At 38.6% G+C, this 141749-nt stretch overlaps 9 protein-coding genes and 1 long non-coding RNA gene across 19 annotated transcripts in view; 3 read left to right on the top strand and 7 right to left on the bottom strand.

Annotated features, from left to right (window-relative positions):
• LOC101168071 (basal cell adhesion molecule) overlaps nucleotides 1–42881 on the top strand; it is a 49639-nt gene extending 6758 nt beyond the window's left edge. Inside the window, exons 2-17 of one of the 3 annotated variants that reach the window (XM_023964001.1) lie at nucleotides 28708–28832; nucleotides 28958–29171; nucleotides 30860–30933; nucleotides 31020–31116; nucleotides 31197–31379; nucleotides 32260–32381; nucleotides 32509–32650; nucleotides 33168–33283; nucleotides 33867–34008; nucleotides 35816–35940; nucleotides 36192–36339; nucleotides 37994–38014; nucleotides 38561–38593; nucleotides 40048–40189; nucleotides 40393–40489; nucleotides 41138–42881. In XM_023964001.1, coding sequence (XP_023819769.1) covers nucleotides 28708–28832; nucleotides 28958–29171; nucleotides 30860–30933; nucleotides 31020–31116; nucleotides 31197–31379; nucleotides 32260–32381; nucleotides 32509–32650; nucleotides 33168–33283; nucleotides 33867–34008; nucleotides 35816–35940; nucleotides 36192–36339; nucleotides 37994–38014; nucleotides 38561–38593; nucleotides 40048–40189; nucleotides 40393–40489; nucleotides 41138–41140 — 1784 coding nt within the window. In that variant the 3' untranslated portion in view covers nucleotides 41141–42881. The remainder of the gene's footprint in view (nucleotides 1–28707; nucleotides 28833–28957; nucleotides 29172–30859; nucleotides 30934–31019; nucleotides 31117–31196; nucleotides 31380–32259; nucleotides 32382–32508; nucleotides 32651–33167; nucleotides 33284–33866; nucleotides 34009–35815; nucleotides 35941–36191; nucleotides 36340–37993; nucleotides 38015–38560; nucleotides 38594–40047; nucleotides 40190–40392; nucleotides 40490–41137) is intronic. The other 2 variants (XM_023964002.1, XM_023964003.1) reach the window with 2 other exon arrangements.
• A 14393-nt stretch (nucleotides 42882–57274) lies between these two features.
• On the bottom strand, nucleotides 57275–61093 carry LOC101163846 (trypsinogen-like protein 3). Its single transcript, XM_004078262.4, has 5 exons — nucleotides 60978–61093; nucleotides 60750–60891; nucleotides 59948–60201; nucleotides 58487–58620; nucleotides 57275–58397 (listed from the first exon to the last, which is right to left on the bottom strand). Exons 1-5 carry the CDS (start codon nucleotides 61015–61017, stop codon nucleotides 58188–58190), a joined length of 780 nt encoding a protein of 259 aa, XP_004078310.1. The 5' UTR covers nucleotides 61018–61093; the 3' UTR covers nucleotides 57275–58187.
• Nucleotides 61094–62934: 1841 nt separating this feature from the next.
• On the bottom strand, nucleotides 62935–64623 carry LOC101163604. The gene is made up of 4 exons (XR_002874981.1): nucleotides 64345–64623; nucleotides 63999–64059; nucleotides 63478–63634; nucleotides 62935–63404 (listed from the first exon to the last, which is right to left on the bottom strand). It is a non-coding gene; the product is annotated as an uncharacterized LOC101163604 (long non-coding RNA).
• Nucleotides 64624–66384: 1761 nt separating this feature from the next.
• Nucleotides 66385–68153, bottom strand: LOC101163028. The gene is made up of 5 exons (XM_020710290.1): nucleotides 68123–68153; nucleotides 67691–67792; nucleotides 67532–67576; nucleotides 67043–67253; nucleotides 66385–66820 (listed from the first exon to the last, which is right to left on the bottom strand). The coding sequence occupies exons 1-5, from the start codon at nucleotides 68136–68138 to the stop codon at nucleotides 66664–66666; spliced, it is 531 nt and encodes a 176-aa protein (XP_020565949.1). The 5' UTR covers nucleotides 68139–68153; the 3' UTR covers nucleotides 66385–66663.
• Nucleotides 68154–68459: 306 nt separating this feature from the next.
• On the bottom strand, nucleotides 68460–69555 carry LOC101162473. Of its 2 annotated transcripts, XM_020710291.2 has the most exons (4): nucleotides 69328–69555; nucleotides 69063–69105; nucleotides 68885–68966; nucleotides 68460–68774 (listed from the first exon to the last, which is right to left on the bottom strand). In XM_020710291.2, exons 1-4 carry the CDS (start codon nucleotides 69328–69330, stop codon nucleotides 68594–68596), a joined length of 309 nt encoding a protein of 102 aa, XP_020565950.1. In that variant the 5' UTR covers nucleotides 69331–69555; the 3' UTR covers nucleotides 68460–68593. The 2 variants fall into 2 exon arrangements, with proteins under 2 accessions (XP_020565950.1, XP_023820360.1); XM_023964592.1 differs by lacking the exon at nucleotides 69328–69555 and having other exon boundaries at nucleotides 69063–69312.
• Nucleotides 69556–72090: 2535 nt separating this feature from the next.
• Nucleotides 72091–73198, bottom strand: LOC101162068 (apolipoprotein C-I). The gene is made up of 4 exons (XM_020710293.2): nucleotides 73072–73198; nucleotides 72724–72793; nucleotides 72502–72631; nucleotides 72091–72420 (listed from the first exon to the last, which is right to left on the bottom strand). The coding sequence occupies exons 2-4, from the start codon at nucleotides 72776–72778 to the stop codon at nucleotides 72354–72356; spliced, it is 252 nt and encodes an 83-aa protein (XP_020565952.1). The 5' UTR covers nucleotides 72779–72793; nucleotides 73072–73198; the 3' UTR covers nucleotides 72091–72353.
• A 3053-nt stretch (nucleotides 73199–76251) lies between these two features.
• Nucleotides 76252–77996, bottom strand: LOC101161673 (apolipoprotein Eb). Its single transcript, XM_004078252.4, has 5 exons — nucleotides 77905–77996; nucleotides 77719–77782; nucleotides 77480–77633; nucleotides 77108–77395; nucleotides 76252–77024 (listed from the first exon to the last, which is right to left on the bottom strand). The coding sequence occupies exons 2-5, from the start codon at nucleotides 77759–77761 to the stop codon at nucleotides 76712–76714; spliced, it is 798 nt and encodes a 265-aa protein (XP_004078300.1). The 5' UTR covers nucleotides 77762–77782; nucleotides 77905–77996; the 3' UTR covers nucleotides 76252–76711.
• A 4938-nt stretch (nucleotides 77997–82934) lies between these two features.
• On the bottom strand, nucleotides 82935–84288 carry LOC101161439 (apolipoprotein A-I). 2 transcript variants are annotated; one of them, XM_004078251.4, is made up of 4 exons: nucleotides 84181–84288; nucleotides 84041–84092; nucleotides 83743–83893; nucleotides 82935–83665 (listed from the first exon to the last, which is right to left on the bottom strand). In XM_004078251.4, exons 2-4 carry the CDS (start codon nucleotides 84078–84080, stop codon nucleotides 83089–83091), a joined length of 768 nt encoding a protein of 255 aa, XP_004078299.1. In that variant the 5' UTR covers nucleotides 84081–84092; nucleotides 84181–84288; the 3' UTR covers nucleotides 82935–83088. The 2 variants fall into 2 exon arrangements, with proteins under 2 accessions (XP_004078299.1, XP_011483905.1); XM_011485603.2 differs by having other exon boundaries at nucleotides 83743–84092; nucleotides 84181–84206.
• Nucleotides 84289–86956: 2668 nt separating this feature from the next.
• LOC101161189 (apolipoprotein A-I) lies at nucleotides 86957–88300 on the top strand. 4 transcript variants are annotated; one of them, XM_011485600.3, is made up of 4 exons: nucleotides 86957–87029; nucleotides 87125–87173; nucleotides 87248–87398; nucleotides 87478–88300. In XM_011485600.3, exons 2-4 carry the CDS (start codon nucleotides 87134–87136, stop codon nucleotides 88043–88045), a joined length of 759 nt encoding a protein of 252 aa, XP_011483902.1. In that variant the 5' UTR covers nucleotides 86957–87029; nucleotides 87125–87133; the 3' UTR covers nucleotides 88046–88300. The 4 variants fall into 4 exon arrangements, with proteins under 4 accessions (XP_011483902.1, XP_011483904.1, XP_011483903.1 ...); XM_011485602.3 differs by having other exon boundaries at nucleotides 86972–87029; nucleotides 87122–87173; XM_011485601.3 differs by having other exon boundaries at nucleotides 86973–87038.
• A 9479-nt stretch (nucleotides 88301–97779) lies between these two features.
• LOC101167821 (meprin A subunit beta-like) lies at nucleotides 97780–111329 on the top strand. Of its 3 annotated transcripts, none has more exons than XM_011485598.2 (19): nucleotides 97781–97888; nucleotides 97970–98040; nucleotides 98248–98266; nucleotides 98356–98394; nucleotides 98486–98511; nucleotides 98617–98701; nucleotides 99051–99168; nucleotides 100723–100901; nucleotides 101321–101539; nucleotides 106090–106251; nucleotides 106635–106865; nucleotides 106976–107407; nucleotides 107487–107663; nucleotides 108140–108242; nucleotides 108360–108479; nucleotides 108921–109040; nucleotides 109484–109603; nucleotides 110015–110134; nucleotides 110602–111329. In XM_011485598.2, the coding sequence occupies exons 2-19, from the start codon at nucleotides 97981–97983 to the stop codon at nucleotides 110678–110680; spliced, it is 2409 nt and encodes an 802-aa protein (XP_011483900.1). In that variant the 5' UTR covers nucleotides 97781–97888; nucleotides 97970–97980; the 3' UTR covers nucleotides 110681–111329. The 3 variants fall into 3 exon arrangements, with proteins under 3 accessions (XP_020565941.1, XP_011483900.1, XP_011483898.1); XM_011485596.2 differs by having other exon boundaries at nucleotides 107484–107663; XM_020710282.1 differs by lacking the exons at nucleotides 108921–109040; nucleotides 109484–109603 and having other exon boundaries at nucleotides 97780–97888; nucleotides 107484–107663.
• The last annotated feature ends 30420 nt before the right edge of the window (nucleotides 111330–141749 follow it).

Genomic DNA, 141749 nt, shown 5'->3' with positions numbered 1-141749 from the left:
TGTGAGTTACAGCTGTTTAGTGAGTAGCTGTCTAGCCTAAAGGCCTGTTCACACCGGGACGAATTTCGCCGTCGATTTTCGCCGACGTTTAACGCCTCGTGACTAAACAAAGGGCACCAATGAGAGTGTGCACACCGACGCGAAAAAACGCCCCGCGTTAAAGCGTCAAAAAAAAAAAACGCCTCGGGTTCGTTTTTTTTTTTCGACGCGTCGCGTCGAAATCTACTCGACCAATGAGAATGGCGCTTTTGCTCACGTGTCTGGAGCTTCTGAAGTTACAGTAAAACACAACTTGGGGGCGCTCATACACAAAACTGCCTTGCTGAGCACACATACCAGCGAAGAAGATAGACACCAAGTAGCGTCTACACTGCCGCGAAGCAATAATGACGGACATTCTAAAATATCCCCGAACCAAGCACCAGTTGGAGCTACTGGTGCTTGAAATATTCACGTTTTCTTTGTTTGATTCTGACAAGCGCGTAAATACTTGCTCTCTTCTTCTGAGTGAAAAGCGACTTTAAGCGTAAAGTTGCGCAGCGCCACCTTGTGTACAGGAGTATTTCTGTTTACATTAAGCGCCATCTAATGTCAGGGAATGAAATTGCATGTTCACTCCACTCATCGTCAGCGAAAATCGCCTGGGTGTGAACACAAAAAACGTGGCGAAAAACGCTGGCGAATAACGCCTGGCGAATATTCGTCCCGGTGTGTATGGGCCTTAAAGCAAAAGAAAAAGTGATATAAAAAAAACTTTGTCCTCTCGGACTGACCTTATTCTTTAGACAGTCATTCGAGTTTTCAACTTAAAGACCCTCTCTGATCATCTTTTGATCTATTTTAAAATCATTCCCAGTGTTTTTTTTTTTTTTAATTATAATTATGCTGTTTTTTTAGCCCAAATAAAAAAACCTGTATCGTTTTCTAGGAAACAGTTTATGCAGAGCGGCGGTGGTTCATTAGAAATTTGTCTCTAAATTTTGGGCAGGGCTGTAGGCACAGAAAAAGCCCACCCCCACTTCCCACCTCCCACCTGTTTACTTGCCCTCCTGTTAGCTTACAGCCTCTAACAATCCCAACATAACATTACTAGTGGAACACATATGGCGGGCAATATTGGAGCTATCCAGCCATACAGTTTTGAGCCAGATGCCATCTCAATGGATGCATCCAAATAGAGCGGAGGAGAGAGTTTGTGGCCTGCCGATTGTTGTGTTTTACGTCACAACTGCAAAGTTTTTCCATTGATATGAATAAAGAAATACTCAGAAATGCAATTGAATCGGTTAGTTCAAAAGGGGCCCAAGTCCAAGAGGTTTGTTTTACCAGGACATTATTTTAATTGCATAGCTTAAAGGGAGGCTACACCAAATGATTAATACTTTAGCCAGATTTAGCACCAGTTCATAGGTTACAAATGCTATCATATGAAGCACCTCAATTTTATCATTTCAGAGGACTAGCAATCTAAAGTCTCTGGACTTGGGCCATTCTTGAATTAAACAGGGGCGCTGCCATATTGGATAACTAGCGCTGCCATCTATGGCAAAACCCATGCAAGAGAGACCCAAGTCCAGGAATGTTACACTTAATGCATTTTAAATGTCAAGCATAGTCAATACATTCCAACGAACTTGGGACTTTTTTGCACATAATCAGATAGCTTTTCCCTTGAAGACCATAGAACATATAATATCTCTATTTTGAAAAATTGTGGACTTGGGCCTCTTTTGAACTAACCGATTCAATTTTTAGCTTCATTTTCTTTATACAGTATGTCCTCCATTATAAGAAAAACGCCACATGAACATGATAAAAACACAATTTTTATCAGAGTGGCTCTTTAACAAATTTGTTAGCACTTTAAAAAATGTTTTCAAACGATCTAACTTCTGAGTTAAAATGGCACTTTCATGCTGAAAATTAGTCTCACTCTAAACTCATCCATCGCTTTTCTTTCTTGTACCAGAGACACATACTTGGGTTGTGTAAACATCTTTTAGCTCTAATGGTGCTAGTAGATGCAGATGATAGGAGTGGAGTAGTTTATGCTCTAAAAATATTCAAGACGGAAGTGCTTTGATGTTATAACCCACTCATGGACTTCCAAAGATGCCTTGGTCTCACAGCAGCCAATGTATTTGAACTCAGAAGGGTTGGAAACTAAATCTCCTGTTTAATTCATCATTTTTTATTTAATTTAACAGAAAAAAAACAGCCCAAGCTTTCTCTGGACTCATGTGAATGTTTAATTTGGAATCAATAACATTCAATTGGATTATGACTCCATCCGCCTAAATGATTCCCAACTACGTGACTGTGCAATCTGCAGAATATAGAAAGTGATGCATAGTTATTGTAGCTATAATGCTCCAGTTATTGTGTGCCTAACTGGTTAAGAAGGGCTAAAGCAATTTTGACTGCAGTCTTTGGGCTCAGGGCTCGTTGTTGCACTAAGACTTTATTTATTGAACATGCATTTTAACTGAATGAAGACATTTGAATGGATGCTGTATGTCCTCTGAGGCTTGAGAAGGTAGTTGGGTTTTTTTAGGCATCTGCATTAAGCTCTCAAAGAGGCAATCAGAGGACCCCTCCTTTTGATCCTCTTCCCACTTACATCATCCACACTCATTTTGAGATTTGTCTCTGTGGAGAATGATAAAAGACGCACAAACTCTTCATGTCAATTAACTGTCCAGGGGTGCACTGCGGACACAGTGTGTCTCTGCATTGATTCTAGAGCGTGAGGGTGGGGCTGGTTAATGGCGGGGGCAGAGAGGACACATGTTCAATAACAAGGCCTGACAAAGAGGCACGCACTGAGGGACGGATAGAAGGAAAATGAGAGGACGATGGTGCATTCATTATGCCTGTGCTTTTCATTATCTCTCACTTCTACTTAGTGCCGGGAATCAGAGTCCTTACAAATAAATAAATGTTTTCCATTGAGAGCACCATAACAGGGGAGCAAAGCTGTCGCATCACAGCAGAGGTTTCTGGTTTGAATCTCAACATGGACCTCTCCTGATGGGGCATGCTTTTGTGTTGCAGGTTTACACCTATACTCTAGGACAGATGTGGGCAAGCTTTTTGACTAAAATTTGACAGAAGGGCAGAACCAGGAGCAGATACGCATAGTATTTTGGTACTCCGCCCCATAAAAGAAAGAAAAAATATGAAATCTGGACTAAAATATGCTTTAATTTTGATTGAAATTTAATAAATATATTATAAAACAGATAATTTTGGACTTTTTATTTTAAAATTATGACTTTTGTTCTCATTTTAGAGACAATTGCCTCATTGGGTTGATGTCCCGCAGGGAAAAATGCAAACTTGAACAATGAAAAATGCAAACTTATAAAAAGGCTGCATTCATAAGGTTCATGTGGAGTTAAAATTATTTATGTATCACACCAAAAGTCTTTGTGGTGCACCATCTATGAGTGGACACCACAATTACAGGGAAAATGTAACATTATAAAGGAATACTAATACTCCATTTTGGCCCCCAGTATACGGCCCCAGGGCCAAAGTTTGACCTTCCTGCTCTACAAACCATTCCTAGCTGATATAGGAACAGTTCCCAAATCTGCCAAGTTTTCTCCATTTTAACCTGTTTTCTACGTCAGAAAACAGTTGTATTCAGATGAACAAGCTCTGCTGGCTAAGACCAGACAACTATACATTCTATACCCAAGAAAAACAGTTTCACCTGACAAGATCGCCTTGCTCTGTCATCAGAATCCCAGCAACTAATGTATCCAATGAACTGGGAACCTGCCCCCTGCCTAATGACTATTGGGAAACTCTCCAATCTTTCTGCAACTCTGGACAACATAAAGCTAATCATTACAATATCTAGTGCTAGAAGTTTATGTATTAATTTGATACGAGAATATGTTAAAAAGCTCTAAAAAAAAACTTTTGATGATGCTTTTTACCGGTTTGTCCATCTAAAATCAAACTTACCAAAAAGGAAGTAACAAAAACAAAGTAGAAAAAAGGTGGAATGCATAATCCTTGTTTTTTTCTCAAGTACTTACATATTATTGTTAACACAAACAGGCTCCAACCAGCCATGTTCATCTCATGTTAAATGCACAATGCACACATAAATACATATTGCACATCATGTCTCATGCACTCCTCATTGCAGCATCTTTGCATGTGTTTTTCAGTCTTTTTCTTTCTACACCTGAACAATGCCACATTGTAAAGACATTCCTTCAGGCTGTTGGAATGCAGGTATTAAAACTGGGCCGATTACACTTCAGGCAAAGGGAGAGGCAAGGAAAGGAAGAAGAATGCAAGTGTAGAGAAAAAGGGAAGAGAGGAACTGTGGAGACTGACGAAAGGTGGTACTAGTTTATGTTGAAACTGCGTGTAACTGCACACACAGGTGGATACCACATGCAGGAGTGTGTGCACATATACGTGGCTGCAGGTGTTTTGGTGGATGAGTGTGAATGCACAAAGCATTGAATGAGCTAACACTTAAGTTCATGTGTCATTAAGGGGTGCAGTGGGTGTGGGGCCACAGCTTGCTGTGTGTGGCCACTCGTCATCTGGGTTGTCAGGACTGTTGAGTACATGTGAACATTACCGCAAACCGAACATTACCTAGAATCCAGACTTAAGTGTGGACAACCCACTTCTAGGGAGTACCAGCTGGCGATGGGACACGGGGGGGTTTAGACACAAGTCAATTGTATGCTGACAGGGCCTCACAAGCTTAGCCTCAACCTCTTTTTAAAAAACTTTTATCAGCTTTTTCCAGCTTTCCTTTTTACTTTTATTTTCATCTTTTGTGCTGATCCTTTGTTTACAATTTTTTAAAATCAAACTCTGTCAATCTGTAGACTTTCTTCCTTAGCTGGTTTTAAAGTTATTTACTGTGATTTCATAAAAGAAACTCGAGGCTCAAATATAAATTTAGGCTGTCAGGGTTCTAGTATGGCCATCCTGATAAAGATGTCTGCAACATAAAATGGACAAATAAGTACATAAATAAATCTATCCATGACTTGCTGCACCCTTTCCGCTGAGCAAGTCATCCTCACACAAACCCCAGCTAGCACCATCTGTTTGTTCATGTGTCTCTTTGGCACTGGCTTTTGTGGCATTTGATGTGACAGTTCACCAGAGCATAAAACCCCGGCCCACCAACGGCACAGTAACAAGGCAAGCTGAAGCCCAGTATGGGGCGATTTCCCCAAGCTAATGCTAACTCCTAACTAATATTCACTGAGAGATGTTTGATGCTAGAAGCAGTTGGAGGAAATGTGGACCGTATGGTTCCTCTGGTTCCAACCAAACTGGCTCCAGCCAAACAAAGGCACGCTTGTTCTCCTGTGGCTCCCCACCTGCTCTCTCCTCCTCCGCTTTGCCTGCATCCAAGTATCAGAGGCAGACCTTCCGTCCTTCAGTGAACACTTTCTCCTTCTAAAACCTTCATTGGGCTTCTTTTTTTCTCTCGCTTTTATTTGTCATTCACAAATGTAGCTGGAGAATAAAACATGGTAACATTGGCTAAAACATATATTTACCTTTAAACACCATTTTTTTCTCTGTTATCACTTTACCTTTCTCTGCTTTTTTGAATATTTTACCTTCATCCAGTCTTTGCACTACTGTCATCGACGTCCTTTTCTCTATGTTTGATTTTCTTACTCATTCACAATCCATTGCCAATTGTTGTTCCTGTTATGTCTGTTGGCCCGCGTGGTCCGAGCAGCGGATTATCAGTCAGTTGACCACCAGAAAGTAGCCAAAGCTTCTAATGGAAACATGAGACAATATCGAAACGATCAGCTTTTTGGCTGTGGATCACGAAAACAAGCTGTTGTCTGAGGACCAGCCAGACTCGGTCCACACGTCCAGGAACTACATTAACATCAAAGCTCACACTGCAGTTTCTGTTTGTTTCCGTCTGCTGACTTTGGAAGTACAGCTGCCCCCCCAAAATATAGAATGTACCAAAAAAAAAAGAAGAAAAAAAAGAATAGAGATGAGTGATCATTCAAATGTGATTGAAACTATTTAATAACTTCCAATAGTATTTCTTCTTTGGATGACCACTTCATATATATACATATTTTTTTAAAAATCTGTGAATTCATTTAGTTAATTTGAGTTTTAATTTTAGATGTCCTCTCCTTCAAATAATTACCGGTATCTGTAAAACCACTACAGGCAGAATAATCAATGTGAACCTGAGCTGAGGCTTTTTTTCCTTCAAAGCCATGCACAATGTTTCTTTTATGTTCTTTACTAATGATCAACTTATAAATATTCCAGTTTTTCCCCCATAATTTCACCTTGCGCATCTTCAATTTGGTGAATAGTTTAAAACTACAACTGTTTTCTAGTATTTTATTTTTCACTTTAACTTTCATTAGGCAGTTTAGACTCTAAAGTGAAGGCACAATGAACAAAACATGTATTACACCTTGGCATACATATCACATTTTACCATCTGTTTCCAAAAGTTGCATGTTTTTGGCAGCTTACTGTAATTATGAGTGCTTGAGCCTTATTTGGACTCTAATGTGTCTAATATTATCAGAAGGAATTGGCCCTATTCTGCTGGGAGTCTTAAGGTCTTCTGCCTTCACTTGTCTACAGTTAAAACCTTAGCCAAAAAGTTGCCTGCATGCTTCTCCACCTCAGGTTCACAACTCGTTACAGAAGTAGAAGCTTGGTTTCTTTGCCCGGGGCAACATATCTGCTCAGATACGAGACACCTAAGTCTTGGACAATTCTAGAGCTCTGCTGAGGACAGACGTCATGCACATCTCCCATCCATCAACTCGCCTCAACTCATTTTCACATTCCTGAGGTCACACTTCAGCACTACTTCTTACCTCTACCAAGTTTTGACAGATTCTGCCTCAGTGTTTTTTTTTTTTATCTTCTCCTTTTTTGACCACGTCTTCTGGGATATTTGCAAGTTTTTGCTTGCCTTTGCAAACCTTTTAGTCCTAACCTCCACACTATAAACGTCAGCATTTGCCCCAGGCGTCTGAAACAAATTCTGAAATGTTTTCTGAAATGAGATTCCGTGACATGCAGCATTAGAAGACACATTATTAAAACCAGTGAACAGTAGTGCTCGTATCAAAGTGCTGAAATGTATGAGGTAGTTTTTTGATAAACAAGTCTGTGATCATGACCAGTGTTTCTTTTTTTTCATCTGAATGAAAAAAAAAACATCAAAAGTTTTCATTTGTAGTCCCCACCATCATCCATCTGAAATATACCTGGATATAAACTTCAGATGCCGAAATTATAAAAGGGTGCACTTCATTTTTTATTACTAAACGCGTTGGATTCCACTTTTTCATGTATTTTTCCCAGAAGTTGATTTTTCTTCTCTGATGCTGCCCAAAAACACAGGAGTAAAAGAAAAACAGTACATCTTTTATTCAGTCTGCTTCTTTCCTTATCTGTTGCCTCTGTTTAACCCGGCCCTCCTCTCCTCACCTCCCTGCTTTTCTCCTCCTCCATTCTCCTCCTCTTATTCTCTTTACCTTCACATGTTTAGTGCTTCACTATTATTAACAGATTCCTGGAGATGGAGGAGGCAAATGAGACTCAAGGTTCTGAATTTAGCGACCCAACAAAGTTGCAAAAGCATCCTCCTCCTCTTACTGGTCACACATTCACAGATATTCCTTGGTTCCCATGAATTGCTTTTATTTAATTAATTTAGTTTTCTGAAACAAACATCGCCCACCTGGACCATATGTTTCAGAATATGTTGAATATGAATGTGTTTATGTATGTAGATATTTATGATTTCTGTTAAGCTAAAGTATGTTTTGTATTTTAGCTTTATTGTTTAATTTAGCACTGTTACTTCTTGACACCAGCTGCATAAAAGCTCACTTATAAAGAATTAAGTTAAGAATTTTAGATGTTTTTCCATTCCATTGTTGCTGACCTTCACATTAACGTTTTTTTTTTCTTCCATTACATCAGCCTTCAGAGTGAATGCTTGTATGGAATGCAGCAGGAACTTTTACAGTGATACCAGGGTATCCTAACACACATTGCTTCATTTTGTTATGCCACTATTGTCACTTGCAACATTTCTTGTAACATGTCTCTATCTATCAGTTTCAGTCTACTGTTTAATCTGGGCTTGTCAGATTCCATCTACATGTGACTGTTGGGTGGTCAGTCTTCAGAAATGCATTGTCTTTCTTCATATGGTATCTTGACTTGACATGATTGGCATGACAAGGAAGGAATGCGAAATGACCATTTTTTTGGCCGTTTATTATGTTCTGTTTCTTCAGAACCGGTCCATGGCTGACCCCAAGTAAAGTTAGAGCTGCAGTAAAGCCATAAACTTTGTTTTTTTAAATTGGATTTTGTTTATACTGTTTGTTTGTTTTTGAAAACACAAAAAAAAACAAAAAACAGATGATCTGATACAATGTTGACACTCATTTTTGAATAAAAGCCAAAAAAATCAAACAGCATATTATCTACATCTGTTTTCTGAATTGAAACTTGAAAATATGAAAACCGTTGACAGAAACCAGAACAGTGAAAACATTTATTAACAGCAAAAGCTATTTGTTTGGGTTCAAGTTTTCTGAAAAGTCTCTTTCAACACTGATAAAGTTTATGTAAGCTTTAAAAAAAAAAACATCACAAGCGTTTACTGCAGCACGGTCTTGGCCTGACTGACAAAAGGCCGCATGGTCTGCCATTACCGATTAAAGTGGCAGTAACCTTTATTGACAAAATGTCAAAAGGTCATCATTGCAGAAGTGTGCATTTATTTAGTTTATTATCAGGATGAATGATTGTCTGTGTATGCAAGAGTGCAACGAGTGGCACACCCCAAACGATTATGGGCCAATCTGTGCAGAGGTCTCATGGGAGTTTTAAAAACATCTGATGTCAGACAATGGGCTTTGGGGTTTATTCTATAAGGGACAACTTTATTTTATTGTTTTCTTCTGAAGAGCTGGATGTAGAATGCGTTGAGAAGAAACAAGCACAGAGTTGTCATACATTGGTTGTCATACTTTGTGACTTATCATCTAGGGAAAGGGGGCCTGCAGCTGTTGGGGGGGGGGGGGGGGTGAAAGGCTTTGTAGGTGTGCAGATGGGGACAGGGCCCTTTTATTTCAATCATATTATTCAGTCTAACCTTTTCCCCTCTAACCTTACTCCCTTTTCCTGCACTAGCACTTGTCTTTGTCTTCACTCATGACAACACCCCACTGTTTCCGCCTTTGTGACATGGCTGTCTGTTCTCTTAACCTCTGCACATCTCTTCCTCTCAGCCAGATGCCTCTATGCTCTCCAAACTCTGGATCATGCAGGTCTGCACTGGTTGGGTCTGGTGTTGTTTTGTCTCCCTGAGGTTTCACACATTCCAGATGTTATCACCAGGCTCCAGTTAGCTTAGATGATAGCTATCTAGACAGGTCAGTCAATCACTTAACAATGAAGGATGCTGCCCTATGAGTCAGGCCTCATGCTCACGGATGATAAAAGGCCGGTGACTGGTGTGGCCTTGACATGCGGTTATCTCCCATGCTCGCATGTCAGATATATTATCTGTGCGGCTTGCAGACTCACCACTCACACAAACCTTCAAATCGATTCATCAAGTTAATTGTTGCGTGTTTAAATCTTGGCTTCATTTGCCTAATTATTTCATTTGTTTTTTTCCCTCCCTTTTAATCTACAAAGCTATGAATAATTATTAAATGAAAAATTAAGGAATCAGAAAAATGTTCTGGGTGGCAGATTGGAATTTTATTAGGAATGGAATAATGAATCTTTTTCAAGTCTCTGATGAGCCTTGATTTGTATAAATGAATAAGATATTGTTCGGTTTTCATTTTGAAGAGTGTTAAATTTATGCTTCATAAAATTTACAGCATGAAACTGAAATTAGTCATGGTTAACATTTCCCCCTTAGTCAACACTACCATTTCCATTTTCAAGCCCTGCCTTTACAACCGTCCTTTAATCGGGTAACTAGTGGACAGTGCTCCGTTTGTTGCCTGTTTATTTTTGTGTCTGAACGTGCCTGAGTGTATCCACCTCTAATCCAGCCCTGGGTACCCTCTGTCCCCCGCAGGCTCGGTGTCAGCAGTTTGACTTTGATGTCAAGCCACAATTTATTTGACGGTCTCTGTGGACTCCTGCGTTGTCCACATAATGTCTGGCAATCAATAATAATGTGACCTACCTAGCCAGAGCCTTTCTACCCGCTGCTTTAGTTATTCACCCCCTGGCTTGCAATATTCCAGTCTCTGGCCTGCCCCTGCCCCCTGAATAAAAAAAGAAAATGTCAAAAAAAAAGTCTCAGTACATCCAAGTTTTACCAATAATGCCTGTCTAGCTATGACAGTGACCTCTATGTCTGTCATGGTTACTAACAAGCCCCCCTGGAGCAAAAGTAAATCATTGTTTCTCTATTGTTTTTTTAAATTACATTATTTGTCTTACTAAAATAAATCAAGATGAGACAAGTAGATGAAAAAAAAGGCAAGTAAAGGAGAGGATCTATACTTTTGAAAATGGTTTGTGTAACTCCTGTTGTGTCCTACTTTTAAACCCCCTTTGCATTGTTGTTGAGGTAATAGAGAAAAGAAGAACACAGGTGTGCTTTCATGGTGCAGATTAGCCAGAAATGCTGGAAGCTTCACACAGGACTGTGTTGGCTAAGAAAAATGTGTATTTTTGGTGTGTTTTCAGCTTTATTCTCCCTTGAGTTTGCATGAAGATGTGGGTGTATAATTCATGATTTGTATACCAGTTACAGTATGTGCACTTGCCTCGACCATATGCTGGGTGATATTTGAAATATGCCGGTTGGGTGTGTAATTTTTTTTTTTTTGCCGTCTTCTTTCGTCACCTTGCTGTATGAGAATGAGCAAGACCTGCACTATTTCCTCATCTCCATCTTATCTGCTAGTCTCTCCTGGAAGTGCTGTGGCAAAAAATAGAGACAACTAGTCGAAAGTGCATTTTTTGTTATTCCACGATGTAAATAAATGGCACGTAAAGAATTTGACAAAGATAATACAGCCTCTTGTGAGCAATGACGTGGGATGCTTCTAACTTTAAATAACTGGAGGACTTTGTTTTTTTAATGAGTCATCTGCAGAGACATACTGTGGGTATCGGTCTGAAGATAAATGATGTTTGAAAGTCTCACCTGCATAAAAATAACATCATGCTACTGTTTGTATAACCGACTTTTGTTTGCATTCTATTCATGCTTGTGGCTAACGTCTCTCTATGTAGTGGTGGTTAGTGGGTCTATCTAGTTCCCAGCAATGCCTACCAGCCAGTCAACCAGCCGTGCTGGGCCTCTCCACTCTAATTAAACTCTCTATGGTTCCAGTATCCTACCAAAAAGATACCACCTCAAAGCCAAAGTCTCTGTTTGCTGCTGCCAAGACCCTCTACATGTGTGTTAGAATGGAGAAACTGAGACAGAGTGAGGGCTCATGGCCATATTTGCTTCCCATTTCACTCAAAGAGCAGATGACTGCCAAGACACAAAGGAGGTAAAGCAAATATGAAAGAGGAGACAAAACACGATCTACAGTAGACGGCAGTTGCCTTATGGAAGAAAAAAGGACTTAAGTGGATTTATAAATCAAACATAATAAAGACCACAATGGTGGAGAATAGTAATTAACTCTGAATTATTCTATCTCTGAGGGATCAAGGGATTAATGCAAGCTTTGGTTTGGATTCTGCACCTTTTTCGCTGTTGTTGGATGGGAGTTTGCTTCCATGTTTGTCAGTGAACATGCATGTCTGAGCGCATGCTTGTTTGGGTCTCACCACAGACCAGAAGGCTTTGGATGTCTGTGCCAGCGGGCTTGTGACCGTATCTGCCTGCCAGCCAGAGATTGTGTGTGTTGAGGTGTGACTTGGTACCCCGCACTTACTGAAGTTCATCCAAGCGTTCTAAGTTAATCCGCTATAATAGGTTGGAAAGGGGGGACATGCGCTGAATGTAGGGGCATCAAAAGGTTTTAAATGTGTGTGTTTTTTATGCGTTTGTGCAGTCTGCAGTGTGTGAGGTAAGCCGGTCAGGAGAGTACAGATTTAAGGCGAGACAGACCCTTTTAAATCCCAGGTTTATACGTTCTTGGGAGACCAAGAGTTGATAAGCCAGCCAGCCATTGAAAACAGCCTTGGTTGGCCTCTTATCACAGTGGTAAATCTGTCCAAATTTGATAAAAAAAAGCTGACTTTGAGAATGAATTATTGGTGGAGTACAAAGTAACGGAAAAGCTTAGTAGATAGTAACACGAGGAGGTCAGCAGTAGCCATCAATCTGCACTATAGTGGCAAGACGGGAATCTTGGAAATCATGCACTCCTAGCAAACAAAGAAGGAGTTTAGTGTTTAGTTGGGATTTCCAGTATCTCTCAACCCCCCAGTGAGTGTTGCCACTGTCAACAGCATTATAAAAGTCTGTTTGTATGGGATGGAATTAGAGGGACGGAAAGATTGGTGGGCAGGTGCAACAGTAATTTCCTGACGGCTGAGGAGTGGCGGTAGGCTTTACCCACTCTGTCTGGTATACAGCCTCCTCTGTCTCCTGACTGCTCCTCCTCCCTTTGCTTGTCTTGACGATAGCCAAGCTCTTATCATGTGTTTGAGTGTATTTCCAGAAACACACTCACAAAGAGGCGTGTTCCTCCTCAGGCTCTCATTTCCACACTCCCGTGCCCTTGGCTTTTCCCTTCACCCAATCTCCCTACCAGTGGGTTTACCCCTTCTTCTGCATCCCTCTATCTGCCCCTCACACACAGGCTTTACCAGCCAGCTGAGCACGATGGCCTGTTTTAAATGGAGCAATGGATGGATAAGAAAACAGCACAGGGATAAGGGGTGTGAAGAAAGGAGCAATGAATCAAGGCGTACACCAGCGGCCTGTTATCTCATTACAGCGGTGCTGGCTTGTCATGCCCCAATGACTATCCCCCCCGAGGAGCACCGTCAGCCCCCTATAAAACCCCCTTTATTCAGGAAGCATTCTCGCATTTCAGCTTGGGCACAAAGATGGGTAATTCTCTCTAGTTTCTGAGCTGTCCACACCAGATTTGTGTATCCTGGCTCAACCGGGGCGCACAATGGCACCAGCAGCACAGGCACAGCCACATACACAGCTGCTTGTTAGTCTCTCGTTATGAAATGATGCTTTCAGATAATGGAAGCTAATAGTGAGAGTGGATATCCATTTGTTCCACCATTTTCTCCCTATTCCAGTTCCCTAACACGATCCCGTGTGGGTTTTAGAAGAGGAACTCAAGAGGGAGCTACTGTCACCTGAAGTAGTGGAAATGGTGTTCCTCTCTGGCTTTTCTCCCCTCTTCTGCCAAAATGAAGCCTCATTAGACGTGAGAGGAGAGCTGTTTCTAAATGAGATGGGTAGACTGCGACTCAGCACTCCTACAGATACGGAGTGAAAGACAGGCCAGGGTAAGGAAGAGACGAGGACAGGGGGAAGCAACAAATAAAGAGAATGCACACAGAGCAATTCTATTGGAGTAAAAAAAAAAAAAAGGTTTGTGAAAAATATATATCAACCAGAAAACCTCATTTTTAAATTACGGTGGCACTAAAAAGAATTGAAAATATTATTTGAAAATGAGAATCAGTTCCAGCTTAGTTGAGGTCTCGGATCCCAATAAATCCAGAGACAGGAGACATGTTTGTAAAAATCTGCATTGTTTTTAAAACCCCTTTTTCTGTTGATTTTTTATTTTTATTTTTAATTAATTATTTTGCGCCTTTATTCTGTTCAACTGTAATCAAACGAAGATTGATTTGTCTAATTTGATTACCGAGGTTGACAGTTATCACCAGGCAGCTGCAGTGAGATACCAATAAAGCTCCATTTTAATAACGCTTCAGTGAGATGACAAACACATTCAACCTATTATAAGAATAAAAATAAAATTGCACTTTGTTGCTTCATTTTTCCCCAAAGCCTCCCTTCCATCAGGTGCAAGAGAAACCACATTGAGCAAAACAGCCAAGAAGAAGCAACATCATCTAGGTGTTATTTACTCATAGCCCCAAGCTGTGTTTGCCTCACCTCAAACAGTGTTTGTGTGAAACCTGTCCACACAGGCATAGACTCTTTCCAGGTCAACAAAACATGCTGGTGCTACCATTCAGCATTGAATTAATGGCGGAAAAGGGTGACAGGAAAGGAAAACATGTGAGATGTTGAGGTCTTTAGATATGGTTTTTGGCTGCTACGGATGTAACAGTGGGGCACTGAATGCAGAATCTGAGAGACTTCAACCTCGGAGTCATCAGTATTAAAATAGACGTGATGTGGGGAGATATCCTGCAGTCCTCTATGGGTTTATGTTTAGCAGAAATGTGAGACCCACTGATACATATGTTGGCCTGCCTTCACCTTTCCTTTATTTTATTTATCTAAAATCTTACTTCCTCTTTAGAGCCAGGCCCAGCTTACTATACCCTATTGTGTTTTCAAATACACACATACACAAGGCCTGTGCTGAGTAATTTGCCCTGGGTTTTATTCCTCTAAATGGACTAAACAGCTATTTTGCGCAGTGTATTTATCTGCATCTGCCCAGCATGCTAGGAAACGACTTACTGAATGAATTGACTCGAGGATAGATGGAGAGGGGAAATGAGAGAGACAGTAGAGGCGGCAGCACTTTGTCCTAACCCTTTTAGCAAGATTAGCTGTTGTCTTAATACCTCTCCCCCTTCTTTATTTGGAGTCAGCTGCGCTCTTAGTGTCCTCTCTGACAGTGGTTTGGAGCCAGATCTGGTATTTGGAATGTGTAGTTTGTATGCAGAGCTTCTGTAGAATACAAAAACAAACACAGTTAAACCCATTGAAATAGCATGGAAATAAAGCAACAACAACAACAAAAAACATTAAAAAAAGAATGTCTTTCTTAAATTATGGAATATGCAACTTTGGATTTTCTTGTACATCTGAAGTAACATAAGACCAACCACTAATGTCAAATCTATGAAGATGGCAGAAACCCAAACTGGTGGTGTTAGTGAAGGGAAGACAAAAGTGCTCAGAAGTTAATGCTTATAATTAGAGCCTATTTGTTGTTTTAGCGGCAAATATTAACTTTATATCGATTATTAGGAAATATAGGCAAATGAAAACGCATTGTCATTAGTGGAAATTAAAAATAATGAGATCCAAATTCAGACCTCAGACGTGAAGTTCAAACAGAGGAAAGTAGTAATGGCCCAACCTCTCAGGTAGTCGAAAGTCAGGAAAATCCAAAACACAAAACAGGGTAAAGTGAAATGTGCTGAAGGAAACAGGATCTTAAACAATAATAGTGTAATATGTGCTGTAATGGCCTTTGACCTGCTAATGTTTGGTATTAGGTTGGTCAGTGTTTGTGTTCTTATCATACATGTTAGTTGAATTCAGGTCATTTTCTTAGCAGAAGTATCAGATGAGCTGGTCGCATTCTCTGTTCTGTAGACCTTTGTCAGACTTCACCACCTTAGTTATTCTCAGAGGACACAGAGTCTGAGTCTGCATACTTGCAGCTTTCCTTCACTGGGCCTGTTGCTGTGTTTAGATTATGGGCAAACTCCAATCACATTGGACAGTTATCCTGTACAAAACAGGTATTATAAGTTCAATTATTCAATTTATTTAATTGAATCAAAACTTAACAATGTTTCCATAATTCTGTCTGAATGGTCTAAATGTAACCTGTTATCAGTTGGGGGAAGACAGGAAGAACTTGATGGGTTAATCAGTTCACCTTATCTTTTATAACGGTGCAGAAAATGGTGTTCAATAAATCAATTAGATAGATAGATAGATAGATAGATAGATAGATAGATAGATAGATAGATAGATAGATAGATAGATAGATAGATAGATAGATAGATAGATAGATAGATAGATAGATAGATAGATACTTTATTGATGCCTGGTGTGAAATGTTAGACTATCTATCCATCCAAAAATGTGTGACCTAAGGACACAGCAGAAACAAATGTATGACCCATTGGAATATTAAAAAAAGGAACCATTTAATGACCCAGTCTTTATAAATAGACCACCTAGATGCAATATATGGTTTGGACAGATTGTTTTCCCTAAAGCACTGCATATCTTTTGGGACTCATCTGAGTTTACCAAAGTGTTTGTGATGACTAAATCAATAAGATTGCTCCAGTTTTCTCAAAATATCTGAACAAAAATGAAGTAGTTTATTTGCTTGATTATCAATCTCTTCGTCCATCATCTTTCCACTGCTGCCTCCTCATTTTTGGGGTCCTGTGGGCAATTTAGAGTGTTTTCTGCCTCTCCTATCACTGAATGCACCTCATTAGAACACGCCATTATGGACGCCAGCAAGATTAGCAGCAGCATATGCAAGCAGATTGCCTGTGCCAAACACTGCATATCATTGTGGCCCATTAAAGCAAGTCATTTACCTTGATAAATGGATAGAGGCAGTGCGGAATTGAAAACACACAGGGGAACCTCTCCTCCACTCATTTCATTTTTCTCTTTCTCCTTTTTCTTCTGCTGTCCTCTGGGACCTTCTTGCTTCCTAAACTTGTTCTTGTCCAAACTTTGTATCACACTGCTCAATACCATCTACTTCAAACTCTCTTGCTCATTTTTCCACCAATCCCTCCGTTCTTTCCTCTTTTTGCTCGTCCTATTTCGAAGTTTCTTTTTGCCAAGGGCCGTGTTTTAAGGAGGGAGGGGTGAGTGAGAAAGAGGGAGAGAGAGGACAAAGTATGTTAATTGGAGTGCCTGGGGTGAGAGGCAGAGAGCGAAGAGGCCTGATTCAGGGACCCCCGTAACATTAAATATTAACACCTTTTCTCATCTCTGCTCTTTTAGTGACATCCACTGATTGGGCCCTCTCCATCGATCATGACGCACAGGCACACACTCACTCTTCTTCTTCCCTCCATCTTTCACTAAATTGAGTTCCTTCCAAAAATGAAAGGCAGGCAGGAGCTGACACACTCTTGTAATTGGGGACCCTCTCTGTTTTGTGCCCTTTGATTTAAAAAGTAATGAAATTCTACTTGATATTTTCATCCAGTCCTGTATGTACTTCACTGCTGAATTCCCTTTTTTTTTGGTTCACTCAAATGTGAACTCTAATGGAAGCAGAGCACTGGCTTTTGTCATGCTAACTCCTTGCTAATGGAGGAAGATATAATGCAGCAGATTGGGTCAACTAAACGATATTATCCCAATAAGTGACGTAGATATTCTGTATGAGTGATGAGCTGTATTCAGCTGCTTCTAATGGGGGGAGAGTGTTTGGTTTATTAGTTGTGAAATATATTAAAGACCCACTCTGATTAGATTAGTGTTTTTGGTGATTTTAGAATGTTCTTGTAGCTTTTTTCTAATTTTATAATGTCCAGTAAACTAGCTCAAAAGATGATCAGAGTAGGACTTTGAGAAACGTTTCTACAATGCTTGCAGAAACCAAAACCTCAGCACGAATACATTCAAGCTTGTACTTGTTTGAATTTCATTGTTTCCCATTTCCATCAATCTCACCTTCCTTCGGCTCCTGAAACTGACATGCTCATGTCCAAAGATGACAAACACATCCACTCTACCAGATGCAAGCCTTGTTATTGAGCGCACAGCTCCAAACTCTGTTGTTAGAATGGGATTGACTCCTCACCCGGTTGCCTGGGCAGCAAGACTGACGAGGGGGAATCTCTTCGCGAACAAAAGAGAGTGAGGAGCCGACCTTGTAGCCCTCTTCACATTGTTTGTCTTGAGGTACTAAACTGCCCTCAGAGGAAACAACACGCTCTGCAGAACAGCTGTGATTTATGTGGTGCAGAGCTACATAGTGTGATGTTACCCCTTTGCCCTACAGACCAACCCGGCAGATACTGACCTGGACACGATCTCCTCTCTGAGGCTTAATCTCTAAGCGCTCACCTTTAACTGACATCAATGTCAAAGTGCTCAGCATGATATGAGACGGGGAAAGATGGATCACGCTGTTCGGACAATTTAATCTCCTTGAAAACAATTTTTTATTGCAAAAACGGGGAGAGGCCACTTACCTTTTATAAATCCAAGATTGAGGATTTAAGGAAACTTGTTGGGCGTGAAAGCCTTAATGCATCCTATTGGTTCTGGTTCTGTTACCTGAGCAGTCAGAAACACGGTTTGCCTTAAAACCCATAAAGAGAAAGGTTCTGTTCTCAAATTTGGAAGTGTGGTAGGTAGGCCTGCACAATATACCGCAAATTTATCGTTATAGCAATATCCAGCTCTGCAATATGCATATCGCAAAAGAGAGTGAAAATCGCAATAAATCGTAAACCTTAAATGTGTTAATACAACCTAATGGCAGCTTGAAGCATTTAACGAATCAAATAAATCCCTTTAGGCATTTGACCAATCGGATGGACGCCTTCACCTTGTTGACCAATCGGATGGAGGGCTATTATGTTAGATGTTTGTCTCCTATGTCAACGAGGGTCATTTGGAGTATAATTTTTAAACTGTTGCAATTAAATGGGAATGATGCTTTAGTTTATTTTGTTATTTGTTTAAATACAGCAAATTATACCGTTATCGCAATATTAATCTTAAATATCGCATATCGCGAGTTTTCCTTATATCGTGCAGCCCTAGTGGTAGGTAGTCTTGGAGAAAACTTAACAGATTTATGTTTATGGTTATTAAAAAACAAGACAAAAGCTAGAACTCAAAGAAACTAAAACCAGGGAGGGACAGGACAACCCCTGAACCATGACAGAACTGAACTACATCAACTGGCAACAAAAAGCATGTAAGGCTTAGTTAGTCTACTACCTGACAAATGTGTTAATTTTGCAAGGGCCTTTGGGCACATCTCTTACAAATTCTGCCACGATATGGACTTCTGGAGAAGGCTGCTCAATACTAACATAGTCCAAACCACTATTGTCATGCAAGTAAACACAAAGACAAATGCTCTTATTGCACATGTCACAAATGTGTTCCTGTGAGTGTGTAGATGTACTGCAGGCTACTGTGATCCACATGGATAGTTTAGTGAGACTAGAATGTTAGGGAGTCATCCAACCTTAAGGCCATGTCACAACGCCACTACTTGCATTATGCACATATTGCATGGATGAGAATTCGTCATACATGAATATATGTGCAAAAAGGGAGAAAAGTTGTGGTCTTTATGTGAAATTTTTTACAGATGTATCACAAATGTATCACATTAGCACCACATGGACATATTTGTGGAAAACCACAAATTTGCATATGCATCTCGTAAAATGAATGCACAATTGCGTAAGATTTGTGTAATATTTTTGTATAGACTACATAAAATACGCATAAACTGTATAAAACTCAAAAGACCAAAAATATTGAACAGCTCAAAACCAAATTCACACAAAGACTCGCTGGCCATAATCCTCGATGAACATCTGCGCACATCACCGAATGATGAACACAAGAAACACTTATGAATTACGTATATCACAAATGAATCACAAAAGACCAAAACTTTATACATGAAAAAAATGCGCAAAGTGTATGTAGTGGCTGTGTAAAAGTGACCTTTACAGTGACTTACCGTTTTATAACTTTCATTTCAGGTCCACAGATGTGAGAAATGAAAGGTTTTACGACCATGGAAGAAAGTGCAGGTTGACAGGCTTGTGTTTGTGTCAGCCATGCTGTGTCAATGTCGAGTTCATGGGAACATCAGATCCTTCCGAACCAATTTACCCGTCTCCTCCCTGTTACTTTGTCCTCCACGTCTCCTCGCTTGTCCTAAATGAAAATCAACCAATGAATCAACATAAAATGGAACATGTTTTAAGTGCTAATCCCTTTAGTGCCACTGAAAGTGTGTTTTGCACATCAAACAGAAAAGATGAAAGAAATTTAAAAAAGGGGTTGTGTAAAAGCAAAAAATTTTAGCCTAATTAAACTAAGACAAATGAAACTAAAAACCAGAATGTTCCAAAAATGGTACAGCCCTCTTTATTATATACAATAAATTCTGCTGTTTGTTTTTTTGCTTATATGAGAGCATAATTAAAATAAGTGGTGATTTTGGTCTTCATTTATGACAAACAGATCAAATTTCCATCCTAGACTTTGATGATCTTAAGCTGTATGTGTGCTGCTACAGGTCCCAGGTGTGAATTTTTATTTCTACTTAGGTGGTACATCAGTACAAGTCCAGACAGGGAGACAGGCAAGCTGGTTTTTATCCTGTAATTGTGGAGGTGTACGGCTTGTGGCATCAGAGCGTGCAGGATCCATCTATCTTGCCTGTAATCAGGGTCCCTGATCCCAAAGACACACGGATATGACACATAGCCCTCATAAAATACAGGAAATCTATTAGAAATGAGGGCGTCCAGCCTCACTAAGTAATGAAAAAAGAAGACTAAACATGTAATTGTGCTTGACTCCTTTTAGAGGCTCAGATATCATCTTTAAAGCACAATAAAACTCTACTGCCTTCAGAGTTATGAGTCTCAATACTTTTAAAAGGCAAATGTCTCATCAGGTTTATAATACTGAGACAGACATGAAGCAGACTGCGACTTTAAAACATTGATTTGTAGCTTATCAAGCAAATATCATTAAATTAGGTTTTTCTGGGAATTTATTTCTGGCATTTAACTGGTGGTTCATGTTTTCATTAGGGTTTATGAAATGCTGAGTTATCCCTCCTGGCAGTTCATTCCTTCCTAAAGTAGAATTTGTAAAGCAGATTAAACAAATATACAGGAATGTGAAGTTGGAAAACTTCATTAGGATCTTCTTTTAAGGGCTTTATTGGCTTAACTCTAAGTAATTATCTTCTACTTGGAAATCATGCTCATGTCGTCAGCCCATGGGTGTATAGGAAATTTAAATTTGTTGTTACTTTTCCACAAATATATCGCAAAAATTAATTGATTTGCTTGCCCAGGCATGCTCAACTTTGTTTTTAAAATATAGAACGAGAGATTTTGGCGTTTTTACTTTTTGAGATCATAACTGATGTTAAACATTTTTGTATAGCTTTTGTATCAAGATACATTTTCTAAATAAATGAAGACAAATCACAAAACTTTGATGTGAAACATTTTAAAAACATTTTCAAATCATCAAGAGGGATTTTCATTTTTTAAATGTAAATGTTTACCTTGTTTAGTTGTCCCACCTAGAAGAGCAATAGTTAGTTTGTGCCAAATATGTCAGACTTGACCCCTTTCAAAGGTCAAAGCCTTGCATGGAGCTGACAAACCCTGCAGCATCTATTATTTGCAAAGATTCAGTATTGCTGTGCTTACCAATATTAATTTCTAAGGAGGTAGTCAACTTATGAATGAATGGCCTGTCGCCTTTTCTCTTAACTGACTTCTGTTGTTTTTGTCTTTTTGCTTTTTAAACTTCTCCATTATGTGCTCAGCATGTCGGTTATTACTTTGGGGGTCCCACCAGGTCTCCCTGCGCTGCCCCTCTCTCTGTTACATTCATTGTTGGTGTGTGGGATGTGAGTCTGGGGTGTGTGGGTTTGCAGCAGCTGCTGTTGCTGTGCTGCACCTGTTCTTGTCTCATCACTCAGGCGTTGATGGACCCCAGGCCTTACGAGGCCCCACCCAGACATTGGTAGTGTGACCCAGCAGGCTCTAAAACGCACACACACAATAACATCTGACATACACAGATGTTTTATTTTATATACCCTAGCTACTTTTCATCATATTTTCACCAACTAAGCTTGAAGGAGAAAAGCAAATTGATTACAAAAGTTCTTCTTTTCGTCTGGATTGTCACCCATCCCAAAAACAAACTGACTGACTTAACCAGATTATAATATTTCCCTAATTTAGTATTCATAATGGTATTTAAGATACCATTATGATATGGTATGATTTAACCATATTAAGAAGGCTAAAATACTTAAAACAAAGTGAAGAAATAGAGGCTTAGATAATGATGAAGTACAATGATACTATGTGAACTACCATATTTTTTTTAAAAGTATAGGTTGCTGTTTTATGCGTAGTTCAGCTGGGGTTGCAAATTAAATGTGATTTTTGACAAAATTATAGCAACGACCAGTTGTTAGCATCAGTGTTTGCTTCTGACAGTAACGCAGAAGAAGAAGCGCCGCTCAGTCTTACGCCGAGTTTAGTGGAATTGAGAATGAAGAATTCAACAAATTTAGGGATTTGTAATTATATAAAGAGTTTAGTTGACTTGTTAGAATGTTCATATTGCTAGTTAAAATAATTTCTCATACGTTGCGCTTATATTCAAGATTTGTCCTATGTTTCATGAAGCTAAATAAGCATCAATGTATTAAAGTAGTGCAAATATTCAGCTTATTAATATCTATCAAATTTGCCTTTTAAGATTAAATGTCTGTTCTTTTTCCCATATTTTGTTACATACATTTCTCCCAAAAGTGCATCTTATATAGAATTTTTTTTTTTTCTAGATCGTGCATTTTTTGGCTGCTACTATTTATTCTCCGGAGCGACTAAAATTACAATAATTCCAGTTGCTGCATTTTATGCCAATGTGACATTTTGTACTGTGAGTGTTGGTTTGTTTTCATTTAGGCACAAATTAGTATTCGATTTAAAGTTTTCTGTCTTTCTAGTTTTTCATTTTCTTCTGTTCGACTCTTTGTTGGCAAAATTTTTAAGCTACATAAAGTTTCTGTGCCAAATTCAATCCCACTGGACAAAGGAAGCTTCCAAATCAATTAAACTGTCTTCACCTCAGCAGGAAAGGATCAGTGTTATATGGGATTCTTGAACACCGACCTGGCTCAAAAATAATAAATCCTGTAAGCCATACACATTCCTTTTGTTGGGATAGTAGACCTTTATGTCAGTGTGTAAATAGTAGTCCTTCTTTTTAAATTGGCTAATATCCTTGAAATCAATTTTTTCCATGAGCAAACAGCACACACAACTTCAACCAATCAGGTGCAAGTGCAATTGAAAGCGAAAATCAGTAAAAGGAAATCTAAGTTACTGTGCGGTCTTTTTTTCCATGACCTCATACTGAAGGTGACTCAGTTCATTACTTTGAGTATCTTATGCGTTGGGACTGTTTGCTTTGCCAACAGTTAAACTCACTAATCCTGTTGGGAGTTTTGGACCACATACAAATTGAGACAACACACAGGTTCACTGCTGTGCTTTACCCTTTCCTGACTTTGGTACTATGTTGACCTTCTCTGACCTCACAGATCTGTGGCAGAAAGTTTTGGTGTAATGTTTCTCTGGTTTATTGCGATTGTTTACCTAAAAAGTCTGAAACACTTATCTCACTCCTCACGTTTCATCCAACTGATGTAGTTTGCAGAAAATAACATGAGCGGTCTGTGTTAGCAGCACAGAGAATTGTATTTGTATTGTGATGATAGTGAGGTTAGCAATCACATCTCAAGTTGTTTCTTGTCCATATTTTGTTTATTTTATTTGATTGCTTCTGTCTTAAATCCTTAGTGTGCTTTGCTGGGTATATAATTACTGCAGAGCAAATAAAATAAAAACACTTCTGGAAAAAACTATAAAACGGAGAAAGGTTGAAAATTTGTGTGGGTTTGATGTCTAGAACAGAAATTCAAGCAAAACCAGGGAAAAAGGATCCAGCTGGCATCTTTCATAATGAAAAGCAACCTCTTCTGTGTGCATCTCAGTATGTGAGGAAGAAGAGAAAGGCAGACACTGAGAGGAGCCCAAGAAACAGCAAGACAGAGGGTATTAAAGTTGATTTCACATTAACTTTTCAGTAGGTGTGGGACTGGTTCTGCTCCACTCAGCCTCTGCTTTGACTGCAGACCCTGGATCCTTTCTTTTTCTACGCACAGTTGCTTTTTATGAAGGCTGGGCTGCTCATAAATATTCCATGCATTATAGATGTACTGTAAGAGCATCTGTATGTGTTAGGGGTTATGTGTGTTTATTAGGGTGTGTTCAAGTCATACGCTGACCGTCTTGTTCCCATCTGTCCCTGTAACAAGTCACACACCCCATCTCACACCACCTCACACACACTTTCCCTCTATTTGGCTAAATCCGATTATCTTGCCTGCACCAGCTAACAAGACCCCCAAGCAGCCAGTCCCTCCCTCTATGAACCCCAGCAACCCCCAAAACTCTCCTTTTTTTTTTTTTTTCTTGTACGCTCTCAACCTCACAGACACAGTGACAGCCGACAGCCTGTGTCTCTAAACACACAAACACTCCAGCCCACATGCTGCTCTGGGCTCAGATTGAACAGAGGACTCCCTGATTATGCTTTAATTGCCTGTCTCTGTCTGTCCAGCTGCCTTGTGGGTAAAAACCCAGAGCAGGGGCTTGATTGATCACTCTAGACTGAACATATTGTGAATGACATTGAAAGGGACGGGCGAGGCGAGACTGGAACAAAGAATGGACGTTGATACATTTCTATGGGAAAGGTAGCTGCAAGCGTTACAGACTGTTGATTAATATTTTCAAAGATAAGATTACCTGTTGTCACATCAATACCACCCTGCCACCATCAGTGTCAGTTACACAAACACACACAGACGCTCTTAACACATACAGTATAAGCCTACTGTCATGACTCTATAATGGACAAAAAAAGGTGATTTAAACTAATTTAAGCCTGTATTCAAGGATTACAATTTAAATGTAAATTGAAGTTTCCCCGGAAAGTGAATTAAACTTTACATTATGTGGCTAAATCTGAGCAATACAGCCAAAACAATCATTTAAACTTAAAACGATTTAAAATGAATACTGTGAATATGATATTGTTTGAAACTATTCCAAGTTTTTTTTAGTCATAGACATCAATTGTTTTGCATTTAGCCTATGTAGAGCCACTCCATGAACTCTGATGTTCATGCTTGTGCATGGTAGTTTAAAATGAAAATACAAACAAACACTGGATGGCAACATGTCTATTTTTTAGCTAGAGATGACAGAACAAACACTGTAAGCTAGATTTAACTTTGCATTGTAGGATTTTAACTGAGTCATGCCTTTTGTGTTCTGTCTAAAATAAAAGACTAATAAATGGAAAACCTAGCAGTGAGTGACTTCAAAAATGGGATTTTTGATGGATTTTCATCCTCAAATAATAAACATAGTTCTACACTTGATGTCAAAAATGAAAAATGTACATTAACATTTTGGCACTTTGGGCTTACCGAGCGGTCTACAACCTTAAAATTTAGTGTGGGCCACCTGCGTGCCCCATGCAAGACAGTTGTTACTATAGCATGAACCTCATTGCATAACATTTAAAAAATCAGCGGAAGAAATCAAGTTTTAGTATATAGAAGAGCTAAAGGACGGAGCTCTGTATTGGTGCCAGAAAATGTCGCTCAAATTAATGTTGCGTGGGTGACTGTGTGTTTTTGCAATGCACCCCTCAACGGGACACTTCAAGCCTAAGTGCTGTTTAAAAAATGAACCACTTGATTCACCCACAAATTTTTGGACATGTTTCCTGGCTTGTTTTGGCATTTATCCATTTTCTATCCTCTCTGTCCTGTTTTGGGTTTACACGGAGGGGGGGGGGGGGGGGGGGGGTACTGGAGTTAATCCCAGCCATCATCAAGTAAGAGGTGTGTTACCCTCTCGACAGTGCCTAGCATGGCCAAACCGAGACAAATGACAGAACCCACTTTGTAAAGTGTGCCTCTCACTTGCTAAAAAAAAAATTGGACTCAGTAATGACCTAACATGCATAATGAATGGACTTTCAGGAAGAAGTTGGGGAGCTCACAAAAATCTTTCTCGGATGCAGGGGGAGAACATGCAACTGCACACAGAAAAGCCCCAGGCGAGATTCAGGGACTTTCCTGGTTGGAGGTGATATCGCTAACTAGCGCATGCCACGTATCCTGTTGGCATAGAAACTGGGTATTTTAGTTATCCATTTTTGCTACATCCCTTGTGAAAATGCCGAAACATGAGCCGCATTGAGAACCACTAAGCTGATAGATTAAAAAAAAAAAACCCAAGAAGCTAGAATTAAAAACAAAATAAAAGGAAAGAAGGAAAGAAATATAACCAGAAGCAAAAAAATGAATCTTCTGATATAAGGATGACATCTTTGACCTTTGACCCTCATGTGATTTGCGGGTGGAATGTATTTCACTAACAACACAGAGGAGCCGCAGTGTGTTTTTTGACAGCTCTTATCTCTGTCAGATATACAGTACGCCCCGTCTTCCCCTCCATCCTCTGCCCCCCTCCTCTTCTTCACTGTATCCTGATAACAAGGTGGCCATCGCTCAGCTCCTCTCATCTCTCTTTAGACGTTTTCAGCAAGTCCTCTTTCATCTTCCCCGTCTGCGTTGCTCCGTCTGGTTATTAAAACTAGCCTGTCAAAAAGCTGGAATTCCCACAAGTCCTTCCTCCCCACTCTTGGCAGCATTTCACAACAAATAAATTATTCAGCTATAGATTTTGTAGTCGAGAAATTGATGGTATGATTAATTTATGTTAGTATACAAAATATGTGGGAATATGCAGTTTTATAAGTGAGACATTTTTTTTTCCTTTTAGTTTTAGATATATTTCTACCTTACTTTGTACTCACTTTTCATTGTTATATTTATTTACAGTTTATAAAGTAAAATAGTTGTTTGTCTAGATTTTAACCCCTCTTATTGCCATGATGCTTTGTTGTTTAATTAGATCATTTACCCCCTGACATTAGCATCACTGTAGACTGACAGCACTTACATCTCATTTTTGACTTAGTTTTGATTCATTAGCTGCAGCAAAGCTTTTGTCCTCTCTCTCTTGCATATTTTCCTTTAAGTCCTATTTGTGATGTAGTCAAGTTTTGGAAAAACAGAGAGCTCGATATAGCGAGTTTTGAAAAGTTGGACTGTGTCTCTGTTCTCTCTGCTAGAGCAGGATCCGTTCTGTCCCTTGGTTGCATTGAAATGTGGGACACAAGATGCATCCTGATGTCTCTGTTGAATGGAGAACACTAAAAGTGTCAGGTTCTGGAGCCTTCAGGTTTCCACTGGGGCTCCTGCATAATTTGGATTTGGCCATTTTGAGTACCTCCTGTAGAAGTTATTTAGATGTCTGTTTTTGCTATGAGGAAATCGGATACATTTCTACAAAATTTACACAGGAAGTCATCTGTAGAAAAGCAGACGCAGTTTCGTTCCTGATGTCTTTCCAAATGCATATCATTGAACAAACGAGGGTTCCACAACTAAGACCCCAACTTTTGTTCAAAAACGGAGTTTCTCAATAGCCGGCTGGAGGCAGGATACACAAAGTTAGATTTTACACTATTATAAATATTCAAAACACATTAGACGTAATTACAGCCCGATGTCAAATACTGATTTGATGTTTCCAGCTTTATTTCTGTGTGAGGTATAGAGCTTCAAACTACTTTCTGTCCATTTTCAGAAAGTTGTTGAACTAAGCAGAATAACCTAAAGTCAATGTTCCCTTCCCACTTCCGGCTTCATTTTTACCTTGCAGAATCTAATAGTTGAAGTCAGATATTATCTGACCCGTGTGCATAAGTCTAAGTTCGAAAAGCTCCCATGAGACTTGAAGTTGCACTGGTTCTGCAAAGTGAAAAGAAGACATTCAGGTGCATTTTTATGATTTTTAAAAGCCTAAAATGACAACTTGTTACACAGAAGACTACAGGTGTTGATAGTGTACAAGTAACCTTTATTTACTACTTACAGACACTATAAACTTACTATTAAGCTTTTATCCTGAAGAGTGGTGCAAACATTATTGCCATTCCATGTGCACGTCTTTTTATAGACTGCTTGACTCAGTATGACAGTTTTCAACACTGTAATCCTCCATTAAGAGCAGACGATCCATGCTTTTTTATTTTTATTTTATCTCTGTTCAGAGCAGCAGCCTTACATTCATTGGGCTGACATAAATTCAGCATCAACATTGCCCTCCAGGGACAAGCCAAGACCAAGATCTGCGATAGATGCATTCCACCAAAACAGAAATTGTACAATTCTCCAACAGATGTCATGTTTGTGCCTGTTTACACTTGCAGCCCGACCCTCTGCTGCGGATCCTGCTGCAGTTGTTGTTTCTGGAACTGGACATCTGTGTGTCTGTTTGCAGTGTTGTGTGTTTGCAGGCGACAAACAATGCGGGGATGAATGAGTGTACTACAACTGTGTCTGTGTGTGTTTCCCTCATTGTGGGCTCCTGTCGCTGATGTGTTTGTGAGGAGTGATGAGAGCAAATTGCCCCTAGGCAGAGCAGGAAAGGGCATTCTTCAGTGCTGAAACGAAGCATCACAGCCACCACATGGTTCTCACTGCACACTGAATCCTCCGGGTGTTAACAGCAATGCAGGCTGTGACTATGAAGACACGGACAAGCTCTGTTTAGGAGCTACAGTTTAGTGATTATGTTGAAAGTTAATTAATTCTTTTTTTATTTTGTTTTTGTAATCATAACACAACAGTGATCCAGTTATAGTTTTTATAAAATTGCATCAAGTTTTACTTTTTTAATGATGTTTACTGTGTAAATAAACTCAAACTCTGAAGAGATTGTAAAACATTTTTTGTACATCTTTTCATGAAACCTTTCACAGCATTATTGTGTGGTGTCTTAATTTCAGAATATGTATCAATGACCCCTCATCTTATTTCGCTGCCTGCTGTGTTTTTTCTTTTGTAGTTTGCAGTGGAGCTGTGACGGTGACAGTGTCTCCTCAAGTGAATGTGGTCAAAGATGGAACAGCAACCCTGCCCTGCAAATACACTGGAACAAAGGCAAACAGTATAGTGGTTGCATGGACTGTTGTAAGTTATCTCCAATTTCTACGGTATCCTCAGATTAGAACATTCTTTTTAGAAACCAATTTATCATCACCGCAAGATTTTTCGACCTTATTTTGTAACGTTTGTTTTTCCTTCCCTTCTTTCAGGATTATGAAGGATCCAGAAGGCGCCTTGCATATAAATCAGGGGAGGAAATAAAAAGTGATGATGCTTTGATTCTAAAAGGACGGGCCACTATGGGAGCTGATTTGAGCTTGACCATCACCAAGGTTGAACCATTTGACGAGCTCACTTACTGGTGCGAGGTCACTGCTGGCCCTGATGGGTACAAGGATGCCCCCACTCTCCTTAAAGTCTTCCGTAAGCCTATTCCCATATGCTGATGCTTTTTTTGATTGAAGGGTTGCCTTGACAAAGACAACATATGCAACTTTTCTTTCAATTTTTATAAGAAATTTGGGATTTGATTGTCTGCCTATACTGCAGTTAAATGTTGAGACTTCTTTAATTAGTGAGGTCTAAGTACTCACACGAACCTTTGCCAAACATGTTGCTGATTGGATTGCGGTCATGCATGCACAGACATCACACCAAACGGGTGTAACATCTGCAAATCTAAAACCAGAGCACACTAAACCGTTCATCTCATGTGTTACCTGCAATATTAAAGGTCAGCCAATCCTTTTAACTGGTTCTCTAGAGGTCAATTACCCACAATTAATCACTTTTGACATAATTGATAAATAGTTCAATTACACTTGTCATGTCTGATATTTCTCTCTTAAATAGAAGTCCAGAGTGATCTATGTGGTGCTGATGGCTGCCGGAGCAGCTTTCTTATGCCCTCCCCACTGCAATTCAACCAAAATGATTGAGACTCATTTGCATTAAGAAGTGATCCTGGTCCCTCTAAATATGGGTGGATTCTATGTAAAAAAAAATATATATTTTTTTATCATCTTTACTTCAGGATAGGCGTTAGAAACAACAACAACTTCAGGATAGGCATTGGATCTGATGACATTTGCGCTCTTATAAGCTTGAATGCTTAAACAGAGCTCATAAAATCAGCTATTTATTGTGAGCAGGCTAGTCAGTATTGAACAATAGCGTTAAACAGTTCTGTGCTGACATCCATCAACTTTCCTTACACACATTTAAGGGGATGGCTCGATTGTCAAACCCTTAAACGTGTGTCATGAGTTAAAACTCACAGTAAAAAAAATAAAGGTACAAACATTTTCAGTGTTGTTTAATCCAAAAGCTGCAAAATAAAAAATTTGTTAGACTAGATTTTCTGTTTAATAAATGCATTTTACAAGTCTTTGTTATTACAAATATACTGTAGTGGCATGTAGGAATAGGATGTAGGAAAACAGAAAGCCTTTTCACTATAGTTTTAAAAGCGATGCTTAAAAGGAAAAAGGAATTTTCTGCACCAGTCTTCCCCCTCTTGGCCCAAACACTGCTTAGAGTGTCATTGACCAGACGATGGCTCTTCAAATTGGAGCTCCAAGCTATCTCACAAACGGGCAGTGTCTTTGTTTTGGGCCCCTATAGAGCTCCATCTGAAGGGCTTTTTGGAGAGCATGATTTATTGAAAGAAACTGTTTGTGCTGTGCAACAAAAGACAAGGTTCAGACTTGAGGACAGAGACCTGAAAAAAGGGACACAGAAAGAAAAACACATCTACTGTTTATTTGATACATTTTGGGCAGCTGCAGACGGTGATAAGATGACCTTGCAGAGGTGAGCCTGGGAATAAAGCAGAGACACCAGAGGGTAAACTTCCACCTGGGCCTGTGCGTGTAAGGCAAGGAGAGGGAAGTGGGAGTGTTTTTGTAGTTTGACCCTTATCAGCTCATATTAACCAGGTCACGGTGGAATACTATGAAGTCTGTTATTTACAGCGAGAAGTCAATCAGCCTGGGCAGCAGAGGCATGCTGAATTGCAAAGGGTTGAGAAGAAATGATGCTTGTTTTTAAAATAATTTAAATAATCATTTCATTAAATCTTGGAGCTCTAAATGTCATCTTGTTTTTCTCAGATACTCCAGAGACCCCAGAACTCAAAAAGCCAACTTCTCAGGCCATTTCAGTTACAAGCACCAGCAGCTCAGAGGTTTGTGTGCTGTCCTTATTTTAAAACTAAAAATGGCACCTTCCCCTCATATTGTTTGCATTTGTTATATATTTATCCCTCATCAGATTGGTACCTGTGTTACAAAGAACGCCCTTCCCCAGCCAAGACTCATCTGGTTCAAAAACGATCAGCCCATTCCAGAAGTTAAAGACAAGTTCAAGGGTATGAGCCGCCTGGAGAGTAGACCACAAACTGAGATTATTCAAGTGTCTGTTTAAATATTTGTATTTATTTTTCTTCAGAAACCTACATGGTTCCCTCAGTCGTGAAGGAGTCTTCAGGTCTTTTCACTGTTCAGAGCATCCTGTACATGAGGCCCAAAAAAGAGGATAAGGACTCTGTGTTCTTCTGCAAAGTGGAATACAGCACTCTACAAAACACCACAGAGACGAAGAGTTCTGGCACCATCAACATCAACCTGAACTGTGAGTGAAAGGAGATCTTTTAGAATCTTCAGTAATCAATCGGAATGTTTATATCGCCTGGAAATATTGCAAAGTCTAATGCTACCTTTGACTTCCATAAACATTCACTATTGAGCGTAAACTCCCTCAGATCGTCCTAAAATGTTTCAATAAGTTCTCCTTTTTTACCTGACAGTAATAATTTACTTGTGAAAAGTCACATTCTTGTTTTTCCTGCTCTTGTTATGTAGCAGATTTTTTAACCCTAATTTGTTGCTTGAAGTCATTTTAACTTGTTTTATTAGAACAAGTTGTGTCAAATTTGGGGAACTTCTGCTACAATTCCAAACATTCAAAATTCAAGACACTGTCTTCTGCTCTCAGAAAAAGTCTCACCAATAAAAAAAATGTATATAATCCGATTGAGATGCAAAAAGCACTTCCGTAATCCCACGTCCTTTTATCACTCTTGATCTTTTTATCATGGATCAAAAGAATCAGTGGGATGTTTTATCTTCAGCCGGACTCGTTAATGAGTTGTGTGAAACAGTTTAGTTTTTCTTCATTGAAATTTTTTTTTAACATTTTAACAATATATATTGGGCATCATAGTATGCTTTGTCAGTGAATGAATTCCCACATGTAAATCTTGAACCCCAAACCCAAAAACTCAAAGACCTACACTGTTAAAGGAAGGATTTTATCATTCTGACAGCAGAAGAAATGTATTTTAAGGCTAAAGAAAAACAACGATGTATTAAAAAGGTAGTGTCTGGGAATCTTTTCTTTTCTTTTCTTTGAGGCAAAGATAAGAACTCTCTCTTGCCTATAGAAACGCATACAGTCACTCCAACCTCAGAAGAAATTTTTATATTTTCCTCGTTTTTTCTTGTCCCTGCAGATCCCCCTGAGAAAACAACTTTCACCTTACTCAACACTCCCCCAATCAAAGAGGGTGATAAAGTTGAGATGAAGTGTGAGACTGATGGAAACCCTCAGCCCTTGTTTGATTTCAGTAAAGATGTATGTAAATAAGAAACAATGCTATTTTTCTGTTGGTTGTAATTTGCATTCAAGTGTTGCCCTCACAATAATCAAATCATCTATGCCACTTTCTCCAACTAAGAGTAATGTATATGTTCTTTTTCAGAACAAAGACATCAAAGGTGAAGGTGGCCTTTTGACACTGAAATCGGTCAAACGCACAGACTCTGGTGAATACCTATGCAAAGGCACGGACTTTGACAACTTTGATAAAGATCTATCAGCAAAACTCAACCTCATGGTCCACTGTAAGTGATCCACAAGCACACGTCAACACAACACTAGAGATCAAATCAAACAAGCAAGAAAGTGTGAAGAACAATTTATGTCCCATTTGTGGGGTTTCATCCTCACAGTGAGCCATTCTCCTCATGACTAAATCCTTGAATTATTGAGGTTAGCACTGAATGAGGTTTGAAAAAATCCTCCCAGCCAAATGATATCAACTTCAATTTTTCACAGTTCATTTGTTACTTTAACGTTGTCCAAACCGCACAGCTTGATTTGATCTTATCATTCACATTAAGCAATGATGGCCGTGATAAGGCTTAGCTCGGATTCCTAATTGGTTTTAGTTTAATATTGGCTTTCAACTTACGAAACAAATATAATACTCGGCTCACCGCTGCCACTTAGAGAGTCTTATTACATGGCTGTTAAAAGGTGTGGAGGGAATGTGAAGTAGCACCTCCTCCACTCCATTTGCAAAGCCCCCGATTTTTCTCCCAGACCTTCACTCGGATGTTGTTTGTTTTCTCCTGGTAGATATTGACCCAGTTGTTGTGACCCCTCCCGAGGCCCAAACTGTCAGTCTGGGGCAGAAGGTGGAGCGGCAGTGTGAGGTCAAGGCATCAGACAAACATACGCTTCAATGGATAAAGGTAAGTTTTCTCTTTTAATTCCCAAAAATTGTAACCTTATTCCACATTTTTACAATGGCTACCATGCATTATCATTGTTTTACTATAATACCAGTCTATAAAACTTATTTGTAATTTTGTTTGAACAGATTTGTTAACTATTCTTGAACGAGTGACATCTATGTGCAACATTTTATTACAATGTTGAAAACTCCTAGTACTGCTACCCTTGATGAGCTTTTCTTTATGTTCTGAGCACGACGTTCCTGCAGTGTTAGGCCTGTTTTTGCAGCCTCAGTATCTTTGTTGCGTCTCCTGGGTGTTTTAGGCCCAGGCAGAGAATGTGTTGTTCTGAAGAGGAATTCCTGTGAGAAGAAGTGGAAAAGAATTGCAAGAGACAGGTTTATCATTGAGGATGATCTCTTATCACTGCGCTGTCAAACAGTGTGTATGTGAAGATCGCTCTTTTCCCAGCACTCCAGTGTGCCCTTCAGTGTAGATATTCTCAGTTCGGTTCGACTCTTCTGCAACAGGAGAGCAAGGAAATAAAAGGGATGATGTTGCAGGTACAGCGGGTTTCATTTCTGTGTCTGTGTTCTTCCAGGGCTCTGAGGTTCTTTCTCAGGATGGCAATCTATCAATAGACAATGTTGGCTATGATCAAGCAGGAGATTACACATGTGTAGGAGCTGTCCCATATGTGCCTGGACTGAAAGCCAATGCAACTTTCACCCTGACTGTTGAAGGTAACAAACTCACTACATTCAAACCTGACAAAGGTTTATAGACAGATGCGGCACACCTAAGGACAGGCCTGCCCAAACTTCTTTTCCAGGTACTGCTAATTTCATGGATTAGATGAGCTAATTCCCCCATAATCTAAATGAGCTAATCCAGCAGCAAGGATGGCAGTGGTTGGGGGCCAGACAACCCCGCCTCAAGAGACTTTTTTTTTATCTAAATCAGAAGTCGACAGTTTACAGAAAGTTGTTAGAAGCCACAAAAATCAACAACTGCAAAGCATTATTTTTGCTTATTTTCTTATACAGTGTGGAAAAAATAGTAAACAAAGCGTGTTATTTGTGTTATTTTCCTGTTTGAATATTGTGGCATGATCTAACACAAACATTACAAGGAATTTTCTTCAGTAAACAATTAGGTTATGCCTTAGTGACCTTGGATAATGACATACGGGTGATGCTGTTGCCTTGCGCCACACTCCAGGGTTGGGCAACTCCAGGCCTCACGCATTCCTGCATGTTTTCCAACATACCCTGCTCTGGCATGTTCTAATTGGCTGGACACCACCTGAACTATGTAATCAGTCGTGAGTAGGGTTTGGATATCTGGAAATCATGCAGATATACTGGCCCGTGAGGCCTGAAATTGTCCACCCCTGCAGTTGTTTGTAAAGTGCACGTACTGGGACCTTACTGTTTGCGTACAAATGCTGCATGCATGGGGTGTGCAGGTGATATGTAGGTGTTCGTAGTAGTCCCGCACAAACTACACCCTGGTTGTCTTATTTCCTTATTTCTAACAATCAGGTTGCCCACACAGAGTGCTTCACCCTTACTTACCTTTACGCCCTTACATGTTGTTGAAGTCTTACAACCTGCCGCCCGCAGCATGTCCACAGGAAAAAAATGTGCATGAATATTTCTGCTCTACGGTCTAACCAAGCAGGCTATGACCAGAAAATTGCACGTGGACCACCTGCGCGCCCCAAACAGATTTGCTTCTCGTCGTATAGGAGAGCTATGGAAAAATAGTGTCTTTAATCCGGACGTTACTACCACTTGATGACGTCATGAACAGTTGTCGTTCATCTACGATAGTGCCTATCTGCCAGCACTCGGAAGATGCAAAACAACATTGGTTTTATAACTGTAAAAAGTCATGCAAAAACAAAAACTCAATACTTAAATTTAAATGTCAACTTCCGTGCTTCAGAGCACATCCATGAGAAAAATTACATTTCTACTCCACGTCACAAGCCCAACACGGATCACCATACTGGTGGAGAGATACGCAGCCCTAAGCCACAATGGCTCCCCCTTAAAATAAACGTGTTTTAACACCACTAAAGCTCCAAATGCCCCAACAATTGGAGCAATAGGGAGGAGCCAGAGGGGTAGGGAATGACTTCGGAATCCGTCAAAGTGTACACATTTATGTTGAAACTTCCTCGTAATGAAACTGAAGAAATCTCTGTAGACATTGAGACTAATCTGGTTGCAAACTAGTAGTGCATAAATACAGAATGTGGTCAATACAGGTGCTATTATGTCATGAAAATACCTTTTGCCTTTCAGATTAGGCACTTTACTTTAAAGAAAGTATTCCTAAACTGTATTTTTGACAAGTGCTACAAAAAAGTCTTGTTTCAAATCTAAAACAATTGATTGACACGTGAAGAGGAAGCACACAAACATGTCTGAACAAAGTGAAGTTCTTATTTTTAGTTTCACACGCTTCATTAAAGCATCCTCAAGTTCTGCGTTTGGCTACATTTTTGACGTTTTTCCTTCACATTCTCTCCTCCCTCTTCAGGAAAACCAATTATTGCTCAACCTACTGATGGAGAGGTGCCAAAGGAAGGATCCCCAGTTACCTTGAAATGCGCTGCTCATGGTGAACCCAAACCACAGTTTACATGGGCGCCCTCAGCCAAAGAGGTACACAAACAGACTATGAAAAAACAAAGCAAAGAAAGACCCATCAGACTAGATGTTTATGAAAGAAAACTAGCCTAATGTACTTCTTGCTTCCAGTTTGACCTTTTAAAATGAAGGTAAAGAACAATGCTGGCTTCTAGTAATGAGGGATGAATGCATATTGGATTAATGACCCAAGCTGGAGAGTACAATACATTACTTATAATTTATAATGACATTCTTTGTCTTCCTTTCTTTTTTGTTCCATCTAGTCTGTTGAAATTAAAGGCAACATGATAGTCAGCACAATTGTCCTAAATGCCACTGCTGACATCATGAAGCACGGGGTCAACTGCACAGTCAACAACAAATTTGGAAGTGACTTCAAGACCATCAAAGTGTCAATGAAAGATGAGCGAGGTCAGTGTAAAAGACGCATCTGCAAGTTGTTATTTTTTTCATCATCAATTTTTTTTGTTTTAACTGACTGGGCAAAATGTAATGGAAAAGGATGAAAAAAATTGAAACATTATTGTTTTTTTATTAGACACTAACTCTCAAAGTAAATTGGCAAGTTCAATTCACGTGTAGAGATGAGTCACAAATATTTGCCTGCAGCTATTAGGAAACATCAAGAAAGAATAAAAGCTTTCATTTCATGAAAGTGCACTACAAAAAATTTTTTTTTAAAATACTGTTATCGCAGACAAGTGGTTGTAGCAACATTTGACCCACCCCCTCAGGGAGTTTTGAGCTGCAGTCAAATCCATGTTCGGTAACCATTTAGGTGGTTCTATTCCCCAATGGATCCACTTAATGTTGAGTATAAAGCAGGAAGGCATTTAATCACAATTTTTGAGTCTTTCTAATAACCTGACTCAAACCCACAATCTCCTAGTCCTAGGGTGCCTACTCCACCTTTACACATTATAAAAAAGCAGGTTCAGTCACACCCTGGTGTAGTTCATTCACAGTGTAAATGCAGGCGGACGATCACAAAAATCCAATTATTAACACAAACAAAGTAGGTGTATTTCTATTGAAAATTGCAGCTCATAACATGAATCCATGAATCAAAAGAATGTCATGAACGCATGAGGAGTGTGTGGAGGTCATGTTAAAGGACAAAAGCCTAAAAGAGAAGCTCTAACAAAATGTTAAACCTAGTCTGAGGACAATCACAGTCTGAAAGCACTTTTCATGCCACAACCATAGTATTTGATGACTGGACTGAGGGACCTCCTTCCCCTTCACACTCCAAACAGGAACTACCAGCTGGCTCATAGACCTCTATAGAGAAACAAACAGCTGTTAGTCAGTCATTCTATTTGTGAGACTAACCATTCTTGCTCTGATACCTCTTTTCATGTTCTTGTTGATCCTCTTTTTTTTCCTGATTTTTTTTTTCTGTGGTGCAAATTATTCAAGTTATAAATTGACAAATCAGATGCCTCAAAAAAAGTGTCTTGCGTCGAATGTTCAAAATGTTTGATTGACAGATTCTCCTCCTTCCAACAAGCTCACTTCTGATTGGCGAGAGCCATGGAAATGTTGAATCCGACCAATCACTGATTACGGACAATTACTGGTTCCAACATGTTTGTATCACAAAAAAAATAGCAACTGAAATGCATTTCGTTAAAATATGCTGTTATCTCGGAGTAATGTCACTCTCACTTGGTCCAGTTCTCTGATACAGTCAATGGCCACAACACACCAATATTTATAAACTTAGAGATCATTCATGTATTAGAGCTGTGGTCCTGTTTGTTCCCCTAAGCTCCTGAATTTTTGTTAGTTTAGGCACTAATGAGGTATTTGGGAGGTGTGGGTGATGCCAACTTTACAAAGATGGCGACTGAAGAGTATGTGTGCATCAGGTGCAGCAGCTGGATCAACAGAACTGCTTAATGGCTCAACTTGATTCTTGAGTACTTGCTAAATGCTTCTTCATCTTGTTAATTATCTGCAACCCCAAAACTGATTTACTAACGGTCATTGGTATTTAATCCTAAAAGTCTCCTTTGCAGCACTGCTACAAACCTTTCTTTTGTTTTCTCTTTCTTTCCTGCAGCATTTAAAGGCTCAGCTGAAGGTAGAGCCTTGTCCCTCTTCCTTCTCCTCCCCTCCATTCTTGTCTCAGGACTCTTTGTAGAACAGACCCTGTAATTTAGAGACCTCCCCTCCATCCATCTCCTCTTGCACCAACTCTTACATCTATTTCTCTCACACACACACATTTTCACACACTCCTATTCTGCTGTACTGTAATCATGTATATTTCTCTTGCTACCGAACACTGTGGATATTGTATATTGTTATTCTTCTCTTGTCATCTTTGTATGATGTCTGTCCAATATTTTGTGGATGCTCCTACAATTTTTTTGGCCCCTCGGGGGACAATAAAAGATTCTATTCTATTCTTTTTCTTCCATTCTTCTCTTTGTCCCTTTACTGTGTTTTTATTCTCACCGCTTTCTTTCGACTGCTTTTCCTACTTCCTGCTTGTTACCTTTCGTCGTCTGCACTCGCAGGCTGCTGAGTAGATAGTGTCTTTGGCTGTTGCCTGCGTTTGCTCTCAGTGGTGTGTGTTATGGCTGTTGCTTTGCTACTCAACTGAGAAAATCTCTTTCTTTCAAAGTGCTGCTCTCTGGAAACCCTGTGCTAAAGTCAGGTCTGTATGGGTAACCCTCCTGAAATGTTCATATGTGTTCATCTAGATCTGTAAGTTTCTGTGTGTGTATTTATGTTTGTGTGCACCCCACAGGTTGATGTATTTGTGTTTACATGACTTAATGTTTTTGTGCATTAGAACTTGTATTACTGTAGATACGAGGACATAATGACAAACCACCGACCAGGTCGAACCAACATTCTCAGTTTTCGTCACAATTTTTTGATTTTTGTTATGCTAAATAAGCAGATACAGTTCCCATTTGATCTAAAAATGTAATCTGCTTGAATTTATTCTACAAAACATTTTCTTTTTCTTTTGTCACTCCAAAAAATTCTTCTGCGACCAATTTAAATGGGAATACTTTTGATCTCAGGATAATCTTGTACTTTAAAGAAGCCTGTGATTTCTAATCAACAAATTGTGTGGTGGGCAATAACAGAAATTATGCGTAAGGAAATAAAAAAGAAAAACATAAAGATGAAAGTAATACTTATTTTATCCAAAAAATACAAGTTTAATCTACTGAATATATAATAAATTAAGCATAATATTTTTTCAAATTATGAAAAACAGTTTTTCACCAAAAATGTTTAATTCCATTGTTAAATATTTAACCCATTAGACAAATGTGATTTATAAACGTAATTTTTTTTCTAAATTCTTTTGGTTGAAATAATAATATTTCTTTAAATATTCAGTAGTTGAACCTGTATTGTAGGAAACACTGTTTTAATGAGTTAATTAAAAACGTAATTTACGTTCAGTGCTTACATTTTACTTTAATTAGCTTGAAAAGTAAAGTAAAAGCTGAAGAAACTTACCTCGCAAGTTGTTATTACTGTGCAGTTGCTAGGCAACCAAAGGATGTGCCGAGTTTTTATAGCCAAGCAGAAATCATACAAAGATATGTTAACATTTTGTTTTAGTTTTAATTTTTGCCGCATTGCGAGTGTTATTACACCATTATGACCTCATAATTACAATAATACAAGCGTAGGTGGATGGGTGAGTATGTTCTATGTTGTTTTCCGATTCTTGTACTACCTGTGAGGAAAGCGGCCCGTATAGTGGGTCCCGTCACATTTCGGTCATTACATTCAGAAGTTAGACTAACCCCAACATCCCATTCCCCACCCTTTATCCTCTCCACCCACCCATTCATCCATTCATTAATTCTTTCCACCTGGATCCAAAATTTTTAATCCATCTCCAAAACTAAATGATTGTACCCGCTCCTCCTCCTCTTTTTCCAAAACACAAATCAAACACACCCTCAATGCTAATCAACCCCCCCCCCCATAACCCCCCCCCACCTCCTAAAACATGATCAACCATCTCCGCCTTTCCTCCACCTATAAATTCTACCTTCGAACTATCCCCCTGACCCTTCACCCCACCATCTGCCCCCCTCCATCCCTCCCTCCATGTGTTCCTTCATTGCGATGCTGTAGCTGACATGCAGCAGGGGGGCTCCAGCGCGGTGGTGGTAGCTGTAGTGGTGTGTGTTCTGCTGCTCCTGCTGCTGGTGGGCCTCATCTACTGCCTGAACAAGAGGACCAAGCTGCCGTGCAGCAAGAAGGATAAGAAGGACATGTGAGTAGAGGGGCGGGGACGACTAAAGGGATAAGTGATGGCAGCAATTATCTAATGTGTGATCACTAACAGGTCGCTTTGTAAACAAGATAAAAGAGGTGCCGTCTCCTCAATGAGATGCAACTATCAGTCATATTTGACAGATAACTCCTTTTTTTTTGTTTTATCTGTTTTTCTTCTCTCCTTGGTGCGTCAATCTTCAGGGTCACTGGAGACGTGAACAACGACATTGTGGTTGAGATGAAGACAGGCAAGACCGAGCATGATGGTCTCCTCAACAAAAAAGCAACAGCAGAAAAGGTTAAGAGCTTCGATTAACAATCGCAAAAAAACGTTGTCATTAAAGTCACAGTTAGTTATAAACAGTGCTAAAAAAAGAAAAAATTCCAGAAAATACACTGAAATAGGAATTTGTGTATTTATACACAAAATAATCATACAATTTTCAAACAAATATAAGAAAACAGTAAATAAAATACAATAAAACAGAGAGATTCATTATCAAATTTTCTCAAATCTTTGATTTACGTTAAAAGACAAGGTTTAAAAGTCCAGGGGTCAGCAGTGAAAAAGTCAAGGTATGGACAGGAATACATGCAATATGCAGAACGGGACTGTTTTTGTTGAGTTTTTCAGTCAATTTCAGAAAGACTTTTTTGTTCTTGTCAGGAAAATTAATGATTTATGAAATGAAAACAGAAAGCCAAACATCTTTTAGGTTTACCCCTCTAAAAAGCTGCAGTCAAACTTGAAAAAGATCACATGTTGTTTTGAAAGGGTTATATGTTCTAAAAAAATTTTTTTGTGAAAACTGTTTACAGCAAATACAAACGGTAAAATACACTAGTGGGGATTTTTTTATATGATTGAAGAATATCTGTATCAAAATTTGTATTATTGTTTTCCTGCACAAATAAAATAAAAAACTTTTTTCTGTCTTTCTGACAGTGATGGAACCAAATGATGAAAGAACGCAGAGGGATGAAGGGAAGATGGCAGAAAAAAAAGAAAGACAAGTGGGATCTTTTTGAAATTACGTAACACTGATGGAAAGAATTTTTCATTTTTATTTTAGTGACTTTAAGGTACTTCCAATGCTCCCTTTCAGTTATGCTTGCTGTTTTGCCTCAATTAGAGCCAGCTGTGTGGAGTTTCAGTCTTCAAGAGCTCCACTAATCTGGTTCTATAACAGGTATTGCTATGATGCTATGATTTGTCAATCAATTTCACAAATCACCTCCACCGCTGAGTAGATCTAGATAGTGACCAAAAAATTCTAACATAGTGGCTGAAATCGGAATCTGAAGTGCAACACAAAATGTCTAACCTTTTTTTTTCTTTTTTTCTGAAATGTGTATCTGCAAATGTGCGAATTCTCTTATCTGGTTTGGAGTCTGCACTTAAATTCTTTCCTCTCTCTTTGGTCAAATAACGGGAAAACTCTTCTGGGCTACAGTTCAGTTTGATTCACCCCTATATTTAGTCCTTTAAGCACATTGTATGGCTGGTAAAATGTTCAGAGTTACTCTTTTCTGTATTGTGGTCTATTTTTGCTGCATCTCTGCAACCTGTGAATGTTTTTATGATTATGCTTTGTTTTTTTTCCAGTGTTCTTGATTAGCTATGAGTAGCATCCTGGGTTTATTGACAACTATACTTTCCCTTTTGGCTTTACTTTTTTAACCTAATACAAAACCAGCAACCCCTCTTGTTCCCTAAAATTTTACCTTTGCTTAAGGTTTTCTCTGTAGATTAAATGTTGATTTGGCCATTTTGGGAGGTGTTTGTACGATGAATATAGCATTATTTTTAGGAGAGCCTGCTAGTTTTCAGTTTGGTTCAAAACTGTCTGAAAGGTAAGAAACGTCTCCGACAGCCTTATTAGAAACCAGCTTTCACTGTAAAACTTAGTGTGATGCAGAAGGACCTGACAGTCTCAGACTGCGCCCTGCCAAAGTTGTTATTCTTTACTAAATTGGACTTTTAGATCTATGTACAGTGACAAATTCACCTGCTAAGAGCAGAAAGAGGAGGGGAGCATTCAAAAGATGGATTTATGCTGAAATAGTGAGATGTTTTGTTGTTTATTTTTTTTATTTTACCAAATATAATCATCTGCAAAAGCAAGAGTGTTTTTTTATGTTTTGGTCTGCTTTTTTTGTTTCTACACTGCTGGAAAACAGATTTTGTTGTGGTATGTTTATGTGTTTTTTCCTTTGTTGAACACTGGAACCAATGGCCTTGGCATTTTTCTGACAAAAAAGAAAAAAAAAATTCTTTGTTTTTTAATGTCTGCTAATTTTTGCAGCAAATACACTGTTAGCAGACTTGTGAAGATAGGGAGTGATTTTGGTTTTTTTCCTGTTTTATATAAATATAAATATATTCAACATGTGTTACAATTTATTTTTGTCGAGGGGATTCTAAATTTTGGACTACTGAGACCTCTTTTTCCAATAGTTTGTCATTTAGTCAGACAAGAGAATTTGTTTTTTCTATTATTATTATATTAGATTATTTGTATTTTTGGGGGGTTATATTCTCAGAGCTTTACTTTTCTTCGTCATTACTGTATGCTGTATGTCATGATACACTGTTTGTGACTTCTGTGATGTTTTGCTGTATCTTTTTATTTTGTTCCAGCTGCGTAGAATTTTTAATGAAAAAAAAAGACACAAGAAAATCAACCACATTTCTTGAATCCGTGTTTTCATTTTTGTCTTTGAATTTGACTGTTTTCAAAAGCTCCTCCATTTCTTTTGGATTTGGATTTATTCTATTTAGTTTTCAAATTACTATGTCTCCCTAAAAAGTTCTGATTTTTTCCTAATATATATGTTATTGATTGAAATTATTCCATATTTATCCTCTAATAGTAAAAGCTTGAGTTTAGAATAAAAATTTTTTTTATGGGGTTTCTCTTCTGCTAACTGCATTATCGCACCTTCTGTCATTTCGCATTAAAATTATGTCTGAAAATCAGCTCCATCAATCAACCACTAATTGCATCAACAGCAGCTTTGTGCACGGATACTACGATGGCTTATAAATTTCAGCTGTAATCATAAATCCAGGTCTTTTGCTAAAGGTGGCAATGAATCAAGAGACTAAAAGGAAAATCTCAGAATGTCCGAACTAAGGGAATATTTGCCATCTCTCTTATTGCATAACATCTTGACCTTTAACCTTGCTGCAGAATCTCGCAACACAAAGCCTCTTCCCAACCTATATTATATATTAGAGGCATTTCAGAGCCGTGTTCACTGCACTCGTCCACCACAAAGCTGGTTTCCATTAGAAAATTAAAAGTCTCCCATCAATGTGACCCCGTGAGATCGATCTGCTCTGTGAATACAAAGCAGCAAAGACGGAAAAAAGCCTCTTTTCCTGCTGATGATATGGTTCAACAGCCTGCCAGCACATATAGACTGCATACTACTAAAAAAGGTAAGTAGTTGTTTCCTCAAAAGATTTTGTTGGCAGTACTGATGAGTGAATATAAATGAAGGAAATCTAAACTTTAAGCGTGTGAGATTCATTAGGAATATGCGTTTGTTTGCATCAGTGGATGAATGGCATGAATCTGCATGCTTTGTTTTACAATGAAGCAGAGGATCAGTGCTTTTCTGCTGTGCTAACAAAGGGAAGGATTACTGCCATTCCTCCTAGGTTCCTCTCCATCTTTCTCTCTGCTTCTCTGTCCCTGCTGGGACTCCTCCTGCTCACTCATTGGGTTTAGTTACAGTAGCTTTAAACTGATTTAGCCGTTCTCTGTGAGCCTATTGAGGGATGACAGCCCCTGCCTGTCCTCTCCGCCTCTTCATCCCACATCTGATGGTTACGTAGCAGAACTTGGCTTAAGATTCATAAATACGCTGAATCTGAGAGATAAATCTGAGAAGGAAGAGCTTCTCTTGACAGTTTGTTGCTGTTATTTTAAAAACCCTGCTGTCTTTAAACACACAAACACACAGCATTTTTAATTGGCTGTGCCTTCTTAGAATCAGATTGGTTTTTCTTAGAAATTTGCACAAAATCACCTTTGAACAAATTACCACAACAAGCAGAGCTCCACTGCCAAACATCATGTTATTTTCTTTTCTCACAATCAGTTTTGTTTTTTTCCTTTTTTCAAAAACTGAGGATCATCACGGGTTGTCCTTTAATCTGCACTTTGAATAGAAACACAGCCAGCAGCCTGGTGTTTAAAAATCCCACTCCGGTGAAAATCGTGTTTTTGGTGTTTTAAACATGTTCTTGTGGTATTTTTCCGATGATGGAGGACATTTATAAAGAAAATGAAGTTTACAATTGTATTTCTGAGTATTTCATTCTTCAAATTGTTATGAATCAGTAGCTGATGGAAAAAATACGTCAAAGTTGTTACGTAGAAGCTGCTACAGCAATCATCCGCTTGTTTGGATCTATGTACGTCTTTGTTTTTCTGGTATCGTATCAGAACTATGGCCGGATAGCTCCAGAATTGCTCGCCATTTTTGTTCCATCAGTAATGTTAGGTTGGGGTTGTAAGGCGCTGTAAACTAGCATGAGAGAATATAAACAGATGGTTTATGGGAAATGGGGTCAGATTTACACCACACCACCAATTCCACCTACAAATCAGAGAGAAATTTCTGAAAACCTACTGTTTCTCTGAAGAATCTATGTCCTAAACGACAGTTTTTATTTTTTTTATTTTTTATTTAAGCTAAAAACAGCATAGTTTTGATTAAAAGACCAGGGGGAATCCTTTCAAAATAAATGGAAAGATGATCAGAGAGGGACTCAAAAGGAGAAAAAAAAATCAAATAAACTTTTTTACTCTATAAATCTATTTACTTTTTATTTTAGGACTGACTGATGGATTTTCCATTTTATATGTTTTTTAAGTTTTTAACCCCCTTTAGAAAGGATTTCTGCTTTTATGAGCTGTATTTCTTTTTTGAATACGCCTTTGTTGTGCAGTGGATGCATTGCAAGAAGAAAATCATTTTGTCTCAAAATCATATGAGATTATCAAAAGTATTTCTTTCTTAAGTAAACTAAACTGTTGTGTGTTAGATTTTTTTGTCAAATTGGGAACCAAGAGAAATACACATTTGACATTTGATTTTTTTTTCAATACACAAAATATATTTTGTGTAAATTTGATTTCAGAGTTCTGATGAAAAGGTTAAAGCTGCAGTGACGGCTCACTGATGTGAGGGATGGGGAAATAATGATATAATTTCGGCCCTAGACGACTTTTAGCAAAGGGGTTTTTTGAATTGGTTCTCCACATATGACTGACAGGAGCAAAGAAAACTAAACAGAAGCCATAAAAGAATGAGAGGAGCTCAAATTTAATGCTGTGAAAGGTGGAGTCACAGTCAGAGGGGAGGAAATTAAAGTATTATTATTATCTTTGTTAAGTAGTCATAAATTTGCTTTACACAAAAACAGGCTTGAGGAGGTGGGAGGGAACAGGCTGGGATAGGAGGAGTATTACCAACAGAGAAAAAAGAATGAAGTGTGTGATAAATATGTTTATCTGCATCAGTCTGCAGGTTTAATATCCTGTGTGGCTTGGCTGTGTTTTCGAAATTGTGTACTTGTGTGTATATTGTGTGTTTGCTGGGATTTTGATATCTGACTCACAGCAAAGAAAGATCAGATTCATTGATTTTTATCTGCGAGCTCGCAGATTAACTGGAACTGCAGCTGATCTCCTGCTGCCCGAGTCTCAGGAACCGTACCTGTGTGAGCGTGTTTTTGTCTGTGTCACTCACAAGTGACGGACCACCTGTGGGATGTGTGGTTATTAAAGCACAGCTGGCTGTGTTTTCCTCCTAATTGGTTCTGTTTTCTGTGTTGAGAAGCAGATCCAGCCCAGGGAGATGAAATTCCAGCAGGGGTTAGATATAAACAAAACAAAACTGATGCGCCTCAGCAGAAATCTAATGGGAGATCAGGAACCCTGTTTGTACGCCACACTCCCCTGAGACTGTGGAAGCTGGTGGAATGTTGTGGTGTTGCAGAATTTTGGAGAGCAGGCTGAAGTCCAGTTCAATTTTGAGGCCAAAACCATTTAAAAATGAACAGGTTCAATAAGAAGCACAAAAAATGGGTTTGACTCAGTTCTTTAACCCCTTGATGCCTGAATTTATTTCCAGCTATGAATTGAAAATTTCACCTATGGTTTTGCTTTCAAGTAGAATCTAAATTAAGGCAATTTTGGAGCGGAAGTGATTATATTTGCATCAATAGGCATTAAAGGGTTAAGGAAATATAAAACTAAAGTCTGCATGTAAATGCTAAAATGATAGTTTAAGAGTATATTAGTTTTATTTTTCATACCACTCACTTTTCTGCTCAGGATGCTACTTATTTTATGGTCTAATGACAGAAATGAAGCAGCTTAAATGTTATTGTGTGGAAATGCTGTGCAAGGCTTCAATCTTCCACTTTTTTGTTACTTTTGTTTGAATGATACATGTTATTCTGTCCATATGTTAAAGAACATGCCAAGTAAATTCAAAACAGCTTTTGCAAAAATCTCCTACATAAAATCGCTTGTTAGCTCCACAAATTCTTTTGAAGGCCTTTATCAAGCAATTTTTAAGCCTTTCAGAGTGTGCTGTATTTGTGTATGTGATAATATACTAATTTTGGCACACTAAAGAATGATTTTTTAATGAAATATGAGTTATTATTGCAGTTCATTTTCCTACCCCTAAGTAAGGCGACTCGATTTCTGAGGCCTTTTGCTCCGTGTGTGTGCCGCCCATTTCATGACATCAATCCAAAGCGTGTCTGTGTTTTACCCAAAAAAACAAACATCCGAACTTTTGCAAATATGGATATGCATGTTGTGTATAGAAAATGAAAGTGTTTTGTGGATCACCGCTAGCTCTGCGGAGACAGTGGCTGAACAGCCTGGGGGCGGTGCTGACTCTTCCTGGACGTGGCTGTTCCTCACTTATCTACGTCACAATGTGAGAACCTGCTGGTTTTTGTGGACTGGGAGGGGCTAGTCCTCATAGTGCAGGGTTTTAAAAGAAAACTTAAAAATGCGTGAATGGATCAACATACCGCTTTGGTGTTGTTTTTTTTGGAAGGAAATAACATTTTAATGCACTTAAAAGCTCAAAAAGTAGATTTTACTTGATATAGGCCCTTTAAATTTGTTCCCAACAAAAGTCAGGTGATGCATATTTTAAAGCTTCACTCAGCGGTGACTCTTGAAACAGCCATAGGGTTCTCAGAGTAGCTGCACACTGCTCTGAATTTTAGATGAACAACTGTTAGAAAAGAGGGAGCGAGCTATAAGAAGGAATCAAAAAGGCTGTTGGTAACTCTTTTTCCCAGGCTGTAATGTGATTAAGGAATTGGGACCGTGAGGAACTCATGAGTAAGACCCAGTTAGACTCAGGAGGGCTGTTTCACACACACAGACTTTCATGGGAAAGTCACCTGAGGAAAAAGCTGGTTCTTCCAAAATAAAACATGTTCCATAGACTGATTTAGTTGACAGGAAAAAGTGGAATGTCATGACCACTTCAGCCACTGTCTATAGACAGATATGTTTGTTGCCTTTAAATTATTGAAACATTTAGCTTCTATGGAAAACCTGAGGATTAACTCTGAAAATCGGGTTTTCTTTTGATCCTTTGCACACTAGAGAAGAAGATTTAAGGGCTCAGACAAGTGCATTTGTTGTAATACTTTTGACGGCCTAATTTTCTTAATGCACCAAACCCAAATGTCTGGATAATCACACAAATAAATCAAACAAGTTTAGTGTAGTTCTGGAAATAAACTGCAGAAACATTGGACGTGTTCACAAGCAGGTTGATAGAATTCAATGTGCTACAAAACACTCAGTCACACACCACGCTGGATTTAAAGCACTGCAAAAAGCAAAACGGATCCCCTGGGGCCCAGTGAAGAGAAGGCAAGAAAGAGGATCAGAGAAGAAGGCTGCCCTTAAAAGAGGAGAAAGCAGAGAGAATGGCCCGCAGGAGTGAAGACCAGCTGCTGACAGAGGCTCCTCTGAGAACGTCTGTACATCAGAAAGGCTCCTCCCACTGGCTAACGTTACTGTGCAGCAGCTGTCCGATTAAAACACACCACTGTCTTGGGTGATCAAATATCCCTAAAATGGCCCAGTCTGCTCTGCTCTGAGTCATGAGTTAGAAATTGGTTTAGGTGATTAGAGCCTTTTGGGGGTTGACTTTTTTGCAGCTCATCCTGTTTGTGCACCTTTGCACAGTAAAGTATGTCTTGAAATGTGCACACCTGCCCCAAGCCGAGAATTTACTCATCTAGTTTGAACATCGTAGAGCAGAAGGCTCGTTGGATCTCTCCTGTGTGCCGTCTTTCCTTACAGGCTCCCTTGTGACTAGTAAAAGTTATAGCAATGACAGTAAGAGCAACTTAGAGAATCCCCTGAGTTTTCCTGATAATTACTCTCATATGTTACACTGATTTGAGCTTTGATGTTGCATTCCAGGCCATCCTCTTTTTCTTTAGCTCACATATTCATCGTCTTCTCTCCTGTTGATTAAAAAGAAAAAAACAACTGGATCTTGAAAGTGTTTTAGATTCTGTATCAAGCAGAAAACTGTTTATTACCTTTTCCGTTTCCAATTTTGCCTTTCTGGCCCAGATTCCACTTACACCAGCTGTTTCTCTGAGGTATTTCCAATGAAAAACCCTTTCTAGCCATGATGAGGCTTACAAGTCGCTGTGGTAATAGAAATTGTGGGAATATTTAGTCTCTTGTAGCCTCATTCCCTGAGTGCTACTAGTGCTTCTTCTGCATTTAGCATTTCCGTGTTAGTTAGGAGCCCTGGTATTTTCTCTCTGCTGGATCCTTATCAGCTTATCAGGCCTGCCCACTTTATTTGAAGCTGGATCAGAGGACATGGATCTGGATAATCTCTCCCACACAGAGGGTGATGGAAGTCAGTAGAAGTTTGTGTTAGAACTGAGGAATGATAACTTTTTTGGTAAATACTTAACGAGATCCCTTAATCTTTGTGTTCATGCAAATTCCAAATAAGAGAACAGGGCATGCTCCTCCAACTGCATGAAGCTGCCCAAACATGCACACTTGTTTGAAGAGAATGTTCTTCTGAAACACTGCTGGGAGAGGATGGAGAAGCCAACATTCCTTTCTAATTGCGCGCGCCCTAGATCCCACCTTCCACTCGCTGCGTGTATATCCGTGAACGTGTTTATGCTTCACGGCGCGGAATAGTTTGGAAAATTGCCACCAAGACATGCATATGTGAAGCTGACCTTTGCCATGGAGGGTCCATGTTGGGGTTGTGTATTATGTTTCAAAGGTTGGGTGTTGCCATTGCAGCAAAAGCCTTAGAGAGACATGGTCAGAGGAAGCTTTTCCAACTCCTCGTTCGATTTCAAAGGGGCTTTTGTGCTATCGATATTCCTTGTTTGTTTGTTTTTGGCATGATATGGAACAAAGGGTTTACTTCCCACCCAAGAAAAAGAAAACGCACACAAGAGATTTTCCAACTCTGTTTTATCCTCTGAAAAGGAATTTGCCTGCAAAAACAAAAAATCCCTCAATTTTGCAGCACTTCATATTAAACCAGACAAAATTGTTTGTTTCTTTTGCTTTAACAATATTATTTAAAAAAGAAAATTGGAAGGAAGGTGCAAGAAAAAAAAAGATGTGCAATGTTTTATAGTGAAATAAACAATAAATTGTCATTATTTCAATGCCATATTTTCAAGGTAAAAACTTATGCAAAACATTTGTATACATTTCAAGTAAGTCATTTTCACAGTATATTTAAAATGAAATTCATATGAAAAAAGTACAATGAAGCAGCTGTTTACCTTTCGATTGTTTGCTGATTTGATTGCTGTTTACGTTCTCATTGTTTTTATTATTTCTTTTACAGTAGCGGCAAATATTTACATCTACTTAACTTTTATAGCTTGACGAAAACTTTTATGTCTGTCAGAGATAATACCTATAAAACTTTCTGGAATAAGCAGGTACTTTGTGTAGGATTTATTTGCACCACAGCAAAAGCTGCATCACACATTAATTTTAATGCCCGCTTTTGTGATCAACCAGGTGCGATACCATGTCCAGAGATTTATTATTTATGCCTCTCTGGCATTATGGAGGAGAAAATCTGTTGCACAGCATGATAGCTCAAACAAAAAAAAACAACTGACCAAACGCTGAGCAGAGACGTCTTTGTCAGCTCTCAGGGGTAAAACTGCTCCTGGCAGGTCCAGCCTTTTGTGGATGATGATGCAGGGACTTTCCACTGATATTTGAGTAGACGGCTCTCCGCTCTGGGAAGTTAGTCATGTCCACCTGGTGTTTTATTTTTTTATTTTTTTGATACTTTCTTTGCGTTTGTAGTGATACATGTTGAAAATGAAAAAAATCCCCTGATCAGTGTGCTGTGGTGTCATCTTTAGCTGTTGGCAGTGTGTTCCAGTAGCATCACTGTTTGTTTTTGTCTGTCTTCATGATGTAAAGTTTGCCTCCAGGTTATGTTTTTCTACAACATTCCTGACAAACGCGCACATGCTTCTGAAGCACCCTGAAGACACCCACAAAACATGTTCGGCTTTGCCTCAGTAAGGGTTAGCAGAGCAGAAGGAAATAAACATCCATGGAAATGATGACATCAAAAAGTGAGTAATTCAAAGTGCAACCATGGCGACAGCCGTCTGTGGTGTTTTGAGATGAGTGAAATAATGATTGCACAGAGAGGCAAATGCAGTCCCTGTGGGGTTTACCTCTTTGTTGCTCTTTTTTTTTTGGGAAACCATTACAGAGAATGAATGCACATCAGCACTCAACTGTGTAGCTTGTTCCTCCCCAGAACAGCTCCATCAGTCCCAATGATCAGGAGAGCACAGTGTGACCTGTTCTTTAGCAACTGAGGTATTTTTGGATCAGTCAATGATGTTCTATTACTGCTCACCTTTGCCGTGACTCCATGCTTTTGTTAATTTCTTCGATTTTTTGTGGTAAGACGCCAGCTGTTTGGCCTGATTTCCCTCACACGCTTTTAAGGTTGAAAGCAAACATTGCTGTTAGTGTTTTTGCACAAATTGCAACCAGAGACATGTATGCTTATGTTTTGAAACCATTCTCCCTTTTGTAGGGAAAACTCAAAACTGCTCGCTACATCCTTTGAAAATCTACTGTCTATTTTTTAAGTTGTGTCATTTATAACACATACTAAACTATAAGGTGCATTAAGCGAGACAAAAGAGTCAGAGATAAGTTCATCAGACAGATCTTCCTACGTCCACGGTAACTGAGCTGTGCTGCATCTATGTATTCCCATTATCTGTAACTCCCAATATGAAAAAGCCACAGTCCAATACAGCAACAGGATAGAAGTGTTATCCACATTATAGCGTATTCACAATACTTTTAACTCCCAACTTTGTTGGCAACATGTAAAAAAAACCTGACTGATACAGCAAAAACAAATGTTACCGTGACCATGCTAACTCCCAGCGTTGATATTAACACGTAAAAATACAGACTGATACCACTAGAACAAACGTTGCTCCGAATAAGCCATTTTTTTAGTAACATGTAAAAAAAACCACAGTCCAACACAGCTAGAGGTTTCGTTAGAAGTGTTGCCATACTCACAATACCAACAAAACTTGTTTGCAACACTTAAAAATGACAAACTGACATTTTATATATATTATATTGTATATATTATAGATTATAGGGTACACTAAAAACTGAAAACTTTTAAGTGCAGAATATAGGGTAGTCTCAGTGAAATAGGTAGAATACATGTTGTTTCTTTTGCATTAAATAATTGGTTTTGCAGAAGTATTTTTTAAATTGCACCATGTCATATTGTGCCATTATGTCTTCTCATCTAAATTTGTTACAATTTTCTGTATTTATGTATAATACATCGTTCCCTTCTTCATCTTTTCGTCTGTCAGATACACGTAGGTAGATACACACAAGCCCATCTCCACTGCTGCTGTGGTTTGTGTGTCAAGGTTGTGCTGTGCATAAGGCATGAGCAGACTCCGAGCTCCTCCAGGCCTACAGTGATGGACTGCGAGGTTGTTGTTTGTGAGCATACAGTATCTGAGCTTGTGTGGGTGAAAGCCTGATAGCCACAACATTCACTTTGCATATCATTGCTGCACACACAAACCCATGCATATGAAAACACAATTGTAATCACTTCTTCACTTTCCCACTGCCTCGCAGAGAAACACCTCACATCTGTGCTCTGGGTGCATCTCAGAAGCATGCGAACGGCTCCGTCTCAGTGTGCTCTTGTAGCTATTAGGCGAGTATCATTAAAGCTATTCAGACTAATTATCTCCCCTGATGAGCCACAGCTCTCAATGGGATGATAGTGAGGAATCCTGCATGATTGACTTGGCCTGCTTTATCCTCAACAAGCCATTAGCCCTGTGCAGAGAAACACACATGCTTGCAGCAAGCGGGCGGCTTGTGCTGATCTTCTGCAAGAGCAACATAATTATTTACATCTCTGTAAAAATTACTTTTTAGTTTTTAAAATAAAGAACAAGTAATAGAAGGATGTTGGTACAATAATATAAACTTGTGGCTTTTCTCTTGTTCAGCAAATGTGTGTCTGAATGTGTTCATTACTTTTTTCCTGACAGGAGTCAGGTGCCAAAAGGGAATGCTGGGAATGCAGGCTGGCAGTGAGTGATGGTGACAGTTTGCCACAAAAAAAAAAAAAAAGGAGTGACAGAGACGGAGGAAGGGAGGGAGAAGCCAGCCTTTGGTCTGCAGATATTATACCCACCACATAAAAGCTTTTGTCACATCGCAGGAAAATGATTCCCTTTTGCATCGTAATTCATCTTAATTCCCTCATTAATCAGTTTCAAACACAATGGTGAGATTAGGAAAGATATTTGTTTTCTGTGTAGGCCAGCCAGGCTTGCGTGGCTGAGTTATGGCAGGCAGAAGTGAGAGGAGGAAGCAGGGAGGACATTTAAAAACTTTGCTCGCATTTATAATGTAATGCAAGAGTGGAGGGGAGGAAAGAAACAGCAGTTTGCTATTAATAAAGGTAAGGGTGCTTGCTATAGCTTATCGTGCAGAAAGAAAAAGTAAATCCAGGGTTTGTCGTTAAGAGGAACGAACATTACAGGTGCAACAACCGCAAGTTTCATTTTGAATAAAGGTTTAAGTTGTCAGTTTAAGCAGGCTGAAAAAAACCCGTATTTGAATACTTTGTGTGCAGATAATTTTTTTTGGTTGAAGGTTGTTTTTAATGATTTTTTTTAAAGCTTTCAAAGTGGGTAGTCACTAAAGAAAGCATGATGTTACACAGAAAATAACTGCTGGTTTCGACAACCAAGCCAAAAATTAAATGAATGAATGAATGAATGAATGAATGAATGAATGAATGAATGAATGAATGAACGATTAAAGACCCACACCAATCATCTCTTGATCCATTGTAAAAGGGTTCCCAGTGGTCTTTTAATTATGATTAAGTCGTTTTTAGGCAAAATAAAAATAAACTGTCATTTAAGGACATAGTTTCTGAAGAGGGGCAGTAGTTCATCAGAAACGCACTACTGACTTACGGGCGGAACTGTTGGCGTAGAAGTAAGCCTCCTCTGATATCCCATTATCCCTTTGTTTAACCCTTGTGCTATCTTAGATGACCCCACCCTTACATTGACGTGTTCTCCCTACCATGACAAAGGTGTAAAAAAGGTGGAAAGATTTCCTGTAATCCATGGACACCAGTGAAGATCACAAATCTTGAAGAAAAAAGGTTCAGCGCACTGTCTAGTGGGTCTAGATGACCCAACTCCCAATGTTAAGGTGCCTAGGATAGCACCAGGGTTAAGCTCTCTACCACGAGCTTCCAGCCTCTCACAACCCCAAGCTTTTGTTACAAGTGCAACAAAAATAGCGGAGCAGTCTTGGAGCTATCCAGCCTTACAGTTTTGTGCCAGACACCAGCTCAGATGAAAAAATTAAGATGGTAATGTTATGTTATAAACACTAAAATCACAATTTTCATCAGAGTGGGTCTTTAAAAAACACTCTGATCATATTTTGATCTATTTTAAAGGTGTTCCCAGTGGTCTTTTAATTATAATTATGCTGTTTCTAGTCAAAATAAAAGAAACTGTTTCATTTTCTAAGAACTTTTGTGCAAAGTTCCTTAGACATTCGCCTCTGAGTTGTGCACAGGACCATTGGTGCCACCCTGCCTCCCTTTTCCCTCCCTCTTGCTGAAAGCTCTCTGTTTACAGCCCCTCACCAGCCCCAGCCCATTACCGGTACAAAACAAAAGCCTATCCAGCACAAAAAGTGAGCGAAACTCACGTTGGCCACATGTAATTTGTGCAGCCAAGATGCGCACTGCTGCATTGCCCGTACGTATTTTAAGTACATCCAAGGATGCATTTGGTTATTAGCCGCACATATTTAGGATTAAACTTAAAGTTATAGTCCTATTAGCTGTCACGTGTGAAATGTGTTTTCCATATTTGATCAATCCCCTAGAGGAGCGGTGAGCTGCAGAAACGGCAGCGCTCAGGAATTATTTGTTGGTTTAACCCTAACTGCAACCGTAATCCTAACCTTGACCCTTCCTCTGTGCGGCCAAGAAAAAGGTTCAGGGCTGACTGCACGTATTTCCAAAAATATGTGCGAATGATCACCATCATGAGAAAGATGACACACAAACATGTTTTTGTCAGAGTTTTCATCAGAGTTTTCATCAGAGTGGGCCTTTTCAAGGTACAAAACATTTCTGTTCAGATTTAAAATAGAAATTTTGCTCAATTGAGAGAAACTTGCATTGGTTGCACTGTGCCTTAGATTTTTAACTTCATTTTGAATTCCTTTATAAAAACAAACAAAAAGTAAAAACACCATTTAGCGTCATCAAAACAAAAGTATTCAAAAGAATCAGCTGAGTGACAGCAGGCTTGTGTTATCTCATTTCAGCTTGCCTGTCGTTTTACTTCACAAGCTTACAGGGAAGTATAACAATAATAGACAGAAATGAACTCTCTTTCAGCTGTGCTTTTTACTCAGCAAACAATGCCAACAAAAGTGGCAAAGGTTTAACCTGCATTGTCCAAGATTTTCATGTAAATGTTAGATTTTTTCAAACACAGAACTGAAAGTGCCACATTTTTGCTTCATCTTTATAAAACCACTTCTCAATTTTGAAAAATCTATAATCCTTTCATGCAGTATGTTTCTAATTCTCAACATACCCTTAAATCCATGACTCCACTGAATTTAGCAATTTAGAGGAAAACGCTGAAGAATATCTTTTTTTTTTTATAACTGGACATAAAATCAGGCATGAAGGGGTTAAAGGACCTGAAAAGTATCATCAGTGATCTTAAAATTGTATGATTCCAAAATGTATGGTCATCACCACAGCTGCAAATGAAGTAGAAAGACCTTGGCCCTAACAAAAAAAAAGAGAAATAGGTAGAACAGTCAAGTGTTTTTCAAAAACACCCGCCCACCCTTAAGGTGACCAAGGATGTCAATCAAAAAGTCATGCCCATTTTGAAGCTTTAATTCTACCCTACATATAAACAAATTTTCAATTCAAGAGTCATTCATTAAAAAAAAATGTTTACATGTTTTTGATGGTTTGCAATTTAAAACACTGCAAACGTTATTCACTGTTACAGGAAAAATTTACTCAAACTCCCTACAATAAACTTCACTGAGCAGCATGGATTTCCTTGGAGCAGAAGGCAAAAGGAAATGTCTGACAGAATCACATAAAAGGGCTGGAAAAATCAGAAAATCCCATAATCCTTCAAATATAAAAAGTTCAAGCAGAATTAGGAAAGGGCAGAGACTGAATTTTCAAAATAGACTGGTAAGCCTGCGAGCCACGCCCTTTCTAAGGGGAAATTTATCTCAAGCCTCTGAAAGCAGATGTATTAACCAAGAAACAAAGTTTGGAGGCCATATTCTCACAGGATTTCACTATTCTGCCTACGATTAAATATGAGCTCTACTGTGCTGTTTGGAGTCTTTCGTGTCCTAACACGGAGACTGATGAAATCTCTGAGATTTATGAGCTTTATTCATTCAAAATGAAAGGAAGAAGGAGGAAACACTTTGAAGATTCCCCAAAGCAATTAATATCACACTGCTTTCTTAAGTGACACCACGTCTGCCAAAGTCAGCCTCTCAGTTTGCAGTCTGCCTCCCACCGAGGTGAGAAGAAAGTAGAAGAGGGATTGAGGCGGGAGAGAAAAGCCAAGAACAGATGGCAGAGTGGCCCCTCTGTTTGGGTGATTATGGACACAGCTGTCAGTCACTTTGCATGGAAGTGTGCGTAAAAGGGTATATTTGATTTTGAGTCAGTGCGTGGTTTCATGTGTATTTAGGTTGAAGAGTTCTTGCTGAAATTGACGAATTCAGGTCACCTGTCCACACCCAAACTCCCACCTTGTCAGCGTCCACTGTCCCTCTGTGACAGCGTTATGGAGCTTTAGCTCCCTCTGGTGGCTGTTCATATTGTTGCAGATTTAGCAGCTGCCTTTGAAAGAAAAAAAATCCAGAAAAAAATCCTTCTAAAATTAAAAAAAAAAAAAAAGTCCATTGCTGATTTTTTTTTAGAAAAAACATTATTTTACCTTTTTTTTTAATGTGAAGATTTTGACTTACCGGAAAACAATGCCTTCATCAAAAAACATGATGTCAGCTTGGGAACAAGCTGTACAATGTTTTAATAGAAATCATGTTTTATAAAAACCCTAGATCTAGATATAAAATAGTGAGATTTTAATAGATGCAGCTTAAACCAATCATTTTTACGCTAACTTCTTTTCTTAAACATGAATGTGTAAAAAAGCCATCTTGGAGAAAAATGCAAGACTGAGATGGATTAGACACATGAGACAGTGACATTGTTATAAAAAGGATGCTCAGGTTGCAGCAACCAGGGGAGAGGTGTAAAGAAAAACCATAGAGGATGTTCATTCATGTAGTGGAGGAAGAGGAGAGGGTTATATAGGAAGACCATTTACTGTGGCAACCCCTAAGGGAGCAGCCGAAAGGCAAAGAAGAGGGAGAGGTTTTTTATTTTTTTTAAATCTCATTAAGTCTTGGCAATACTTTATTTCGAACAAAACTATGGAAGCTAATAAAGAAACTTTGTTTCCAGGCTTGTAATTCAAAAACTACAACCATCATTACAAAATCTGACCTGAATATGACTGATGTACACCAACTGGGGGTTGTAGTTTGAGCCATTGTCTTGAAGATTTGGACTAAATGTGACAGATCTTTGGAGCACTTAATCACTAATATAACACATTTGCATGATAATGCCTTTTTTTGCATATCATGCTTTCTCAAAACCAATTAATAACAGTCACGGCGCTTAAACACCAGCAGATCAAAGGACTTTTGAAGAACATTGTCTCGATGGCTGTTGTCGCTCTTTGATCCTGGGAGCCCCAGGATTAAAAATTGGATAAAAAAAATAACTATCAGCCCACCCTTGTTATTTCACTGTATTTGCCCAGTGGACTCCACTGTTCCACAGGTGAATCTACAGTTGGAGTGGACGGCGCGACGACAGTCAAGTATGACTGGAACGTTGGTTGGATTTACGAGTCCTTGTGGAAAAAATCTCAATCAAACTCAATCAAAATAAATCCTGTTTTAAATATCGAATATTTGCTTAAACCATAAATAACTGATCCTTTCAATCCCTGATGAATTCTGAAGAGGATCTACACTAAGCAAAAACTGTTCTTTTCAGTGCCCCTTTTACATATTTCAAATATTTGTTTGATTTCTACTGGAAAAATGCTTTTCACTTTATACTAAACTTGACCAATTGCACACTTTCTTACTGTCCTCTTCTTTTTCCCATTACACAGTTTGTGCTGAATGAAAGACAAAGGCAAGACTGTTAAGCACATTATTATTATTAATATTATTTAATAGCTTTAATAATCGCAGTAAAGTCTTGATTTGTACTTAATGCCCATGTGCTTTTTGGGAGCTTAATGTGGTCTTCAGTGTGGTTGTAAAAGTCGGAGCATAGTTTTCCATCATGCTTTTGATCCATCCATTGTACTTGCACATCTCGGTATAGACTGTAGGGTGAGCCGGGTCTCTGCAGCCGTGGTCGAACCATTTCAGACCCTGGAGCTGCCCATCACACACCATCACAGTGCTTGTGTCACTCTGCAGAGTAGACGACACAATAAAACGATTTCAATGCAGCCAATTAAAAAAAAAACACCTTTATTGCATCTCCTTAAGACCATACTCACCAGGCAGTTATCCGTATCATTTTGGCCTGCACACACCATGTTACCCCAGTACAGGTACTCCGGAAAGGTTTCCACACAAGTCTGATCATCCACAACAGGGACAGTGATGCACTTCAGCCGTGGACTGTTGTTTGCTAAAAAGAAACAGGCCATAATTAAAATATGTGATCATTAATGTTTACTATTTTTCAGACTGAAAATTATTCTAAGCTCTCTTTTTTATGTTAATTCTTGCTGTGAATCGGAAGGTCAAAAAAACTGAAACTTCAAGCTTAAATTCACTTTTTTTAGTTTCATCACTTTTAATTAGTCCCCATCGTCAACTGTGTGAATTGGCACGGCTTTCTGAAATTATCAAAGAAGGTCATGATTGAATTACATACTCAGGCTTTGTAGAGCTACACGGACCGGAATACTAATGAGCTTTGTTGCACTTAGATTTCTCCCTGCTGAGTCCAGCAATTGCCTGAGTCATGCTGAAAACAGGGTTCAATCCCAAACTTCCAATTCCTTTTTTTCCCCCTGTGCAGTGGATGCGTCTGCACAACAAGGCACAAGGTCATAGTTGTATGAAAAGCAATATATAAGAAAAACACCATAAAGCGTTAAACCTTAGCTGTACTACATTTAAGTTGATGTTAGTTAAACTAAACTAATTTGTTTTCTGTAGTAGCTTAAGTGGATTCATGAGAGGTGGCTCAATAGATGTGTTTCTAGCGGAGGGCGCTAAAAACTGAAGAAATTGTTTTATTCCCAGAAATATTTCAAGAAATCCAGGTTAAAAAAAATCACGATTTCAAAGATCAGTTATGAAAGGTTTCTTTAAGCAAACTTCCCTTTTGTAGGAAGATATGGCTCCCTCTGCTGGACAGTTTTTAAGATTGCAGCCTTTGAAACTAAAAGGGCTGGCCTTCATGCTTCAGATCAGACTGTGATGCATAAACTCACAATTTTGTCCAATACTTTTGTCTAGATTGTGGTGAAATAAGCCATTGTGTTTCATATGAGTGACAATAATTTGATCAAAAAGAAAAATAGACAAAATACTAGGTTAGATTTAGTTTGTGGACACACAAATCGGCTTGTTTAAATAAAGTTGTAGTTTTATTTATATTTATGCTTGATTTTTGTAAATAGGAACAAACAAAGATATTTTTTTCATTTATATTAAATATATTACTATTACAAATAATTCAAATAAAGATGCCTTTTTAGATTTTTTTTTTCAAAATGTATTTTTATTAATCTGTATATGTTTATCCCAAAAGTGAAGCCTGTTTCATAAAATTCTTGTTAGTGGACACTAACAGCATAATGTTGCGGTAAAACCTGAAAGATCTGGAGGGAATTGAAGACTAAGGCTATGAAACATGGGTCATCCTGAAGTTATGGAAACTACTGGTGTGCTGACAAGTTAATGAGCTGTTAAATTGACAAAAAAAATCCTGCACGTCCACTTACAGTGACTTGAGTTAGTGCTGCCCCAACCACTGACAGAGCAGATCTCTCCAGGCAGGGCACAGCGGCTGGGCAGTGGAATGGGCTGCACGTATGGCGTGAGGCGGACGGGCTCGCTCAGCCTCATCAGGGTGAGGCTGTGGAGAGGTGAGCGGTAAGGCTCGTGTTGGATCACATCAGAAACAACGATGTGCTGCTCTGTTGCTTCCTCCACCGTCAGATCATGCTCCCCCAGAGTTGCAATCGTGGTGTAGGGACTGTGAAGGACAGAGGGGTGATACAGATTTAATAGAGCTTAGATTCTGCAGCCTCAGGCAGAGACATACCAACACCAACAAACTGATTTCAAATCAGTAATTCTAGAAGTCTATTTTTGCAATGTCAGCAACAAAACTGATGTTGATGAAGCCTATGATGTGAAAATGCAGGAAGCTTGCGGGTTTGTGACCTTTTAAAAATGATTAATTTGCTGGGAGGGTAATGACCATGTTCAACCAAGTTATGAAAGTCTGAGCCAAGCTTGGTCACAACTTAAAAGTTGACTCACTAAGTACACTAAATTAATTCATCATTCATTCATCTTCTTGACCGTTTTTCCCCTTTCGGGGTCACGGGGTTGCCGGAGCCTATCCCGGCCACTTGGGCGTAGGCAAGGGATACCCTGGACTGGTCGCCAGTCTGTCGCAGGGTAGAATATCCTCAATCACACATCCATTCACTCTCACATTCACACCTATAAATAAATTAAAATTAAGATATTTTTTAGGGTTACCTAAATGACGAAATTCCTTAAAATCGTACTTACGTGGTGGCACAGTCATAGGAGGTAACTATCCATCTTTGATCAATGAGAGCTCCACTGCATGATTTCTTGTCACCACGCAGAAGGACATGCCACGGTCGGGAGTGAGGTCTGCACTCTTTGCTTTCCTTCAGGGGTAATGCTCCTAGATATTCAAAACAAAACATAATCTATTAACATCTGTTCTAAATTTCCTCTGATCTGAGGAAAGCATAGGTTTTAATTACCTACCAGCAAGCCCCAAAATCACAGTCAGAAGCAGAAGATTCATCTTCTTTTTATGGTTTCTTTTTGTTGCAGCAACTCGACGTGGCCCAAATACATCAGCCAGTTTTATACCTGCAACCTTTTCTTCTTCTTTTCTTTTTTTTTAGAACACTGGGAGGAACAGACGGTTTAATTGCTATTTGCCATAATTTCCCGCACAGTCTTAACCTTTGTAATGATCTTATCAGATACATTCACCATCTCATGATGATGTTCCTCATGACTGACACACCTTCTTTATATGAACATTTTGTTTTCAATCTCAGAACCTGAAATTGATATTGATCATGTTATTTGGGTCACTTGTTTTTTTTTTATTGATTTTTTTGTTAATTCATTTAATTAATTATTCATAGGTTTCCCCTTTTTTAGCTATACAATAATTTATTTTGAACATTTTTAAACCTTTTTGGGTCTCTTTAAGCCAAAATGCTTGAACATTTCTTTTGTCCTGACAGTATTCCAAAGGCAATAACCACGTCTCAGGCACAGGAAATGGATTAAGGTTCAGGTGAGTTAGTGGAATCGATTGGGAAAGAAGATAGCAGTTGGAACATTACTCCAACTTCCTATAAAGTTAATATTTAATCTCTAATGATATATATTTAGAAGTGTTACATAAATTTCCAAAAGATAAAAGGCAAAGGGTTTTCTTTATCAATGTGATGGTTAATCATTTCCATTTCCTTTAGGCATTTTTTTTTTATTCAGTTTCAAGTTTATTGTGGCAAGTAAAGCAAAAGTTTTCATTAAACAGTCTCATGTACCACTGACCTATACACTTAAACTGTGACTATGTTACTGTGTGTTTATAAATCCAGATATTTTTACACACAAAGTAAGCTTCCAGTCTATGTAACCCTTGTGCTATCCTAGGCACTTTAACATTTGGAGTTGGGTCATCTAGACCCACTAGACAGTGCTCTGAACCTTTTTTCTTCAATGATTTGTGATCTTCACTGGTGTCCATGGATTACATGAAATCTTTCCACCTTTATCCACCTTTGTCATGGTAGAGAGAACACGTCAATGCAAGGGTGGGGTCATCTAAGATGGCACAAGGGTTAAGCAATTTGTTTTAGTATGTATTTGCAAAGTGGATTTATCTGCCCTTTTCCAGAGCGCTAACAATGTGTCCGTCATTCATTCACTCCTCATTCATACTCAGTGACGGTCAGCTACTATTGTAGCCACAGCTGCCCTGGGGCAGACTGACAGAAGCGTGGCTGCCAGTTCGCACCTATGACCCCTGTGACCATCACCGGGACATTCACATTCACACACCAGTGGAGCCGCACTGGAGGGAGGGAGGGTGAAGTGTCTTGCCCAGGGACACAACGACAGATGACTGGGAGAACGGGGATCGAACCGCAGACCCTTTGATCATTGGACGACCTGCTCAACTGCCTGAGCCACTGCTCCTCGTGTAATAAAGTTAAAATATTTTAAAACGACTTCCATTTTGCTTGTTGTTACAGATGAAGCTTTAAATGTGTAGCTGTATATTACCAACATAAGTTAATCTGTAGCAGTTCAAGGACGAAACATGAAGATTATTCATACAATTCCCCTGACATAATTTTTTTTTGACACAATGAACAAAAAATATGAAGGCAAATACATTTTTTTGTTTTACTTCAACATCTAGAAACAATACAATCATCTACTTGCATCAGTTTTCATTGGAGTAGTAAAAAAAACAAATGTGGAGCTGCTGTTGCTTCATCAGCGTCCAAAGTTCTGCTCCTGCTTATTGTTTGTTACATATTCATCCATTATTAAGTACAACCGAGGCGCCTGGTCCTCTGCTTCAGCAGATGAAAATCCTACTGTTGATTCAAATTAACACGTTCTGTACATTAATTGAAAAGATATCGGACACTTCAGCAAGCTATGAAAAAAAAATTAACCAGAGACGCGATTTTTGTATAAATATTTTATTTAAAGATATGACACAAATATTAATACTCATTCAGTGGGAGAATGGTTACTTAAGTCAACTTTTGGGAAGCGGGAATAGTCCCAGGTGGTGATGGAGAATAAAGTTATTTGCAATATTTTTCTCTATTCCGATCTTTTCCTTCTCCCAACCCCAAAAGGCATTTCTCTGCTGGACAATGGGATTGTTTGCACCATCAGTTCCATCCTGTTCTTGACAAATTTTGAGGCTTTCAGATGAGGAAACTCAAACCTTTTTTGTCTATAGAGCTAAAGAAGTTCATCATTTCAAATGCTATGTCAGCCTCTCATCTGCTTCTTGTCAAAAAGGTCAACTGAAGTTGCGCGTTTGTTGTTTTGTTGTGTACCTAGTGGTGGAAAAAGTGGTAGAGTTGGTCTTGCACGATGCCGGCGTACGTGCTCACAATGTTGGTTGTGTCCGAGTAAAGATTCCTGCAGACACAGACATGACATCAGCTCTCAACAGAAACTTTTCTTCATGCTGTGTTCATTCCTCTGCTCCTACTTTGCTTTCTCCTCCAGCTTCAGGCCTTTGATGCTGTCCACATATCCAGAGACTGTGTCGACAGCATTGCTGTAGTAGGACTTGATGGTGTCTGTGATTTTAGTCAGAGAGCCCTGTTCCTCCTCAGTCTCTCTGGGGAGTCGGAAGCTTTCAGCACCTGCACAAAAAATGAGGTCAAAAGGGGATACTTTAAGTTTTTACTTATTATTATTATTATTATTATTATTATTATTATTATTATTATTATTATTATTATTGTTATTATTGTTATTATTATAATTATTTATTATTATTATTATTATTATTTAGCAGGGGAGGTTAAACAACAATGCAAAGTTCCAAAGATTTCACACACACAAAAACAGGTCAATGAATCGTTTGCAGGAAGAGTGAAGGGGCCCAACAACTAACAAAATCCCCAAATAAACAAAAAAAAGTTAGGAATTCCCAGCTCTGGACTGTAGTGTTTTTATTGTAATACAATTAACATCAATAGAAATTAAATCAGTAAATTAACTTACTAAGAGCCAGAAGTGCAACAAGCACAGAAAGGACCAGCAGCTTATTCATGCTGTTTCTTATCTGTGAATAAAGAGAAACACAAACGTTACCTCTTTCTATCCACTAGGGTGAGACATTGTCATGTGCTACTCAACTCATATAACATCATGTTTTATCATCATGTTATTCCCAACATTTTCAAATGTAATCATTTTGTATTTCTGCAATTGTAAATCTAAAATTATAGTTGTAGTACATTCTATCTCATCCTTAAAAAACAACAACATTGAGATCATCCATGATACTGTTTCTTAGCTGCAATCTAATTCATTCAATAAATGAACAAAAAAAGCTCTGGATACTTACAGTTCCTGTTATAGAAATGTCAGTGAAAGGAGAACAGAGTTGAAGGCAGAGCTGGCCCGACCTGCTTATATAGGAGTGTAAATGTGTTGACTTGTAGCTCTCAGAGCCAAAGTGCACTCTGGGGGAGATAAACCTGTGATGTATGATTGCAGGAGAAGTGTGTCACTGTGTCTCCATAAAATGAATCTGCTGTAGGCAGGTGCTGTGTAGTTTGGAAAAGCACATAAGCTGAAGATGGGCACCAGATATGAGTGTCTTCCTAACACGCTAACCCGAAATCTACCGCATTTTTTTAGGACTGCAGTGACTTCTTTCTCATTGATTAGTTCAGGAGTATTTCCTATGGCAGCCCACACCTCTGTAAGAAGGAATTTGTTGATTGCACAATGGGTCTGATGTGTTCAGGCCACACCATAACGGGTCTAAGTCCCTAAAGATCACAAGTCAGGAGTGCAGCGAACACGTCATCAGTCCTTATTCCGGTTGCAAAACACTTTGGTTTGTTCGACAAATTTGTGTCTTTTAAACATATTCCAGCTTTCTGTAGAAAAGTTGTTTTTTTCCGTAATACAATGATTCCAAAAGACTATAGTATTACATCGTAAAAATGGTTAAAATAAGTTATTTTGTTTTATTGTTTTGCTTTTAGGGACCTGACAGTGTGGTCAGAAACTAACAGTAAATATTTTGGACCTGGTTAATGAGCAACAGAGAACGTTTGCCACTGAACAACAAGGTCAGTGGGTTGTATCCCATCTAGAGTCTTCTGTCTTTTGTCTGTGGACACATCCCTGCAGGGGCTAATGAGGGGCTCTCACCCCCCAAGCCCGCAATTATAGTTGTTTGGAGGAGCCGTAATTCTAAATTGATCCTGACTCTGTACAACTCTGTGTTCTGCATCTCATTTGTTGACCTGTGACCTTTTTATTTACCACATTTTTTTGGTGCCACACTTGAGCTAGAGTACACCACAAGAAAAAAGGTAGTTTTGACTAGCAGTTTTTCCAGGATATTTTATTCTTTGAACAGCCTTTTGTTCGATTATTGTTCAGAAAGATGTTTTTCATTTTCTGTCACTGCTGCAATAAAATGACCTTAAACCATTCAGCGGTGTAGAGAGAAGTACTTCCTTAATGTCAAATTTTAATGTGTTTTTTACAGCAAAAAGAGCAGAAACACACAAATAGAGCAGTTAGTTAAATAACTGTGGATGTATGATCAACTGAAAATATTTATAAAGCTACATTTCATAGCATGAAACCAGTTAATCAATCCATTCATTTATTTTGAATATATTATGCAGATTTTTGAAGAAACGTGGTGCACTTTTAATGACACGTGTAAAAGCTGAGACTTTTCTGTCCAATTCTGAAAGCCCAGCTGATCATGTGGTCCAGCTTCACGTGTCAGGTCGCCTGTGACCTTAGCTCTGGGGTCAGACGGGGCACAGCTGCGGCCTGCAGCAGAGTCGAAACAGTCAGAGGATTTGGGATTCAATCGCAGCCATTGTTTAGTTATCAGTGAACCTGAAGACCTGAAGCGCCACACAACTCCCAATAATCCAAAAAGATTACAGAGCACTCATGAGTGTAATGTTTGTGTTGTCTTGCTTTTGCAAAAATATTTGTTTGCTCTGCAGAGAGAAAAGAACAGTCATCGGAAAAAACGTTTGCATGAAATGGGAGCGAAAAGTCCCCAAACCTGCAGATGGTGTTGCAAGCATCAGCTGGCAGCCTAATTATCAAGTAGATTCCTAGGCTTTCACTATAATGTTGTTTTTCTCTATTTATTTTATTTCCTTCTTATTAAAAGGATTGATATTTTACTTTATTACTAAACCAAATGAACAAAATATTTCAGTTAAGGTTTCAAGATAATGCATCTGTTGAAATGTACATGTCTAGTTTCATTAAAAAGGACGGAATTTTTAAACTCATAAAATCTCTTTACATCCAAAGCACTTTGGCGACTTAAAGATACGTTTGGATCCTAACTGTATTGTGGTGTGTGTGTGTCTTGATGAGAAAGCAGATTTCCAAGTGAATGTCAATTTCTTTTATTGAACACATAAAGGTACATACATACACAGACACATGGTCTTTGGGTTAGTGTATCCAACAAAACACTGCACGTGCAGAACTGGTGTTGACATGCCATGCTCAGCATGACTCAGCATGACTTGGTGAGGATCTTGATTTAAAAATAAAGTGGACAGAAATCTTGTTTGCATCGTGCTTCGCTCTTCTTTGTCTAAAGTGGTCTAAATTCTATGAACTATCATTTAACAAAGGGCTTCTTTTCTTGTCCAGGTGATCTTCTTCACTCGGCGGGCATGACCTGATCCAGGTAGATCTTGATGTGGTCGATGCCGGAGCTCAAGGACTCACCAACGTGGGGGCGCAGGTACTGTTCGTACAAACCCAACAGAGATGAACGGGCCCGGTCCACTATGGGAGCTGCTTCTGAGCCCAGTCCACTGTGCGACAGAGAGGACAAGTATTTTTCAAAAAAATCAGAAGCAGTTGGGCTCTTACAGTAAAACTCCTGCCCATCTTAACAGGAAAACATCTTTTAAAGGAGCATTCTTATATGCGATTGCGTTCCTTTCTAATGTTTTGCTGCATTTTATATGAATCATTCAAATCTGCTTGCTTTTTTCTTCTTTAGCGGTGATAAATTTCAACACTTCAACACTTACGAGGCGACCTTGACGACGGCTTGAAACTCAGGCCGGTTGTGCACGCTGTCAACCAGCTCCTTGGTGACCTGTCCCTGCTCGCTTGTACTGACGGCATCCTGAAGTTTTTTGTAAGCGTTCTCCAGTCTTTTGATGAATGTGGATTTCATTGAGTCATATTTGCTCTGGAGCTCCGGAGATGGTGCAGGAATCTCACACAGGCTCATGGAGACTGGAATGATGCAAATAGGAGTTTTTCAAAAATGTTCATGAGATAAAGAAGATTTTTTTGTCAAAACACTATTTGCATCTCAGCATAGACCAGTTTGTTGCTGCAATAAATTCTTCATTGCTGAAAAAAAGTCATCAGCTTCAAAACCTGATATTTTGGCAACTTTTATACCAATAATTGTGCGTATTCTTCCCAACAGCAGGTTTTCAATCTCAGGTTTTTAAGTGCTTACAAGTCAAATCTTTTTTTGTAAAAATGGCAGTGATCAGTTTCCTTACCCTGCAGAGCCAAGACGAGGGCCAGGATGTATTTTGCGTTCATGACTGAAAGAAAGAAACATCAGATCATCAAATTTGAAAAAAAAAACAAAAAACATATAATTTGAAGTAATCTATTTTAAACTAATTTGCAGTAAGAGCTGCTGCATTGATGATTACCTGATGTGCTGGATGACCAGACCCAAGAAGTGACAGTCTTCTCTGGCAGTGAGTTGTCTGTAACCCACAGCTCACATCTGGACAGGGTGATATAGCAGGGGACTGCAAACAAACGTCATCTGGTGACCATACACGCACTTCCATGCACATACTTGCATGCACGCACACACACGCCTGCACCTAAACAAAGTTCAGCGTGGATGAACATACAGCGCACATGTGGATGTAGGAATTAGTTGTTGTGCAATTCTCCTGAAATGTACTTTTATCTTACTTCATATGGCGAGATGCACTCGAAACCCCCTGATAATGCATAAAATATGTGTTCACAAAGCGCCCCGGTGCACATCTGTCGCAATAGTGACACTTTAAAGAGGTTGTAACGCTGGTCTTGTGTCAGTCATAGCAGGAGATAAGGTTGATTAGACCAACCCGTTCCAATCAGCATTCTTGTCTTTAACGGCGAACAAAACGCTGTCTGTTCAGAGATTGGAGTCTGATCTCACAGGACCTGTCTGGACAGAGTTTTTTGAACTCTGACTCTTCACCTTTCATCCTCTTATCTTGAGAGAGGCTGCACAGCGCACAATGAACTATTTTTTTAAACTTTTTTACCCATTTTCTAGTTTTCTCACCTAAATATTGTTCTTTCTTCCTGGCCATGTTCAATCTTCAAATGAAAAAAGGTTTTAAGAAACAGATGGATCAGTTAACATCTCATTTAATTCTCTAAATGGTTCACCATAGGATTCAATGAAGAGGCAAAATATGTTCCTTACATTTTAATCAGATTCTTCTTTATTTTACAAAATTACACATTTAAAATAAACATCAAGACACAAGAAGCAGCAGCCTTTCATTTCAATGTTTACTTTTACATTGTTTTTGGGTCAGATGGGTTGATCAATTTCTAAATGGCATGTAATTTTCCACAGCTGTCTGAATTCTCTCCTGCAGGGAACTTCTGACATTAGAGGCCCACTCCACATAACTGTCAGTCACTGGCTGGATGTGATCTTCATAATAAGCACCAGCGAAGCCAAGTGCCGTCTCCCCAAGACCCTGAAATTTAGCCTTGGCTTGCCTAAGAAAATGAAAAAAGACAAAAAAAATGATATAAATATATATGTGTTACAAAAAGACAGAAATCACTGAAAAGTTAGCACAAAAGAGGAACGCCATGCTTTGGAATACCTGGCTCTTTCTGCCAGCCTCCTTAGTATTCCTGGAGAGTCAGGTTGTTCTGTTGGAGTCTGGGCCAAAGCTGGCATGCATGCTGTGGACCAAAACAAGTTTCAGTTCATTAAAGCAAGATCTTCAGTTTAGAAAACGTGATATTAAGGATGCAGAGAAGAATGATGCCAAAGCAAACCTTGCATTAGGATTATAACAAGTGCCAACACCTTAAAGTCCATCTGTCCAAAAGAGAGGCAGCATGAAAATTCGATATTTTCTGAGTTATCACAGCATTTCTCTAAATCTAAAGTGCAATAACAACTTTTTCAGCGCAATAGCTGAGCATTTTATATGTTTTTTTTTAATGTCGCTCTTAAAATTTGTAGAGAAATACAATAACTACTGATTTCATGTGATATATGTATATTAAAAAAAAGCAAACGGAGACAGAAGCATTTTACCATTGCATCTGGCTCTGGTCAACAGAAACTAAATAAGTCAAGTATTATCAGACCACTTTATTTGTATTTGCCGAGTGAACGTTGGTCATTAGTCAGGTTGTTTTAGTGCCAAAACACAGATAAAAACTGCAAAACAGGCCCTGCTTCTTTCCAGGTAGAAGGGTCCCATTTATCCGTCCCTCCTCAAGCAAAAGTCTCTTATTTTGGTCATGAAAAACAACAACATTTGACAGGAAATGTCCAAGCATGTCTATGAGTCTATGAGTCTATGAACTTTAGAAGACATGAAACTGTGAGATTCACACACTTGTAGTTTGTGATTTTTATATCTGGAAAGGTGTCACATCATTTCTAGGACACTGAATGAGGTCAGTGAATGTCCATGTGCCCTTTGGTTTACAGACCTAACAGCAGCCAACTGAAATGTGTACAGACCAGTCAAAGTCTCAGAGCAGAGACATGTTATTTGGTAGAGCCTGAGTTCAAGCAGATAAATGTTTTCAGTCAAACAGAATGATTCCACGGGCAGAGTCCACCACAACTGATTTAATTTTGTCGGTAGTTCTTTTTTCACACTACTTGTTCCGCATGAAACCAGTTTACACAACTGCTGAGATTAGAGTCCATGATATTTTAACTTGGATCTTCAAAAAAAAAAAAATTCGGAATAAAATCTCAGTCTGACATTTTTATACAGCCTCTTGTAATCACTATTCCCTTCCGAATATGTTTTCTAAAAGGTTATGTTGTTCTAGCATTTAATAAAAAAGGAAACATTGTCAGATTTTCAAATGCATACATTAATTGAATGATCAGAATCTCTAAAGATAAATGTGGCTTTTACGTACAACTTTTCCTTAGAGTGAAAGTACTCCTGAAGGGTTTCATTCATGGCCTTTGTGCCTGAGCTGCTGACCTCTGTTGCCCTGTTCTCTTCACTGACTTTGGTTCCGTTGAACCAGAACAGCTGTGGATCATTAACTTATCATAAACAGAGACTTTATCTTAGGCCATGCTGGCAACTGACCTTTGACATCTGCCATTAATACAAATAAAATCCATTACTTTACATGTCACTTAACAGTCTTTGGGGGAAAAAAAGGGGGACAAGTTTGAAAATGTCATTAACTGTGTTTAGTTTTGATATAAATTACTTTGTATATAAAAAATGTGCACTTATCATGGCTGATAAATCAAATGTTATAAAACGCTGCTGTAAGATGTTTCTTTTAAAAAAAAGCATTTTAAACAGACACAAAACCTTTGAAAACAGAATTATCTTCTTATAAATAGGACTTTGTTTTAGTGCTATGGGGTGGTGTAGTCTCACCTAACATCAAGAAGGCCCTGGTTCAAATCCCGACTTGGAGCCTTTCTGTATGGAGTGTCATTATTCTCCCAGTGCATGTGTGGGTTTTCTCCAGGCATTCCGGCTTCCTACCACAATCCAAAAACACCTTCATAGGTTAGCTGGTGACTCTAAAAGTCTATAACCCTTGTGCTATCTTAGATGACCCCACCCTTGCATTGACGTGTTCTCCCTACCATGACAAAGGTGGATAAAGGTGGAAAGATTTCATGTAATCCATGGACACCAGTGAAGATCACAAATCATTGAAGAAAAAAGGTTCATCGCACTGTCTAGTGGGTCTAAATGACCCAACTCACAATGTTAAAGTGCCTATGATAGCACAAGGGTTAAGTGCGCCAGCAACCCTGTGCCCCCGACAGGGATACAGCAGGTTAAGAAGATGGATTGGTGAATTAGGATTTTTAACAACCTTTTTGTCCCACCAGTCGCATTTAGATTCACTTTATTTTCACATTAAAAAAGGAAAAAAACTTTGCAGCATTGAATTTACTTAAATCATTATTTTTTCTTATTAAAGAAAAACCTATGGTTACAGTAAATGTTGGATTTATTTACATTATTTCTATTATTTCTAAATATACAGATGGTTCTGTCTTTAAGTTTTTTGAATATGAAATAAACTTCTCAACATAAAAAGTAAACAATTAAACAGGTAAAAAAAAGGACCAGTTGCATAAAAAGTGATATCAGTGATTTCACGAAATTAAAAAAATAAATAATCAAAACCTTTCATAAATGTATGAGAAATTTGCTTTCATATCATTAAAATTAGTAGGATCCCGTAGTATTGATAGAATATTTCTATTTTATTTACACATTAAAACAAATAAAGATTATTGATATGCAGGTTTTTTTATTCCCCTTATAGACTTTTTCGTAACTACATTTTGTATAAAGGAAATGTTTTTGTACATATTTATGCATTTTCAGTGAATGCAGCAATTCATTCCAGAAAACAGCTGAATCATGAATGTGAAAGAAAAACTAAAGTGTATTCATTTTGACTCTAAAGTGTCCCTAGTATGAGATCTGAGGAGAACCAACAGATATTTTGTTGTTAGTTCAAGCCCCAAAATCAATACGTTATAAATGTTTTATGCTTTTGATGCCTTTATCTTTTCTTACATCTTTCAGTCATATTGTTTTAGATATTTTTGCGCATAACTGATGGTCATTACTCAACCTTTTCTTTTTCATTTTGACTTTTAATCTGCATTTCTCCGTGGTATTTGCTCTCAGTGTGTAGTAGAAATTTGAAATGTGTGTGCAAATATGTGATATTATAACCAACACTCAATATTCTATTAAAATTATGAGTCTTCAGGTCAACTTTGCTCAATCATGTCTTCAGAAACACCCAACACACCAAAAATAAATCAACTTACAAACAATTTTCTGGTTTATAAAGAATTTTATTTTGTTTGCTGACAAACAATTTTGTTGCCAGAATTTTTTTTTACCAGAATTATTTGAATTCCTCTTTTCTCCTGCAGAAAATTACAGTAACAATAATTGTTCACAGACAGGCATGCTAGCCGTCTCGTCAAGGTGCAGTGCAATGTCATGAAACATTTCAGTATCTAAAGCTGGTGGGCGGAGGGTTGGCAGGGTTGGTGGAGCAGAACAGATAGCAGCATGGACAAAGGAACCACATCTACTTGTTTTGGTTTATCTCTTCAAACTTGGTCTTTAACTTATCAAATGCTGAAGTGAACCAGTTCCTGTTAAAAAAAGATATATAAAAATGTCAAGTAAAGTTTATAAGACAGGGTGTGGGGAAAAGTCTCCATGGTTCCTCTTACCTGGTGGTCTCTGCAAATTCACTATTATGAATGGTCTCAAATGTGTTTTTGGCCTTCTCAGCAAAAGTCTTGCCAAACTCTGTGATCTGGTCTTTTAGCTGAGTGTAGGTCTGATCTCCATCCTGAGCCTCTGCAGATCACAGCAGCAGACAAAGAAAATAAAATCAGAAATCAAGATGGAAAGAGTAAAGCAGCGATTTTAAAGGCAAAAACAACATTTACCTGTGTAAGCCACAAAGGCCAGCATCAGTACGGCAACTGCGAGGTACAGTCTCATTTTGACGTCGGTTTACTGGAAAACAAAAGAAAAAAGTTGATGTTTGCTTCAGATCTCGCGCCCTGGTGAGTCAGCACCACCCATGACTGGACAGCTCCTGACCCCATCCAGTCAAACCAGCACCAATATTTAGACGTTTTTTCCCCCTTCAGATACTAAATAAAAACATTACAAATCATAATGTCATGTTTCAAAGCACCAAAATAACCATGCTTTAATCCACAAGAGTTGAGCTGTGACTCATTTAAAAAAGAGAAATTTACATTTTTACAGAGAAAGAAGTTGAAACATACCTGTTGATCTCGACAAAAGAAAAAGGAAAAAATGAAGTGTTGTGCGGTTGTGGAGCGTTGCTGCGCTTTATAAGCCTGCCTGTCCTCACAGGGTGACGCAAAGCGGACTTTTGGATCAGCCAGACACGCGCTGGCCTTGAGGTGCCCCTCCCCCCCTTAATATTGATCAGAGCTGATGAGAGTCGTCTATTTAGTTGCATTAAAATCAGACGCAAAGAAAGATGAAAAGAATATTTTAAATACCCTCACAAGTTACAATTTATCAACCACTCAACAGGTGAAAATTATTTTATTTAAATAAAAAAAATCCAAAACAGATAAGCTGAGTTGTCACATGGAAGAACAGAGTTCACTCCTGATAGAATGACAGACAGCACAGTTTGGATGCTACTTTGGACCTCCATGTTGGCCAAGAATTGACAGTTTGTCAAATAAGCAAACATTTTATAATAAATGTTTGCACAGGGTTTAGTGTACAGAAGCCACAACTACAGAGCAAAATCAGCTATGAGTACTGGCCCATAGGACTAAAAGATTTCACCAAAATATAAATAAAAACTGATGTTTATTTAGAACATTTTTATATGTATACATATGAAATAAATGTATATTTCATCATTTACTTCGCTAAATTTTTTTAACAAGGTTAAAAAAAGCTACATTGGGTTTTCAAAGTATTTGATTCTAATCAAAACAGTATTACATTTTGGGCTAACACAATAAATAAATTATTATTTATTTTAACAGGATTTCTGTCCTTAAACTGTTTCAAATGTTCAAACACATGATTAAAGTTAATAAATAGTTTGCAAGTAAACATTTGTCCTGATTTCTCCACATTGCCTTGTGTGCTCTGTTTTGGGGACAGAAGGCACTGACAGTTTGTGAACTGCAACCGATTTTTTACATTTTAAATTTAGTGCTCTATTTCCACATTTATTTCGACATGTCTGCGTTTTCCAGGCCTTCCCTTTCTTAGAGGGGAAGTAACTCAGACAAAACAGCAAATTGTCATTTACCCTGCAGCAGACAAAAAGTAAAGTTTAAAGCACAGCAGTAACCCTTCAGTGAATGAAAGAATGAGCTCAATCGCAAAATCTGCATCAGACGGATCTTTATTATGCAACATATCAACTTTCAGATAGGTAAAAGCCCATTTGTTACTGATGACTTGGCCCTAAAAGGTGCTAACGCAGTTGGGAACAACCTACAATTGAGGTAAACGAGCCTTCGCATGCCTCAGCATTCACATATTATTATTGAAAAGCTCAATCTCAGTTTCTTTTGTAATAAGTGCACCGTGGGTGTATGCACGGGCTTTCACTTGCATGCATGCATGCAAGCTCCCCTTGAATAATTGCAGGAGGCATGGAGTGGGAAAGTGTGTGTCTGGTGTGCTCCCAATTTTCAATAACAAGCTTAACATAAAAGCTGTTTTTTGTGTGTTTGGCCAAGGCCCCCGTGGTGACCTATGCTGTGTGCCAGATCTGAAGAAAATGGAATGGTGGAAAGAGGGGAGAAGGGGTAAAATCCCAGCAGGGGCATCTGTACAGAGGTTACTTGCAGTCGTGGGCCATCTAGCATCTGCTAAATCTTTCAGAAAGGAGGGGGGTAGTGTTGCATTAAAGGGGAATTCAAAGTGCAAACAGCCTATAGAAACAGACAGAGCAGAAGGGCTGAACTAGCAGGATGCTTCCTGTTTTCTCGCATCCATGATGAGTAATTCTTACACAACTGGCTGTAAGGAGTTTCACTTGGCTGTTCAGAACAAAAAAATCCTCGATGGAGCAATTTTATAGGAGGTAAACATCAGGTCATAGTCACTCCTTCAACTCACAAGCAGAACCCCTTCACACAGATTTAAGGGTAAACATGTTTTGAGAATCTGTAGGATTTTCACAGAAAAAAAGCTCTATTACGAAATTAACAACAATTTGTTTTGGCTGAAAATGTTGTAAAAGACTTTTGGATTCATCTGCAGTCCTTTCACGATAACTTTCATTTGATCCAAGACGAGTTTGAATTTAAAATGACATCCTGACAGAGAGCTTCATTTTCTTTTTTTCACAGATACATTACTATTTTCCTGAAACCTTGGACATCTTCTTTTCTGGGGAACATACAGTATAGTTTACTTAAACTTGCACTAAAGAAAGCACAGCTGCAGCTTTTGCACAACCTGGGGTCGAAAAGGGGGGTGAGACGAACAGGGGGCAAATTGTGTCATCTGCTGGACTCTGAATCCAGCTGTGTTTGACAGCAAAAACAACAAAAGTGCATCTTTGCATTCAACATCTGTAGCTTAAATACTTTACAAACAAATAGAAATTGAGACGCAACCTTTCAGTGAAATGCTTTATTCAGTATTAAGTTAAAAAAAACCCAGAGAATTGGGTGAAACATTTGGCAAAACCTTTAGGACTATATTTGTCCTGACATGCATGGAAATGTTATGGAAAATTAAGATTCAACTGTTACACTGTCACCGAGGATAACTGAATCTGTGGGACAAAGTGTTCCCAGAAGGCTGCTGGGATCAAGGAAAAAGTTATCTGAGCACAGATCCTGACAAGCCCCAACTGGAGAAAAAGCAGGCTGAGGGGGTGGAGAGTAAAAAACAAGGAGGGCAGGGGTGGAAAACAGGGAGAAGGTGGGACTAAACCTCCAGCAGGCCCACTCATTCCACTGCACTGAAGTAAAGGAGGTGGGGTGCAGGATTAGGAGGGGGACCACTCATGAACGTGGGACAAACATTCGTGCTGATTGGTAGTTCAGCATCACCCGACTGGTAATTTCATCAGGCCATTTTTACCTGGGATAAGTGAGAAATGGGCAAATATTACGTCACACGATAATGGCTTCAGAGAGCAAATGGACATGTGGAACCTTCATGCTTTAAGGCCCAGCTCCAGCAGTTACTGTGATAATCAATACGATTGTTTGCCCTAATTGAATCATTCTAATGTATCACTGTAGAGGCTTTTGGGGGGGGGGGGGGGGGGGTAATTTAGTGAACTTACCTCATGTGTAAGTTCTAAAACCATTTTTTCAGGGGTTTTCTTTTCTGTGCTGCTAAGAAGAGTGCACAGGGCGTTGTGTACACCGTAACTGGGCCGTGTCCTAAATAATAAATATCTTTTGTGTTTTAGGTTTCAGGAGAGAAGAAAACAGCGGAAGACGTTTTTTTTTTGTTTGTTTTTTTAGGTTTTTATTCACTCAGCAGTCTGATGCATAACAGTCACAGGTTGTGCATTTACAGAACGCTGCGCATTAAAGCCCAGGAAGTCGGCCTTTCCTAAACTCTAAAGAAACGGAAGGAAAGGCAGTTCAGCGCCATCAGTGGTCAGTGCATTGATTGAAATGAAAGTGTTGGAATGGACTGGAATCCCAGTCTGTGGTTCAAGCAGCAAAATGTAAAAAAAAAAACAGGTGTTGCTACAGTGATTTAAGTAGAAAAGCAAAGCAAACAATTTCATCTTGAGTAAAAAAATAGTGGTTTGCAGTGGTGAAAGTACACAATCCCCTCTCTTCATCCATAACAATGTACGGTCAGTAACTTGAACCCCATCTTTCATCAAGGTATATAGAAATCAGTGGTGAACATGTTTCTTTCTCTAACCCTCAGAAACCCCAAGTGTCTTTATTGAATGTTGGTATCCTTGACCTTGCTCATGACCTCCTCAAACTGCTCGCGGATCTTGGTGGCATAGGGCACAATCAGCTCGGTCAGCTCATCCAGCCTGGTGTCCATGGAGGTGCGCAGCTCCCTCATGCTGCTCTCCAGCTGGGTCCTGATGGTGTCACCCTGGGCATCAAGGACTGAAGCGAGGTCGGTCAGCTTCTTGCTGGCGGCGTCACCAGCTCCTGTGATGTAGGGCTCAACTTGCACCCTGACGGAGTCTGCGTTCTGGGAAGCTCTGGAATGGACCTCTCCCATGTAGGTGGCCACGGCCCTTAAAAGAAGAACAGCCATTTCAAGTTTCACTTTGATGAGAAACGGGACAGATTTTTTTTGGGGGGGGGGGGTATGACTTACTCGCGGATCTCCTCTGTGTCTTTGGTCAGACGCTTCTTCAGCTTGTTGGTGTAGGCAGTGATGCGGTTGCGAACATCATCTGTATTCATGGTCACCATGGTGTTGAGTTCTCCTAGGTATTCAGCACTGCGCTCCTTAGCATCAGTCATGTCCTTCTGCAGCTTATTGATCAGAAGCTTAAGGTCTTCATTCATCTGGCCACTGGTGCTTGTGGTGATGGGTCCCAGCTTGCTCAGGACACTCTCTTTGTACTCTGTCACCTCAGTCATGGTTTCGGTGATCAGGGTCCTAGAAGAAAAGAAAACCATAAGTTCAGTAAACAGTGACACAAACTATGCAAAAGCAGGAGAAAATGGCATCATGTTTACTTACTCCAACTCTCGTCTCATGTCTCCGGTAGTTAGGGTGTCCACAATTGTACGAGCATCCTTGCTCAGCCCTTGGATGTACTGCCAAAAGCGATCCACGCTGTCCTCCACGCGGGTCATGGAGGTTTCGGCCTGGCGCACAGCACGGGCATTGCAGCCTGTCATGGAAACATGAGAACATTGATGAGCAAACTCCATGTTCAACTTTTAACCTGTTTGCTGCAAATGAGAGAGAACACTCACCAGTGATGACTGCCAGGGCAAGGATCAGAGCTACAGCCTTCATGGTTGCTAAGCAGAGAGATACCTGTGAAAAACAGAACAATTATTAAAAACGATGGTTTCTCCATCGTTTGATCTACTGTAATACTCGAATACAAAGCATGTAAGCCAAGCAGTCAGAGGTGCTGCTTCAGCTCTGTCACACACCTGGGAGGTCGAGCTTCAGCCGTGCTCACGGATCGGTGGCTGACGGCTTTTATAACCTGGAGGCTGCTGCTGCTGCCGCCGTGCGGGTTGCGGTGGTGGGCGGTGACCGCGCGCGCGCGCGCGTTCACGTGGTGATGAATGTCCGGACAGTCCCGTTTGTCTGCACGCAACGAGCCGCGCGCTCTCACCTGGCTGCCCCGTTAGAGCGCATGACTGAACACAACATCAACAAGTGGGAGCGCTAATCTCCAGTTTCTCACTTTTTTTTTAACAAACTGACAGAAAAACAAGTCTTGCTGTCACATGTTTCTGAAAACGTTTGCAAGCATCTTCTAGGACAAAAGGTTTATAGGAAAAATCAGGCATTATCAAAAAACAGCATAAATTAAAAGCAAAACCTTTATCAAGATATGACAAACATCTTCATAGTGTTCTTGAATTTATATACATGTATAAAGTTTTTTTTTAATTTTATTTTTTTATGGTAAACTTTGTATTTGGCTTTATTTTTTTGCAATTTGATCTCCCTTCTTAAAAAACTAATTGTGCTTCAATAACATAGCTGCTTGTCTTGGTTACCAAATCTTTTCAAACATTCACCAAAGAATGACAACAACTTTTTAAGTGGACTTTTTCATTTAAATGTCTCTAAAAGCATTCACACCTCGCTGATGCTCTCAGTCTGTCTGTGCATGCAGGCCGTGAATGTGATTAGCAGATAGTTAAGCTCCTCTGTGCATTTGTGTTTTCATGTTTTGGCATGCAGACACCATACAAACCCACTTCTCAAAAGAAGCATTATAAAGACTGATTTAGAAAGAAGGATGTGAAAAAAAGATGTAAATTATACAAGAGTCACAAAGAAAGAGCTGAAATCTAATCTAATTTATTTTACTAAGTTCTCTTCACAATGGAATAAAAATGCAAAGGCAAGGATTGTGTTTAACCCTTGTGTTCCAGGCACTTTAACATTGGGAGTTGGGTCATCTAGACCTACTAGACACTTTTTCTTCAATGATTTGTAAAACCTCACTGGTTTTCATGGATTACATGAAATCTTTCCACCTTTATCCACCTTTGTCATGGTAGGGAGAACACGTCAATGTAAGGGTGGGGTCATCTAAGATAGCACAAGGGTTAAAGACGTAATGTTTTCTGCTTTTGATGGACCCTTTTCAGGAAAAAAAAACTCTTAAAAAGAAGACTTTTGTTCAATGATACAGTCAGATGACATCTTTTTTTATTGGTAGTGTCATCAGATCAGAGTTTGATTCCATCAGTAACTATGTGTAAATAACTTTGCCCTTTAGGACTTGGCCTTGTTGTACTGTAAAGACGAAACTTACTCGGGGACAAAGGTCCCAGGCCTGTGGAGGTAATTTGACTGAGAACATGATAACATTATGCTGCGATAACCCAGACAGGTAAAGTGTCTGTTTAGTGATTAGAAGACTGACCTGACTTGGTCTTTTGTTTTTGGACAAATGTCTTCTGTCCTAAACAGAGCATGTGCTGACTAAACTGTTTCTATGGTGTCTTTAAGAAACAGCTTTCTACCCAAAAAACATCATTTGAGAATCACAGCAGCCTGTTTTAGTGTCACATAGAGCACAAACTGTGCAATCTTTAAGTTCAAAGATCATTAAACATGCATCTTGGTATAGTTTTTTAAGTTCGGTAGTTCAATAAACATTTATAGCTTTCCAACTTTAGGAATCTGTTTTTGTCATGTTTTTTCAAATATTTTGATGCAAAAATAAAAACTAAACATTTTGACACTGCAGAAAGTAGTGGTAGTAGTAGTAGTAGTGTTAATAGTGCCTTGAAGATGTTTCTTTAGAAGGACAAGGAGACAAAGCACAGCAAAAGAAGTGAAATAAAACAACAAAAGAAAAAAAGTTTACATTTTATTAATTTATGTGGTGCCTTAAAAGGACCCCAGTCAAAAAAGGTGCAGTACATTAAATGTTCAAAACAATAAAAGCAACAGCTAAAAGGTTAAAACAGTTGAAAAAGAAGTAACACAGTAAAAACAAAAAAGGCAGGAGAATGTGTGAAAAGTCAGATGTAGATGCTATGACCTAAAGTTACCCCCGGAAAGTTATTTTTGGTTTGATGATTTAACTTCTGGAACAGCATGTTATCATATGAGTCAGATTAAAGTGAAAGGTTGAAACTGTCAGAACTTTTCCAAACTTGAACTTTCATGGTTTCAAGCTTTCAGAACATCCTAACACAGCATAATTCTGTCAGCCAGTCATGTTGTTTCCCCAAGTTTTTTTTCTAAACTGAGAGACAAAATAATTCAATTCTTAGAAAATTAATTCTTGTTTCTGAGTCAGGATGTTGTCAGCTGATGTGTGCAGAACAATAAAACATTTGGGAGGCCTGTACAGTTTGTTACTGTAACAGGTCAGTGCAGAAAGCCAGGGTTCTACCTTGAAAACTATCTTTGGATCTAAAGTGTTAAAGGAGGATTTTCTTTAGGTAGATTTTGCAAAAAAAACAATTTGTCTTCAGCATATTTTCTCATTATTACAGTTTTAATCTTTTACTAAAAAAACAAAAGTAAACACATTTTTGTGAACTTTAGTATTTGTGATGATTTAACTTATTTGAAGTGTTTAATAGTGTTTAAACTTGTAAAAATATTATGACACCTTTTATCAAAAAAATTAAGAACTTTAACAAGAAAGGCTTACACTATGTTACATTTGAACAAACAATTGATTTTTTTTTAAATTATTGCTGTTTGCAAATATGGGTGTCTGTCTACAATTAAAATGCAGACTTCCTATGTGATGATTCAGTGTTTAGAGGCTCATCAAGACCAAGACAGTTTGGCTGAGCAGGGAATTTCAAAAATATAAACATCTGAGATTGCTTTTTAAAGTGCATTCCTGAGGGTTTATCAATCTGCCCTGCAGTGAACCTTTTCACATGCTCACCTAATAACAGATCATTTTCCAATTTCTTTAGTTATCAGATTTTTCAAGCAACCATGTAAATGTGACGCTCCAAATCCCCTTTTTTCTTATCCAGAAAAAAATGAGATCCTATCAATCAATATTATAATAATACAATAATATAATAACATATCATATCAACATTTCCTCCCATTATCCGCTCTTGTTCAACATATTTTGTTGGTCTTATTTGGGCACATGTACATTCAAACACAGAATATTTAAGTCACCTAATTGCTGTTTCTTTTTCTGAAATCATTAGTGTTTTCACGTTTAGCAAAGCTTGTGCAATCACCATAGGCACCACATCCAATTAATACAGACTCGAAGAACATTGGAATTCACTATATTCTATAGGTGTGGTCTTCTAAATAAATCGGATAATGTCGACATTAGGATTTGCAAAAGAATTTTCGAATGACCAGACGTACAAAGTTAATTTCGTGGGTCTTCAAGTTGAGTCATGGCATTTGAACTTCAAATCTTCTCAGTTCAAACCTTTCACCATTATTCAGGTGATTCATCAGTCGGTTTGAGCGAAAATAAAACCACAGCACACTGACCAGGGAAAAGCAAAAACTATAATTGTCAAGTGAATTTTTCAAAAAAGCACTACTTTATTTGCCTTCAAAATGTCAACGAACTTGTTCTCAAGTCCCACTTTTCCCTTTGGACTTCATTTTCAAATCAAAATAAATGGCCTTCACTGAGTTCTGATTCTTTTTCCTTATTTTCTCTGTGGTGCACTGGATGGTCCGTCTGCATTCTTACTGTGGTGAGGCCCACCAGGGTTTACCCAGCTTCAGATCAACAGTAAACTCTTGTTTTAATAAAAAGGCCTTGTGCGTCTTGGTGCTCTTCTGCCTATAACCCCTACAGAAGCAGAAAAGATGCACAATGCCTTTTTCTTTGGATCATATTTTGTTTATCCATTGAGGTACTTTATAATTTGGGTTTAGTGAACATGTTGACCTTTTTGGGGGGAGGGGGCTTACGAGTGGAGGAGTGAGTTCCTGCTTTTCATGTGTCTACATACAGTATCTATCTTAAAAAGCATAATTAGGTCTGACGAGAAGCTGGAGCGCAGTGTGCGTGTGCAGAAACCGCTGGGAGCAGGTCATAAGAATGTTGTTTGCTACTTGGTGAGGGAGCGTAGGAGTGACCTGCCAGCAGGGCTGGAAGCACAAAATGGAAAACAAATCAAAAAGAAAGAGGGGGCAGGACAGGATTAGGGAACAGTCAGGCGTGCAGAGACAAACCTAAACCTGTCCTGAATAAACATTTCTTTCAGGATGGTGCCATAGCTGGGGGTACTAAACTGAACTTACAAAACTGTCTGTAGAAAGTTTAACACTGTTTGGCTGTAAACTTTCTACAAGTATATGTCCTATAGAAAGAATAAGATTTAGTTCATTTTGCACAAGCAAGCGTCACAAGTCAGATCAGATAAGGTTATGCCTTTCCTTCTTTTTCATTTTTCACCAACTCTGCCCCTTTCTTTATTAGACTCACATCAGTGACAGAAAAGAAAAGAAGACAAACTGAGGTGAAGCATCTGACACAATAAAACAAACTGTATGCTTTCTCTTTTGGAGAAAGCATGTCTGATGTAAGGGGTGAGTCAAAATGCAGATTTTGTTGGATTAAACCAAAGTAACCACAGGGCTGCATTTGTTTTTGTTAAAATGATATCATTTCCTGAATGTCATGTGATGTGATTCCATGAGTTAGGGTACAGAAAAAGATTGTGGGTTAAAAGTGATGAGCTGGGTGCTAAATGTTTTCCTCTTTTTAAAAAAAGAAAAAAAAACAATTTGCACAAAATTCAAATAAATTAAATGTCTCTCCAATTCCTAAGTTACTTATTTTGATTTATTTTTCTCCAATTTTGTCTAATTCTTCTAATAATTTAATGTTTTCTGTTTACAATATCAGGCCAAAATGTAAACCAAGTGTTACATGCAGCAATGTTGCACATTTTTTCCACAAATTTGCCTAAAAAGATTTTTTTTTTTTTAAAGACATTCACAGAAAATAAGACTTAATACAAAAACAATAGACTGCTGGTTTTTGCTTTTACTTTATTTTCATATTTTAGACAGAACAGAGTGAGGTCACAGACTAAAACATATTTGTTATTTATTACATATGTCTGATAATGTCAGAGATCTGTGTGATGGCAGGTGCAGTTTCTTTTTATTTAGAGCCAGAGGTGGGTTTAGCTGGACTTGACGAAGGAGTCATAGAGGCTGGTGAGACGAGCCTGGAGGTCCTGGGCGTAGGGGTCCAACCTTTCCCTCAGCCTATCAACATAGGGACTTGCCATTTCCTTCACCTGCTGGGCTCTCTGACCGATCTCACTCTGGACTCTCACACTAATTGGTGCAACTCTCTCCTTAAAATCCTGCAGGTGCTGGTCCACCTTCTGCTTCAGGTCATCGGTGTAAGGTCCCAGCTGGGTCTGCAGGTCCTTCACACTCTGCTCCAGGTTAGCCTTCAGCTCCTCGCTCTTCTGCACCAGGGTGGCTCTCAGGGTCTCGGAGTCCAGGGAATCAGCATATGGTGCCAGCTCCTGTTTAAGCTGCTCCACTCTCTCCTGGATGTGAGATTTCAAGGTCTCGGCGTAGGGCTCCAGCTTCTCCTTGGCTGTGTTCAGCTCCTGGTTCACGCGCTCTCTCAACACCTCGGCCTCAGTGGTGACTTTAGTGATCAGCTGCTGGGCTTCAGGGGGAAGCTGCTCATGCAGGGAGGTTGCATATTCGTTTGCCAGGGTCGCACTTTCTGTCAATCGGGCACTGGAGGAAAATCATGATTCCAGTTAGTTTACAGGAGTGTTGTTATTATGGTTAAGATTGTGTTGCTTATGAACTACCTGACGTCCTGTCCAAACTGGGTCTTCTTGATCATATCCAGTGTTTCATCAGCAGTCTGGGTGGCTTTGCTTACATAGTCCCAGAAAGCATCAGCTACCACTTCCAGCTGAGGCCTTGGGGCATCAGCATAGAAGAGGTTGGCATTGCAGCCTGTAAAAATGGAGAAAATATTGGCCTTGATGGGAAACTTTACAAATCCATGACCATTTTCTAATTTACACTCTAATTTGAAACGCCACATATTCACTCATCAATATACATTTGGAAGAAATTGCCATCTCTGTCAGACATACTCACCAGTAAAAACGGCAAGGACAAGCACAGCGAGGACCTTCATGACTCCTACACCCTGGTAACAAAGAATTGAAGGAATCCTTTTAGAAGGTTTTCCCCAAACAGCCGATAAGATGACAGTTTTGCCAATTTCTTCTTCTTACCTTGGTTTTACAAGTGTGTCTGTAAATCCACTTGGTTGTGTTTGTGCTCAACTGATGAGACTCTGCAGTTTATATAGGCAGCAAACTGCAATGGTCACAAAGTCCAAAAGGTTGTGTCTTGTTGTCACCTTGCCTCACCCTCTTGTATCTCCACAGAAAAACTGTACCTGAGAACCACACACACACACACACACACACACACACACACCCACACACACCCTCACACTCACAAGCCCCTTCTGTTACATAAATATGTTATCTGACTTTGTGTCTCGGATCCAACACCTTCACATCCGTAGAGTCCAGATTGGAACATTTTAGGCATGGTTGTGGTTTTTGATGCAGTGTTACACATGGATACACATTCCTCGCTGGAGCTGCTTAAAAATATCAGCCTGTCTTTTCACTTCATTCTAAAAAACTATAACATGAGTAAATAAACATTTTTATGGTTCAACTTCAAACCTGTAATTTTATCAACTCTTAACTTGCGTCACAGTAATTAATAGTTTCTGTGACGTGCCAGTTTTCAGCTAGTCTATGTGTCTGTCCGACCAAAGGTTAGTAGCTTAATGCGCTGTCAGCCTCTCAGGGACAAAGTAGCTCCTCTTTCACACAAGAAAAAAAACTGTTTAGTTAATGGAACACAACTGTTTCATGGGTAATTCAAAGTGGATTTCTGTCGTTTAAGCTGTGAACAATGACATTCTGTTCAAGAGCTATACAGATGTATGTTTTTTTTCCAGATACTATTTTGTTTCTGAAGTATTTGCATATTTGTTTAAGTGTTTTATAATATTTATATTTGTTGTTGGATTCCTTTCCTGCAGTTCATGAACTGTGGATAATCAGTAAATCACTGGTTTTAAATCACTGACTTACAACGGTAATTTTAAGCCTAGTAAAGTGCACACCTCCTATTTACATAACATTTTTAGGTAAAACTATTTTGGCGTCTTGTTTGCAAAGCAAAAATAAGTGTAGTTCTTTGCCCATGGAAGTGAATATTTTTATTTTATTGTTGATATATTGCATTATTTAATTTATGCTCAATGTCTGCTTTTTTGAGCACACCTGTCCAACTGCTTGTTAAATATCTAAACAACCAATCACATGGCTGCAACGCAATGCATTTAGGCATGTCGACATGGTCAAAACGATCTGCTGCTGTTCAAACGGAGCATCAGAATGGGGAAAAACATTGATGTAAGTGACCACTCCTGTCTAGTAAGAACAGGAAACTGATGCCACAATTCACAAAGGCTCACTAAAACCGGATAACTGAGGATTGGAAAAAAATTGCCTGGTCCGATGAGTCTCAATTTCTGCTGCGACATTTGGATGGTCGGGTCAGAATTTGGTGTCATGAGAGTATTGACCCATCCCACCTTGTGTCAACTGTTCAGGCTGGTGGTGGTGGTGTAATGGTCTGGGGGATATTTTCTTGGCACAATTTGGGCCGCTTAGTACCATCTGAGCACGGTTACAACACCAGAGCCCACCTGAGTATAGTTGCTGACCATGTCTATGCCTTTATGACCACAGTGTACCCATCTTCTGATTGCTACTTCCAGCAGCATAAGGCACCATGTCATAAAGCTGGAATCATCTCAGACTGGTTTCTTGAACATCACAATTAGTTCACTGGTCTCAAATGGCCTCCAAAGTCACCAGATCTCAACCCAGCAGCTCTGAGCATCTTTGGGATGTGTTGGAATGGGAGATTGGCATCATGGATGCAACTGCATAACTGTGTGATGCTGTCGTGTCAATGTGGATCAAACTCTATAAAGAATGTTTCCAGTACCTTATTGAATCTATGCCACAAAGGATTAAGGCAGTTCCGAGGGCAAAAGGGGGTCCAACCTGGCACTAGCAATGTAGAACTAATGAAGTGACGGTTGAGTGTATTATCACATTGTCTGAAACAAGAACGCTGTTTCACAATATTCAAAAAGTGCTATACTTGAACACAAATCAAAACACAAGACTGCTATCCAAGTTTTTATGTTGCTTTTATTTAAGTATGGATTTTTATTTCAAATGTCCTGGCTTCTTGTTTGTAAAGCAGTAATAAATGTGACCGTGTGTGTAAGTGCATTTTCTTCTTTTATTGTTAATTTCTGGTGTTATTTAGTTTATTATAACACTGTCTGCTGTGTCACAGCATTTAAAAGGTACTTCATATTATAATATTACAGTGGTTTGCATAAAATCATCAAAAAATTACTTCGCCATAAAATCATCAAAAATAACATCGGCAGAAAAAGTAAATCTTTTATACTCAATATGAAAAGATTGATTAAGATGCAGATAATGCATTTTTACTATAGTTTATACTTTTATTTTAAAGCTTGCAACTGATTTAAAGACATTTTGCTTTTAAAAACGATTACAGAAGAATCATATCCATGACCACATATTTCCACAATTAGTAAATTTAAATATAATTAAGTATTAAAGTGTGCCTAGTTTAATCCTACCTTGCTGACCTTGAGATATAGTCCATTAGTGCAGCACAGTTATCTGCAATTATCTAGTGACTGGTGGTGCTAGACTACGTGGACCAATAATTACTGTAATCGACTAAAGCTTTTTAAAAGTGGGTCAAAGGAGAAGTGAGGCCACATTCATTACAAAGTAGTCCGATTTTGATAGGAATTTAATTTCCTCGTTGTATCCCATAGCAGAAATGGGAAAATAATTTTTTTGACAGCATGGCAGGGACTCTGGACTTTGTCCTCTAGCTTACAAGTGTCATCTGACTTCACTATATATACACGGAAGCAGTAGTGTGATGCACTCACTGAAAGACTAACACTGCAGAGGGATACACAAGCTTACGAGCGGTGAGAAAAGTAAATCTGACGAAACAGGAAAATTGTTGATGTTTTTGTTTTCTTCATATGAGCAGAAGTTCTTAACCATGGGTGTTTTTCAGCAGATTGCAGTCATGAAGGTGTTTGTGGTGCTAGCTGTTGCAGTGCTTTCTGGTAAGTTGTGACTTTTAAATCTTAAAATGAAGATGAGGACAACGAGTGTAAAGAAATATTCCTCAATCCAACAGGATGCCATGCCAACCTTTTCTATGCTGATGCACCCAAACCTCAGCTTGAGGTGCTTACTGATGCTTTCTGGGACTACATTGCCAAGGCCACACAGACAGCTGATGACACCCTCGATATGATCAAGACATCCCCAATTGGACAGGAAATCAAGTATGTTTTAGTAATCGGGTCACATGTCTGAAGTGTGATAGGGTGTTACAGCGATCTGATGTTCTCCTTTGTCCTTTAGTGCCCGTCTGACAGAAAGCGCTGATGTAGCCAGTAGGTACGCCGTCGCCCTGCAAGAGCAGTTGTCCCCCGCAGCCCAAGACATGATGAACAGGATTACCAAGGAGGCGGACGTGCTGAAGAATGTGCTGACCCAGGAGCTCAGCTCTGTCAGAGGAAAGCTGGAGCCCTACACTGACAACATGAGGGCCCAGATCCAGCAGAGAGTGGAGAAACTCAAACAGGACCTGTCCCCTTATGCCGATTCCGAGGCCCTGAGAGCCACTTTGCTGCAGAAGAGCGAGGAGCTGAAGACCAACCTGGAGCAGAGTGTGAAGGATCTGCAGGCCCAGCTGGGACCGTACACCGATGACCTAAAGCAGAAGGTGGACCAGCACCTGCAGAAATTCCAAAAAAGCGTGGCCCCCATGACCGAGAAGGTTCAGCTGGAGCTGAGTCAGCGAGCAAATCTGGTAAAGCAGATGGTGGCCCCCTATGCTGAAGACCTCAGGGAAAAGCTGGACCCGTATGCACAGGACCTCCAAGCCCAGCTCATGTCTCTCTACCAGTCATATGTCAATGCAAACTAAACTGTTTCTCCATCCTCTGAGGAAGATCCTGGCCTTGTTGGTTGATACAAAATACTGAATAGTTTAGATTTCTTGGTGTGCTATAATTTCAATTACGCCGTGTGAACATTCACCACAAATATTTATTGCTTAAAAGATACAATCCTCTGCACTTGTCAAACATGTAAATATTGTTTTTACTAAAAAGTTCAAAACTGTGACTTTTTTGTAATTTGTATAACTTATTTGAAATAAAGCGATAAATATAAAAAACTATTGACCTGTCTTTATAGCTCTTTTTTTTCAGATTAGTTTTCATAACTTTTCACAACATTCTATTCGATTGGCACTTTTCATTGACTTAAAAGGATGCTACACTACTGTGAGAAAAAGGAAAATGTGCTGTTTGTCCCACTAAATACTGTTTTGACTTAGCCTCCCATGTCTTAACTTGTTCTGGTTGTTTTCGCAGCTTGCTTCTGAGTTTCAGGCTCCAAGACAGTTTTTCTGATTCTGGTGCTTGTCAACACATGCCATGACTCTGCACGTTAGAAGCAGGAAGAAATCTGCTTAAATCTGGCAGGACAGCTGCTATTGTGCTAAAAAAAAGGCTGGTGTGAGTGAAACATTTATGATTCCTATACTTATAGTAATACCATATCACGGTTTGTTTTCCATTAAAACATGGTTGTTTAATGGTGGTTCAGCCCCACCCCGAAACAGTTGAGTAATCCTTCACTTCAGCCTTATCTCTGTAGCCTGCCTCTCACTCACAGTGCCAGCTTCCAGCATGGAGGGTTAGAGTCCATCGTGTGCACACTCAAAAAACGTTTTTCTTTTTGAGGTGTTAATGCTAAGACATCAAAGACCCGCCTCCAATGAAAATTCTGTGTTTTGAAGTTTTTTAATATTTTATTGAACCTATTTTTTATGATGGAGGACATATAAGGAAAATTAAGACTTTTCAGGGTATTTCTTTATTCAAATTGTTGTGGATCGGGAAAAGACGAAAAACACTGTTTGAAAAAGCTTGTATCTGTTCGGTAAATTTTCAGTCAGTAGGTCACAAGCTCCCTGCTCCTCTTCATTTTAATGCATTCATTCGTAGAAAAATGGATCCATCTTTGTCTTTGTTGTCCTCGTCTGAGCTGACATCCAGCTCTAAATTGTTCGGCAAGATAGTTGTGATATTGCTCTCCATTTTCATTGCACCTCTAGCGCTAGGTCGGGGGTGTGAGTGGATGTAAGTTAGTGGGAGAGCGTGTAAACAAAGGGATGATGGGAAGTGAACACAGGCTAACTACATGCCAACGGTCCTGCCCAAAACTCAGAGGGAGGTTTCTGATGAACTACTGCCGCTCTGCAGAAACTATGTCCTAGAAAACAAAACACTTTAATTTGGTCTAAAAACAGCATTATCACAATTAAGAGACCACTGGGAACACAAGATGATGGTTGTGGGACTTTAAACAATGCATTTTATTCAGCCCTCAATAGCTTCCTAAACTTTCATTTTTTTTTTGTAGTGTGTTTTTTTTAGCTCTGTTGCTATTTGTGACTTTTTTGTTGGTAACTTGAAATACTGCTCAAGTAATCCAGGAAAAAAAGAAGATAAATAATGTGTATATAGGCTTTTGTAACATGTTTACCTTTAAAATGTTGCTTCCTTCATAATTGTAAACAGCAAAAATAAGGACGGGCCAACAAAACCAAGTCTAAAGTCCAACCTAAAAACATCCACTTGTGTGGCTTTTCTAATGTAAATTTAATCAACTACTTTCATGCTCCAGCCTGCTACCAACCAATTACCACTTGTGTGGCCATCAAAAAGTGCAATTCACTGTAATTTACAGTCAAAGGGCATGAAGGGGATGGGCAATACGTTTATCCCCATGGCTGCATTCAGCCTTTAGAGACTGACGTCTTCCACTCTCACGGCTTATTCGGACGGGATGGAGAAGCTGTCTGACACAAAAGCTTTTCTTTTAACAAGATAGATCTTTCTTTATACAGCAGAGCCAAAGGGATTTACATTTGTTTTGTTGTTTAGAGAAGACATCAACCAGGGGTTGTTGGAGTTCATTTTCCAGGCAGACGGCTGCCAGCAAAGATAATAAGATAGCTGCCATTTGTCAGCGCCCTCAGGCTTTGTTGTTTCTTCTCTTTTGTTATGAAAAAAGGTAAACAAAACTTGGGTAATGTGTCATAATAAAAATTGGATATTTAAATAGTTTTAATAAATCTCTATTTTATTTAGATCTTTATTAAAAGGATTTCCTGGAAATTTAGCCAATCCCAAGCCAGAAAATTATTTTGTATTTTCCTTGTCATAATGCAAATCTGTTACGCAAAAAAATAGAGACAAAATAATAAAAAAACAAACAAACGTGAGAATGGGAAGGAAAGAAATGAAAACATTTGTTTACTGAGAAATTGTGTCACCTGTTGTGTCTTTGCTTTAAAAATGAACATGTATAATCACATTTTTCTTGTAATTGTAAGGAGGACAATTAAAAACTAGGTTAAAAAAAACAGAATTAGCCATTTCAAATAAAAAACACAAACTTAGCAGTTCAATAAATAAACAAACAAAAAAAGTACAATCAACAACAAAAGAAAAAAATCAAGAACACAACACAAGCAAAATAAAATTGAGTTATTAGAAGAGGTTTAACCGCTGTTTCTGTCTGATGGAAGAGGCTACTTGTTTTTGAAATTAATATTTTAAAAAGAATTCAACAAACCTTTCTTTGTCAATGTGCATGTAACCCTTGTGCTATCCTAGGCACTTTGACATTGGGAGTTGGGTCATCTAGACCCACTAGACAGTGCGCTGAACCTTTTTTCTTCAATGATTTGTGAACCTCACTGGTGTCCAAGGATTACATGAAATCTTTCCACCTTCATCCACCTTTGTCATGGCAGGAATTACACATCAATGTAAGGGTGGGGTCATCTAAGATAGCACAAGGGTTAAAACCCTACAAGGTTAGCTAATATTATAGTAAATGACTAATTTTACGGAGAACATCTTGTGTATATTTTGGCAGGATTTTCATTAACCATCTAAGGACCGCTATTCTTTAGTCACATGCACCAAGAACATTAGTGCTTTGTTGTCAATTGGTATAAAAGGCGATATACAAATAACTAAAGTTTGAGTTAAAGTTTAAGAACATAATGTTAATACGGCTGTATGCATCTTTTAATGCTTCAGCTCCTACTTTCTAACAGTATGAAAGCATGTTGACATATCACATGATTATATCATAATCTACTAAATGACACCTTGCATTAACAATTGTCTCCTATGATTTATCCTGACATGGCCTTAGGAATGTTTTATCTCTAGGAGACGTCAGGAATTCAGATTAGTTCTAAAATTTGATGCTTGAGGACTGGCGGTATTCATACAAGAGACTGTTCTGGCCTCTAGTGTTCAAAGGGAGGTAAATCTATTTTTTGTCCCCAGACTAAAGAAGAATCTCACTTCTGTATAATGTTTTGGTTACAATATGTTTGAATGTGAGCATTGACATCTCCGTCTCAGTATATTCGAACATTTAAGTTTCTGGAATTCAGTTGCATAAATGGAGCCCCACTCTCCTAAAAAGGCATCTGACACACACACAAAATAACTCCTGTACAGATCCCCTTTGAATTTTACATCAAGACCTTCTGCCATTAATGTGGACAATATTAAAATAATGACTGTCAGACAGACAGACAGACAGACAGACAGACAGACAGACAGACAGACAGACAGACAGACAGTTATTTAGTCATATAGTTAGTCTCTAACCCTTCGCAAAGTCAAACTAAACAAACAGGTTTTTTTGTTGCCTGTGTGCAGTCTAATGACATGGGGCAAAAAACTGATCATTTCGGCCACAACTAAAAATATAACATTGAAAACATATAAAATATAAAAATATTATAGGTGATATGTGATTTTATCAACACAGAGTAACCATATGTGAATTCTGTCTGTTAGCTAAGGTCATTAAAATGAAAAACATGCTGAAAAAAATTAAAAGTTCATTTAGATCCTCACAGTTTGGCATGCGACACGGAAGCACAAACATTACTTGAATGTTGCAAAACGTCATTGTTTGAAGGGAAAGAATGTGTGTGAACAATACACCACATTTCCTGGTTCTTATAACTGTCATCATATTTCAATTTGAAACTAAAATCTTTCCCTGGAACCAGTATTTGTATTCATTTTTCACGTCAATGAATCTGTAATAACTTGTAACATTTTTTACTTTATGGTCTAAATGTAAATTCAAAGTGTTAGTTTTTGCACAAATTATCATTTTTTGCCAAAAATAATATGGTGCCCTTCAGAACGTATTCAAAAAGCAGTTGATTCATCTCACGTTTCATTCATTAACGTGAATGATGTTGTTGTGTTGTTGTTTAGCAACTCTCTCTTAAAGAAATCTACAAATGAAAAAACGGCTGAAGAAACTTATTATGTGTAATTAAACATTTAGAGAAAAACAAATGGTCCCACTCACAATCAATTGTAATGAAATGATTCAGTGTTGCAAAATATAGAAATGCACCAAATCGACACCAATGTATTTAAGAAATGCATATAGTTTTCTGAATTAAAAAAAAATCATTTAAAAAAGTATATTGCAAACAAAAATGCTGAAGTGAAACCCTAGACGTAGGAGTCACAAAGTTAAATAATGTTACTCTTCCACCATCAAAACAAAAACTGCCCTACGCACTTTAGAAGGAATTCAAAAGTACAGGGAGATGTTGTGGACTGTCTAGAAATTCTTGTTACTTTATTTTCTTTCATATTTTTATTTACAAGTGTTAATGTTGAGGCATTTAGGGGATAGGATACATTTTTTTAATGTTAACTTTTTTACCATTATAAATAAATAAATGAATTAAAGTTTTAGCATTAAAACAACTCACAGTAACCTTAGTTATGGAAGCTGCTCTTGTTTAGAGGCAATTTTTGTGTGTTCAGGAATTTTAGGAAAACCTCTGTAAATGAGAGACGACAGAAGAGAGTCATTGCTGAAACCTTTCCAAAACTGATCTTAAAAGAAAGATTACAAAGACCATGCATGGCAGGCATGTGTATATCATTGCATGAGGTCTTATCTTGAACTATCGATCACAATAGTGTTCAGAAAACTGGGAATCTTTTATTGTTGTTCTTATCACGTTGCAAACAAACCATCTTCCAACTTCCATAAAAATATGCCTACTTGACTGTGAATGAATTGAGTGACACAGGAAAGGAATCAGACAAGCTTGATACGTATATTCTATTATAAAGATAAAACATTAAAAATATGTCATAAAAACAAAACTCAGCTAATTACAATTCAGCTGTTCACTACCGGTATAAAACAGTTTTGCATTTTCCTTTTAGATTAGATTAGATTAGGTTAGATTAGATTAGATGAATTTATTAATCTCACAATGGGGAAATTAATTTATCTGTGGCAGCAACAATGACATTCAGAAATAACATCAAAAAAGGACATCAAAAACGACATTCATATTAAATAAATAAATAAATAAATATGGTGGTGAGGAGCTCCTGAAGTCTAGGACCTGGAGGGTATTCCAGAAAGCAGGTTATGCTAGCTCCCACGATAAGTTTGAGGCTAAGGAAGTTGATAACCTCAGTTTTCGGTTCCAGAATTGGAGGTATGTTTCAGGGTAGGTCAAGTTGCCATGGCAACTCATGCTCTGAACATAACCTGGTCCGGAGCAGGTTTAGTTGAAGCTTAGCTTGTTTACAGAGAGGTGAAGCAGCATGGCGTGTCCATTTGAAGAGTATTTAGTGGATGAAGAAGCTCAGATAATACTTTTTCCACCATGAGAGGGTGATTAGTGAAGACCACATATGGATGTTGGAAAGATAAACTTTTTTACTTTTATCTAACGTAATTATTTGCTTCAGTTAAGATAAATCATTTTTTGTTAGGTCACCTTAACAATAACACGTAGTTTCAGACAATTATTTTCCTTTTCATTCAAATTAATTCAATTAAGTAGGTGTAACTTTGGTGCTGCGTTTGTTGACTCAAAAGCTGCGTTTGTTGACACAAAAATAAAATGAAAAATCATCTGCCAAAGGCTTTTTGTTTTTCTTCTTCAACTCCCCTCTTTGTGTCAATTAAAATGATAATGAAAATGGTATTTAAAATTTTATTTTCAAAATGTTCTTTAGTAAATCTGTAGTAAAACTTAATAAGCAATATCTAATTTGACAATTGAAATGGATTAAAAGAAATGCTTTTCATTTTCGTAATGTAACTGTATCAACTGACTCAAAAATATAAGTAAAAATCAATCCTCATAAATGCTTTTTTCTTTTCTACTTCAACGCCACACATTCTTTGACGTAATTAAAGTGAAAATGCAAAGAGGGGATGACATTTTTCTTTTACAGTCACAGCGCAAAAACTGTTGCGCAATTCATTTCCAGTCAGCAGTTCCAGGGGGGAGGCGGGTCGATGACGTCAGTGCTCACTCTGTGTTTTAGGAAATACTTAAGACCCAACTTTTTAGTTTAGCTTTTCAGTAGTTTTCACACTTCCTCATGTTTTAATTGGTCTTTATGGAATGTTGTTTCTATAGAATCTGTATATGTGGGTTTTTCGTTTTTGTTGGAGGGGGGGGTGTATTATGACGACTAATTTTACTACTACTTTATTATTAGTTTTTTTTAATTAATTTTAGTGTAATATTTATGTAAAGCATTTTGAGATGTAGCAGGAAAATTGTTCTATGAATAAAATCAATTTTTGTTTAAAGCTAATATTAACTTGTTCTCTATGCATGTAGGAAAGAAAACACTACTCTCTGGGTTACATGACAACGCCTCTGTCTCTGCAGCCTTGTTTGAGAATGTAAAAAAAAGTACCAAGTCATAAACAGACCAGGACAGGAATTTTAACAGGTTTTGTGGCTTAGAGCAACTGGAACCATACGTTTAAGGGTTTGTAAAGTGCATGTGTGAGTGCCTCTGATGTACAGTTGTAAAATGCACAACTCTAAAAAAAAATCAAAATACATTTAGTTTTACATTCAACATTTCTATTTTGAATCATCCTTTTCTTTTTCTTACAAACAGAATTTCCTGTGTTAACTTAAGTTAACAGGGGGAATTTCTTATTAAAAAGAAAGAAAAGTCACATTCAAAACTATTACTAGTTTTGCTATTACTCAGAATAAAAGGCCTTATACAGGCATTATAAGTCATTACTTGCACAAGAGAATGGACATCCCCTCTGTATTATTTATTTAATACATTCACCTCTGTATTATTTATTTATTTCTTATATTCAACATTGTATTTCTGGCTTCTGTTTGATGGACAAATATACCGCTTCATCCTCTGCCTGGTCGTGTACTTGCACATTTGCAACGCAGCAAGTGTATGAGCAAGATGTCGTCCATGTTAAAAATAAATGCTGGAGACAGTTGCATATCCTGGAAAGTATAAACGCCACTCAGAAGTTTGTTGCAATTATTGTGGACTGTCACAAGTGAAACTTGCCAACCTAATTATGAATTAGACCCTGCAATTGTGGATATGATTGATGTGATTATGGTGCACTGGGGTTCTGTCCTCTACTCTCATGTACTTCTCCTCTCCTCTATGCTTGATGATTATATTATATTATATATGATTATATTTGATGATTTATTTCTCTGAGGGAGTAGGGGTGATTCCAGATTCAGTGCTCCTGTACTTTAATTGGGACCTCACCTCTGGCTCATCTGTGCTCATCTGCTGGACTATTCCAACAGTTGTAGAGCTAGATAAGCTAATTCCCTCTAAGGGGGAGGATCCCTCCTTCACGTGGGCACCCCTGAGGTTTCTTCTTTTTTTCCGGAATTCGTTTTTTCCTTACCACGAAGGAGGGTCTAAGGGCAGGGATGACCAGTTTAGTTTAGTCTGTTTAGTTTAGTTTGGCAATCTGCTATTGTATTTTATGACTTTATGTTCTTTATGATTAATGTTTATTAAACAATCACCGGCCCATTGAGATGACTATTGTTGTAAATATTGGCTATATAAAATAAAATTGAATTGAATTGAATGCGATGGACCATCACTACGTAGTCTAAACCGATCTTTACATCGTCTTTTTCCGGTCTTTACACAAAGCAAACATACCCAGATTACTTTACAGATGAGGAGGGTAAAAGCTTTAACATCAATGAAGCAGCAAAGAGCCCGAATAAACATTTTGTAAATGTGGGTCCAGAGTTGGCAGCAGAAATTCCAAAATACAATCAAACCCATCCAAAGGATCCCACACTCAATCCTTCTCTTTCATGTGAACAAAAATAAGCTGATATCAATTGTACATAAATTCTGGAGCAAATCCTCAAAACATTGTGAGGATATAGATATAACAGAGCGAAAAAAGTAATTAATAGTATCTCTTAACCTCTAACATACTTATTTCAAACTGGCATATTCCCAAACCAAATGAAAATGGCAAAATTGATTCCTATCAATAAGAGCGGAGACAATCACCAATTTACAAAGTAGACCTGTTTCTCTCCTTCCCCAATCCTAAAAAACAGATCAACATCATTGGCCATCATTGATGCTGTGGAGGAAATCACAAAACCTGTATAACCTTGTTGACTTTTACACCGTGCAACTTCTATACAGAGCTAGTGGGAAATATTTACCATTCAATATCCAAAAACAGTTCTCAGAAAATGAAGGAGGCTACAAACTGAGAGGAAGTAGGAACTTCAAGATCAAATTGATAAGAACAACAAAGAAAGGTTTCTGTGTGTCAGTGTTTGGCACTAAACTTTGGAACGGGTTAACCCTTGTGGTATCCTAGACACTTTAACGTTGGGAGTTGGGTCATTTAGACCCACTAGACAGTGCGCTGAACCTTTTTTCTTCAATGATTTGTGATCTTCACTGGTGTCCATGGATTACATGAAATCTTTCCACCTTTATCCACCTTTTTCATGGTAGGGAGAACACGTCAATGTAAGGGTGGGGTCATCCAAGATAGCACAAGGGTTAAGTAATGATCTCAAACAATGTTCAAATATCCAAATATTCAAAAAATGTATTAAGAAACGATTGGAAGATAAGAGGAGTTAAGGATCAACTGGTGTTTAAATAATTCCAAATTCATGAGTGAAATAGATTTTGGTGAAAAAAATCAAAGCTCTTTTAATACAACCAATGAGTATTACATTGTGTAATGTGCAATAATGATTAGTGAAATGTTTTAATTACAATCAATACTCTATTGATTTTCTTTACTTGAATGGTTATGTATAGCAATAATTACTGGTTTAATCAGTAATAACTGACGAGTTTTTAGTGTTTTTAGGTGTTGCATGTGTTTGAAGATGTGCTTTAAATATGTGAACTATAATGAATCCATTTTTTCAAAACAATGTTAAATAGCATATCAGAGTATTTTGATGTAAAATATAAATTTTAATTAAACACAGTTTAGTTTGCAACAATTTACCCTACCCACTTAACAGATTTAAAAACTCTGCATTACTATAACACTTTTTGGTGTTTTTTTAGTGCTCTTTTAAATTATTTATTAAATATAATGTATTTTATTGGAATCATTTTTTTATACTTTATTTTTTAAATATGTCACTGCAGGAAGTAAAAGAACCTGGGGGAACAGGTTGTTCTTACTCTGGGGTGTTTGCTTTACTATGAATAGCAAAACATTTTGTCCTTCCCATTCTCATCATATAATCTTTGGAATGTGAAAATTTGTCACCTTTTTGCTTAAGGCTTCCTGTAACACTGCATCTCATTTCAGAACCTCATCAGTTTCAGGACCAGGCGGACAAAGTGGTGAAGGTGCTGTAAGTATATGGCAGGCAGATACACCTAAACCGGTTTCTATTTGCAAGATACCTCTTCTAACGTCTGATTTCCATTCATAGAAAAACTCAGCATGGAGTTGAAAGTTTTCCTTTTTGTGGTGGTGAATTTGGTGATTTCACCAGCATTCAGTGTGAGTACAGATCAACTTAAAAAAAGATTACAGGTAGTCATTTATAGTGTTGCAAAATATTGATTGAAAATTTTTAACTCATCTGCATTTAAAGAGTAATAATCCAGAAAAAAAAATATTTTTTTCAAGTGCATTTGGAACAAAAATAATGACTTGCAGCAAAAGTTTAATGTTTGGTCAACTTTTTTCTTACTATTATTTTGTCAGACTGAGCTAACTGAAGTGGGTGAGTTCCATCAATTTTCAGAAATGGATTGAAATACTTCAGCAAAATTTGCAGTCAATAAACAACATATTCTTTCTTTTGTCTTGCAGAAATTATTGATCTGACAGATGAAACAAAAGCAAACAATGGTAAGAATGAATTTTTTTTTACTGACAAAACTCTTCTGCTTACTTGTTAGTTACACTGATGCAAACTCATACTATTATGCTTTTTCTGTAGATTCACTACACGATGACATCCTTGAGGTAATTTATTACTCTTGGCTGCAAGCTATATTAACATCTCATACTATTGATATATTTTGAACAGTTCTAATTCATTTTTTTCTTTTTTCTTTTTTTAAATCTCAGCTTCCATTTCAAAGAAGTACCCTTTTTGAAAATGATCAAACTCGTTGGACATCTCCAGTCCCATATGTCCTGGACCAAAGCCTTGGTAAAGATTTTTGAACAAAAACATAAAATCAGTTTGGAACACGGTTTAAGTTGGGATCTTTAGGATTGTTAGTTGATTCAGGGAGGCACAGTGTACAAAGTCATCTAACATTAATTTAATATTAATCAGATAGTTTATGTTTTTTAAATACATTACAGAAAGTTGCAGAGGTCCATGCAGCAACCTGTTTTCAAAATGTAATGTTCAGTTTTGAGGAAGAACCTCCAAAGACTTTTTTTTTGACTGAGCAGAGCGTGTAACAGCTGTTTACAAAAGGGTTTAAAGTGAAACTATTAACTGAATTTAAAAAGCCTTTTGTTTCCATAAAACTTCTTATAAACAATTCCAGACTTGAATGCCAAAGGAGTCATCCTGAAAGCTTTTGACCAGTTCAGGTTAAAGACCTGTATCGACTTCAAACCACGAGATGCTGAGGAGTATTACATCTCTATACAAAAGTTAGACGGGTAAGTGTCACTTTCCTTCAGGCAGAGATGCCTAAACATGTGCCTTAGCTTTAGTCTTGTTCGTTATCCTACTGGTACCATTTATAACACGTTCTTCAAAGTGAATTTGCACACATTTTCTTACTTTTTGTAATGTTTGCACCACAGAAAATGTCCTTCTTAAAGCATGTGAGCACATAAGTTAAATGTGTCATTGATTTCACATAATTAAAAGGGTCTTGTTACATGCTTAGATACAATGGCTACTGGCTACTAATTTTACACGACAACCATAATGTACTGTTACAATAATAAGGCTGACTCAAATAGAATCTAATTTAAACTAACTTTTGTGATGCAACTTCTAATCTTGAAGAATGCAGACTGTTGTACTTTAGAGACAGAAACTTTGTGATGTCTCTTGAGATAGCCTGCAGGGTAACGTCTTCAGCAGCTTAAAGTGGATTGTAAAATGTTTTATGTTGCACCTTAGGGAATACTTTTGAGTAACCCTTTATTATGACTCAGACATGTGTACAAGAAGTGGGATTTAAATGTTTTACTGATGCTTTGTTAAAGTTACAACACAGAAGAACAAATCTAGCTCTTGCTTTAAAAGAAAAGAGAAAGGAACAATCAAATATATAGTTAATCAAATAAAACAGAACTTAAAGGAATTTTGGCTTAAACAGTGCTTCTCAAACAGTGGGGCGGTTTTAAGCACAGGCAATACAGGCAATTGCCCGGGGTGCAAATTTAACGGGGGTGGTGGTGACAGTGGCTCAGTGCTTGGAAAAAATTTGCGCCACTATTGGTTTTGCTATGATCTGTTATGACAGAGTTTGTAACAGCCTGAAACCTGTGAACTGCCGTCCCTGCAGCTGCTCCTGTCTCCTGTCACACACGGCTGTGTGTGAGACAATGAAAGGGGAGAGGTAGTGGGTTCGGTTTCGAGGTGGGACAGCGCACGCGGAGCGCTAGATTGCGCAACACAAGGATCATCACGTGTCTTTAGATTCCTCAGCTCATGCTAATAATGTCATTCTTTAAGAACTATTGTAGTCATTTTGATGACGTCTTTATTTCCCATCAATGTATTCTTTGTCTGCCTGTTGTTTAGTTGGTGTCAGTAACAGAAAGACAGCAGGTAATGCAGTAAAACAGCTGCACTTTATGAGCTCATAAATAAACAATCGATCATTTAGAAGAAAAATCAGAACAATTTTTTTACATATTTCTTCAAACTAACAACGTTAAAAATATTGGTGCTGCTGTGTTAATGTTTCAGATCAATTTAAATTTAATATTTTTATTGATTTAATTATTTTTCTCAGCATCAAATGGTTCAGTTGGTCAAATAGATGTTTCCAGTTTAAACATTTAATATATTGTCACAGCGCCAGTGTGTGTGTGTGTGTGTGTGGGAGGGGGGGAAACATTTTCTTTTTCCAAGGAGGGTCCTTGCAAAAAATAATTGAGAAGCACAGGCAAGGCAAACTATAGAAACAAACGTTGTGAATTGTGGAACTAACAATGATGAGTGTAAGATGTTTTTTTTTTCTTGTGTTGTTTCAGTTGTTATTCCTATATTGGGAGACAAGTTGCAAATGGGCAGGTCTTATCCATTGGTTCAGGCTGCGATTCTAAAGCTATTGTTGAACATGAGTTTCTTCACGCTCTCGGCTTCTTCCATGAACAGTCCAGATATGACAGAGATGATTTTGTGACCATTGTATGGAACAACATCCTTAAAGGTTTGAGAAATAATTTAATAACATATAACACTGTAATTAAACTAAGATCTTTGCATTTTATTATGTCATAAGAATATGAATTCATAAATGATAAACTGAGCTTAAATGTATTGAAACAAATGTTTTCAATATGACATCTTCATACCATTCTCTTATGAACTTATATTACATAAATGACATTATAATTACAGATAGTATATAAAAAAAACACAACTGAACAATTGTTGAATTTTCTAAAATGTCAAAACATATATTTTGTTCCCATAGTAATCCATGAACTATACTTTTGATTATGATTTCTGTGTTCACCTTTCTGTAATAATAGACTGTAGATCAATTATTGAAAAAACTGCATTCATTACATTAATTTTTGTCACATATTTTAAAATTGATTCATGAATTTGGTGTGTTTCATATAGGTAAAGAGTCCAATTTTGAAAAGGCTGGCAGCGATATTAGTACCACCCATGGAACACCGTATGACTATCGGTCAGTGATGCACTACAGCAAAGATGCTTTCACCAATGGAAATGGCTCTACCATCATCACCATAGACCCCAAATTCCAAAATGTAATTGGTCAAAGGCTGGAGATGAGTTATTATGATGTTCTGGAGCTAAACCGTCTCTACAATTGCAGTAAGTACTTAAAAAATGTCAATCTACACATTTTTGATAACATAATCTCACGATTGAAGCTCAAAGGTTTAAAGTCTCACTCCAATCATCTTTTGGTCTATTGTACAAGTGTTCCCAATGGTATTTTAATTATTATATGCTGTTTTTAGCCCCCCCCCCCACACACACACACAAAGTAGCTTTCTAGCACATAGTTTCTGCAGAGTGGCAGTGGTTAACTGGAAATTTGCCTCTGAGCTGTTGGCAGGACTGTTGCCACAAAGTAAGGTTCACCCCTTCCGGCTAGCTCCCTCATATAGCGGTGCAACAAAAATGATGATCAATATTGGAGCTACCAAGCCATATGCCAGCTTGAACAAGGAAAACTAAAGACACACATGGATCTAGTCATCTACAAATAAATACATTGGAATGTTAAAGTTAGAGTCCCATTAGCTGTCAAGCATCTAGTGTGTGAAATTTGTTCCATCCCCTTGGGGAGCAGCGAGCTGCAGACACCGCAACGCTTGAGAACCGTTTGGTCATTTAGCTCCTCAATCAAACTCCTTAATCCTAAGTGTCAAGCAAGGAGTCAGCCTGGAATTGAACTCACAACCTTCCAGTCAAAGGGTGGTCACTCAACCACAAGACGACTGAACTGGCTGGTGCAGGGAGCTTTTGGCCTGCTGTAGTAGGTTCAGCATCACCAAAAAGCTTTTTCTAACAGCCATTTTACGTCTGCTCCTGTTTCACAACAATTTGAACAAAGAAATATGCAGATATTCAATTTTAAGCTCAATTTCTTTATTTATCTTTTCCTTATTGGAATAATATGCCACTAGAACATGTTAAAAACACCAAACACACAAGTTTCATTGGAGTGGATCGTTACGTTAACATGGTCAAGGTCAAGGTAATGCATCCTCACTTTCACAGAAGTGACTGTTGTAGTTATCACAGTGTTGTTTATCGTCTTAGAGGTAGTAACATGCGCGTCAATTAAGGTTTAAGGTTTAATTAAACGAAACAGTAAAAACAACTGACACAAAAAGCTAGACAGTTAAGAAACAGCTATCACAAATGTATGGAGTCCTATACTGTTTATAATTAAATAAATAAATATTTAATTCAATAAATAAATATGACCTCTTGCAAATACACAATCAACCAATAAATATCTCATAAATATATAAAAAGATCATGAAATTGTGAAAAAGTTGCACACAGATTTTAAATTAACCATTATATTTTTCAATATATTTCATTTTGCTTTAAAAACCTGTTCAATATTTCAAAACAGCATTTTAAAATATTAATTGTATTCATGTGGAATATTATTATAATCCTACGTCTTTTTTCAGAACCTCGGATTTGAAAATCAATATTTTCCAAAGTAGCTTTGTTTTTATTTCATGTTGCTGTTTTTCACAATGGCGTATTTATTTCATGAAGAGCTTCTTCAGGCGACTGTCTTTTTCTGTCAATCAAACTAGACAAGGCGGAGACACTTTTGTGATTGGCTACTCCTTTACTCAGACATGAGCAGCAGCACCCTAACTACATCGATCGAAGATGCTTCAGCAAACGTGACGGTGCAAAGCCCACTCCTCAACACTAGGGGAAGTATGCACCTCAACACATCCACAGTGTTACCACAGTGTTGGGCAGTTTTGGTTCTAAATTTGCAGATAAAAGTGGCTTTGGGCGAGTGTGCACAATTCGGGTGATTTTGTGGTCGGTTCGGCGGTTTTTGTTTTCTCATGAACATCTAGTAGTGGTCTAAGTAAGCTGGGTGGCTGTTGGAGTTCCACAAAACTTCTATGAACTGGAGTTCCATGAACACACCATGCCGCGTGTGGGAGGAGCTACCAGGTGATGTTTTTAGCCTGATAGCCACTTGGAGCTGTGGCTGTGTTTATCTCACTTAAAATGCATGGATGCAAAATGCACACGGAGAATGTTAAGAGATCAGGTTAATTTAGTTTGAATAGTTCTACATGGTAACCATGTTTCCATGTTTGAGTTCATGAGATCATCCAAGAGAGTCTCTGCTTCAGGTCCTGCAGTGAAAACTACGTCTTAAATTTCGTGTAAATCAGAGCGCCCAGCGCAAAAGTGTGTGTGTGAGCGCAAGTGAAGCGTCTGTTTTTCAGTTCGCCGGAAAAGTAATAATAAAAAAAGGTTTCCTCCAAAGGACAGAGACTGAATCTTTTAATAACCCGCTCTGAGGCTTCTAAACGGGGAAGTCATCCCCATCAAAGCCCGGATCTCAGCTGCGTTTTACAACTAGAAAGAGAAACGTCATCGCAGGAAAGGTTCAACATTTTCCCCGAGAGGAAAAAATAAAACTAGAGGACCTGATTTATAATCATTGTCTCCATGAAAATAGAAAAATATCATAAGGTTCAGGAGGCCCGAGCAGGCTTGTCCCGCTATCCGCTGCTGCCTGGTCTGACTCTGTCGGTCCGCCAGCTCGCTTCCTCCTGCGAGCTGGCACATGGTAAGGCACGATGACGTCAGACTGGGTCTGTGAGCTCAGACAGCAGAGCTGTTAGCTGCAGAGCAAAGGAGAGTTGAGTGAATGGCGTGTGAGTCAGGAGTATTTCACGGGGGTCTTTGAGACGTGGACGACCGGAGCTCCTTTGGTCCACACAAACCCTCAAACTACAAAAACAGAGTCGTCCATGATTGCATATTTTGCTGCAGACAGATAGTTTGTATCAAATGTCAGCAAAGCCGCGCGGAAATCGCTGAAATATCAAATCAAATCAAACTTCATTTATAAAGCACTTTTCATATAAAAATATAACACAAAGTGCTTTACATTAAAACACAACAAAATATAAAAACAAGCATTGACGATTTAAAAATAAATTAAATAAAAATTAATAAATAAATAGGGCCCCCTTCCCGTGCCTAGCCCCCCACTCCTTTCAAACCTCCCACCCCCTAACTGATGGCAAACGACAATGAGAAATAGGCTGAGCACAAAAACAGGATGCTGGAAACGCTGATAATTGGAACCTCCCCCCCCGTGAACAGCCGCATAGACCGCCAAATGCAGCATCACAGGCGGGGACCGCTCCACCACAGCTAAGCGGTGATGCAGGTCCCCATCTAGAGCCGCAGTGGCTAAACAGCAGCCGACCCAGAGGGAGAGGCTCCAGCTGAGGAAGCACCGGAAATAAAAATGAGAATAAAAAAGTACACATTTTGATAAAAACAACAAAACATTAAAATAAGGTTAATTAAAATAACACGTTAAAAATCAGGTTCAAGTTCATAAAACAAGATAAAATGGATAGATAAATAAATAAAACAAAAAATAAAAAGTACATATAAATAAATAAATGAATAAATAAATAAAAGCAGTAAAGCATTAGCTAAAAGCCAGGTTAAAAAGATGGGTCTTGACCCTTTTCTTAAAATCATTAATGCTGTCTGCGACTCTCAGGTCTTCTGGCAGAGTTAGTTTTTACAGTTGGAATGGTTAACAGACCAGTGCCAGAGGATCTCAGGGTCCGCGAGGGTTCATATCTTACTAAAAGATCTGATAGATAAGAAAGCGCAAGATCGTTAAGACATTTAAAAACGGTTAAAAGTATCTTAAAATCAATCCTGAAGCATATGGGGAGCCAATGCAGGGATTTTAAAATTGGGGTGATGTGAGCCCGCCTCCTGGTCTTTGTAAAAACTCGTGCAGCAGAGTTCTGGAGAAGCTGAAGGTTCCTAATGTTTGTTTTTGGAAGACCAGCAAGCAGGGCGTTACAATAATCAATTTTACTTAAGATAAAAGCATGCATTAGCATCTGTCATCTCTCTGACTGGCACACTGCTAGGCGGGTATCGAGGAATATGAGTCAATTGCCATGGATCAGCAAATGAGCGTTTAGATCCCACCCACTTTCACTGATTGACAGACAGAGACATTCTCCTGAAAAAAGTCTTCATGAAATAAATCAGTCATTGTGAAAAACAGCTACATGAAATAAAAACAAAGCTACTTTGGTAAGTATTGATTTTGAAATGCGAGGTTCTGAAAAAAGACGTAGAATTATAATAATATTCAACATGATTAAAAATGAATATTTTAAAATGCTGTTTAAAATAATGAACAGGTTTTTAAAGCAAAATGAAATATTTTGAATAATATAATGGCTAATTTAAAATCTATGTGCAGCTTTTTCACAATGTCATGATCTTTTTATATATATTTATGAGAGATTTATTGGTTGGTTGTGTATTTGCATGAGGTCATATTTATTTATTGAATTAAATATTTATTTATTTAATTATGAACAGTATATAGACTCCATACAAATGTCTGTAAAGTGATTTAAAAGAAGATACAAACTTAATAAACAGTATGGTAATGAGAACATTAGGGGAGTTTTGTAAATAAACTTAAAGGGAATATGGTTAAATAAACTCATGACACTCATGATCAAAGAGACTACAATACTTCAGAAAAAAATTGTTTTTCACCATGCATCCTTAAAGTTAATATATTCTAGTATGTATTGTAAATAATAAAACTCATTTTAAAACCATTTCATTCTCTATCAAAACAGATTCAACCATTTCCTTGAACTGGTACTGTGGCTTTTCTAATGGGACCATGTGTAGAATGGATCGTTGTTCTCAGAGTAACATCAGCTGGGAGATGGTAACACAAGTTTCTGGAGGTCCAAATTCTGATCACACCACTCTGCCCAGTGGAAGCAAAGACTACAGTAAGATTTCAAGACTTTATAATACAGTTTAATTAATTAATTTGCCTTTTTGCCCTTTTTTTCTGTACAGTGTAATATCTTATGCCAAAACATTTGTATTCTGATTTAAGCATTTTTCAGTCTAAAAATGAAATAAACTGAACTAAAATAAAATAAACTATATAAAAAACAAGACAGGTTTTCATTTAAAGAAAGAGTGAATTAATTACTCAAAATTCTATTACGTAAAACAAAAATAACATTTTCTCATTGTGTAAAAAGTGCAGAGGAAACCAAAACTTCTAACAACAGCTTACCACTGATGAGGGACAAATGTTTTCCATTAATATTTCAGTGTAATTGATTAATGTGGCATATATAACAGTCATGTATGCTATTTTTAGGTGGAGAAGTAGGGTACTTTATGCATGTAAGCACAGCAACAGGCCAGGAAGGAGACACAGCACAACTGGAAACTCAGAGGATGACTCCCCAAAGAGACTGTCACATCCAGTGTCTGCAGTTCTACTATTATCATAGTGGAAATGAGTCTGATACTCTCAACATCTGGATCAGAGAGTTTAAAAATGAACAGGACCTAACAGGAACCCGACGCCTCATGGGGCAGATCACTGGTAAAGCAACATCTGAAATGTTTATATGATTTGTTGCTTTTGTAACAGTTCACTTCTCTGTACATACATTTTAAGGGAAAACCAAAATGTTCCTACTTTTTTCCCTTTAGGTTCTCAAACATCTCACTGGAGGCTTCATCATGTTTCCTTGAATGCATCTAAGAATTTCCAGGTGGTGTTTGAAGTTCGGAAAGGAGCAGGACGCTCTACAGGAGGCTTCTCAGTTGATGACATCAATCTGTATGAGACTGAGTGTCCATATTTAAGCCTGCAGATTGATGACTTTCAGAGAGTGCTGAACACCAGTGCCTCAGGATCTCAAATATACAGTTCAAGGCAGTACTCCAGTGAGGGTTATGCTTACCGCTTTGCTGTTATATTTTATAAGACATATTTTAAACTGAGTGTGCAACTCTTGTCTGGTGATTATGATAATCAACTGGAGTGGCCTTGCTTAGGACGACAAATGACTTTTCAAATGCTGGATCAGACCCCCAGCATTCAGCAGCAGATGACAAATCAGAGGAGTTTCACCTCAAGTGGTGAGGCCACTAGAACATCGAAAAATGTTAACTACAAATTAATCTTTTATTTTATTTCTGAATTATTTATCATTAGCAGGAACCTCTTGGTGGAACAATCCTCGTCAGACTGGAATTCAACAGTTTGTGGATGAAAAAAATCAAATAGTCTATGGTGGACCCCTTGTTGGTTTCACATCCTTTGCATATTTGGAAGAGACCCAAGAAAGAGAGCTTCTCAAAGGAGGAAGTGCAATTTTCACCTTCAACTTTCAAGGCAGGTCAACAATTTTATCAAGTTGACTTATATAAATCTTTCACTGTAAAATTTAAAATCTTTTTATTTGAGTCACAGAAAGTTGGTACATGTGTGATGATCCAGCTTTCAGACACAGCATATACTTTTAAGTGCTGTCGACCAAATAAAACGTTAAATCCGGATTTAAAAAACAAAAACAAAATATATATGTTTTTAATATCCTCCAAAAATCTAACTAAAGAAGATTTCAGCAATTATATGATTATACTTTTGACACCTTATGTTATTTTTCTACATTTAAAAAGAAAAGTGATCTTGAATCTCTACGTTGATGTGTAATTAACAGTACATGGAAGTAAAAACAAGGATCAAGTTCAAGCCCTTTTAGTTTAGCTCAAGACAAATACGATGATTCAAACACGCGCTTATTGTCCAAACATGGTATATATCCTTTTTTAAATTCTTGCATTTGTTCTTTTTTCATCTTTTCATAGATCTCAATCCACTAGTTAATGGAAGTTCTCTTCAATGTCCTCAAGTGAGACCAATAAACTTTGCCACTTATCCCACAAATGACGATGGACGCCCATGTTCATGGTGGGATATGTTATTAAATGCAGTGTAGTTTTATTATTGTGCCAACTTTTTTATGTTAAACACTTTTGACTATAATATTTTAGTTTTTCTTATCTAACAATACTGTTAATTCTGCAGGACAACACCAAGAACCCCATTTCCCATGACTACACCTCCAGCCACGAATGGACCATTTGTACACAACACAACTAAATATCCCTCAACTTCACAAAAACCTACTGATAAAGTTGATAACAGGTAACCTACGATTTTATTTTGTTTGCTCCAGTTTTAATTTATACTTCAAAGTCATGAAAATATCAAGGGACAGAAGATAATATAGTGCCATTATGGAAAATCTCAAGTATGCCCTTCAAAAATATGATTACTCATTATCATTATTTGAAGAAAAAATCACCTTCTTATTGACCAAGGCATTAGGTATTACTGATATATTCTGCCAAAGCTGGAAAAAACATTGTCTAATGAACTAAAAATGTGACCACAGCTCCAAAAAAACCCTTTTTAGATCAAGCAAGGATGCTTGTATTGAACTGAATCTCTGAACATCTGGTTAAATACAGTGTAGTTTCATTTTTGTGCCAACTATGGATGTTAGAAACTCATTTGATATAATTGTAAAATAATTTTATATTAACATTTAGTTTTTCTTATCTAACAATACTGTAAATTCTGCAGGACAACATCAAGAACCCCATTTCCCATGACTACACCTCCAGCCACGAATGGACCATTTGTACACAACACAACTAAATATCCCTCAACTTCACAAAAACCTACTGATAAAGTTGATAACAGGTAACCTACGATTTTATCTTGTTTGCTCCAGTTTTAATTTATACTTCAAAGTCATGAAAATATCAAGGGGCAGAAGATAATATAGTGCCATTATGGAAAATCTCAAGTATGCCCTTCAAAAATATGATTACTCATTATCATTATTTGAAGAAAAAAGCACCTTCTTATTGACCAATGCATTAGGTATTACTGATATATGCTGCCCAAAGCTGTAAAAAACATTGTCTAATGAACTAAAAATGTGACCACAGCTCCAAATAACCCTCTTTTTAGATCAAGCAAGGATGCTTGTATTGAACTGAATCTCTGAACATCTAGTTAAATACAGTGTAGTTTCATTATTGTGCCAACTATGGATGTTAGAAACTCATTTGATATAATTGTAAAATATTTTTATATTAACATTTAGTTTTTCTTATCTAACAATACTGTAAATTCTGCAGGACAACACCAAGAACCCAATTCCCCATGACTACACCTCCAGCCACCAATGGACCATTTGTACACAACACAACTAAATATCCCTCAACTTCACAAAAACCTACTGATAAAGTTGATAACAGGTAACCTACCATTTTCTCTTATTTGCTGTAGTTTTAATGTTTTAATGTAGTTTTTAGTGCCATTATGGAAAATCTCAAGTATGCCCTAAAAATTTACTCCTCATCAGTGTTTTTAGCCAAAGGCATCTTCATATTTGTCAAGGCATTGAATGCTACATATATACTGTGCGCTGCCCTGTAAAAAACATTGTCTAAAGAATTAAAAATGTGACCACAACTTTAAACACCCCTTTGGAGATTAAGAAAGCTTGCTTGAATTGATCTGAATCTTGGGACTTTGTTTAAATAAAATATCATTTTATAATTGTGCCAACTTTTAATGTTAAAAACTCATTTGTGTATATTTTTTCAACATTTTTACAACTAATACAATTTTGTTTCTGTCATTTAATGATGCTGTAAATTTTGCAGGACAACACAAAAAAAACCATTTCCCATGACTACACCTCCAGCCACCAATGGACCATTTGTACACAACACTACTAAATATCCCTCAACTCCACCAAAACCTACTGATAAAGATGATGACAGGTAACCAATATTCTCTTATTTTTCTCTAGTTTAAACTTATACTTCAAAGTCCTGGAAAATATCATAGAGCTGAAAACATTTATATCCAGTATGGAAAACCTAAAGCACACCCTTAAAAGTATAGCACACAGTGATAAGTGCTGCACATCTATGCTTACCACAGTAAAAAGGCCAATTTTGTGGATTAAGAAAGCATGCTTGAATTGAACTGATTTTATAAAATGCTTTAAAAACCAGTAGGACTTGTAACAGTTATAAATAGATTACAAGTTAGCCACAGTGTTGCATTATAACAATAATTAAGTATTTTGTTATTATCTTTCCACTTCACATTACCTAAATGCTAAGGCAAACTAAGGTTCTCTTTTACAGATATGTACAATATGAAGCCAAAACATGTAGTCCAACAGGTAGATAGATAGATGCAATAAACAAATACATGACATTTTTCATTTCTTCTACTGCAGCATCTTTTGCCACTCTCCTGCCATGATGCCCTCTGTCACCATCATCTTCCTACTACTGCTGATGATTCTGGTACCTTAGTGTGGATGTTTTCATTTATTTTTTATATCATTATAAAATAGGGGGATTAAATGTATTAAATCAGAAATGTGAGTTTATGGTATTATTGTGACATTAAAAGATCATTCTATCAGGTAAAAATGGGCATATAAAAGAAAGATGATACTGATTTGGAGGTGGATTTTTTTTCATAATCATCAGTTATTTGATTTGTGTAAACTATAAAATGGAAAAAAGTGAAACAACAATGAGTCATTTACATTAAAAAGTATATGTTTAAAAGTCCTTTTAGCCACAAAACATCTATTCAGTTATATAAAATATGGAAAACAATTTAAAAAAGAAAATATATTTTTTTAATTGAGAACTCTTTAAATAACTCCAGGTTGTCATTGCTTCTTTATTTTTGTAAGTTCTCTTAGAAAGGGGTCACTACGTTGAAGTTATTTTCATTGTAATTTATCAAAAACATGATGCTGGATTTTTTTTCCTGATATAATAGGGTGTGCAGGGAGGTCGATTTTTAAACAGGTTGTCTTAGTAATTACCTGTCCTGGGCATTTTTAATTGAACTATAATCTAAGGGGAACATTGACTCATGGTGACAGAGTTGCAAATTTTTAATGTAATTTACTGAAAATCTTGTGAATAAAAAAATCTACAACAAAAAGTTTTAAAACTGTGTGGTCTTTGAACAAGAATGTGTCAATGTTACTATGTAAAACTTTCTTTAGCAGTGTATGAATGCTAAAATTACTGAAATGACGATCAGATTGGTCTTATTTAAATCGACACTGCTCAAAAGAATAAAGGGAACACTACGAAAACACATCCTATACCTGAAAGACTGAAATATTCTTGTTAAATGCTTTATTGTTTACATAGTTACATGTGCTGACAACACAACTACACAAAAATAAATGGAAATGAAATGTTTATGGTGGTCTGGATGTGGAATCACACTCAAAACTAAAGTGGTATAAAACACTACTGATCCAACTTTAATGTAATTTCTTTGAAACAAGTCAAAATAAGGCTCAGTAGTCTGTGTGGCCTTCCCTGCAATCCGTAGGGATGCTTCTGATGAGGGGGCGGATGGTCTCCCGTGGAATCTCCTCCCCCTGGACCAAAGCATTTGTTAACACCTGGGCAGTCTGTGGTGTAACCTGGCATAGGTGGTTGGACCTAGATATGATGTCCCATATGAGATCAATTGGATTGAGGTCTGGGGAACGAACAGGCCGGTCCATTACATCAATACCTTTGTCAAGCAGAAACTGCTTACACTCTCCAGCCACATGAGTAGTCTTGTCTTACATTAGGAGGAACCCAGAGCCAATTAAATTTGATAGAAATTTAGCTCAGCTGTTCATTTTAGGTACAGAAGAGGAGGACTTTGATAGATTTTTGGATGCTGATTGATGACTGAAAAATTAAAAAAAATAATCACAACCAACTCAGTTTTGCTCCTGCTGCCTTTTTTTTACACACACCAGCATGCATGTTTATCCGGTATGTTTTAACATGCACTAAAACCCGGTGCGCCTTTTGTATGTGTCAAATACATAAAGCACCCTTAACTAAAACTGCGCCCTATAATCCAGTGCGCCCTATAATCCAGTGCCCCCTATGGTCGTGAAAATATGGTACTTGGTCATATAAATACAGTATATATATATATATATAGAGAGAGAGAGAGAGAGAGAGAGAACAGAACAGAAGGCTTTATATGTATCCATGTTTCAGAGCATCTGTACATTTAAACTACAATAAAGATGTCACATGGACGTTGTACTGGATGTTAGACAGATGTTGAAAAAGGCATGTAGCCTGGTGCTAAGCAACAATTTGGATTATTGAAAGTTTGGGACCCTTTAAAATCGTTTTAATGTGTGAAACGTTTAGGAAACAACAGATCTCACACCACATGAGGCTGTGCGCTTTGACCAGTTTCCTCCTTTAAGCCGCTGTTTATACAAACCGCCAGACCTGCAAATTTTGCATTAGGAAGGTAAACATCACAAGTCGAACTGTGGTCTGCAGGGCATGGCCGGCCCTCCCTATACGCGAATTACACAGCCGCGTAGGGCCCCCGTCACTACCAGGGCCCTGAAGTGGCGAAAAAAATAAAACAAAGAAAGACCCAAATCTGGCAACCCATTTCATAGAATTTCCGTACCAATGTGCGCTCTGAATGTTGTGCAAAAGAAAGTTGCCTGCACTTTTGTGATCCCCCCTTCAACACACCTGAACCAATCTGGCATCCCAAATAATGTCGTTATGCCACTCTTAGCAACGATTGGTTAACATCACTGCATCTGAGCCTGGCACAGTGTGGATTTACGAGCGCATTTTGTTTCAATAAAGTTGGGAAAAAGAAAAAAATGAGCACATTTTGTCACACTGATCAAAGCGACAACAAGAGAACTTCATGCCACAGAGACTTTATCCATCAGGAGCTGAAAAAAGATGAAGAGCTTCAACATCAATCACAAGGTAAGTCTGGAGGATGTTGGGGCCGTATTTTTTACATTATCCAGTATTTCTGTGCAGCTGCGCAATTTACGTAAAATACTAATCGATCCGAGGTGAAGATTGCACATAAACTACCCTGGTTGTCGTAATTTCCAAAGGAAAACTCGAAAATAATTCTGATACCCAATTTTGTCTCAGCTGACAGTTTCTTCTGCTCTCAAAAAGTATTGGAGGTGGTGCAGCGTCCACATTCCAAGATGATCCTGACTTCACTGAAGATGTCATCTCAGGTAATTTTAATAGCATGTAAAGTAATTTAAAAAGCAGTGTATGCAAGCTGAAGAGTATGGAGTCCCAAGTTGTTCATAATTAAATTAATAAATATGACCTCAAAAAAAAAAAAAAAAAAATATGACCTCATGCAAATATACAATCAACCAATAAATCTGTCATAAATATATACAAACATCATGAAATTGTGAAAACCCTGCACACAGATTTTAAATGAGCCACTAAACTATTATTAGTATTCTGCTATAGTTATTTTATTGGCTTTATCATTGATTATTGTATAATAATAAGTCTTGTTTTTTAGCTGCAGAAGAAACTCCTGTCACCACTTCTACTGTTGAAAGGGAAAACATTTGACTGTTTTACTTTTCACTGTTTGCTTTTATTGAAGTTATTTATCTCATGTTCCAGAGGCTCCAAGAGAGGCGTGTATGGAAGAGGAGCCTACTGGACCCAAAATTCCACCTACCGGTACCTCAAATCCAGTTGGTCCAGCTGAATGACCAACCACACTCTCTGATCCAGTAAGAATGGATTTGGTGCAAAGAGGTCCTTTTCAGACTGAGAAAGACTCTGACTTTCCAAAATCACCCTTATTGAGCTGTTTTTTTCTTTATGTTGGATTGTTTTATCGTTATCTGATTTGGTATTAAGTTGCTGTTCTTAACAAGTTGGAGTTTTGTGAATGTCATTTGTTGAGTGCCTAATGTTACATTAAAAAACACATATCTATATACATTTGTCATTCATATTTATTTGTTTGCATTTAAAATTTGTTCGGCACCACTAAATGTGCATCCAACATGCAGGCAATATAGTGTAATCAATCCTTCGGCATCAACAATAATCCACAAATGTATAAATAAAGAGATCTCATTTATATTACAACAACAGTTGCACTTTATTGGTGCTGCTGATCAGTTAGAAGGCCCACAAATTAAATTTCGCTTAGGGCCCCCAGAAGACCAGGGCCGGCTCTGCTGCAGGGTCCACCTTTACTTTGAACATAACTGCTTAATTTGTGTCCGTTAATGAGCAGTCATATCATTGATATGTTAGTTGTAAGGGTTTATAAAGTTGTAGTTACATTACATTATAAAGATTATATTATGAATGTTCTACTGTTATACACTAAATAAAGTTGTGTTACCTATGTTACATGCTTTTGTAATTGTTGTTCAATTCATTCATAAAGAAGTCTATGTCAACACTTTAATTCAAAACAGACATCTTTCTTACTCTTTGTAGGTGATTTTGTTGTATACTTTAAATAATAAAAGTAATTTAAAAACAATTCTTTGCCTGCATAGGGCAAGGAACCAAATATGATCAATTTGTTCACTTTAATTTTCTGCAAAACAACATATTTTTTGAAATGTCCTACAATAGCACACTTATACTGTTTTTTATTTATATTTCATTGAATTTTAATTAGTGCCCCATAAAGGGTTATGGTTGATTGTAAAAATAGAACAAAATCAGATAAACTACCAGGAATTAGAAAGTACAGAAACATAGGATGTATCAACACACAGGACTGCTGAGAAACTGAGATCATCAGGATGTTGTTTCTCCATCTTTTGTTTTTATGCATCTGTGTGTTGGAAAATACCACTAGCTCTGGAATGATTTAGTGTGACAAACATTTGAGTTTTGATTTTTTCCCCTTAAAGCACCTACCCCATATCACGACAACCCTACACTATCTCCATATATATATATGATTACCTTTGGCACACTTATGACATGAAATATGAGTTATTTTCTCAAGTAATTTTCCTACCTGTAAGTAAAACAATTCGATCTCTGAGGCACTGCCTTTAGCTCCTTGTGGGTGGTCCCCATTTCATGGCATCATCCCAGAGCCAGCCTCAACAGTGTGTCAGCTTTTTGCTCACGAAAATAAATTACATCATCCCTCTCAGCAAAGACAGATGTGCATAGGGGTGTGATGATAACCGCATCCCCCTGGTGATGACCTGATTTTTTTGTTGTGTGTGTGTGTGTGTGGGGGGGGGGGGTAATCTGTAACACCAAACATGAATGCGCACTGTTAGATTTCGATGAATATCACTACGTTTTGTTTGGGAAGTATTTTGTGTAGCACAACGTTACGTGTCTGTATAAACAAAGGTGGAGCCCCCTGCCCCGTGTTCTTCATGGGTGTCAGACTTCATGGCTACCGGAAAGGTGACAAAGTGTCTGCAGTCTCATTTATTGGGCAATTATACTGGGCAATAAAGAATATTCTGAGAAGATGTCTGTTTCAGAGAACACAGGTGAAACTCGCCCCTGTTTTGTCTCTGAGTCATTATTCATTATTTGTGTGTGCAAGAAACTGACGGGGTTACAAACTAATATAATACAGTCCTTTCTAGACAATCCAGTTTCTTCACAATATTTCTAGACCTTTGACAGAGTGGAATGGATTTACCTGTTGGAAACTTTGGGAAGATCTGGATTTGGTTGCCCTGGATTAAACTATTATGTTCATGCCCTTCAGCCATGCTGCTTATTAATGATACATATTCCAAACCGTTTAGGTTATACTGTATTGTGGTACCCGTCAAGGCTGTGCCCTCAGACCCCTTCTTTTTGTATTAGCCATCAAGCCGTTAGCTATTGCTTTAAGAAGTCATTCTTCCTATCATGGTATAAAAAGGTGGGGCACAGAACATAAGCTAGCTCTCTATGCCGACGATCTCCTGCTATTCATATCCAAGGCTGAAACAACTATCCTAGACCTCTTGATAAAATTTGGTAAAATTTCAGGATACAAACTCAACCTACACCAAAATGAACTGCTGCCACTCAACACTTAAGAATTAGTTTTGAAAAGTATCAATTTACCCTTCAAGATTGCCAAGGAGGGGTTTGTATGTCTTGGAATTAGAGTGACACGAGATTTTTGTGACCTTTTCAAAGAAAACTTTGCTAAATTGCAAACAAACATGCAGCAAGAGTTCTTCAAGTGGTGACCCCTCTATCTCTCATTAATTGGTTGTGTAAATGTGGTTGAAATGTCAATATTGCCCAGATTTGTATACTTATTTCAATGCCTCCCAGTGTTGATCTCTAATTCCTATTTTAAAAAGCTCCATTCAACTATTTCATCATTTATTTGGAATGTTAAAAAGGCACATTTACGTAAAGAACATTTGATGAAACCAAAGTAGGAAGGTGGTCTAGGTCTTCCAAATTTTTGCTTCTATTACTGGGCTGCCAATTTGTGCTGTCTTTCCTTCAGGGGAAAAGATTCAGATTGTACTAGGCCAGGGTTCACCAACCTTTTTGAGACCGAGGGTTTTTTCATGGGCACCAAGTGGTATGAAGGGCGCCACTAAAAACCTCCTAGCCCCCCCCCACCCCCCCACCCCCCCCAAAAAAAAAAACAACACAATTTGAGGACTTCCTTTTGTGTGCCCTATTTTTATTTGCTCATTTTACACACAAAAACATGCATGAATTTTCTAGACTCGTATTACAGGGGGGGGGGGGGGGGGGGGGGTCAAACTCAGTTGCAGAGGGAGCCTAATTTCAAAACAGACTTTAGGTTGCAGCCGAACAAGATAAATATTTATTGAACACACTAAAGCTAAACTTTTAAACCTTTAAAACTTTAACTTAATTTTAACTTTTTAAACATAAATGTAAATAAAAACAGACAGGAATATTAATCCTCACATTAATGGATTACTCAACCACCTCAACCTATTCTCAAAATCTTTACATTACATGAATCATAAGAATGTCCAGAAATTGTGTAATTTATTTGATCTATTTAAACTTTTGTAATAGACCCTTACTTTTAGTGATTATTTTTTAAGTTATATTTGTTTACATATTTGGGTTTTCTTTGTCTACCTTTATCTCAGAATTGATATTGTTGTCATTGACAGACCTGCCGTGGTTGTTTGTTGAATATTTTCTTCAATAAAAAAAAAAAGATTTTTTTTTTGGGTGCATTCCCTGCGGGCGCCACAAGGGGTGCTCGCGGGCGCACTGGCGCCCGCGGGCACAGGGTTGGTGACCCCTGTACTAGGCCAACATGGGTAGAGATGGAAAGACTTTCTTCTAGCCCTCTTTTCCTGCTACATGTAGTTGGGGCATCTCTTCCACTAAGTAAAAACTTGTTGTTTAACAATCCAATCGTTCATAATTCTGCTAAAATTTGACTACAATTTAGGAAACACTTTTGTCTTTTAGGAATGAGTTTACTAGTTCCGATCGCACCTAATGTTTTCTTCCCACCTTCAGCCCAAGACTCAACAATTCTCAGGTAGCAACAAGGGCTGAAAACTTTAGATAATTTATTCCATGAAAAAAAAACTTTTCAGCAGATATCTGATAAGTACAACCTTCCAACATCTAATTTTTTTAGATACTTTGTCACAGTCTCCATGCCAGGGTTCCCAGACAAACCTCCAAACAATGCAATGGATGATTTCTAATCCCCCTAAAAAGAAAGCCATTTTAGCAATGATAGGTCCGATTTCAAGTCTGGACACAACTTAATGTCAGTCATTAAAAGGGGTTGGGAGACTGATCTTGATTTGATTTGATTTTTGATTTTATTGATTTATTTCAAGCATTGTAGTCAAAGCAATAGATAAATTACACATATTTTTTAAACTCATTACAGAAATGATGTAATGCATAGGTTAAAAAGACAGAAAATAAATCAAAAACAAAAACATCACTTAAATCACAATTTGCTTAATTAAATACAGTGATCATTAACTTAAGTATAAGTAGAGTTTGATTGCTTGAAAAGGAGTGGGAAGAAGCAAGCTTATATAATCCCACCCCTACTGAGTTCATTCATTTGATAGTTTTACAGTGTTTTAAATCCGGTTCTGATCAGATAGATACTCTTGAAATAACAAAATCCAGTGCCTAGAAATGATTGATGATCTTCAGAAATTCATTCATGATTTCAGTAAACAGTAATGGTACCGATATGTACTATTAATTGATTATCATTAGAACACATGATCACATCAAACCAGTAATTGTTGCTACACATTGAAGATCAAGTAAACAAAATCAATAGCTTATTGGTTGTAATTCAAACCTTTCAGTAATCATTATTGCACATTACAACGTAAAACTCAGTGGTTGTAATTAAAAGAACTTTGATTATTTCACCACACTCAAGTTCACACATGTATTTGGAATTATTCAAGCACCTGTTGATCCTTAAATCCTCTTATCTTCATAGCCTGAAATAAGAGTTTCTTTATACATTTTCTTGAATATTTGGATATTTAAACAGTTTTTGAGTTCATTACTTAAACCGTTCCATGTTTAGTGCCACACACCAACACACAGAAACCTTTCTTAGTGGTTCTTATCAGTTTGATCTTGAAGTTCCTACATCCCCCAGTTTGTAGTCTCCTTCATTTTCAATGAACTGTTTTTGGATATTGAATGGTAACGATTTCCAACTGGCTCCGTATAAAAGTTGTGCAGTGTAAAAATCCACAAGGTCATACAGTTTTAAAAGTCTAGATTGATAAAATAAATTGTTTGTATGATCAAGATATCTGGCTTTATGTACAATTCTGACGGCTCGTTTTTGAAGTAAAAAGAGAGGATGTAGTGAGCTCTTGTAATTATTCCCCCAAATTTCTATACAGTAGGTGAAATGGGGTAATACTAAGGAGCAGTACAAAAAATATCTACTGTTGTATCCTAATATGTGTTTAGATATATTTACGATTGAAACACTTTTTGAGACTTTAGTTTGTATGTGTCTGATGTGTGGCTTCCAACTTAGTTTGTCATCGATAAAAACCCCTAAGAATTTGATTTCTGTAACACTTTCGATTAAGACATTATTTATTTCAATTTAGAGCTCTTTATTGGCGTTGTAGTTTCCAAAAAACATCACTTTGGTTTTATCTAGGTTCAAAGATAGTTTGTTGTAATCCATCCATAATTTTATTTTGTTTAACTCTGTGTTTACCACATTGATGAATTCCTTATGATTGTATAGAATATATTTGTGTCATCAGCAAATAAAATGAGTTTCATAAGCTTTGAAACATTGAAAAAGTAGTTTATGTAAATATTGAATAGCAGCGGGCCCAGGATTGATCCTTGTGGGACACCACAACTTATCTCTTTGTTTTCTGATGTGTATTCATCAATCTTGACAAATTGTTTTCTTCCCGTTAAATAGCTTTTGACCCAAGTTAGCGCTAGTCCTCTTATCCCATACACTTCTAGTTTGTCAAGTAGGATGTCATGATTGAGAGTATCAAATGCTTTTTTTAAGTCAATGAAAATTCCAGCTGCATATTTCTTTTTGTCCAAAGCATTTGTGATTTACTCCACAGCATCAATGATAGCCAATGAGGTTGATCTATTTGATCTGGTTTTCATTTATAATATTATGGTTTTCAATACATAAAGCTAATTTATCATTGAATACTTTTTCTAAAATTTTTGAGAATTGTGGAAGAAGAGAAACAGGTCTATAGTTTGTAAATTGGTGTTTGACTCCACTCTTATAGATAGCAATCACTTTGGCTATTTTCATTTGGTTTGGAAATCTCCAAGTTCGTAATGATAAGTTACATATGTATGTTAGAGGCTTAGATACACAATAAATGACCTTTATCACCACCTTCATATCTATATCATCACAATCTTTTGAGTTTTTACTCTTGAATCTATTCACAATTGATATCAGCTCATTTTCATTCACATCAGAGATAAAGATTGAGTGTGGGATTTTTTCGATGGGTGGATTATTGTCTTTGCTAGTTTTGCATTTTGTAATTTCCGCTGCCAACTCTGGACCCACGTTTACAAAATAGTTATTGAGCCCGTTTGCTGCTTCATTGATGTTATAGCTTTGACCCTTGTCATCTGTAAAGTAATCTGGATAAGTTCGCTTTTTTGTCCCGTTTTTTAATGATGTTATTTAATATTTCACAAACTTGCTTTACGTTGTATTTATTTTCATTCAGTAAATTATTGAGGTACACTTTTTTACTGTACCGTGTTATTTCAGTTAGTTTATTTTTATATGACCTATGTCTTCGTTCAGTTTCTCTTGTCCTCTGTTTTAAGAATTTTTATAGAGGTTATTTTTCTTTTTACAAGCATTTTGTAGACCGGTGGTTAACCAAGGGCATTTGGCAAATTTGTTTTTGAATTTATAGATTGGACAGTTCTTATTGTAAAGTGAGCTAAATATTTCTAAAAAAAACATTTATAAACAATATAGACATCTTTCTCTCGGTACACAGAGTTCCAGTTTTGTTTTGATATGTCATTATTTAGAGATTTCATGGTTTTTTCATTTCCTAATCTTTTGTATACTGGTTCTTTTACAATTTTTTTTTGTCTTCACATTGATGTCAAATAGTGCAAAAACTGGTAAATGATCAGTTATGTCACATATCATTAGTCCACTCATGAGTCTATTCTATGTTATTTGTAAAAATATTAACAATAAGAGTAGCACTTTGAGTAGTGATTGACATGGTGCCTCTGTCAGATACCTGCCTCCTCCCCCTTCCTGCTCTGCCGTGGATGCGACCAGCTGGTTCCACTTACCTCGTCATCTTCCCTGCCTTCTTAAGGAGATCCAGGACCTTTCTTCGACGCCAGTTCGTTGTTCCTCTCACGGTGCTTAGTCTGGCTCTCTCATGTCTTGTGTTTCACCTTGGTTTTACCTCGCTAATTGTGCCTCGCGGTTCCACTCTCAGGAATCTTCTTCACGAGTGTTCCATCGGGGCTCGCAGTTCACCAGCCTCGCTCTTCTTCCTCATAACGGATCCAGCTAAATCTGCAAGCTCGAGCTCCATCTGCCACAACCCTCCAGTCAGCTGTCACGCCACATCAAGAACTCTGTTACAGACTCTCCTTCAGAGAATTAAATCCTCTTGCACTCACCTCTCGTTTCCGAGTATCCTTCCGGGTTCCAGCGTCTGGGTCTATCTGAAATCCCGCGTGACCATGACAGAACGAACTGGCCCAACTGCGGACCCAGCTGACCTGGAAGGTCTCCGCCACGCCATATCTATTCAAGGTAATGTCCTAAGTCGCCAAGCTTACGCCCTCACTCAAATGTCCGCGGCTCAGCAAGAACTTTTCAGCCGTCTCGACAGTATTACTCATACTCTTACAGAGTTAACAGGACAGCCTTCGAATACCGCTGCCTCAGCTCAAGCTGCTATTTCCGGCAACAACCCGACTTCCGCCGCACCCATGACCCCCGAAAACTTCCGCCTCCAGCCGGAACCATTCAGCGGCGATGTTGCAGCCTGCGGGGGATTTCTCCTACAATGTCGGCTCATCTTTCAGCAGGCCCCCAGATTCTATCAGTCGGATCACAGCAGAATTTCCTTAATAGTGAACTCCAAGGCAATCGCTCGGTAAGTGAACATTTGATTGATTTTCGTATTTTAGCGGTGGAGGCCGGCAGGCCTGACCCCGCCCTCAAGGGTATATTCTATCAATCCCTGAGTGAAAAAATTAAGGATCATTTATGTTCACAGCCCGAAGCTAATACCTTTGAAGAGCTTGTCTCTGCAGCCCTCCGATCCGACGTCCGGCTGCGAGAGCGTCATGCTTAACGAAGCCAAAAGCCACCTGTTTTCCCTCAGAACCCTGGAGCTCTAAGTCAGGCTTTTCCATTACCAGTACACAAACCACCAGTGCATGTTTTTGATGAGCCCATGCAAGTAGGTCATTCAAAGCTAACGGCCGAGGAACGACAGAAACGTCTTGAAGAAGGCCTGTGTTTCTATTGCGGCTGTCCCGGTCATCTGGTTTGTCAATGTAGTAAACGTTTAAACTCCAGAACCCCTCGTTAGATGACAGGTCATGGGGGGTCGAAATTAATCACGTCAAAGAAACTAAATTTTTGTATGTTCCTGTCAAAATTGCTCATCAAGGTCTAGTCAATTACTTTAACGCACTCATCGATTCTGGCGCTGAACATAGTCTTATCAACCTGCAACTCGTTAACCACCTATCGTTACCTTTCGAACCCCTCGAGTCTCCTATTAACGCCGCTGGGTTAGGCGGCAAACAACTTTCCCGCATCACGTCTCGTACTAAGCCGCTCCTCTTTTTTACCTTCGGCAACCATAGAGAATACCACCAGTTTTTTATCACGCAGTGCCCTCAGACCCCCATCATCCTGGGGTTCTCCTGGCTAAACACTCACAACCCACACATCGATTGGGCCGTCCCTCGCATCGCCAACTAGAGTACCTATTGCATGGCAAACTGTCTTCATTCCGCCATTCCCTCCGCTATTTCCACCACCGCGGAGTCAAAAAAAAGTATCGACCTGTCCAAAGTACCTTCCTGCTATCATGACCTCAGAACTGTTTTTTGTAAATCTAAAGCCAGTGCGCTGCCACCCCACAGACCCTATGACTGCGCCATAAAACTGCTTAACGGCGCTCCCCTCCCTGAGGGAAAACTATTCAACCTTTCCGGTCCTGAAAAGGAAGCCATGGAAAAATACATTCAGGAGGCTCTTTCTTTCCACCACAACCACCCCTCAACGTCCCCGGTCGGCGCAGGGTTTTTCTTCGTGGAAAAAAGGACAAGCCCCTGAGACCCTGCATTGACTGTCGTGAGTTGAACCAGATTACAGTTAAAGATAAATATTCACTCCTGCTCATTAACTGTTTTTGATTCTGTCCAGAAGGCAAAAATATTTTCCAAGCTTGATCTCCGTAATGCTTATCATCTGGTCCGCGTTCGTGAGGGCGACGAATGGAAAACGGCCTTCAACACTCCCCTGGGCCATTATGAATATCAGGTCATGCCGTTCGGCCTCACCAACGCCCCCGCTGTTTTCCAACGGCTTGTGAATGATGTACTTCGTGACTTCTTAAATAGGTTTGTTTTAATCTAACCTGGACGATATATTAATTTACTCGTCCAGTCTTCGCCAGCATGAGCATCACATTCGTTTAGTCCGGGAGACACTACTTGAGAACCAATTATTCGTAAAGGCAGAAAAATGCGAATTTCATACGTCATCAGTCCCCTTTTTGGGGTATATTATTGAAGCTGGTAACATTCGGCCTGAGCCGGCAAAAATAGAAGCTGTCACTCAATGGGAGATCCCACAGACCCGAAAAAACCTACAGCAATTTTTGGGCTTTGCAAACTTCTACAGAAGATTCATCCGAAACTACAGTGGCATTGCAGCCCCCCTCACTCAGCTTACTTCTATTAATAAGCCCTTTGTTTGGACCCCTGCTGCCGATGTGGCTTTTAAAAAACTCAAAGAACTTTTTGTCACGGCGCCCATTCTTATACATCAGAAGCATCAGATGTTTCATTGTCGAAGTGGACGCCTCCGATTCTTGAGTTGGAGCCGTACTATCACAGCATGAAGGACCCAGAAGGCCAGAAGTCAGAATCTGTGAATTTAATTCTAACTTTACCAAACTGACATTTTTATTATTTTCATAAATAATAATAATAATAATAAAAGCATACCCTAATTTTATTTTTTTATTTTTTATTTTCTCCTCTTGGGTTAATGCGGGACAGTGAGGACAGTGAGTGGGTCACAGAGACAGAGAAACATGTTTGCAGTTACTTTTTGTTGTTGTTGTTGTTGTGATGTTCTCGACCACCGTACTTCAGCAACATAAAAGTGGGTTGTAAAATATTTTCTGTTGCACCTTAGGGGATAATTTTGAGTAGCCCCATTTTGTTAGGATTCAGACATGTGCCCAAGAAGGGACATTTGAATGTTTTACTGATGCTTTCTTAGCGTTAAAACACAGAAGAACAAACCCAGCTCACAGGAAAGGGTGGGTAAAGGTCAGATTATCATGTGTCTTTATTCCCTAAATTAAAGGAGAGAACTATGAAAGCCAGTGTTGCATAAAAAGAAAAGAGAAAGAAACAATCAAACGTGGCAAATCAAATAACGAAACCGGACTTTGTCTAAGAACACTGTGAACTATAGAAAACCTTTATTGTGAATTGTGTAACTAAAAATGTTTAGTGTGAGAAGTTTTTTTCCTGTGTTGTTTCAGTTGTGCTTCTTCTATCGGGAGACAAATTGCAAGTGGTCAGGTCTTATCCATTGGTTCAGGCTGCGATACTGTAGGTATTGTTGAACATGAGTTTCTTCATGCTCTCGGCTTCTACCATGAATAGTCCAGATACGACAGAGATGATTTTGTGACCATTGTACGGGATAACATCCTCAAAGGTTTGAGAAATAATGTACAGAGTATGCACGGTGGAGCAGTTGTTAGCGCTCTTGTCTCACAGCAAGAAGGCCCCCGGTTCAAGTCCCAGCTGGGGGACCTGAAAACAGAACAACAATGGGGGACCTTTCTGTGTGGAGTTTGCATGTTCCCCCCGTGCATGTGTGGGTTCTCTCCGGGATCACCGGCTTCCTCCCACCGTGCATGTGTAATGCTTCATAGGTTAATTGGCAACTCTAAATTGTCCATAGGTATGACTGTGAGAGTGAATGGGTGTGTGATTGTGGACATTCTACCCTGCGACAGACTGGCGACATGTCCAGGGCGTCCACTGGCTTTGTCCACAAGTGGCCGGGACAGGCTCCGGCAGCCACGCGACCCCGAAAGGGATAAAACGGTATAGAAAATAAATGACTGAATATACAGAGTATGTGTATATTTAAACTACAATAAGCCCTGATAAAGATGTAATGTGGACGTTGATACTAGATGTAAGACAGACGTTGAAAAAGGCATGTAGCCTGGCGCTAAGCAATAGTTTTGATTATTGAAAGTTTGGGACCCTTTAAAATCGTTTTACTGTGTGAAACGTGCGCCTTGACCCTTGTGCTATCCTAGGCACTTTAACGTTGGGAGTTGGGTCATCTAAACCCACTAGACACTGCTCTAAACCTTTTTTCAATGATTTGTGAACCTTAATGGTGTCCATGGATTACATGAAATCTTTCCACCTTTATCCACCTTTGTCATGGTAGGGAGAACACGTCAATGTAAGGGTGGGGTCATCTAAGATAGCACAAGGGTTAAAGCCTCTGTAAATACTAACTGCCAGACCAGCAAATTTTCCGAAATGATTTAGTGTGACAAACATTTGAATTTTGATTTGTTTTTCCCCTTAAAGCACCTACCGTATATATCATGACAATCCTACACTATCTCCATATATATGATTACCTTTGGCACACTTATGACATTTTTTAAATGAAATAGGAGTCATTTTCTCAACTAATTTTGCTACCTGGAAGTAAAACAGCTCGATCTCTGAGGCACCGCTTTTAGCTCCTTGTGGGTGGTTCCCATTTCATGGCGTCATCCCAGAGCCAGCCTCAACAGTGTGTTTGCTTTTTGCTCACGAAAATAAATTACATCATCAATTTCAGCAAAGATAGATGTGAATACGGTATTTTGGGAAGCCTTACAAAAGTGTTTAGTAAATCTTTGCTAGCTCTGTGGAGAAAGTGGGTGTGTGTGTTATCCTGGGGGCGGTGCTGGCAGTGTTAACTTTTCCTGGAAGGTGCGGTTCCTCACTTATCTACGTCACAATGTGAGAACCCACTCGTTTTCGTGGATTGGGAGGGGCTGATTGTATTTTTGGAAAATCCAACAACTCTTTGTGAATGTTTATGTTCAAGACATAGTCTGTTCATCCAGTTTTACAGCATATCAACTGCATGTGCTAGATATGTGCAGATAGATAAAACTTATGTGAGATACATAATAACTTGTGAGTTCTCAGTCAGTTGCATGCAACATTCATGCCACCTTCTTCAATAGACCAAATCTCTTTAAGCCAGACGGCATCCACCCAAACCAAACAGGATCTCAACTTCTGTCCATGAACATTGAACTCACACTCCGCTCTGCTAAACTGCTCACTGACTGACTGGACCACCAGAATCCATCCTCAGTTAAAACCACATCTATCACACAACACATCACAGTTCACATAACAAGCAGATCTCACAAGCACGCCCAGCTCAGATCCACCGGCTCCACAGTTAGATATCATCATCACATTCACACATTACCAGACAAAAAAGATGTATCAATCCATCTGCACTCACACACGGTTTTGAACTTTGCTGTTTTAAACATTCTCTCTCTTTTAAACAAATCTTTTTTTGTGAATGAACTCATTTTAGACAACAATTTAGATTGCTTTCTTTTAACAGAGACCTGGCTTGGTACTGATGCTCATGTGTTCTCACTGAAGCTTCCCCATTAAATTTTAGCTTTTTATTTTCCACCAGGCGAGATAAAAAAGGCGGTGGCACTGCATCGATTGATTGTGGCTCATTTGCAACCAAAAAAATCACGCTAAATAGCTTCTCCTCATTTGAGCATCATGCATTTTCTTTTAACAGCCCACCTATTTTATGTGTTGCTATTTACAGACCTCCATGCCCCGTACAGGTTTGCCCAGTTTTCGCCTGCAGACAGCCTGTATCTACCTGTAGGGGCAGTTGTGTCTAAGGAATTGGGGGAGGGGACAAAGACCATGGCCCTAGGTGATTGTTTTACAACAATAAAAACAATGATCATTGTGTAATTATTTTGTTTTCCTGTGTTGCTTCAGTTGTTATTCTTACATTGGGAGACAAATAGCAAATGTCGTATCTGGACTGTTCTTCCATGAACAGTCCAGATACGACAGAGATGATTATGTGACCATTGTACGGGACAACATCCTTCAAGGTTTGAGATCTACTTTAACAACATATAAGACTTTAGTTAAAACTAGGTGTTTGCATTTTGTTATGTCAAGAGAGAATACATTAATTAACCAAAAACTGACAAATTTGAATGTATTAGAATTTTTTTTTGTAATGACTATTCAACCTTTACTCTTTTTTTAACTTTCATTAAGAAAATACATTATAATTGTACCGTTTATAAATCCATCAACCATTTAGTAATTTCTTAATTTCCAAACTATCTGGACATTAAGTGTTTTCAAGATAATTTTTTTATTGTGATTTTTTTGTGGAAAACATCTCTAATCAATAACTATAATTCACTTACTGAACAAACTGCATTAATTACTTTCACTTTGAATTTGGATTTTTGTGTTCCCCTTTGTGTAATGATAGACTGTAGATCAATTATTGAACAAACGGCATTCTTTACAACAGTTTTTGTTAAGTATTTTAAAATTGATTCATGAATTTTGTGTGTTTCAGATAGGTAAAGAGCACAATTTTAAGAAGGTTGGCAACAATATAAGTTCCACCCATGGTACGCCATATGACTATCGGTCAGTGATGCACTACAGCAAAGATGATTTCACCAATGGAAATGGTTCTACCATCATCACCATAGACCCCAGATTCCAAAATGTCATTGGTCAAAGGCTGGAGATGAGTCATTATGATGTTTTAGAGCTAAACCGTCTCTACATTTTTAATGAGTGAACCTCACCTAACAATCCACTTGTATTTACCCAAAAGTCACTGTTGAAGTCATCACAGTGAGGTACTTCGAACGAAACCAACATCAAAGGCAAAACATTTAAGAAAAAGCTATCACAAATGTCTGTAAAGTGATTTAAGAGAAGATACAAAGTTAATAAAAAGTATGGTAATGAGTACATTAGGGGAGTTTAGTAAATAAACTTAAAGGGAATATGGTTAAATAAACTCATGATACTCATGATCAAAGTGACTACAGTATTTCAGAAAAAAATGCTTTTCACCGAACATCCTTCAGCAAATATATTCCAGTATGGATTGTAAATAATAAAACTCATTTTAAAACCATTTCATTTTCTATCACAACAGAATCAACTATTTCCTTGAACTGGTACTGTGGTTTTTCTAATGGGATCATGTGTAGAATGGATCATTGTTCAAAGAGTAACATCAGCTGGGAGATGGTAACACAAGTTTCTGGAGGTCCAAATTCTGATCACACCACTCTGCAGTGGACAAGACTTTATAAATAAAGTTTAGAATTATATTAGCTTTTTCCCCCTTTTTTTGGTAAAATGTTCACACAGTAATATCTTATGTATTTCTGGCCAAATAACATGTTCTTGGCTTAAATTTTACTATGTGAGCTGAAAAATGAAGAAAAATTAACAGATTAAAAACAATAGAGGGTATCATAAAAAAACAAAGTAAATTGCTTAAAATTTCATTTTAATGTATGCGAAACAAAAACATATATTAGAAATGTTGGATGTTAAAATTGAAAGCAGTCTATGCCATAGGTGAAGATCTAGGCAACTTACATACAACCTATCTTTATATTTTCATTTTGTTTTCACGTAATGTAAAAAATGTAAAGGAAATAAAAACTATCGGTAACGTTTCTTTTACAGAACACTACTTACACTGTACTTAAGTGGTACTTACATCGCACTTATTGTGTAACTACTGGGTACTTACAGGGTACTTACATGGTACTTTCTATGGGACTTTTCTGGGTACTTACATGGTACTTTTTTGTGTCTACTCTGTACTTACATGGTACTTACCAAGTATTTATATGGTACTTTTTGGTTCATACCTATGTGGTACATACTGGGTATTTATAATATTTTTACTGGTTATTTACATGTTGTGCAAAGGTGTCTTTTATGGTACTTACCACATGTATGAACAAGGTAAGTACAAATAAAGTACCTTGACCTTTAGGTCTGCACTCGCTACATGTTTCATGGTATTTACCATGAATTTACCACAGAAACCACCCCTTAAGTACACTGAAACTGGACTGTAAAAGAAAGTCAGCCCTATTTCCACTCAACTATATGGTACTTTCATTACTAAATAATGGGTATGTTCACTTGAATATTACTTGGTACTTACCCCTTAAGTACAATGAAACTGTACTGTAAAAAAGTCAGCCCTATTTCCACTCTATTACATGGTACTTTCAGTAGTAAATGCTGGGTATGTTCACGTATTACCTTCCAGTACAGTGTACATACACACTTGGTCTTCTGACCTTACCAAATGACACAATGCTAACTTGTTGGTAAAGGTCAAATAACTGCATTGTAAAAACATATGCCTACTTCTTGTAACATGAGGCAAATTTAAAGAGAAACAAGACAGCAGTGAAAACAACAATCTTTAATATGATACATATCTGCAGCATACAAAGTGTCATCACAATGAAATGTGTTTTAAGTACAAAACAGTACAAAGGAGCATTCCAAAAAACACATAATTAGCCTGAGGGTCGTGCTTTTTGTCAGTCAAAATTCTTTCAGCAGAGTTTGGTAACAGTGCAGGATGCAGGGTTTCTAACTCAAGAAGATTCACAATAAAAGCTCAAATGAACATAAAAAGCATAACGACTTTGATGAAGTACAAAATATATTTTACTTATTTAATCATTTCTGTAATGAGTTTGATAAATCTCTGTGAATTACTTATTGCTTTGACTGCAAAGCTTGAAATTAATCAATTATCCTCATTTATAAATATGATAATAAATTATTCAAAACTTGACTTTTTTAAAAAATATTGTTGTAAACATGAACTTGTTTTAATATATAATGTCAGGAAATATGTAAAACAACAAGGCTAAATATTTACTTTTAATACTAAAAACACCCCGAGTGTGTGTTTTTGTTAAGTAGGTCGGGGTGAGCAAAGGTGCAAATTCCCAGCACACTTGAACGCAGCATGACAACCCCCAAGGTGAAAGTGTATTAATCCGGAGAGCCTCGAGGCGCGTGCAACAATTTGAATTTCTCTTCATTTTGCAGGTAAGCCAGTGTTTTTGTAAATATTGGATAAATTATATGTAAAAATTTAAACTGATCAAACTTTATAAAGAAGCTAACCTCGTGATTTCAAGCCGCTCTCTGTGTTTGAAACGTGACGTAAGAGCATGTCTGCTACCTTACTGCAATAATTTAGTTATTTCATGTATAAATGTTCAAAGTTTGTAATGAAAATCTACAATTATTGTTGTTACTTACCAGGAGAGGGGCACCTGTAAAACAAGCACGTATAGTCTAAATGATAAAGTCTGTTGTTCTGTGCTCTTGTGAGCGCATGTCTTTCTGGGAAAATCAAAGAAAGGCGTTTATTTAAAAATAATGATGACGTACTTCCGTCTTTTTACCGCTTTAGATCAGCTAATCAAAGAAGACATCCCAGACGAATCCGTGAAGCCACAGGAGAGTAAGCAAAAGTAAGTTAAATCCACCAAGTGGACATATTATTTACATTACTGAATAGTTTAACTGCATTTTCCCCATTTTCTTTTCTTTCTCCATTTTTATTTTATTTTTATTTATTTTTTCAAATATGATAGAGACAACAATACCACCCAACAGTGAAGGTAACTGTTTGTAAATTTAAAAAATATTTTTGAGTAACTGTGTTGACTTTGAAATTGCCTATTTATTTCATTTTTTCCTTTTCTTTTACACTGTCATGTGTTTTATGCTAATGCAAATTGTAGGTGCGAATAATATTTATAAAGAAGAAATACACACAGTAATTGCCAATTAAAACATTACTTTGACATTCTTTGTCTAAACAAATTAGATTTTTTATGGCAATTTTGATTTTTTTTCCTTTGATTTCTTTTTTGTTGTTTTTGTTTATGTAACTAAAATATAAAGTTGTGAATAATCTATCATGTTTATAAATGAGGATGATTGATTAATTTCAAGCATTGCAGTCAAAGCAACAAGTAATTCACAGAGATTTATCAAACTCATTACAGAAATGATTAAATAAGTAAAATATATTTTGTACTTCATCAAAGTCGTTATGCTTTTTATGTTCATTTGAGCTTTTATTGTGTATCTTCTTGAGTTAGAAACCCTGAAGAAGTCCTGCACTGTTACCAAACTCTGCTGAAAGAATTTTTTTTTTTTTTTTTTTTTTTTTTTTTTTTTAACTTGTCCTGTCCAACAGCTGGGCAGACAGACGAGAGCTGAGGGCCTCTTGTGTTGGACATATTTTGCTTTAACAAGAGGGGTTATTAATCTTCTGACAAACCAAAGGTATGTCTGAATAAACCCCTTTTGTAATTGAGGCCAAACTTTATTAATTTCAATCATGTCTGAAAATCTTTGGTGTTGGACCGGACGGAAAATGAAAGAGGGGAAGAAGAGAGAGGGACGCTAGAGAGAGGGGGGGGGTAGGGGGTGATAATAGGAGGGGAAGGGGGATAAGACCATGAAGCAGCATACAGCAACAAGTTTACTGGTTGTTAATCATTATGGTAAGGTTCAAATGCAGTACAAAAAGGGCGGGGCCCGTCCACACACACACTCAAATGTTATAAACACACCTGCTAGCTGCAAAAATGTCCACCTGTCGACATGTACACAAAACAGATAGTGTTCACACATGCATACTTATGCCTTAAAACCAACTAGTGTGAAACATTTCAGTCATTCAGTCATGCAAGCTATTAGTGCAAAGGTGAGCTAACACCAGTGCTCAGGTGAGGTTTTATGTTCTTCTAAAATGGATGGTGGAACGTGAAAAGAAGGAGGGAGAGTGCCCAGCCATCCCCACCCCAAGACCCCCACCGCAGCAGCAGCGGCAGCCGGAATCCCCCCAACGCCACACGGGAACCGGCAGGGAACAACCGCCGCCCGGGCGACCAAGCCCGCCACCCAGGCCAGGGCCAGCAGGGCCGCCGCAAGGCCCCCAGAGCCAGAGGCCAGGGAAGCACGGAGGGAAAGAGAGCGCCGCCCCAGCCCAACCAGGAGAGCAGCCCCCCCGCCGCGCCGGGAGAACCCAACGCAGAGCCCCACCGGAGAAGGACGCCCACAGCCCCAAACGAGCACCCCACCACCACCCAGGAGTTCCGGGCATCCCCCCGCCCCAACCCCAGGTACGAGCCAGGACCCCCCAAGGGAGACCCGCTCCGCACTCCAGGCAGCCATCCGCCCGGCCCACGGTTGGTCCAGGGAGGAGCGAGGCAGGGGGCCCGCCGCCCCCGCCCAGGAGGGGGGAACCCCGGGGAAAAAAAGAGGGCCCACAAGGGGTGTTATAATATGGCCCGACCAGGCTCGGCCACAGTTGGAAATTTGGCGGGGCCCAGCACTCAGGAGCAAGGACCAGAACCCACCCCCCAGGGACCAGACACCCCCGGCTCAGATGTAATGTGAACTCCCCCACCGCGCGGAGAGAGCACCGCCGGGCCCAGGAAGCCGGCACCCCGGGGACACGGCCGCCGTTGCAAAGGGGCCCGCACCCCCCACCAGGGAAGAGGCAGGGGACAGATGGACCCAGGTCCCACCTTCCTTGCAAAATGTGTGTGCGTGTATGTGTGTTTGAGATGGTGTGTGTGTGCATGTGTGTGTGTTTATGTTGGGATGTATATATTGAGGGGGGAGGGGTGTGTGTACTAAGGGGGGTGCAGTTAAAATTGGCGGGTAGGGCACTTAGGGGACATCTCCTGATTACTCACAGTGACGTCCCCTCACCCTCCCCACCAAGGGGCCCTAAATGTCTAAGGTGCGGTTAAAATTGGCGGGTAGGGTGCTAGGAGGACATCCGCTGCTTGCTGGCAGTGATGTCCAAGCACCCCCCCTACCAAGGGCCCTACATGTCTAAGGTGCAAGTAAAACCGAAAGAGGGGGGGCCCACTCCATACGACAACCATAGGAGGGGGGCCACTGCCTAGTAAACCCCCCCCCAAGGCTCATCGCAGGCTAAGCCCCCCACCCCCTCACCCTATTATGAGGTTATATGAGGAAGGGGGTAAGTTGGGGACAACTGATAGACTGTCCCCCGGTGGTCAAACAGCTGTCCCCTGCCCCCCCCCCCCCAGCAAGGGGGCCAGGCCCACCCAGCCCAGGGGCCCCACCCCCGGAGGCGCCGACACCCCAGGCCCAGCACCACCCCCCCCACACAGAGAGAGAGGAGCCAGAAAGCGCCGGCCCCCCCCGGAGCAAGCCCAGGCCCCCACCCCCAAACGCCGGCCCTAGAAGAGCTCTGGTCAGGCCTCGACGGGACCGAGGCAGCCAACCGGCCGGGGAAACCGCCGATGGCCTCAGCGGAGACCCCGACCCGTCAACCCCCCCTGCCCCGTACCAATAGTGGACCCCCCCCCTCCCCCAGAATGCCCCCCCACAGGTCAGGGCCGACAAGACCCCCCACCCCACCCCCCCCAAGACCCCGCAGCCGAAGCGGAGGACACCCAGAGCGACCGGGGGCCCCAAGAGGGTTGTCCCGTCCCGCCCCAGAGCCAGGGAAGGGCCGATCCCAGCCCCAGGCGTAGATGGGAAGCCCATCCAGCGCCGCTGGGCCCCCCCCCGAGCAGCGCCCCCCGCCAACCCCCCCCGGCACAGGCAAAGGGACCACCCCCCCAAGCCAGGCCAGACCACCACCCCACCCCCCCACCACGCACCCCCACACCCAAGCCCAAAGGACCACGCAGCGCCCCAGCCCGCCCCACCCAGGCGCCGGACCCGATCCCCCGACCAACGGAGCCCCCAACAACCCCCGCCAGGCACCGGAGGCCCCGACCCCCACCCCGGCCCACGGCAGAAGGGCAAGGAGCAGCGACGACCAGGCCCCCCCCACCCCCTAAGTCACGGAGTTAGCTATGGGAGACCAGAGAGACCGAATTCTTTCGAAGTTACTTGAACTTTGGGCTGACATTTTTTCCAAGCTGATATGATCAAGCAGCAGATTTCTGTGTTGACTTATATTTATATTTTTTTTGCTTTTCCAATTTATTAAAATAGTTTTTTTAGCAATGCAAAGAGTTATGAAAATGATAGAGCCTAATCCTCCTTCTACATCGATGGCACTCATGTCACCAAGCACACAAAGTGACGGTGAAGCTGTGATTGAAACCTTAAGCCAGACTGATAGATCGGCACATACCTGCCGCCAGAGAGCATGGACAGGCGTGCAGAACCATAGTGCATGCATGTAATTGTCGGGTAGATTACTGTCACAGTGCTGACAAATGTCTGAGTTACTGAGACCCATCTTGAACATCCTCTGTCCAGTGTAGTAAATTCTGTGAAGAGTTTTAAAATGGATTAGCTGCAGATTTGGACTTTTTGTCATTTTAAAGGTGTTTAGACAAAGTTCTGACCAAAAACTTTCATCTGTGCTGATGCTCAAATCCGCATCCCATTTTGTTGTCGGAAGTGAAATATTGTTATCTAAATTGCATAAAAGTTTGTATATTTTGGAGAGAGTTTTATTCATTGAGAAATTGATCAGAGTGGTAACTACATCTGGTAGCTTTAAATCGTTGTCTCTGTATTTAAACTTTTTAGTAATAATTGATTTAAGTTGCTGATATTCCAAGAAGTTATATATTCCATGTTTGTCTTGAAGTTCCTGGGGAGTTCTGAATCTTCTATCAATAATTATGTGCTCTAGTTGTTTTATGCCCCCTGCTTGCCAAGCTGGGGAGTGGATAATTTTTTTGTTTATGAGGATGTCTGGGTTGTTCCAGATGGGTGTCATTTTGCACGGTTGAATTGATGATTTTGATATTTTGAGAAATTCCCACCAGGCTGTTAAAGTGGCATTTATATTAATACTTTTGAAACAATCCTGTTTTTTAACTATTTGGCTAATAAATGGAAGATCTGACAGGTTGATCTTTCCACATAACGCCTGTTCCAAGTCTAACCATGAGTTAGTTTCTGGATTATTTTTTAAGCATTTTAAGATATATTGTAATCTATTTGCAAGAAAGTAATTGTGGAAGTTAGGTAATTCTAATCCTCCACAGCTTTTTGCAGATTTTAAAGTTTTTAGACTACTTCTTGCAGGTTTATTGTTCCATAGAAAGCTTGATATGGATGAGTCTAATGTTTTGAACCATTTTAATGGCGGTTGTGTGGGAATCATTGAGAAGAGATAATTAACTTTGGGTAAGATTTTCATTTTTACCGTGGCTACCTTGCCCATAAGGGACAAAGGCAGGTTGGTCCAGCGTGTTAGATCGTCCTGTATGTTTTTCAGTAATGGGGTGTAGTTTAGCTGCACCAGTTCTGATATTTTGGGGGAAAAATAAATACCTAGATATTTTATATTGCCTGATTTAACTGGTATTGTGAGTCCTTGCTCCGCATTACTGTTCAGTGGTAATAAAACAGATTTATTCCAATTAATGGAATAGTCTGATATAGAAGAGAATTCATTAATGATTGTTGCCGTTTCATTTACAGAATGTATGTTACTTAAAAACAGTAATATGTCATCTGCATAGAGACTAATTTTATGATGGCTGTGTTTGGTTTTAATTCCTTTAATACTCTCATTCTGTCTTATTGCTGCAGCTAGAGGCTCGATAAATATTGCAAAAAGAGAGGGGGAGAGTGGGCAACCCTGTCTAGTTCCTCTTCCAAGAAAAAACCTGTTGGAAGTCTGTTTATTAGTTCTAACTGATGCATTGGGGTTGTGATATAATATTTTGATCCAATTGATGAATGATTCTCCAAACCCAAACTTATGGAGGGCAGCAATGAGGAACTTCCAGTTTACTCTATCAAAGGCTTTTTCAGCATCCAGTGATAGTATAGTCATTTCCTGGTTTTTGATGGTGGCAAAGTCTATTATGTTAACGAGTCTGCGGACATTATCATCCGAGTGTCTGCCTTTGATGAATCCAGTTTGATCAAAGTCAATTATGTGAGGAGTGACTTTTTCTATTCTCTGTGCTAGTGCTTTGCAGATAATTTTTACATCTGCATTAATTAAAGAAATGGGGCGATAGCTTGAAGGACTCGTGGGGTCTTTGTCTGGTTTTAGAAGAAGGATAATGTTGGCAGAGTTCATGTTAGGTGGTAGAGATTGGCTTTCATTGATAAATTTTACCGTTTTATAAAACGTTGGTGCCAGTTGTTCCCAGAATTCCTTATAAAACTCTGCAGGAAAGCCGTCAGGCCCTGGTGCTTTACCATTAGGCATAAGTAACAGAGCTTCATGAAGCTCAGACAACGAGAGCGGAGAGTCTAAATTTGTGATTTGATCTTCGTTTAACTTGGGCAGGTTTATATTGTTGAGAAATGAGTTGATGCTTTGTTCTGATGGATTGATCTGTGGAGTGTATAAGTTTTGATAAAAGTCTTTAAACGCATTATTAATTTTTACCGGGTCATGGGTGACATTCCCTGTTTGGTCCATAATAGAAGTGATTGTGTATTTTTCTTTATTAGTTTTAAGCTGATTAGCTAGAAATTTGCCAGATTTATTTGAGTTTTCGTATCTTTCCAGTCGAAGCCTTTGTATCTGGAATTGTGTTTGTTTATTGATGATGTCATTTAACTGCAGCTTTAAATTTTTCATGTCGCTCAGTATGTGTTCCTGTGCAGAAGCAGCATAAGCAGTCTCCAGAGTTTTTATTTTATTTTCTAATTCTAATAAATCTGCTTTCTCTTTGCGTTTTTTATGCGTTGAATAAGAGATGATTTTCCCTCTCATGACTGCTTTTGCTGCTTCCCAAAGAATACTTGGTGATATTTCAGAAGTATTGTTGAATTCTAAGAAGGTTGCCCACTCTTTTTTAAAGAATTCAATAAATTCCTGGTCTTTTAACAGAGATGTATTAAACCTCCAGGTTGAACCCGAGGGTCTGGGTACTTCCCTTGAAATAGTAACAGAAACTGGTGCATGGTCACTGATAATAATTGGATGAATGTTGGAACTTTTAATTTCTTTCAAAAGGGAGTTACTGACTAATAAATAATCTAAACGAGAGTGTGAATGGTGAACTGGAGAAAAAAAGGTGAACCCCTTAGTGCTTGGATGACATGAGCGCCACGCGTCGCAGAGACCCAGATCATTCATGTACTGCTTTAGAATACTTGCAGACCGCCATGTACGCTGGTTTGCTGCTGTGCTGAGTCTGTCAAGTTCAGGGTCCAAAACCAGGTTGACGTCTCCTCCTATAATGATTGTGGAGTCAGAGTGAGCTGAGAGTGAGGTGAAGAATCTGTGAAAGAAGGAAGAGTCGTCAACATTAGGGCCATAGATACTGGCGATGCAAAAGTCCTTATTCTGAATGGATATATTAATGATTACAAATCTGCCTTCTGGGTCAGTAACTGTATCCTTATGAGTAAATGTAACATTTTTATTAATCAAAACTGCAACCCCTCTTTGTTTGGAGTTGAAACTGGCAGAATACATAGCTGGATACTGGGAACAGCACAGGAGATGACCAGCTGATAAAGATAAATGGGTCTCCTGCAGCAGAGCTATATCTGCTTTAAGATCATTCAGGTGATTTAACACCTCTATAAAGGACTTAACAATGTTCTCCGGGACTTCTCCTGCCTCTTCTGGAATCCCTGCGAACACTAGATTGTCCCTCATGCTCCTCGCCTGAAGATCCAGGAGGGTTTCCTTGATGGATCGGTTTTCCTCAGAGAGACGGGCGGTGTCGTGGCCCAAGATCTTCACGGTCTCTCTGAGGGCCTGGTTCTCCGCTGCGAGCTCCTGCACCTGCTGTTGGCTGAACTCCAGAGACTCTCGCAGACCTTGGAATTCCTTATGGAGGATCTCCAGCAGATTTAAACGGCAATCAAGGCTGGAGAGCCTTTTATCAATTGAATCCAGGATGTCACTCATGTTGCTGCCTGGAGAGGAGACAGCCCCCGGGGAGTCTTCGGGACGGTTGCGTTTGGTGGACGGAGTGGCGGTGTTGGATTTCTTCATGAGGCAGGTATTGAAACACTCGTCGATGTAATTCTCCAGATCCTCCAGGTCCTCCAGGTCATCCAGGCTGGCAAATGCTTGACAAACTTTTTCAGATTTTTATTTTTTAACTTTCTGGAGGTGAGTAGACACGTGATGCTGTAGTATCGCGAGAGCCGACGAGAGGAGTGTGGTGAGTTTACTTGGCGGCGCGTAAGTTGTGAACAGTTGTGAACTGCTGAAAGAATTTTGACTGACAAAAAGCACGACCCTCAGGCTAATTATGTGTTTTTTGGAATGCTCCTTTGTACTGTTTTGTACTTAAAACATATTTCATTGTGATGACACTTTGTGTGCTGCAGACATGTATCATATTAAAGATTGTTGTTTTCACTGCTGTCTTGTTTCTCTTTAAATTTGCCTCATGTTACAAGAAGTAGGCATATGTTTTTACAATGCAGTTATTTGACCTTTACCAACAAGTTAGCATTGTGTCATTTGGTAAGGTCAGAAGACCAAGTGTGTATGTAATGTAGGTAATACGTGAACATACCCAGCATTTACTACTGAAAGTACCATGTAATAGAGTGGAAATAGGGCTGACTTTCTTTTACAGTACAGTTTCATTGTACTTAAGGGGTAAGTACCAAGTAATATTCAAGTGAACATACCCAGTATTTAGTAATGAAAGTACCATATAGTTGAGTGGAAATAAGGCTGACTTTCTTTTACAGTCCAGTTCCAGTGTACTTAAGGGGTGGTTTCTGTGGTAAATTCATGGTAAATACCATGAAACATGCAGCGATTGCAGACCTAAAGGTCAAGGTACTTTATTTGTACTTGCCTTGTTCATTCAAGTGGTACCATACAAGACACCTTTGCACAACATGTAAATACCCAGTAAGAATATTATAAATACTCAGTATGTACCACATAGGTATGAACCAAATAGTACCATATAAATACACGATAAGTACCATGTAAGTAAAGACTAGACACAAAAAAGTACCATGTAAGTACCCAGTAAAGTCCCATTGAAAGTACCATGTAAACACACTGTAAGTACCCAGTAAATTTCATAAAAAGTACCATGTAAGTACCCTGAAAGTACCTAGTAGTTACACTATAAGTACCATGTATATACCACTTAAGTACACTGTAAGTACTGTACTGTAAAAGAAAGCGTTACCAATATCTCTACATCTGACTATTGACAGATAAATGTTTTCCATAAATAATTTAGTGTAATTAAGAAATGTGGCATCCACTGTAACAGTCATGTATTGTTATAGGTGGAGAAATAGGCTACTTCATGCATGTTAGCACAGCAACAGCTCAGGAAGGAGACACAGAACAACTGGAAACTCAGAGAATGACTCCCCAAAGAGTCTGTCACATCCAGTGTCTGCAGTTCTACTATTACCACAGTAGAAATGAGTCTGATACTCTCAACATCTGGATCAGAGAGTTTAAAAATGAACAGGACCTAACAGGAACCCGACGCCTCATGGGGCAGATCACTGGTAAAGCAACATCTGAACTGCTTATTTTTAAAATAATTTTTCAATTTAACTATTTGCCTTACTACCTATGATATCCATAGATAAGACAGTATAGTCATATTTAAAACTTGTTTTCCTCTTTAAGTTCTCAAACATTTCACTGGAGGTTTCATCATGTTTCCTTGAATGCAACTATGAATTTCCAGGTGGTGTTTGAAGCTCAGAAAGGAGCAGGACGCTCTACAGGAGGCTTCTCAGTTGATGACATCAATCTGTATGAGACTGAGTGTCCACATTTAACACTGCAGATTGATGACTTTCAGAGAGTGCTGAACACCAGTGCCTCAGGATCCCAAATATACAGTTCAAGGCAGTACTCCAGTCAGGGTTATGCTTACCGCTTTGCTGTTATATTTTATAAGACATATTTTGGATTATTCATGCAACTCTTGTCTGGTGATAATGATGATAAATTGCAGTGGCCTTGCTTAGGACGACAAATGACTTTTCAAATGCTGGATCAGACCCCCAGCATTCAGCAGCAGATGACAAAGCAAAGGAGTTTCACCACAAGTGGTGAGGCCACTAGAACATCAAAAAATGTAAACTATAAGTAAATCAATCATTTTATTTTTGAAATATTATCATCAACAGGAACCCCTTGGTGGAACAATCCTCGTGAGGCTGGAAGTCAACTTTTTGTAGATGAGAATAATCAAAGAGTCTACGGTGGACCCCTTCTTGGTTACAGATCTTTTGTATCTTTGGAAGAAACCCAAGACAGAGAGTTTATCCAAGGAGGAAGTGCAATCTTTACCCTCAACTTTCAAGGCATGTCAACAATTTTACCAAGTTAACTGAATAATATGTCAATGTAAAATTGTTTGTCATCTTCTCTAACTTAGAAACACTTTTGTTTTTATTTGAGTAAGGGAAAGTTGGTAAATGTCACATGCATAGGGGAACAATATAAATAAGAATTCAAATTTTAATATAAAACCACAAAAAAGGAGATTGCTTCCTTTGAAAATACAGTAACTCTTTATATTAAGATTCCTTAACAAGCTTTGTTAGCGCATTAACAAGCATTATAATAGAATTTTTAGGGTGTTATTAAGACATTCATTCAGTCAGACCATTGTATTCAAAATCCATATTACTATACTGCTTATAAGCTTTACAAATGTATTAATAAACATTGTTAACAGTTTATTAATTGTTTTGCAGCACCTCATCTAAAGTGTGGACGGTTTTAACTGCAAAAACAACCACAAAGCATAAAGCTTGTAAAAAGACATTCATATAACATTAAAACAGACTAAACATACAAAAGTCTTTCTGTAAATGAAATATGTAAAATGATTTCAGACAAATTAAAAAATAATAATAATTAAAAAAAAAAAAAAAACATAGGGACCGGTGTTGGATGACTCTAACTAAAGCTAACACGTTAACTAATGTCACCATTGGCTAATGAATCTGTCAAACTCATCAGTAAAACAGGCGTGCTCGCTTTCAGCCAATTGAATGGCCTCCTTGACTGACTTTGCTTTCACACAGGTGACCCGCCCATCTTTGCCCCGCCCATCCTTGATTCTATACCGGTCGGTCGTTAGCGTGTTAGCTTCAGCATGGCTCCTGTAGGTTTATTGCCTTCGTTCTTCAAAAATTACTGGCTTGTGCAACTTTCTTGTGGACTTTGAAGCAAGGCAACAGAGGTTAAATGCAGTTGGCATTAAATCCAGAGAATTGTCTCCTGGTGATTGGATTTGCTATGAATGTTTCACTCAGGATAGATGCTAATAGTTTATCATTATTAGCTATGATGCTAGAGTCATCCAACACCAGTCGCTATGTTTTGTTTTGTTTTTGTTTTTGAACATTTGTCTGAATTAAATTATTATATTTCTTTTGCAGAAAGATTTGTGTATGTTTATTCTGTTTTAATGTTATAAACTTCTTTTTACAATCTTTATGCTTTGTGGCTTTTTTGTACGGTGGCCGACAGAGCTCACACTACATACAAAAAGACAACGCAACGACATTACCCGAAGCACAACGGCATTACCCGAAGCACAACGACATTACCCGAAGCACAACGGCATTACCCGAAGCACAACGGCATTACCCGAAGCACAACGAAATTAACCACAGCGCGACGGCATTAGCCGCAGCATATCAATATTAACTTCCTCAGCACAACGGAAATGACGAAAAAAAAAAAAAAAAAAAAAAGTCTGAA

Source organism: Oryzias latipes, chromosome 16 (assembly GCF_002234675.1).
Source record: "Oryzias latipes chromosome 16, ASM223467v1".
Lineage (NCBI taxonomy): Eukaryota > Metazoa > Chordata > Actinopteri > Beloniformes > Adrianichthyidae > Oryzias > Oryzias latipes.
Note: the sequence above shows the minus strand (reverse complement) of the source record. Positions and strands in the feature narration are given on the sequence as shown.

Bases quoted from the DNA above. Each gene is read 5' to 3' on its own strand.
- LOC101163846 (XM_004078262.4), bottom strand. From the start codon at position 61,017: ATGAATCTTCTGCTTCTGACTGTGATTTTGGGGCTTGCTG. The intron at 60,892-60,977 runs GTAGGTAATTAA...TTGAATATCTAG, and splicing joins TGTGATTTTGGGGCTTGCTG to GAGCATTACCCCTGAAGGAA. The intron at 60,202-60,749 runs GTAAGTACGATT...TGTCCTTCACAG, and splicing joins TCCTATGACTGTGCCACCAC to TCCCTACACCACGATTGCAA.
- LOC101163028 (XM_020710290.1), bottom strand. The intron at 67,577-67,690 runs GTAATCATCAAT...TCTTTCTTTCAG, and splicing joins CTGGTCATCCAGCACATCAG to TCATGAACGCAAAATACATC. The intron at 66,821-67,042 runs GTAAGTGTTGAA...TCTGTCGCACAG, and splicing joins GCCGTCGTCAAGGTCGCCTC to TGGACTGGGCTCAGAAGCAG.
- LOC101162473 (XM_020710291.2), bottom strand. The intron at 68,967-69,062 runs GTTTGCTTTGGC...TTTGGTCCACAG, and splicing joins TGTTATAATCCTAATGCAAG to CATGCATGCCAGCTTTGGCC. The intron at 68,775-68,884 runs GTATTCCAAAGC...TCATTTTCTTAG, and splicing joins AGGCTGGCAGAAAGAGCCAG to GCAAGCCAAGGCTAAATTTC.
- LOC101162068 (XM_020710293.2), bottom strand. From the start codon at position 72,778: ATGAGACTGTACCTCGCAGTTGCCGTACTGATGCTGGCCTTTGTGGCT. The intron at 72,632-72,723 runs GTAAATGTTGTT...TGTGATCTGCAG, and splicing joins GGCCTTTGTGGCTTACACAG to AGGCTCAGGATGGAGATCAG. The intron at 72,421-72,501 runs GTAAGAGGAACC...TTTTTTTAACAG, and splicing joins GAATTTGCAGAGACCACCAG to GAACTGGTTCACTTCAGCAT.
- LOC101161673 (XM_004078252.4), bottom strand. From the start codon at position 77,761: ATGAAGGCTGTAGCTCTGATCCTTGCCCTGGCAGTCATCACTG. The intron at 77,634-77,718 runs GTGAGTGTTCTC...TTTCCATGACAG, and splicing joins TGCCCTGGCAGTCATCACTG to GCTGCAATGCCCGTGCTGTG. The intron at 77,396-77,479 runs GTAAGTAAACAT...CTTTTCTTCTAG, and splicing joins GACATGAGACGAGAGTTGGA to GACCCTGATCACCGAAACCA.
- LOC101161439 (XM_011485603.2), bottom strand. From the start codon at position 83,984: ATGTGGCGTTTCAAATTAGAGTGTAAATTAGAAAATGGTCATGGATTT. The intron at 83,666-83,742 runs GTAGTTCATAAG...ATTTTCCTCCAG, and splicing joins CAGTTTGGACAGGACGTCAG to TGCCCGATTGACAGAAAGTG.
- LOC101161189 (XM_011485600.3), top strand. From the start codon at position 87,134: ATGAAGGTGTTTGTGGTGCTAGCTGTTGCAGTGCTTTCTG. The intron at 87,174-87,247 runs GTAAGTTGTGAC...TCAATCCAACAG, and splicing joins AGCTGTTGCAGTGCTTTCTG to GATGCCATGCCAACCTTTTC. The intron at 87,399-87,477 runs GTATGTTTTAGT...TTTGTCCTTTAG, and splicing joins CCAATTGGACAGGAAATCAA to TGCCCGTCTGACAGAAAGCG.
- LOC101167821 (XM_011485596.2), top strand. From the start codon at position 97,981: ATGGAGTTGAAAGTTTTCCTTTTTGTGGTGGTGAATTTGGTGATTTCA. The intron at 99,169-100,722 runs GTAAGTGTCACT...GTGTTGTTTCAG, and splicing joins TCTATACAAAAGTTAGACGG to TTGTTATTCCTATATTGGGA. The intron at 100,902-101,320 runs GTTTGAGAAATA...TGTTTCATATAG, and splicing joins ATGGAACAACATCCTTAAAG to GTAAAGAGTCCAATTTTGAA.